This window comes from Erythrolamprus reginae, chromosome 1 (genome assembly GCF_031021105.1).
Source record: "Erythrolamprus reginae isolate rEryReg1 chromosome 1, rEryReg1.hap1, whole genome shotgun sequence".
Taxonomy (NCBI): domain Eukaryota; kingdom Metazoa; phylum Chordata; class Lepidosauria; order Squamata; family Dipsadidae; genus Erythrolamprus; species Erythrolamprus reginae.
In genome coordinates this window covers 107,856,946-108,001,124 of record NC_091950.1, presented here as the reverse complement: position 1 = coordinate 108,001,124, position 144,179 = coordinate 107,856,946, and the positions used below count along the sequence as shown (strand labels likewise).

General features: G+C 39.9%; 3 protein-coding genes across 4 annotated transcripts; 2 read left to right on the top strand and 1 right to left on the bottom strand.

Annotated features, from left to right (window-relative positions):
- Nucleotides 1-54,576: 54,576 nt before the first annotated feature.
- E2F8 (E2F transcription factor 8) lies at nt 54,577-77,392 on the top strand. 2 transcript variants are annotated; one of them, XM_070735159.1, is made up of 11 exons: nt 54,577-54,958; nt 57,554-57,654; nt 61,597-61,845; nt 63,430-63,586; nt 66,250-66,546; nt 68,593-68,754; nt 69,207-69,344; nt 69,629-69,829; nt 70,955-71,033; nt 71,246-71,720; nt 76,806-77,392. In XM_070735159.1, exons 2-11 carry the CDS (start codon nt 57,637-57,639, stop codon nt 76,887-76,889), a joined length of 1,860 nt encoding a protein of 619 aa, XP_070591260.1. In that variant the 5' UTR covers nt 54,577-54,958; nt 57,554-57,636; the 3' UTR covers nt 76,890-77,392. The 2 variants fall into 2 exon arrangements, with proteins under 2 accessions (XP_070591260.1, XP_070591268.1); XM_070735167.1 differs by having other exon boundaries at nt 54,872-54,958; nt 68,692-68,754.
- Nucleotides 77,393-90,950: 13,558 nt separating this feature from the next.
- Nucleotides 90,951-100,521, top strand: CSRP3 (cysteine and glycine rich protein 3). Its single transcript, XM_070761655.1, has 5 exons — nt 90,951-91,074; nt 96,503-96,674; nt 96,890-97,022; nt 97,788-97,881; nt 100,377-100,521. The coding sequence occupies exons 1-5, from the start codon at nt 90,963-90,965 to the stop codon at nt 100,448-100,450; spliced, it is 585 nt and encodes a 194-aa protein (XP_070617756.1). The 5' UTR covers nt 90,951-90,962; the 3' UTR covers nt 100,451-100,521.
- A 1,338-nt stretch (nt 100,522-101,859) lies between these two features.
- Nucleotides 101,860-140,369, bottom strand: ZDHHC13 (zinc finger DHHC-type palmitoyltransferase 13). Its single transcript, XM_070761647.1, has 17 exons — nt 140,034-140,369; nt 135,229-135,371; nt 132,869-132,991; nt 131,309-131,386; nt 128,074-128,218; nt 126,618-126,682; nt 124,874-125,036; nt 123,995-124,120; nt 121,808-121,941; nt 117,557-117,652; nt 114,578-114,707; nt 113,535-113,597; nt 111,999-112,092; nt 109,199-109,282; nt 107,851-108,008; nt 103,970-104,067; nt 101,860-102,360 (listed from the first exon to the last, which is right to left on the bottom strand). The coding sequence occupies exons 1-17, from the start codon at nt 140,052-140,054 to the stop codon at nt 102,222-102,224; spliced, it is 1,860 nt and encodes a 619-aa protein (XP_070617748.1). The 5' UTR covers nt 140,055-140,369; the 3' UTR covers nt 101,860-102,221.
- Between the last annotated feature and the right edge of the window lie 3,810 nt (nt 140,370-144,179).

Below are 144,179 nucleotides of genomic sequence, written 5' to 3'. Positions count from 1 at the left end.
TGACACTAAACTGCCCTGCTAATGCTGCAGGTATTTTTGTTTGTTTTGTTCTAATAGGAGATCAAGTAATAAATAAATAACATAATTAGCAAACTCATTTAAGACTCCATACATTATCTTGAGAATTTGAATCATTTAACTTTGGGCAAGTTCTCCTTTGATCTCCAGACTCTGCAAGCCAGCATTTCCTGAGGGTTTTACTGACACTTTTTAGGTCAGCCTGAGAGGTCTCTCCCCATCCCCCAAGAGCTATTGTAGCTGCAGAACATAAATGTTATAAACTAAAACAGTTTGACAGACGGTATATTATTAGATAGCCAGGCTCAGATTTGGGCAATGTTTTGCCCAGATGCCTATTAGATAAAAAGGTTATAGTTCCCAGACTCAGCTAGGAGATAGATGCACATTTAACACCATTTTATTACCCACCCCCCAAGTTAGAAAGTGATCCCTTCTTCCTGGGAAACTGCTTCATTACTAGTCCATCATACTACTTCCCTCTTCCTAGATTTTATTTATTTTTATTTATTTATTCATTTGTCCAATACACAATACATATGGAAGAGAATAGACTTGAAGTAATATATATAAAGATAATATGTAAAAATACAGGAGAAGATATATGAAAGGAGGAAAATATATATGATTTATGAGATAAAGGGAAGACAATTCATGATACATTCCATGAGAGAGAGGGGGAGAGATGGCTTGCACTTGTTTCCATCTGAGATATTTTTTTCAACTACAGTGATACCTCATCTTACAAACGTCTCGTCATACAAACTTTTCGAGATACAAACCCAGGGTTTAATATTTTTTTGCCTCTTCTTACAAACTATTTTCACCTTACAAACCCACCACCGCCACTGGGATGCCCTGTCTCTGGAGTTCCGTTGCCAGCGAAGCACCTGTTTTTGTGCTGCTGGGATTCCCCTGAGGCTCCCCCCCATGGGAAACCCCACCTCCGGACTTCCGTTGCCAGTGGAGCGCTCATTTTTGCGATGCTGGGATTCCCCCGCAGCATCACACAAAAACACAGAAGTCCGGAGGTGGGGTTTCCTATGGAGGGGAACCTCAGGGGAATCCCAGCAGCGCCAAAACGGGCGCTTCGGCTGGCAAAAGGGGTGAATTTTTGGGCTTGCACGCATTAATCGCTTTTCCATTGATTCCTATGGGAAACATTGTTTCATCTTTCAAACTTTTCACCTTAAGAACCTCGTCCCGGAACCAATTAAGTTTGTAAGACAAGGTATCACTGTACTTCATTTAATCTACATTTGGAATTTCCTTGTGGTCTTCCATCCAGGTACTAGTCACATCTGATGCTGTTCAAGGTTCATATGTGTTTACTCCTGCTGCGACTTTATGGAAATAGAGCCTCCTTATTTGACCTCTTTTTAAATTATTCTTAAAAGAACAGGGATTGGTCATTAGAGAAGGTTTTAGAAACACTTTGGCTTTTAATGTAAAGTCACAACAACAATCTGCTTTCCGAGTGCTGGAATGAAAACTGGATCTTAGTCCATATTGTGCTAAGCTGGTTATTTTATCCAGGTTCTGCTTTGCTTTGGCTGTAGTTCACACAACAAGCTAAATTAAAAACTATGACTTCCAAATTTCAATGTATTACACACAATGTATTAAGCCAAAAGCAAACAAATCCCTTTATAGTTTAGCACAATGTATCTGAACCCAGCCAAGAATGAAGATGATCCAGACAGCCAATCTTACTGAATGATCTGTACACTAGGTTTTGAGATGCTTTCCCACTCTGTTTCAGCATGCATTCATATGTCCAAACTTTACTTCAGCTGGAACAATATATGTTCAGGATTCCCAAAATAGTAGGCAGAAGCCTAACAGTACAAATATTGATGCTGTACTCTAGTGGAGTACAGAGACAACCATAGAATAGAATAGAATAGAATAGAATAGAACAGAACAGAATTCTTTATTGGCCAAGCGTGATTGGACACACAAGGAATTTGTCTTGGTACATATGCTCTCAGTGTACATAAAAGCAAAAGATACATTTGTTAAGAATCAAGTGGTACAACACTTAATGATTGTCATAGGGGTCAAATAAGCAGTGAAGAAACAATATTAATAAAAATCTTAGAATTCAAACAATAAGTTACAGACATACAGTCCTAAGTGGGAGGAAAAGGATGATAGGAATGATGAGAAAAAATTAGTAGAAATAGAAGTGTAGACTTAGTAAAAAGTTTGATAGCGTTGAGGGAATTATTTGTTTAGAAGAGTGATGGTGTTCAGGAAAACTATTCTTGTGTCTAGTTGCCTTGGTATGCAGTGCTCTGTAGTGACGTTTTGAGGGTAGGAGTTGAAACAATTTGTGTCCAGGATGTGAGGGGTCAGTAAATATTTTCACCGCCCTCTTTTTGACTCGTGCAGTATACAGGTCCTCAATAGAAGGCAGATTGGCAGCAATTGTTTTTCTGCAGTTCTGATTATCCTCTGAAGTCTGTGTCGGTCTTGTTGGGTTGCAGAACCAAACCAGACAGTTATAGAGGTGCAGATGACAGACTTAATGATTCCTCTGTAGAACTGTATCAGCAGCTCCTTGGGCAGTTTGAGCTTTATATACAGAGACAATTAATAAAACATGGATTTAGCCCAGGAAAACAATTATAATGCATGAGAAAGAAAACAATTATAATGCCTCCCTCTCCTTGTTATAAGAGGGAAAGAGGCCAAACACTGTCTTTTAGTATTATAGTGTATATCAAGATAAATCTAGCATTTTTTTAAAAATGAAATTGGTTTCCTGATGTGACCCCACTTCAAGGGTTAATATCCATCTTTGAATGTATTCACGATTCCTTTTCATGTATACCGGGATAATATTTACTACTCACACTTTCTTGTTCTTCTGGGCTAAGCTCATGTTTTATTATATGTACTATATGTAAAACGCTTTAGAAGTGCTGTAAATGGTGACGAAAAAGCTGTAGAAAAATCTGTTCTGGAAGAGAAGCTTTCTTCATCTCTAGGCATTTTTGGCCATTCAACTCTCTTTATCTCCTTTCATAAAATTCTCAAAAGTGAATTAAATACCATCTCTCCTACCATTATCTCAGTCCATTGGGTAACAATTCTCTCTTGAGTTGTGGAGATTGCACTACTATATGCTCTTGGGCTCTCAGTCACAGTGGGCGGCCCTCCTAATAGGCTTCTGTGTTTCTATCAGGAAAAGAACATGGAAAGGAAACAGAATATATTCTATATTCTTAGCATAAAACCTCCAAAGCCTCAGACCAGGGAAATCAGCTGGCGAAATAAGGATAATGAGTCCCACAATTTACTGAATCAAATGGAGAAGATAAGTGGTTGTCTTCAGAAATCCAGCATTCTAATATTATTATTGGTATTTTTGAGTACGAATAGTATTATGCCAGGGTGATTATTGTTCTATCCTAGTAGAACCCAAAGTATGTTTATTCAATTCAAGAATGAGATCAGATTCTTATTCATAATAAGTGAGTGAATTAATCTGACATTGCTTTTTTATTCCTCCCTACAAATGAATTTTGGCAAGCAAAGTAATTCTCTAGGCATTTTTCCTATTAGGATCATGATTGAATAGTATGCATAAAAGAGTGGATTGTTATTATGCAAAAATTAACTAGCCACAGTCATCCAATGGGAGGGAGGTACCATTTTTGTAAGCAAATAAAAATTGCTTGTGCTGGTGGCATTATGTCTTCCAAAAGCAAGACCTTGCTGCCTGGTATCAGAAGTCATAAAATAATTTTAAAATGAGGAAAAATCCAGTCCTTCTGAGTTTTTCCACCTTCACTGCAAACAGCATTAATGTTTCCCTTTGAAGTTCCATTTGTCACAGCTCCACTTAGTTCTTTAGTCACACCTTCACTTTTTTTTGTCAACTTCAGGACTAAAATAGGCACTCCTGTATTTGCACTTTATCACGTGCATCGTATGTAATGAGGCTTCTCTGGATGCACAGGGATTTTTTTCAATATCAGAAGTCAAATTTGTTTGGCCTTGCCATAACTTTCTATGGATGTTGAATGTATAGTCGTAAGTCCAGAACTACCTGTATGCACAAAATAATAACTAATAAGTCCCATATACATTTAAAAAGTATTTTTAAAATACATGCAGTAGAAAGTTATAAAATTCGCATATTGTTTTTTTTTTTTTTAAAGACTTGAGAAAATCAATTATCTTTACTTGGCCCAAGATATTTTCTATATACAGTACTCATGACAATGTGTTTTCTTTGCCATCTGTTCCTAAGAGTACAAAACAATAGAAAAAACATTTTCATTCTTACTTGAAAAGGAACACATTTTGTAAAAAATATGGAAACATAGCTACAGTTTGGGCTTTCTTCCAGTGCCTTTGTTTGAATTTTTAATTTATCTCCCTCCGTGGTGCTATTCTGTAAGCAACTTAATTTCTCTGTCTTGTATTAGTTTTTCTAACTCTCTCCCTCCCTCCCTCCCTCCCTTTCTTTCCAATTGGTTTTCTGTCTTTATCTTGATTTTTATTCTGTTCAAAACTAGAAACTATTATTACTGAATAATTTAACTCTACATTACTTGAGGAATGTTAATTCAAAATATTAGGCAAATTCTAGTATATTAGCAGGACCAACTGTACTTGTATATATTGAAGTAGATTGCCAACCAGAAACAGAACACTTTTCTGTCCTAAATTAAATTACATTAGCTTTGGGCTATAATAGGATTTTTATCTGCCAGTAACTACAAATTACAGGAGGAATATCTATTTCAAAAGTTGTCATTGATTATAAAAGATAAGGGCATACCAAGAGAAAACATTTGGCTCATTTCAAATGCACCTAGGGAAATAATACTGGATTGCCACTGAGAATAGTAAACAGCATCAAATATTAAGTACAATCCAGCAGTGAAGGTTCTCTCTGTTACGCATCAATATATCTGAAGTGAGTTGTTGGCAAAATCATCACTTTTGATTATTTTTGTGTAGAGTTAAAGAAATTAAGCTTTGATTTCTCAAAGCTCTCTCACCTTTAAATGATCAATTTTATTTAAGAGTCTGATGCAATTTTTCTGATTAACAAGCTTTATTACAAACCATAAACTTTGTGATAATCTGCAGCAAATTATCAAATAGCATACTCCATCTTTGGAAACTGTCATGAAGGCCTTTGTATATTTGTTAACTAACTTTATATTTATGGGATTATCTGACATTATGATTCTATAGGAGTAATGTTTCATGCCTCAGATAATGAGGGTTCTTGGATCCAGGAAAACAGTCTATAAGAATGCAGTACAGTAATGGCTAAGTGAACCCAATTTATCAAAATATCTATATTTCAGGTTGTAAATACTCTATATCACTGTTAACTTTTTCTTGCCCAGTCCACAGTTGTTCATTCTAAAATTTTAGACAAGGCAACAGATTACTGTCTATCCAGCTAGTCCTTACCTAACCCACTAACCAGCCTGATGTCTCCAGATGTGTTGGACTAAAAATCGAATTATTTTTTGCTTGTATTAATTTTGATCAAGAAGAATGTTTATAGGTCAGCACCAGTGAAGGGCTGCAAAAAAATTTACACTAAGGGTGTGGCTTATTTTGTGGGTGTGGTTTGCCAGCCATGTGATCAGGTAGGAGTGGCTTGACGATCATGTGACTGGTGGTGGTGGCTTAAAGGTCATGTGACTGGCTTAAATGTAGCCAACTTGACATCACTCATGTCAAGGGTTAGGGTTAGTGTGCCTGGCCTCTCCTCGCCTCAAAGAGATACAATCTATTTACTATTACTGAACATTCAAAATACACTATTTAATTCTATGTATATATGCCATATGTGTACATACATATTACACACAGACACACAAAAATATACATTATCTATTATATATACTGTATGCATATGTACACACACACACAGAGAGAGAGAGAGAGAGAGAGAGAGCTCTTCTAAAATTATACACATTCAACGTCATTTACTGTAATAGGAAGAACATACCGAGACCCCAGAAGGGGGGGAAAAGAAAAATATTCAAAAATTTTCTACCGGTTCTGCATACTTGACTGTACCCATAGGAGCCCATCACTGGACTCAGCACATAGAAAGGATGGCTAGGGAAGAGTATTGCTTGCTTCTCTCCACAAATCATCCCCATATGGTTGGGCAAAATTCTGCCTGTATTTGGCCACCTATTGGATGAAGAAAGAACACATGTTCAAAACTAAATGAAGTTTTGTATTTTTTTTAAATCAAATGTTCACATTCCACTTTCACAATCTAGCTCCACCCTCATTTTTATCATGCAAAAAATATTTTTAATAATCTAAGCAGTTTCTTCCAGATTGAAGACTTGAAGCAAAATCATGTATCAAAATTTCATTTCCTTCATTACATACTGAAGTCAAGCACAAAACCCATATATGGAATCCTAGAGCTCCATGTTTTCATGCAGATGTTTCATTACTCAATTAAGTAATATCATTGGTGCTGCTAAGTATGGGGTTTGCTCCCTGTTTTTATACAGTAGGTTGCACTGCCACCATTGATGGAGGTATTAGTGTTTCTAATCGGTATACAGTATCCTTGATATTGTTTTTTGCTTCATTGTTTGTCTGGTGTTATTACCCGTTTATCTGAATGGTAGCTGCTGAAGATGATGTGTTCTGGTCTTTTTGTTTCCTTATTAGCCTACTAATTGTCTCTTTTGAATGTTAAGCCTGGTTTATCTGTGTTTATTGAGGACTGAGTTCTTCTGAATGCTAAGCTTCAAAGAATTCCCTGGTGTTTTTAGATTTAGCTTGGTTAGGATGCTTACAGTTGCTCAACTGATTCTAGGATCACTTATATTCATTTGTTGTGAGACGAAGGAGTTTTTGTCATGTCTTTTGATTGCTAGTTAGCATATATGGATAGAATATGCTATTTTTCTGCCTGATTGTCCTACGCAGTGGCTGTTACATTGCTTACACTATATATTGTATAGATGATTTCAGGCTTTTTTTCTTGAGCTACTGTATACTTTGACTTACTTAGGATGTGTTGGAGAACATTAGCTGATTTGTTTGTGATGGTGCTGCCATGTGGTTTCAATAATCTGCTGCTTGTTTCTGAGATGCTTTGATTATGCGGCAGTGTTATCCATTTCATAGTTTATATTGGGTTGAGTGACCAGGGACTTTTTGATAAAGTTGCATGGGTATCCATTTTGCTGGAATAGCAACATTAGTGTATAGCAGTCAGTTTTCTTTTTCTGGTGTTCTGGGTTGCTGAATCATATTTGTGCTATTTTAATAAAATTCTTACACTAATCTTGTCGAAGAGGAGGATTGGGCTGTTACTTTGATACTAGAGCACTTGGTTAGTATGAGTTGTTTTTCAATATATGGTTGTTTTGGCTAAAATGGTGTTGGCAATTCAATTTTTTTTAATCTGCATTGTCCATTCTTAAAGAATTGGAAAAATGTAAATATCTTAGCACTGAATATTGTTCAACAAAGAAGCTCAAATATATTGAGAAACAGTGTATAGTAATTACATATTTTCCAGTGCATAACACCCAGAGGACACATAAGAAGAAATATATTACAGAATTTCAATAATAGGGTAGAATGAATTTTTAACATTCCACCATTATAAAGAGCAGTGTTATTCCTTCCAAAAGCTCAATGATTTATGTTATTAATATTAAATGTAATATGAAAAGTTCCCCTTACTATCTATAAATGCTGACCAATTTTTAGAGTTGCTAGATATAAAATGTCTAAATTATAAGGCGTAAAATATTTTGGCTGAAACAACTATAGGCCTTTGTTTCTGAACCTTTTTTCCCCTTACAAAAACATTCCTTTAAGTTATGTCTCCAGAGTGTGAAATGTCTTCAAGAAATCAAATATTTCACACGCGTTGAAATGGTTCCTTATCACTTCTTCAGTTTTGTCAGTATGTTATGTTTTATACAAAATGCTAAAGTGGTAACTGGGATGCTTCCAGACAGATGACTACAGTACTAATCAAAAGACATTGCATTCTGTCATTCCTTTTTAACATTTTTCACTGGTAATAAGAATGATGCAAGCATTGGAAGGAAATAAAGAAAATTACAGTGTTAGGGCCTCCTGCAAAATTCCATAAATGGCCTCCTGCAACATTATTATGATTGTCGAGGCAAGATAATTGTTGAGTTAAAACCCTCAAATTGTCCATAACTGCAGTCTATCAGCCTAAGAAAATAGCCAGTCAATTCTGATTCAGCTGTTTTGATATCTTAGTTTTAGCATAAAAGGTGATGTGTCACAGCAGGTAAAGACAGGGATGTAACATAAGACATGCTTAAAAACCCTGAAGATATCCTACTCAAAAAGAGTTAGTGGTAATTCAACCACTTTCTTTCTATAGCTGTCCTGATTTTTTGAGGGGAGGGGGGATATTTGATACAGCAAAGACAATTCAAGACACTCCACGGTTGGAGGGAAATGACAAGACATCTCTCTTATTCCTGGTGCAGAACTGATTAGGATTGTCAGATGAAACTTCCTTCAGTACTGTTCCATCTTCCCACCAACATTGCCTGTGCCAGTAATCAGACATCCCGACACTATTCGAAAGCAGATCCTTGATGACAGACAGGATCTCATTTAACAAAGGCAGCCAATATGGGTAAAGTTATGCACATATGCCATTCCAAACTGTTCAGGGAGTTATAAAGAAAAGCTAGCATTTTGAATTCTGCTCAAGAAGAAAAAAAGCTGCCAGTGCAGTTTAATAAAACATAACTAAGTGCCAGAAGTGCGTTCAAGGATCAGTTCAGCAAGAATTTGTGTGCCAATGAAATAAAAGGCAATATTTTCTGACAATCACTGTACAGATCATAATCAGCAGTTCCTCAAATACTGTTTCTCTCAGGGAATTTCCTCAAAATAACCCACATCAGGGAACTGGGGTCATGGATCAAAGACTCAAAAGCAATATGTTTTGGAGTCTTTTGACTGTGTTTGGAGAATAGTGCTAGAAAGCAGTTAAATATTTACCATATTTTTAGAATTATAAGACACACCTTAGTTTTTAGGGAGGAAAATAAGAAAAAAAAAACCCTCTGCCTACCAGCATCCAGTCCTTAGCAAACAGCTTGGAACAGGTATATTAGCCTTTTAAAGCTCTGTTTGAGAGGTTGTTTTTTCAGTCTTGCAAAGCTCATTTGAGAGGTTGTTTTCAGTCTTGCTAAGCTCCATTTCAGAGGCTGTTTTCAGCCTTTTAAAACTTCATTTTGAGAGGCTGTCTCAGCCTCCAAAAGCTCTGTTTGAGAGGCTGGGCAGGGCTATATTCGCTGTATAAGATGCACCCAGATTTTCACCCTCTTTTGGGGGGAGGTGTTCCTTATACTCTGTAAAACATGTTATTCTCCAAGCTACATGACCCAACTAACATATTAACATTTGCTTTCATCAATTAATGCTGCTTTCAATTTATCCTTTCTTCTGTGCTTTCTTCTGAGTGTTTTTATGCCTTTGAGTCAGTCTTTCCCCCTGACAATTTTCTTGGGAAGATTTCAGAAGTAGTTTGCCATTGCCTCCTTCCTGGGGCTGAAAGAGAGTGACCGGCCCATGGTCACCCAGATGGCTTTGTGCCTTAGGAAGAATTAGAAGTCACAATTTCGGGGTAACTTGTATCAAGCCAGGTAGTGGTCTCCAAGATGCATACTCATTAAAGAATTCCAGTGTTTTGGCACTGCACTATTACATGTAAATAAAAATTGAACAGCAGTACTGTATATTTTACGTTTGCATTAATGAGACCAATCTGTTGTTAAAATTAGCTCATTATACATTTGTATAATGTAGTTTTGTCACCAAACTTCCAAAACTTTACCTTTAGACTATCCACTGTTGACTTCACCCAATTCCTAAGAGGTCAGTAAGGGCCGTGCATAAGTGCACCAGCATGCCTACCGTCCCTGTCCTAATGTTTCCTTCGTATTGTGCACATGTTAATTTCATTGACAGAATTATATAGTAGTTAGGCACTAAGAAGCAAATAAATGAGTGAAATGAACTTCAGTACGGTTGATTCCATCATTGTAATTCATAGGAGAGTGACCTAACATTTTACAATAGTGTTAGTTTTTCTCTGATTATGTTGGAAGTCTGAATACTGTATTCCATTTATTTTGAAAACTACTACATGAAATCAGTACAAGCACAAAGGTCCATTGCTATGTCTAGCTATGCTTAAAGAGGCATCATCGTAGCGCAGAATTTATGTTGTAGTTATAATTCCAAATATTAGAAAAACTGAAAACCAACTTTGATTTTGCCCCTCTCCCATTATAAATTTTCTCTAGACAAAATTTGAGGATAATTAGGGAAAAGCAGGGAGAGTTTTAAAGCAGGATGTTTTAAAGTTGATTGCAATTAAAATGGTACAAGTTGCTGTTTTAAAGTAACATGCTGTATATAAATGTGATTACTTTATCTTTGGATTCATGAATACCCTCTTTGGCTGGTTGTATATAGAAAGTATTGAGAGAAAGAGTTAGATGAGGAAGGCTGTTGAGCCTATTAACCCGAGACAGTCGCTTGGAAATAATCTAACAGTAGGGAGTAGGGAATCTTTTTTTAAAAAAAAATAATCAGTGAAGCAAAAAAAAACCTCTTGACCAAGCTATTTCCATTTAAACAAAGACCCAACTCAGGGGTGGGGGGGGAGGAAAAGGGAGAGAGAAAGAGAAAAAAGAAACACAGTTTTCCTTTAATGCTAATACTGTATTCTTCTGATCTTTCCAGAGTTGTATTTTTAATGCCATCTTTTTTCCCCACTGCTTTAAGAAACTCCTATCTTGAAAGGAGTCTGACCTGACTCAGATTTTCATTCCTGTGAACAGTATCCCTTAATGTCTTTTACTTTCAACCCCACAGGCCTTTGGGATTGAAATTGGTTCATTGTAATAATTCATGCATTGCTGTTTCCTACTCCAAATACTGATACTTTCATCTAATGTATGGCAAGAACCATGTTTTTAGACTCTTGGAATTGTCCCAATAGCTTCACCAGCTTACAAGATCCCTCATTTTGTGGTGTTCCTGTGTTCTCATGTTATTCAAGTGCTTATAAAACCTTTGTGCTATCACTGTTATGAAACATAATCCAACAATACACTGGATCTATAGAGAACCCAGTCTCTGGTGCGTCCAAGCAATAATGGGTTTCACTTACCTTGGCTACCGGTTCAGATATGGGTACATGCACAGATCATCCATGATGACATTCGGGTGGGTGGGCAGACCCTCCTACCCCCACTGAGACTGGTTTGCCTGAAATGGGCCAAAGTGGTAGCAACCCAACATTGCTTCCAAGTCTTCAGAGAGAGGCATTCAGTTATACAAAAAGAAACTCTGCCTCCGGCGTGTAGGACACAAATGGAATACCAGATAAATCTAGGCAAACCCTTCATAGATATCATCCACTCTATGAGCAAAAGCTGCAAATTCAGGAAAATCTCCAAATCTCCCAAACGGACAATTTCCAAAACTCTTCTCAGTAGGCACAAATAGAATTCCAGACTAAATAACTCAGAGAATACATGTAGAATGCTTCTATAAAAAAGCAGGGGGTGTTTCTCTACATAGATATTCAGGATAAATATGATCCCAAAGGTTAATGTACTGAGATAGCTCTAAGTGCATGGAAATAGATGCATTGAACGAAAGTATCTCTTCATACATAACTGCAGTGTCACTAACATGAAGCTTTAATCTTCTCACCTGTTCTTCTGCCCTATTATAAAATTGGTGTCAAGTGGGAAAATGTAAGTAGGTGAATCTTCACTGGCTTGGAAAATATTCAGCTTCTTTTATGTAAAAGAGTAACAATAGAAGTTTTATTGTCACGGACCTTAACCAATCCATCAGTTTGTTGCTACTTTGACAACCTCTTAAGGAAATGGATTGTGAAATGAGCTCTCACTTTAATAGACTAGGAGTGCATTTTTTTCTATCAAAAAAGACAGTTTCAGACTAGCAGAAAAGAAAGTTAGAGGAAAGTGTCATGGGGAAAACTGGTTGCTTCTTTAACTTCTTCATTTTGTCAAAGAATTGCCTTAAAGATGCCACTTGTTCAAATTGGTAATTTGGCTAGCATTCATTGGGGTATTTAAAACCAGCCTTTCCAATACACTTCAAGAATGTTGGACTGCCATGTTGGCTAAGAATATAGGAACTGAAATACAGCACAGCCCAATAGGGCTGGTTTAAAGATAGTACAATCAGTGTTTGATATAACAGAATTAGAGATTTAAGAACTCAAAGTTGGTATGTTCCTCACTGGCTTTGCTAGATACACATTAGAAAACCAATTGAATTACTCTAGAAGGTTTTTCATTTCTTGAAGGACCTGGAGGCAGAACGGGAAGCAATGGATGGAAACTAATCAAGAAGCAACCTAGAACTAAGGAAAAATATCCCGACTGTGAGAAAAATCGACCAGTGGAATGGCTTGCCTTTTGAAGTTGTGGATGCTCTATCACTGAAGGCTTTTAAGAAGAGACTAGACAACCACTTGTCTGAAATTATATAGGATCTCCTGTGTGACTGGGGGTTGGACTAGAAGACCTCCAAGGTCCCTTCCAACAATATTATTCTGTCACTCTTAATAAGTAACAGGTTTACTTATTTATGTTTACTTAATAAGTAAAGTAAGGAGAATATATCTTGTATATGATATTTTGCTTTCCTCTATCCAAATATTTTTGTAGCATGGATCTTCAGGTTGCCAATGATCATTCAAGACAGAGATTCAAGATTGAAATGTGTTTTGGAAATTCCTCTCCTCTCCTTGCTCCTCTCTCCTCTTCTCTCAATATTTTTTTTTAAAATTCAGCCTACATGATGAGTTATTTTAAAATGTCCAAAATCAAAACAGAAATAATCTACACAAAACTCCCCAAATACAGGTATCCTCCAAAGGTCTTGTTTGACTACAAAATCTATACTACTTAGCATAATAGCAAAAATTCAGGGACATCTCATATCACTCAAGTGGTTAGGTGATTCCAAAAGGCCATTCTTAGCAAAAGTATCCAAGCAAATGCATTGTTTTTCTTTTTATCTTATTTTTAAGATTAATTGTGATTTTTATGGTTTTTATGTAGTTTGATTTTCTATGTTTTGCTTTTATTATATACATCAAATATCGACAAACCCAGGCGCCTGGTCGCCAGTGGCGCCTAGAAAATGTTGTCTGGCGCCTAGAAAATGTTGCCTGCTGTACTGTATGTATACAGTATATTTTTCCCGCCTTGTGTTTACGCCCAGAAATGGTACATCTTGGCTTCCTTAGCTCCGCCCATCAACCTCGGAGCGAGCTGCTTTCCCAGCGTCCCCTGCGCTTGCGTGCGTCTCTCCCTCCCCCCCTTGCCTCCATTCCGCCTCCTACTCGAACCCCTTCACTCCCCCCCACCGCACACAGACGCTCCGATCTTGGCCGCTCACCCGCCTTCGGAGAGAAGCGGAAGCCCCTCCCCTCCCGGCGTGAGGTTTTGTTCATTCCTCCTCCGGCCGCGTGCGCGGTGACTTCCGACCAGTAACCCCTCCTCCCCCCTCCCCCCCCCCCGCGTCCCCGGCCCGGTCTCCCTTTCCTTCTTCTCTGTTTCGGTTTCTGACTAACGGTCTCCCCTCGGATCCCGACGGGAGTACAGCAGAGCCGGCTCGGCGGAGCCAGGCCTGCGCCGGGGGGGAGGGGGTGAAAGCGATGTCAGGTGGAGACTCGGCAGCTGCCGCGGCCTCCCCTCAGCCGTTGCCCTTCTCGCTGCCCAAGCCTCCCCCCCTGATGCAACTGAACCCCGGCGAAGGCGTGCGTCCTGTGGGACCTCCCGGGCCGGAACAGTCGCCGAAAAGCACTCGCATGGGTGGCCGGCCGGACTGGCCTGCCGGGAAACCCGTCAGTCTTCTGGCGCCTCTCCTTCCGCCGCGCGGGGAACCCGAACCGCTCCTTCCCTTCGGGCCAGTAATCTCAACCACACCGGACTACGGTGTGGTTGAGATTACTGCATTGGCTCATCATTTTCGTAAACAGCTATCTCCACCTGAAAGTGATGACCAATGCATTCACTCACTCCTCAATGAGTGGTATGAGTTTAAGGTCCTTGGAAAAGGAAAGAAACTGTGTGAGCTTCTGGATTTGGCACTCTCCAACACCGAGAGATTTCCAGTTCTGGGAAACCTGTTGTCGATTGTAGCGGTGCTCCCTGTCTCAACCTCATGTTGTGAAAGAGGATTTAGTTTGATGAACATGGTCAAAAATAAATTCAGATCAAGGATGCAAGAAGAAAGTTTAAGTGGTACTTCAGCTCTAAAATCACAAGGCATGTTCATGGCCACAAAACGCAAAGTGAAAAACACTAGAATGTTGCCTAAAATCTAAAATATCAAAATATAATATTTATTATCTTTAAAAGTAAAATGTTGTTTATAACGTTTGTAATGTTTTTTTTGTTAAATTAAAAACCAAGTTTGCTTAAAAAAAATTCTGGCTCCTAAATTTTTTGGCTGGCTCCTAGATTCTGAACAACTTTGTCGACCCCTGATATACATACACTGTCCAGAATCACTACAAGTGTTGATTGGCAGCTATACAAATATTATAAATAAATATATAAATAAATACAGTAAATGAATGAATGAATGAATGAATGAATGAATGGATGGATAGATAGATAGATAGATAGATAGATAGATAGATAGATAGATAGATAGATAGATAGATAAATAAATAAAATCTCAATATGTTATTTCACCAATATTGTATTTTAGGAGCCAATATGTAAGGATTCTGAAGCACACTATTTATTGACTTGAATATGGTCAGGTGATAACCAAGAAAAGACATGTCAGAATGGCTGCTACATTTGATTAGTAGGATCATAAGCACAAGAAAGGTTTTAGCTTCCTTTTTACTTTCCTTGGCTTATGTTAAGAAGCTTTTGTTTCTCTTCAAATGCACCTTACGTCAATCCAAAATACAAATATTTCCAACCGCCGGAGTTCATGCCATATTTTCTATAAGTAATCTTACCGAAAAGCTCATTTTGGAAGTGTTATTTTTTCTCCCCTGCCTCAATGTTATTATAAAGAGAGATTAATTCCTTGGCAACAAATCTTAACTGAAGATAGTGGCCCCATGTACTTTTGCTTTTCAAATTATATTATTGATCCTAAATAGAAAACCAGCTGCTTCTCCCTCTGTAATTTTAAAATAAAAGATTAGATTAATATTGACTCTGAACAAGTGTTTATCTTGTTCTGCCACTGCCTGATTGCCAGACAAAATGATTTGGAAAGTGCAGGAAGATTTTCAGTAAACATTGCATAAGCTGTGTGATTATCTCCAAAGTGATAGGCTGCCAGTTTTAATTTACCATCAGACATTTTCCTTAGCTTTGTTCAGTTTGAACATCAACAGTTCAATAAGTTATTGAATAATAAGATAGAGATAAAAGTCCTTTTGCAGATACCTGATCTTCAATAATAATATTTCTAGATCCAATCCTGGTTTTACTGAAACCAGTGCCAGCATTAACTCATTTAAAATCTACCAGCTCTGTTCTTTCCAAATTTTAAAATATATCTATATATTTAACAGGAAATAGTATAAGGGCAGACTAGAAACATAGAAACATAGAAGTCTGACGGCAGAAAAAGACCTCATGGTCCATCTAGTCTGCCCTTATACTATTTTCTGTATTTTATCTTAGGATGGATATATGTTTATCCCAGGCATGTTTAAATTCAGTTACTGTGGATTTATCTACCACGTCTGCTGGAAGTTTGTTCCAAGGATCTACTACTCTTTTAGTAAAATAATATTTTCTCATGTTGCTTTTGATCTTTCCCCCAACTAACTTCAGATTGTGTCCCCTTGTTCTTGTGTTCACTTTCCTATTAAAAACACTTCCCTCCTGGACCTTATTTAACCCTTTAATATATTTAAATGTTTCGATCATGTCCCCCCTTTTCCTTCTGTCCTCCAGACTATACAGATTGAGTTCATTAAGTCTTTCCTGATACGTTTTATGTTTAAGACCTTCCACCATTCTTGTAGCCCATCTTTGGACCCGTTCAATTTTGTCAATATCTTTTTGTAGGTGAGGTCTCCAGAACTGAACACAGTATTCCAAATGTGGTCTCACCAGCATTCTATATAGTGGAATCATAATCTCCCTCTTCCTGCTTGTTATACCTCTAGCTATGCAGCCAAGCATCCTACTTGCTTTCCCTACCGCCTGACTGCACTGTTCACCCATTTTGAGACTGTCAGGAATCACTACCCCTAAATCCTTTTCTTTTGAAGTATTTGCCAACACTGAACTGCCAATACAATACTCAGATTGAGGATTCCTTTTCCCCAAGTGCATTATTTTACATTTGGAAACATTAAACTGCAGTTTCCATTGCTTAGACCATTTATCTAGTAAAGCTAAATCATTTACCATATTACAGACGCCTCCAGGAATATCAACCCTATTGCACACTTTAGAGTCATCGGCAAATAGGCAAACCTTCCCTACCAAACCTTCCCCTATGTCACTCACAAATATATTAAAAAGAATAGGACCCAGAACAGACCCTTGTGGCACACCGCTTGTAACCTGACTCTGCTCAGAATACTCGCCATTAACAATAACTCTCTGATGTCTACGCTTCAGCCAGCTGCAAATCCATTGAACTATCCAGGGATTAAGTCCAATCTTCACTAATTTATCTATCAGCTCTTTATGTGGAACCGTATCAAGGGCTTTGCTGAAGTCCAGGTAGGCAATATCCACGGCACCACCTTCATCCAACACCTTTGTGACATAGTCAAAGAAATCAATGAGATTAGTCTGACATGATTTGCCTTCAGTAAAGCCATGCTGATTTGGGTCCGATAAGTTATTGTTTTTTAGGTGCTGATTTATCCTCTTTTTGAGTAGAGTCTCCATCATTTTAACTACAACTGATGTCAAGCTAACTGGCCTGTAGTTACCAGCTTCTTCTCTACTGCCCTTCTTGTGAATAGGCACAACACTGACTAGATGGACCATGAGGTCTTTTTCTGCCGTCAGTCTTCTATGTTTCTAAATCTATCTCCTAACTCTACTGATTGATCTGTTTGTTTTATTCTTAGCTAATCATGAGAGCTTAAATAGTTTGCATAAAATATAAAATGAGGGCTACAAGAAGTAACCAATGCAACAATTGAATTTAGACCAGAGTGCTTTCTGCTAGGCATTATTAGAAATTCATATGTTAAAAATGTTAAGTATTTGATATTTCACATTATAACAGCCACAAGAATAGCTTACGCAAAAAAATGGAAAAACTCACAGATTCCTAGCGACAAGGAGATAATTGGGAAAATATACGAATGTGCAGAAATTGACCGGTTAACTATGGAATTGAATGATAAAAAAGACTCAGATTATTATGCTACCTGGACAAAGTGGTATAATTTGACACAAAAAACAAATGCAAATCAACAATAAGATTTACAACATTATAAAGAAATATGTGTATAAATGTAAAAATGAATGATATATAAATGTAAATGTAAATATATGGATGTTAACCCCTCTGAAAGTATTAGAACGTACTGAGATGTAAATATTAAAAATCAATAAAAAATATATTAAAAAAATAAATAAAACGAGGGCTTTGCCACAATTGTTCCAATCCGCTTTTTCAACAGTTCTGGAGAAAGGCAGGAACTCTGAGAGGTATGCTTAGAAATGCACATAGTCTTTGACTTAGTCTTCGACAATTCATTTAGTGACTGTTTGGCAGGCCCCAGGGGAAGAGCCTTCTCTGTGGCGGCCCCGGCCCTCTGGAACCAACTCCCCCCAGAGATTAGAACTGCCCCCACCCTCCCTGTCTTTCTCAAACTATTCAAGACTCATTTATACCGCCAGGCATGGGGGAGTTGAGATAGCTCTTCCCCCTAGGTCATTACAAGTTATGCATGGTATGTTTGTGTGTATGTTTGGTTTTATAATAGGGGGGTTTAGTTGTTTTTTTATTATTGGATTGTACATGTTGTGTTTTAATAAAAACACAACATGGACAATCATGTTGTACACAACATGTTGTTAGCCGCCCCGAGCAGCATTGAAAAAAGTAACTCACCCATCTACTTGTTTAGGAGCATTCCTTTGCTAATACTGGACCACAAAGATTTTGCTTCCTACCTTTGGGTATATCTTATGCATTTTTGGCTGCTAATCAAAATTAGGAGAAATAATCTAATTTAATCTAACACATCATTTTACAGAAATCATCTGTTTTTAACACAGTGACAAGATACACCCTTCAGTATTGTGCATACATGAAAAAAAAATATGTTGGTGGTTACGCTGCATATATGAAAGAAACATATACAACTGTGTTTAATCACATCCAGTATACCAAATACAACTGGAATATCTGTGTAGAACTATTGCAGTGGTACCATGGGGTGGGTTGCTCCTGGTTTGGACAGCATCATACAAACCGTTAGCAATCTGCTAGGGATGTGATGATGGTGTCACAGATCAGGTTCGGTCGGTGCTGGTCCATGGGCACCACCATCTTTTTTTAATGATTTTTTGGAAATTTTTTCCATCTTTGGATGGCTTCTTCTCTTCCTCTGCTTGAAAAAGAGCCCTCACGCCTGCCCCAGGGTTCATACTGACCTTTATTTCTTTGCCCAAAGCGCAGCTGATCAGCTCCTCAGCTGTGTTTCGTGCTGAATCCTGTTTTTGAGCATGCACGGAAGCAAAAATGCATGAGGGGACATGCAAAATGTTGTGATGCAAACTGGTGGCGAAGGTAAGTGGAATCCATTCTGAGTGGTACCCAACCAGTCTGGCTTTGCAGATGGTGGGGGAGGGAGAGGGGATGGTTTGTTGCCAAAATCAAAAGCAGTTGCACCCACAGATGACTGATTCAGCTGGATTCATAAGCTTCTTTATAAACAGTAACAGATGAATTTACAATACATCAGCACAGTTCTTCTTCAAGCAGTTATAGACAGCAGAGAACAGTTAGTTTCATTTCAGCAGAGTTCAGAGTGAGAGAGTACAGAGTGTAAACCTGGAGCCACGCCCAGCCTTAAGCTTTAGCCCCAGTTTCAATTCTCTGCACAGACTCAGAATTGGTTAGCTCCTATTGGTTGACTTTGGTGCCATGCCTATTTATTGTCTAACCTTGTTGTCATGGCTCTCACAGTTCATGAATATCTTAACATGGCTCCATGTGAACAGCGGCCGAGTGATTGTGCACAGAGTTCTATTTGCCCAAGCAGCAGGCATGAATGGCCACTGCTGACACAAACGAAGCTACATGTGCATTCACGTTGCTTCCATAGCCCAGTTCCAAATGGGCCATGGCCTACTATTGGGCCATGACCTGGTTGGAACCCCTGCTCTACTGCTCGGAGTGTAACTCTGATATATCAAGCACTGTTGTTACATAAGCGAATGGGACAGCTGTCCAAGAGAGTCACATTACATTGTAAAGAAATGAACACTGTGAAAGAATTTGGGTCAGGATCTAAGAATGTGGCACATGAACCACTTGTTGACCCTTCACATAAAACTAGGTCTGATGAAAAAAAATTGTGAGACTGATGAACAAGGAAAGTGAATGATTTTGTTATTTGAAACAGATGTTTCCAATAACTGATGCCAAGAATAAGGAAGGCATTTTTGTTGGTCCACAGATCAGACATGTCATCAATGACAAGCGGATTGAAGATCTGCTAGTGGAGGGCCAGTGAAAGCTGCCTGGAAAGCATTCAAGGATGTCATTGAAAATTTTCTTGGCAACTGCAGAGCATCAAACTCCTTTCAGCTGATTGACAAACTTCTTATAGAGCACAAGACCATGAAGTGCAACATGTCACTAAAGATTCATTTTCTGCATTCACATTCATAACATATAGTTATGTTACGGTGTGAGTTGAGATTTCTTAGGAGGCAGCTCTTCATTCCAGGTAATGTATCCAGAGCAGAAGGCCAATGAAGAGACTCAGCTGCAGGCCTTGGAAGAGTTCCCAAAGAAAGCAGATGCTGATCCAACACTTCTGAGCTTAGCCAAACCCATATATTCTCAAATGGAACAGGCTCTTGTCAGCGTCTGGCTTCAAAGATGAGATTGCTGGCCCTGCACAAAAGACTTTTGAACGGTTTCAAGTGATGCTTAGAAGTCCCAGTTGTAGCTCAGGATTGAGCTATGGAGTCCTTAGCGTTCTCTCAGCTTGGCTGTTTTCTTGCAATCATTTTATTTCCCAATATCATCAGTGCTTAGAAGTCTCTGTGATAATTGTGATGTGTCTCAATTGTCACTATTATGACAGTTCAAAGTGTGTGTGTGTTCCATATAGTAATGTCTATCTTTCTTCCTAATACTTGCACACTATTTAGGGCAGCTCACAACTAGAGCATTCAGTTAAAAAATGTAACAAACGCAGATGCTTCTAATAAAACAACCCCTTTTTCTCTTTTAGCACAGCAAAAACCTGCCAAAAATAAAAATGTCTTTACTAGCCAGCTGAAATTGAACTAAGAGGCACGGGTTCCTATTTCAAAGGGCAAAACTGGCACGGTTTTTAAAAAGTGGTAGCAATGAATCTTTCCTTTTGATTTTAAGAAACAGGAAATTGGTTTGTGAAAAGATATATCTGGATAGAAACTATTTAGGACCCGAAAGATAATACAGTGGTACTTCTACTTATGAACTTAATTCACTCCATGACCAGGTTCTTAAGTAGAAAAGTTTGTAAGGAGAATCAAAGTAAAAGCAAATACAGTGATCCCTCGATTTTCACGATCTCGATCTTCGCAAAACGCTATATCGCGATTTTTCAAAAAATAATAAATTAAAAATACGTCCGGGGTTTTTTCTACGCCACGGTTCAATCATTTTCTCATTTCTCTTTTTTTCTCCCCTTTTTTCTATCATTTCTCTCTCTCTTCCTTCCACTCTTCTCTCTCTCTTTCCTTCTCTCTCCCCCCCTCCACTTGCCCACGAGAAGAAAAAAAGCAACCTCTGCCGGGCAGCTCCCCTTGTGCCCTCGCTTTGTGCCTGCCTCTTGTCCCTCTCTTTTGGGGATTTTTTTTTCTTTTCTCCCATTACTGTAAACCTGCCGCTTGGTCGCCGCCGAGGAGAAGCGCGGGGAGGGCGAGAGAGGGAGATCGTAGCATGCGAGGTCCCTGCAGAGCAGAGGAGGTGGCTGAGGCGGCGGAGGCGTAGCGGCGGTGGCAGCAGGTGAGCTTGGAGACGCAGCCTCGGCGAGCCGAAGGTTTCCGCAGCTCTGACCCAGAGTAGGAAGGGCTGGTGGGGGCAGCGAATCCACCTCCCCAGCCACCGGCTCCACCATCTGCGCATGCGCGGCCATGGGAAAAAAGGGCGCACATGCGCAGATGGTGTTTCCACTACATCGCGAAAAATCGATTATCGCGAGAGGTCTTGGAACATAACCCTCGCGATAATCGAGAGATCACTGTAATGCGTGCGATAGGGGAAACCACAGGGAGGGTGGAGGCCCTGTTTCCTCCCAGGAGATTCCTAGAGAGGCCCCATGGAGGCTTTTCCATGCCTTTTCTGGCCCTGTTTCCTCCCAGGAGATTCCTAGAGAGGCCCCACAGTGGCTTCTCCCTGCCTTTTCCAGTTACAGTTTTGGAGGCTCGGGTTTGTAAGCAGAAAACGGTTCTTGAGAAGAGGCAAAAAAAATCTTGAACACCTGGTTCTTCTCTAGAAAAGTTCTTAAGTAGAGGCATTCTTAGGTACTATTGTACTTCAGGCTTTCAATTATGTTAAACAGTAAACCAGCAGCCAATATCAACATTGCATAAGAAATGTAGCTTGTACATATAGGACAATTATTTGTCTTTTGCTGCCTTCTAGACTTGCTGAAGCTTCCAATGAGTCTCAAAAATGGCTACATACTGGTAGTTATTCTATACTTGATCTGTTTGACTTCCAATCTTATTATTATAACTTTAAGCAGTGGTGAAATCTACTTACCTTCCATACCGGTTTGGAAGTGCACGCTCGCTCCATTCGTACATGTGCTTACTTTTATAACCACACTGTGTGCGCATGGGTCATACCAGGCTAAATTGGTAACATTTCACCCTGATTTTAAATCTTACTTATTCAGACACTATTGGTCAAAATGCTGCTAAAAATATCTTGAATCGTAACAGAAAGAACTGTATGTAGAAACACGTCTCTTGCAGACATTTAAGTTATAGTTGCATTTTTCCTTTTGCTGTTTCTGACTTCTACCAAAAAAAAAGAGGCAAAGAGATATTTCCCAAGAAGCCTAGATTTTGTTTAATAGTACAAAAATCACCCAGGGCTTTGCTCCTTTCAAGTTTAAGATCATAATATGAGTAGACATTGCTAACTGACAATCATGACAGCTAAGTATATTAGTGGGATATGCTCTCAGATTTCCCAAGGGTGACAGGGACAATGAAAAGCTCTGTGATTAACATATTGTATGAAGTAATTTCATGCTCATAGGAGATCTGTTGGGCAGGTTTGTAAAACAAATTAGTTATTTACGATCAGATAAGAACTGCTGTGTTCCAGATTGGGATTCAGGGAGGAGATATAATACCTGGCTACCTCTTCAAAGAGATCATGCCAGAGCATGGAATGTTATCTAATCCAGATTCTGGTTACCTTTTATCTGTATCCAAGGCTCTAAAGTTTAATACCTCCAGCCAGCATTGTTTTTCTTCTAAGAAGCCGGCTTTTCGGATCTGTGGAATACTTTTATGTATCACAGGGAGTGAGAGCAGGGTTGGTTTTAGAAAGAACAATGCTTTTCTCTAGACAACCTGGAAATATTTCTCTCCAATGATTATCAACTACCTTAAGCAACAGCAGATGTTATGGCTTCAAATGAAATTTGAGCCTGAACAGAGCAAACACTCTCTTCTTCCTTATTTAATTATGCCCACAATGTCTATGCACTACTGCTCACAACTCATGATTCAGAGAGTAACTATGCACTATGAAAAATGTGGACCATTGCTAAATATGGCATGCCTATAATATGTTTACTAGGCTTCAGTACTTTATGTCCACACACATGTGTACTTGATGACAAGTTTGCTGGACATTTCCCTGCCTTGTTCCAACCCATGATGTGGAGTCAAACTTTAATGCAAAGACTAAAGGGACAGCTAAAGTGATGAGTTGCCCCCCAGCTGGGAACTGGGAAGAGTCTTGAAGCTTGTATATCACTATTATGTCAACCATCTCAGAATAAGGCATATAAGGGATGTATTTGCCTATTGTTGGATCAGTTGCAAAATCTCAATCACAAAGCAACCACAAATAAGATTAAGATCTGTTTTACCCCAATAAAGTAAAAATGCCTGCTGAAATTTCATAGTTTTGTTCCGTTACTGTTAATCTTCTTCCTCCCCTTTCCTGGTTAGATTTGTCTTATTATTTAGACCATTCATACCAAGGGAGGTGACCAAAAGAATAAAGCACTTATCCCATTTGTTTGTCCCTATAAAGTTCCTTTGAAAAAGAGAGGTAGGCCTATATATGTTAATACACCAAGATATACCACTGCAAACTCTGCTTACATCCAGATCCCTTAACTCAGTACAGAACTGACTTCTTATACATGATACAATGAAATAATGCAGAATAGCAAAAATTAATGTGTCTTGATAGCCAGCAAGGACAAAGTTCTCCTTTCTTTGAAAAGTGGTGCTCCAGAAACTTTCCTTAAGTTTCACAATGAAATGCTAGGAGTTTTTTTTTATTTTGCAAATATGCATTGTGCTTTTTTCAGAACAAATGGCCTTTGAAAACATGTCAGCATGATGGTTAGCACAATCTATTCTACTTCGTACTGTGTACATAGTATGTTGAGTGTCTCTCCGCCCCTTGTCATTTTTGTGGACAACTCTCTATTCTAGTCAAACCAATGTCAGTGCCTTTAAGGAGAACTGTAGTAATCTTCTCAGAATGCCATATACCCAATTGACAAGCCTGAACTGGGGAAAAGGTTAGATGTAAATTTATACTGAAAGCAAGGCATAATAATTTTCAGCTGCTGAAAATTTTACACTACAGAAGCATAAAAAATGTTTTTCTTTTTGGGATGGCAATATAATCCCAAAGCTGTTACTTTTTGAGAAACCAATATTATACAGTGATCCCTCGAGTATCGCGAGGGTTACGTTCCAAGACCTCTCGCGATAATCAATTTTTCGCGATATAGTGGTGCGGAAGTAAAAACACCATCTGCGCATGCGCACCCTTTTTTCCATGGCCGCGCATGCGCAGATGGTGGAGCCGGGGAGCGATGAAAGTGCGGAAGCCGACAAAGATTGCTTTGAATGTCGGCTGCCCCCGCCCCCCCAGCGCGTCCGGCGCCCTCGCCGCTACCACCCGCCCACCACTCGCCGCTCGCCCGCCCGCCCGATCCACCCCTCTCACCGGCTTTCGGACACGGGTCCTCCTGCAGCAGCGCTGCCGAGCAGATCAGCTGCTGGGCGGCCGAAGAAACCTTCCCTGGGTCTTCCCCACCGCCCACGCAAAGGGGAAACCCTGATCTTCGGCTCCTCGCTGCTGCCCGCCCGCCGCTCGCCCGCCCGCCGCCCGCCGCTCGAGAGCAAGAGGGGGAGAGAAAGAGAAAGAGAGAGAAGGAAAGAAAGAGATGAGAGAGGGAGGAAGAGAGTGTGAGAGAGGAAGAAGCAAGATAGAGAAAGAGAGAGAGAAAGAAAGATGAGAAAGGAAGGAAGAGAGTGACGTCATCGGGTGGGAAAAACCGCGGTATAGCAAAAAAAACCGTGGAGTATTTTTTAATTAATATTTTTTGAAAAATCGTGGTGTAGCCGTTTCGTGAAGATCGAGATCGCGAAAATCGAGGGATCACTGTATACAGTAAATGCAGAAAAAAATTAAAAATAGCAAGTCAAAGAGATTAAAGGTATGAGATAAAAAGAAAGCCAAATATAAATAAATCTAATATATAGTCATCCTTCTTTGACTTATAAAAAGAATTGGAATCAATACAATTGTTAATAGAATAGAATAGAATTTTTTTATTGGCCAAGTATGATTGGACACACAAGGAATTTGTTTTGGTGCATATGCTCCCAGTGTACATAAAAGAAAGATATCTTCGTCAAGAATCATAAGATACAACACTTAATGATAATCCAGATACAGTACAAATAAGCAATCAAAGCATATTAGGAGCTAGTCAATATAAATTGTAAGGCTACAAGCAACAAAGTTGCAGTCATACTGTCCTTTGTGGGACAAGATGGGTGACGGGATCTATGAGAATATTTATAGAAGTGCAGACTTCTATAGTTGCTTCTCTTTTGTTTAATTTCCACCCATTGCTTCTTGTCCTAACTTCAGTTGTTTTGGTTGTTAAATCCAGGACTACCTGTACTTTTAGTAATGATTACTCATTTTATAGGCATTCACATCACCCATTCATTCTTGACTCTATCCATGTTTACTGCACATACCTTTTAACTATCTCCTTCCCTTTGTGTTTAGTTTAAATTTTATGTTTATCACCACTTCCTTATAAGAATATAGGAACTGGCATGCTCTAGTCCATAGCCATTTTTTTCTTTCAAAATATGTTCATTCTTTGGATCAGACCACATTCTACCCACTGTCTATTTTTTACTAAACATTATAGCAAAATATACAAAATTATCTACTTGCTATTCTGTTTCACTATTTATATACAATTTGCAATAATTCATTCCATTTCCATTTTTCAAGACCCAGCTTATCTTGATCTTTGACATATTCATTTTCAGATGCATACCATTCATTGCATCATATAATTTTTCTAACATTCACTGCAAATCATTTAGATTTTCAGCAAACAACTATGGAATTATCTGCATAAAATATACATTCACGTCTCCAGCCAGCGTACAAGCATTCCTTATGTAGTTATTCACAAAAACATTAAACAATAATAAAATTCAATGTTCTTTTTTCTTCTTCTCTGCTGCATGTTGACTCTTTTACTTGGCAATCCATTTATGCAAGCTTTCCTTCCTTTGTATAGTAATCTTGCTGCTTACAGCAACCAGCTTTCATTACTACATGCACATAATACAATCCATAATTCAAGCCTCTTTATTTTATTAGAAACTTTCCCTAATGCTATGTATTGAACTGTTCCCCACCCCTCATATTCATGTGTTACCTGAGGACACATTAGAAACATAGAAACATAGAAGACTGACGGCAGAAAAAGACCTCATGGTCCATCTAGTCTGCCCTTATACTATTTCCTGTGTTTTATCTTACAATGGATATATGTTTATCCAAGACATCTTTAAATTCAGTTACTGTGGATTTTCCAACCATGTCTGCTGGAAGTTTGTTCCAAGGATCTACTACTCTTTCAGTGAGATAATATTTTCTCACGTTGCTTTTGATCTTTCCCCCAACTAACTTCAGATTGTGCCCCCTTGTTCTTGTGTTCACTTTCCTATTAAAAACACTTCCCTCCTGAACCTTATTTAACCCTTTAACATATTTAAATGTTTCGATCATGTCCCCCTTTTTCCTTCTGTCCTCCAGACTATTGAAGGGCCAAAATCTGATCTGCACAGGAAGCTGCGTTGCATTTCACAAAAGTTGTTCATTATTATGCTATTTCAGCCATTATTATTTAGCACACAATGAGAACATGAAAGTAGAATATACTCTTAGCACAATCCACATAATTATATACAACATTTCTATGGCGGTATGGCAGGAGCTTCATAATTAGTTGTCTAATTCAGCTATCCAGGGAATCGCTTCTGGCATTGTTTTGTGTAGATCTTCTAGGGCAGTGGAATGGGGTGAGGTCGATTTTAGATAGTCTAAGATTAAAGTTAAACTGATATTTTAAAAAATGCATGGAGGCATGAGGGTCAGTTGATTTGAAGGAAAGCAATGCATCTGAACTGAATTGGGAGGTGTGAAGTCAGAATTACTGCCTTGAATTGAGACTGAGATAGAGAGAGAGCAGGTGCAAAGCAATCACTTGACCGGACTCCTATCAGCCTTGCTCCTACATTCTGTACTAATTACAGTCTCTGGATTTGTTGCACATTGAGGGATGAAACAGGAAGAATAGCTCTAAAAATTCATGAACCGTCTGAAGCCCATGATCATTGTACCTTCATTATGCTCTGTTGCACAGAAAATTTCTGTGCTGTGTGATGATGTTGTACAGAGCAAAAATCTGTTGATTATGTTTTGCTAGGAAAAAATAGATCTCTTCAGAAAGTTGTTAGGCTGTGACTCAATATAAAGGTGAAGTGAGTGTTTTGGTCAAGGATGCTGAATAGCAAGGGCCTCCCTATTTATCAGGACAATGGATAATCCATCACAAGATTGAAATCCCTTAGATTAACTTGGAAAATAGCTATTCACTTAAAATCTTCTCGGTTTAACCCTGGAGAAAGAAATGGTCCAAGGTAGCTTCTTGTGGCCTGATCATTAGTGATCCCTCTATCAAACCACTTGGTTTTGACCTGTCTTACTCTGTCTGGATTAAATTGAACAGAATTAAGTGTGATACTGGAAGAAGGGCCTTTCATATAAACTTTTCAATATTGTTATACAAACTATTTGCTATTACATCTCATCTATTTGCTTTCACTTATCTATTACATTTTATTACATTTAGGCCAAAGTGGTTATTTTCAAATGTCATACATCCTTATTTACCTCTTAAAAATTTATTTGCCCTTATCATATACTAATTGCTCTTCAAATAGAAAAGTTATTTAATTTTAATATTAATTACCCATACTTTATCATCAAAATCTTACAAGATATTATCATAATCATATCATTGCCAAGGAAAGAAAGGAAACCAAATTATATCACTTAAATCTACTTATTGTCTATCATTACATATCAAAACCATCGGTTTAATAAACTCTTATTCAGTTCTTAATGGAAATATAGTATTCAGTTATCAATCCGCCTAATCAGTATAAATTTCTTTTACCTAAAAACCTTTAATAAAATAATACAAACTCATCTATCATTATATCTATTTCTCACGTTTCATTATGTTAGCCTATTGTAATTGTACTTTCACTGCCAACCCAATATAATTATCATGCCCTACTCTATTTAGTGTCATCTTCCATAATCTATTTATGTTTTTTTCCACTGTATACCCAATGTAATTATCTTCCCTTATCTATTTGTATTTCTTCACTGTAAACCCAGTGTAATCATTTTTCCTGATCTATTTGTATTTTTTCACTGTATCTTGTCTTGCTCCATTTATTCCATAATTACTGTAAATCAATATTTCATCATCATCAATAAATTGATTCTTTATCAAGAATTCTCTTCCCTTCCTTTCTTCCCATTAATTCATGCAATAAAGTATTATATAAAAAAGTATAGTAACAGATACAGCTGCTTCCTTCCATTTCTAATAACTTTATTTTTTACTCAGAACCCAAAATAAGCTAAAACAATCTCAAATCTTTATTTGCCCACTTCACTCACCAGCACAGCTTAAAATTCCTCCTTCATCTCTCCAGCACAGTTCTGGAGGTGAACTGAACACACTTCCCAGGTGTTCCCTCGCTGCTTCAATCCTTGCGTTGCGGTGTCAGCACCATGGCTTAGGTCAGCTCAGGCTTGGCAGTCGGGCCGATTTCGTACCACCACCAGTGGAACCAGTGGGTATGCCAACCCCAACCCTGGCAGCGACCCCATCTTCACCTCCCCTCCAGGGAGGATCTTGCCCAGTTCCATGGGAACCAGGACCCCCAGGTAGTGGGGATTTGGAGCACCCCTACGGGTTAAGGGGAACCTCCATGCCGTTGTGACCATTGGCCCTGCCCCTCTCCAAGAATATATTATAATTATAATGAGCACATTAAGATTAGAAGTTGGAAGATAAAAATCCAGAATATTTAATTGTATTATTACTGTGAGCACTGTGTGAAAAAATATTTTAACTCAGTCATTATACTGTCCACAAAAAATGTTGGTTGTTAAAGAAAAACTGCAAATAAAACATATACCACCACCACCACCCCAAAAAAGGAAGGGTGTTGCAGCACTCCAGTTTCCTCTTTCTACCAAACTGTGCTACATTCCTAATTGATCAAGGACAGTCATACATATTCACACATACTGGTTCAGTTAGACCATAATACATTTTGCTAAGAAACTTAATTTCTTCAAATATTTAATATGGTCCATCCTACTTTTTATATTTTCAAATGGCCTGAACGTATCCTTTAGGTTCTGTTCAGTTTTAACAAGCACATTTTTTTTCAAAAGGGAAAAAAATATTACAAGTTTGTTCTAAAAACAGACTTTAAAAGGATATACTGTATATGAAACAAATTAATTCTTAGATGGAGTGGGAAAGGGAAGAAATCTGGAAAAAAGCACTAAGGTGTTAGATTTAAGAGAAGGAAGGATATTTGAAGATAAAAGAGGACCCACCCAAATTTTACAAAGCATGAAATGCTAAAAATAAAAAACAGTGAAAATCTGCTTTCAGAAATACCATTTGAAGCAGACTTTTTAAAAAATGCACTACTGAACACTGCTATAGCTGTACACCACAAAGTGCTTTCTAGGAGGCTATAGAGGGGAATTTTCAGGACCACTTAAATCCATGATCCAATTCCTCAAAAAACCTCGAATTGTGTTCCACTGTTTATATCAAAAGCAAGCGACATTCTTTGCCAAAACTCAAGCAAGTAATAAATCCAACTTGGAACCTAGCCATTAATATTGCTAATAAAGTTATTTGCATTCAGAGAAACCCCTCCTCATGTTTATTTTGGCTCCAGGGCATTCAACCATTTATGAGCCACAGTAATTGTTTTCTGAGGCCAGCAGTAACCTTTTCAGAATTATAAGGCTAGGCTACAGTAGTCAGTTTAGAAGGGACCATTGAAATATTAATGGCAGTGGGAGCTGGAGGGAGCTAGCTGTTGTGCTAAAAGGCCAATGCTTCACTGGTCACAAAAGAAAGTGTGTATTTTGGAATCTCCCTCTCTCTTTGATTGAGACTAGGTTGGTTAGTTAGTTAGTTAGTTAGTTAGTTAGTTAGTTAGTTAGTTAGTCAGTCAACTATGGATTTGATAATATACATAAGTATAATATTATCTGTGTTCTGCCTGGCTCTATGGTATGAGTCTCCCGAAAATTCAAGGGTACAAATTTCAGACACACACACACACACACTTGAAATTTCAAAAACAATGTTCTTTATCACAAAAATTCAAAAGAAACAAAGCACCCTTTTTGTATTGCAAAGAGCACTCGTCCCAAAACAACCTGGTAGTCTGTACAATCCCCTTAATCAGTCCTTAAGTACTTAGCTAGCAGCTGTGAAGGAACGTCACAGCCCTCCTTCTTCCACGAAGTGAGACCCCCACACTTTGCTCTGCTTTGGTTTCAAAGTCGTGAAAAATCAACAAACAAAGTCTGGAAACAGCAAGGTACGGTCCTGAAGAAACAACTATCAGATAATCTTCCACAACGGCCAAGCCAGCATGCTGCTATTTATATCAGCAGCTCTAATTACTGGAGCCCCACCCAAACACAGGTGGCCTCTCTTATCTCCTGTAATATTTCTTCAACTGGTCTCTTCGATGCATAATTCTGCGCATGCGTGGGTCTAACACTTCCTCATCTGAATCGACCAAAGATAATGGTGATTCGCTTCCGGAGCTGTCTGCCAAGCCCCCCTCTTCCAAGTCACCCCCACCTTCTTCTTCGTCCCAGGAAACTGCACTACCTGACTCTGTCGGCAATAAAACAGGCCTATGACATGTTGATGTTTCCCCTGCATCCACCTCCACATTCCTTGGGGCAGGAGCTGAGCAAGGGGAAGAGAGAGGCAAGGCTTGAGTGGTGAAAGGGGGGAAGTGCATAAATGCACCAGAGTGCCTTCCGTCCCCTGTCCTAATATTTCTCTTTTACTAGTATCAAGTATATAAATATTATATCTTTGTACTTGACAAAATAAACAAACCAATAAATAAAATAAGTACCAGTAAGTAAGTAAGTAAGTAAGTAAGTAAGTAAGTAGGGAAAGCATTTTTATGCTGGTGATAGGCATGGGCAGATATGGCAGTGGGCCCCAAGATTTTGGGTACCAGTTCTGTGGAGAAAAGTTTTTCCACAGATTGGAGGAAGCATGGTTTTGCCTGCATGCCATGAATGGGACTTTGCTTGTTTGTGTGGGCCGGTTGCTGGCATGCCCCGGACCAATGCCAGTCCACAGACTGGGAGTTGGAGACCACTGTGATAGGAAACTCAGGGCAGGCCTTTCTCAGAGAATGTGGCTTAGTGTTTTAATATCGATACCATATTTTACACACACATCCTTTTGTGCTCACTCTTAAGACTTGGTTTCCAGAGTTTCAGTGGCTCTGGACTCTGGCTGTTGCTGCTGAATGCCAAGTCAATGTGCAATAAAGTCTCCCTCATCCAGAACTTGATTAGAGATGAGGATGCTGACCTGCCCCATATCACTGGAACCTGTTTGGGTCCCCTTTTTGAAGTTTTTCTCTCTCAGCGTTCATATACGGCATAAACCATGACTCCAAGTCAGGGTTGACTGATATGGCCAGACTATCTATGGGACCGCCTCCTGCCACATACCTCCCAGAGACCAATAAGAGCACACAGAGTCGGCCTCCTCCAGGTCCCGTCGACTAAGCAATGCAGGTTGGTGGGACCGCGGGGGAGGGCCTTCTCTGTGGCTGCCCCGGCTCTATGGAACCAACTACCCCCCAATGTCCATACTGCTCCCACCCTACTGGCCTTCTGTAAGGCCACAAAGACCTGGCTTTGCTGGTAGGCCTGGGGGCCATGATTTGCACATCTTGCATGGCCAAACTGTATGAATAGTGTGTATGCATATGATATGTTTTTATATAAATGGGTTCTATTACGGGGTTTAGTTTTAGATATTATATTCGACTTCTTCCTATTGCTTGTATCTTTTTGTATTGTATTATATTATTTTGTAAGCTGCCCTGGATTGGGCGGCATAGATGTCAAATCAATCAATCAATCAATCAATGGCTGTTGTCATCTATGAAGTCCTGGTGGCCACTAGGAGTCCTGCTCCAGATATCATAGTCAGACCCTTTTGTGTCAGGCTGGTTTTCTTCTCACTCCCAGATGCTGGCTCTGTTAAAAAGTGCTATTGCTAACATGTTTGTTTATTCTATTTTTATGCCGCCCTTCTCCTTAGACTCAGGGCGGATTACAACATGTTAGCAATAGCACTTTTTAACAGAGCCAGCATTTTGCACCCACAATCTGGGTCCTCATTTTATCCACCTGGGAAGGATGGAAGGCTGAGTGAAGCTTGAGCTGGTGATGAGATTTGAACCGCTGACCTACAGATCTACAGTCAGCTTCAGTGGCCTGCAATATAGCACTCTACCTGCACCACCCCGACTCTATATGTTGTAAGCCGTCCTGAATCTAAGGAGAAGGGCAGCATAAAAATCAAATCAAATCAATCAATCAATGATATTTCAGCTTTGAGTCTGGACAGGATGGATATAGCTGCTATGTAATTTCACTGTCTCAAGGACAGTGGCAGCTGGGGGGCGGAAGGGGGAATTTTGCACAGATTCATTTGCACACTTTTCAGGATTAAGAAGCCTTGTTCACAGTCGTATATCATTTAATGACATCCCATTTGGATTATTGCAATGAGCTTTACATGGGGCTACCCTTGAAGACCACCCCATGAAAATACACTTGGTCGAAAACATTGCATGAACTACACTAGCACCCAGTTTCCTTCCAAGTGCAATTCAAGATGTTGGACATTACCTATAGCAGCGATGGTGAACTTTTTTTGGCTCAGGTACCAAAAGGGTGTATGCATGATAGCATGCACATATATTTATTTATTTATTTTATTTATTGGATTTGTATGCCGCCCCTGTCCAGAGACTCGGGGCGGCTAACAGCGACAATAAAACAGTGTACAATAGTAATTTGGTATTGATGATTAAAAATCAATTAATATAAAAACCAAACATACATACATACATACCATGCATAGAATTGTAAAGGCCTAGGGGGAAAGAGGATCTCAATTCATACCCATAATGCAATTCCTTCCCCCCCATGCATGCGCACAACCCTACCCCACTCTGCTTTCTTCGCGCCTCACTGAAGCTTCTGGACTTCCAGTAGGCCTCTTGGGCCATTTTTCGCTCTCCCCAAGGTTTAGAAGGCTTTCCTGAAGCCTGGGGAGAGTGAAAACAGCCAAAAAAGCCAAAAAAGAGACTGAAAATCAGCTGGCCAGTACACACATACAACCTGGAGCTGCCATAGGACAACGCCTCACGTGCCCTCAGATATGGATCTGCAGGCCACCTGTGGCATGTGTGCCACAGGTTCGCAATCACTGACCTATAGGGCCAAATAATCTCTAAGAAAGTGATGGTGAGCCTATGGCACGGGTGTCACAGGTGGCACACGGAGCCATATCTGCTGGCATGCGAGCTGTTGCCCTCGCTCAGCTCCAGTGTGCATGTGTGTGCTGGCCAGCTGGTTTTTGGCTCACACAGAGGCTCTGGGAGGGCGTTTTTGGCTTCCAGAGAGCCTCCAGGGGGATAAGGGAGGGTGTTTTTACCCTCCCCCAGCTCCAGGGAAGCCTTTGGAACCTGGGGAGGGTGAAACATGAGCCTACTGGGCCCACCTGAAGTTGAGAAACATGTTGTTTCCGGCCTCCAGAGGGCCTGGGAAGGTATTATTGCCCTCCCCAGGCATTGAATTATGGGTGTGGGCACTCACAGAAGTGTGATATCACACGCCCATGCTCTTTCGGCACCTGAGGGGAAAAAGGTTCGCCATCACTGCTCTAGCACCACCTTTAAGGAAATTACCCTATTCTACCTGATCACATAACATGGATATCCTCCCTATGATTAGGGGTCACAACTGAGACCTTACTATGACAAGAATGAAAGTGTTGAGTTTTCCCCCACAGCTTCTTAATGTCCATCATTGTGAGAAGGCAACTTGCCAAATGACCTTGTGAGTGCTAAATCATGATTAAGATACATACTATCAGATATTCTGTTAGTAGAAAATGGGGATTACGAAGTTTTATTTATTTATATTTCTAAATGACCCCTCTCTCTCAGTTACTTGGATTGCTCAATGCTCAATATATGGCTCAATGCTGCCCCCTACAGGAGCTGGTAACTATATCCCATGCTAGGAAAGGGGGTCTTTTTGACACAACATCTCTCATTTACAGTAATCAACAACCAAAGAAAACTAGTCAGAACCTTGGTCATACCACTGTAGGATCTTTAGGAAGCAGAGTTTGCCTAGAAAGCACTTCTGATTTTCTGATTGTGACATCAGAGACAAAATAATCATCTTCCATAACAAAATAATCATCTTCCATAAGAAGGTGGCTTTTCTTCCTTCCAGAGAAACAAAGAAACCAGACACTAATGTTTCATTACACTTAGATGTCGCCACAATGAATTGTGCACAGGCCCTCAAGCAGATGATATGGGTCTATACAGCTACGATGGCAAACCTATGGCATGGGTGCCATAGGTGGCACGCAGAGCCCTCTATGTGGACATGCAAGCCGTCGCTCCAGCTCAGCTCCATTGTACATGCATGCACGCTCCTGCCAGCCAGCTGGTTTTCAGGTCTTTGCTGTGCATGTGCAGGGGGCAGGATGCATGTGGGATATGAGTTGCACATACAAAGGGGGGCTGTGCACACATGTGGGGTGCACGTGCAGGGAAGCATGGGGTAGCACATACATGTGCATGATTGCACATGCATGCACGGATGTACATACATGCATGGGGAGCACCGAGGGCCGCAGAGGAGGAGCAAGGGTGGTTGTGCATGCATGCACAGGGACAGGGTGTATGTGCAACAGTTGCACATGCATGGACAGGGTTGCATGTGCATTGCATTATGGGTGCATCTGTGTGTGCTTTCAGCACGCAGCAACAAAAAGGTCATCACTGCTATACAGGGTGCATTCCAAAAGTAATGCAATTATATTTTTAAGTAATTTATTGAACATATTTGCGCAAACACTTAAAATTCTTCAAAGTACTGTCCTTGGGCCTCTACACATTTTTTCCAGTGACTCTGCCATGACCAGTACGTGCCCTGGAAGGCGTCTTCGGGTACCTCTCACAAGGTCTTTGTCACAGCTGATTGGATCTCTTCTATGGACAAAAAACGGGTTCCTTTCAGGGCTGCCTTAATCCGTGGGAACAAAGAGAAGTCTGCTGGGCAGACATCAGGACTATGGGGGGGCAGCGTTGGCACCTGGTGTTTGGTCAGGAACTCGCGGACTCGTAGCGGGTTGTGGCAAGGCGCGTTGTCGTGATGGAGTTGCCAGGTAGCGGAGATGTCTTTTCTCGTCCTGATGACCCTTTTTCGGAGTCTTTCCAGCACATCCCCGTAATAGGCAGCATTAACTGCCTGTCTTTGAGGAACAAACTCCTTATGGACCCCTCCTTTACTATCAAAAAAGACAATGAGCATTGTTTTCACTTTTGATTTGCTCATTCTTGCCCTTTGGGGCTTGGGGGACTGGTTGTTGTGCCACTCAGAGATTTGGCGTTTTGTTTCTGGGTCGTACTCAAAAACCCAGGTTTCATCACCAGTGATGACGTTGTCCAAATAATCAGGTTCAATTTCTATACGTTGCAAAAGTTCACTCGAAATTTCCATTCCATTTTTTTCATGACATGGTCAGCGTGCAGAGGTTTTCAATAACTGACGTCCTGCCACTTCCACAGCTTGGAAAGCACTGACACCGGTTTCGTGGCAAAGCTTAGTGTCCCCCTCACCTACTCCAAGTGCTTCGGTCCCATTTCGACCAATAGGAGCGGTGCGGGAAATTCAATTGCATTACTTTTGGAATGCACCCTGTACAGACCTTCTTAATTTTATTTGGAATTCTTTTTCAATGTTGCCTTCTTGGGCTCCTCCTGTTTCTAGCAGAGCGAGCAGCACAAAACAATTCAGACGTGATGTTTTGATTATGTATTAGTAGCCTCCAAAATAGAATTACAAGACGACAGTAATTTTACTTTTTATTTTAACAACTATCATTCGATTCCGGGCAGGCTAGTTTTACCAGTTTTATTTCCCTGTCTGTTGAGATGTATATATGGCCCTTAGTGCAGAACACAACAGGTTGTTTTTGCTTTGTAGATCATGCGGACTGTTTAGCATTCTCTCGGCATTGTTCTAGCTGTGTGCATTAACTTTTTAATTAGGATGCCTGCTTTGTTTGAAGAAATGTAATTATTAACCCCTGGAAGTATTTATTTAGGAATCCAGATCATTTCATTTCCTTACTGCAGTGCTACCTTCCAGCATAAGCAAAGCTGTGAGACAGATTAATTTGATTTACAAATTGTTTAACAATTAAAAGTAAATGCCTGAAATTGAATGGATGAAACCTGCCCTTTGTACAAAACAATGTTATCCATGCTCTTGAATAAAACGTGAGATGCTTTCCAAACCTTGAATATACTTATATATTCAGCCTCTGTATCGTACAGCACCACCTATTGGCTACTTCTGTTTTATATTTATTTTTGGTCTCTTTCAGAGTTAGATAACTGATGGCCACTAAACCAGTGTTTCCTGACCTTGGCAGCTTGAAGATATTTGGACTTCAACTCCCAGAATTCCCCAGCCAGCAAATGCTGGCTGGGGAATTCTGGGAGTTGAAGTCCAGATATCTTCAAGTTACCAAGGTTGGGAAACACTGCACTAAACTATCGAACCTTGAAACTACTTTGGAATTCTACTTCTTTAAGGCAAGAAGGTTAAATAAGAGATTCTGTAGCATGCAGAGTTTAAGATCTAAAACAAGATGACACACAAATCAATAGTGATAAGATTCTGAAAGGGAATTTGATGTGTCAGAGATAAATGAAGATAACCTCAACAAATCCTATTAGGGGAATATTTGTGTTCTCTAAGTAAATTGTTGTATGACTTACAAAAAATATTCACAGGTAACCTATTGCAGCATTCATAGTTTTACAGTGTTCAGTTTGATTTACAACAGTGTTCTATGACATTACTTCTGAAGAATGTTCCATATATTTATAGACTGGTTTAACTAGAAAAAAAAATGGATTGATTTTCAAAAGATTACATTTGGTTCTCTTCAGTCCTTAAAGTTTTGCTTTAGTGGTTGCAAACAATTATCTGGTAAAGTCTTACTTTCTGATTAATGAAAATTATGTATGGCAAGATTACAGAAGGAATTAATTTTAAAAGCCTGACAGCAAGTGTTGGTCATGACCTATAAAGCCCTACATGGCATCGGACCAGAATATCTTCGGGACCATTTTCTGCCGCATGAATCCCAGCGACCAATTAGGTCCCACAGAGTTGGCCTTCTCCAGGTCCTATCAACTAAGCAATGCCATCTGGTGGGACCCAGGGGAAGAGCCTTCTCTGTGGCGGCCCCAGCCCTCTGGAATCAACTCCCCCCAGGTATTAGGGCCGCCCCCACCCTCCTTGCCTTTCGAAAGCTTCTGAAGACCCACCTTTGTCGCCAGGCATAGGGAAACTGACATACCCCTAGCTATTATGGTCTATGTATGGTCTGTTAGGTTGTATGATTATTTTCTTTTTATAATAAGGGTTTTAAATTGTTTTTAATATTAGATTTGTAAAGGATGTATTGTTGTTGTGAGCCACTCCGAGTCCTCGGAGAGGGGCGGCATACAAATCTAATAAATAATAATAATAATAATAATAATAATTATTATTATTATTATTATTATTATTATTATTCATAAGAAAAGGATTGGAAAGTAGCCAGTTGTGATCATTAAAAAATAATCTCACAGAAGTATTATATGCATTTCTGTATATAATTATTACACTCCAATTCTGATTGAAATGCAGCTCACCAACTTTCTCCAGATGAAACTGCTACAGAGAAGGATCTTAAAATGATAGCAAAGTAAAATACACAATTTCCCAATGTTAGATTGCTCAATGATATTTAACTATGCAAGTTTTAGTTGCTTTAGAGAAAACGTTAAAAAAATCCATTGTTTTCAATTCATTGCTGTATTGTCACGCTACTCTGACCTTGAGAAACTCATGAATTGAAAGTGTTTGTGCAACCAGGGCAGATTGTTGATTTTGTAACTTATCATGTCAAAGGTGTTTATAATAACAAAGAGTAACACATCAATTAAAATTGACAGATAAAAATTTATCTGACCAGCAGATATGGATACGCATATGTAATTAAGTTATTTAACGAAAGATTTTGGCCATGCTGGTTTCACATACTGTATAACACTTTGCTAATAACACTCTGTTACGTATCATGGTGGTTGGTTAATTCAACGAGTTAAGCTAAAAACAAACACATCCTATAATACCTAATACATTGCCAGAGCCTATGTCTTTGGTAAGCAGTAAAACTGGTGCAATCCATGTTTCACCATCTTCATCTCTCACTCATTTCGGCATACGATGTGTATTTAAATTTATTTATTTATTAGATTTGTATGCCGCTCCTCTCCGTAGACTCGGGGCGGCTAACAACAATAATAAAACAGCATATGACAAATTTAATATTTAAAATAACTAAAAACCCTTATTAAAACCAAACATACACACAAACATACCATGCATAAATTGTATAGGCCTGGGGGGAAAGGAATATCTCAAGTCCCCCATGCCTGACGACAGAGGTGGGTTTTAAGGAGGTTACAAAAGGCGAGGAGGGTGGGGGCAATTCTGATCTCTGGGGGGGAGTTGGTTCCAGAGGGTCGGGGCCACCACAGAAAAGGCTCTTCCCCTGGGTCCCGCCAAACGACATTGTTTAGTCGACAGGACCCGGAGAAGGCCAACTCTGTGGGACCTAACTGGTTGCTGGGATTCGTGCAGCAGAAGGCGGTCCCGAAGATATTCTGGTCCGATGCCATGAAGGACCGGGAGTCACTGCTCACAGTCACTCATGCCCTCATCACCTCGAGGCTGTAACACTCTCTACAGGGGGCTACCTTTGAAAAGTGTTCAGAAACTTCAGATTGTGCAGAATGCAGCTGCAAGAGCAATCATGGGCTTCCCCAAGTATGCCCATGTTACACCAACACTCCGCAGTCTGCATTGGTTGCCAATCAGTTTCCGGTCACAATTCAAAGTGTTGGTCATGACCTATAAAGCCCTTCATGGCAGTGACTGGTTAGGTTCCACAGAGTTGGTCTTCTCCGGGTCCCATCGACTAAACAACATCGTCTGGCGGGACCCAGGGGAAGAGCCTTCTCTGTGGCGGCCCCGACCCTCTGGAACCAACTCCCCCCCAGCGATTAGAACTGCCCCCACCCTCCTTGCCTTTCGTAAACTTTTTAAAACCCACCTCTGCCGCCAGGCACGGGGGAACTGAGACATTTCCCCTGGGCCTATGCAGTTTATGCATTATATGTTTGTGTGTATGTTTCTTTTTAAATAAGGGGGTTTTAATGACTTTTAATTATTAGATTTGTTATACATTGTACTATTATTGTTGTGAGCCGCCCTGAGTCTACGGAGAGGGGCAGCATACAAATCTAAGAAATAATAATAATAATAATAATAATAATAATAATAATAATAATAATGGCTTTATAGGTCATAATCAACACTTTGAATTGTAACCGGATATAGTCAATTATATACAGAGAGATCTGTCTCTTATTTAATTACCGGTAGCTACAAAAATTAGGTTAAAGCAATTCTAATTTTTAGGGGAAATGATTTATAATGCAAAAGAAACTCTGAACAAAGCCAGCAGGACAGGTACTTCCTGTAAAGCAACATGTCAAAAACAATACAAGTCTACTTTCCCACCAATCACTAGATATAGTACTTTATAACAAGCCAACAGGCATTTTGCTATCTCAGATCATATACTGAATCATCCCAAAGGCCATGTCTGTAATTATGTCTTTCTCCACAATGCTCTGGAAATTGCCCTTGGCAAACAGTAGCTAGGGTGGAATCACATTACTTTCTTCACACATATTTCCTAGATCAATTCACAACACAGGCATAATTTTATGGTGTTCACGCGTTTCTTGGTTTTCTGATCATACAAACGCCTGCTCCTTCAGGTAACAAAACCATCTTTCAAGCTTCTTTTTCCTCTTCAATTTAGTTACTTATATTTAAATGCTATAGTAACAAGTAATTTATTTCTTGTTCTCAGCCACCACTTGAAAAACATTTCTACAAGGCCTACAACCTATAATCAAATTTATTTATTTATTTATTTATTGGATTTGTATGCCGCCCCTCTCCGTAGACTCGGGGCGGCTAACAACAGTAATAAAAAACATCATGTAAATCCAATACTAAAAACAACTAAAAAACCCTTATTGTAAAACTAAACATCCATACAAGCAAACATACCATGCATAAATTATAAAGGCCTAGGGGGAAAGAATACCTCAGTTCCCCCATGCCTGACGGTAGAGGTGGGTTTTAAGGAGCTTACGAAAGGCAAGGAGGGTGGGGGCAATTCTAATCTCCAGGGGGAGTTGATTCCAGAGGGCCGGGGCCGCCACAGAGAAGGCTTTTCCCTGGGCCCCGCCAAGCGACATTGTTTTGTTGACGGGACCCAGAGAAGGCCCACTCCAGGGGTCCCCAAACTTTTTACACAGGGGGCCAGTTTACTGTCCCTCAGACTGTTGGAGGGCCGGACTATAAAAAAAACCCTATGAACAAATCCCTATGCACACTGCACATATCTTATTTAAAGTAAAAAACAAAATGGGAACAAATACAATATTTAAAATAAGAAGTAATTAAGTAATAAAGTAATTTATACATTTTTATTAACAAGTAAATTTAAACTTAAATCAAGAAACTCCCTCCATTTCTCCTTCCTTCCTTCACTCCCTCCCTCCTTCCTCTCTACTTCTCTCTTCCCTCTCTTTTCTCTCTCATTTGTTTCATTTTCCTCTCCCTCGTTTTCTCTCCATAATTTTCTCATTTTTCTCTTTTTCTCTCTCTCTCTTTCCATCTATCCCCCTTTCTCTCTTCCTCTCTATCTCTCCCTCTTTCTCTCTCTTCTCTTTCTTTCTGTCTCTTTCACTCCCTCTTTCTCTCTCCCTCTTTGTATCTTCCTTTCTCTCTCCCTCTTTCACCCTCTTTCTCTTGCTTTCTCTCTCACTCTATTTCTATCTCTCCCTTTCCCTCTCTCCCTCCCTCCCTCTCCCTCTTTCTTTCTCTCTCACTCTATTTCTATCTCTCCCTCTTTCTCTCTCCCTCTCTATCTCTCCCTCTTTCTTTCTCACTCTATTTCTATCTCTCCCTCTCTCCCTCTCTCTCCCCCTCTTTGTATCTCTCCCTCTTCCTTTCTCTCTCCCTCTTTCACCCTCCCTCTTTCACCCTCCCTCTCCCTCTTTCTTTCTCTCTCACTCTATTTCTATCTCTCCCTCTTTCTTTCTCACTATTTCTATCTCTCCCTCTTTCTCTTTCACTTTCTATCTTTCTTTCTTTCTCTCTCCCCTCCTTTTTTTCTCTCTCTCTCATACACCACGCTGGCAACAGAGAGAGAAAGAGAGAGCGAAGGGCGGCTTGCCAGTCCACGGCCCCCTGGATGAGCAGCGCTGCATGGCCCCAGCACTGGACTTCGCCGTCGCCTCCACTCCCGCCTCCACCCCCGTCCGGCTCTCCAGCTAACCCCCTGAATTCACCCGAACGGAGGCGGCGGCGGTTTCAAAGGACCAACATACAGTCCTTCTTGGTGCTGCATTGCTGCAGCCTCCAAATTCCGCTGCTGTCCTTGGGCATTGTTACTTCTAAGCTGCGCTGAGAGAGAGAAGCGGAGAGTACCGGACTTCACCGTCGCCTCCGCCCCTTTGGACTCTTTGCTGGAGAGCCGGACCGGGGCAGAGGCGACGGCGAAATCCGGTGCTGGGGCCATGCGGGGCTGCTCTCCAGCTAAGAGGCAGCAGTCACGTCCACCCCTTCGCCCTCTACGGTGCCCAGCGCCCAGCCCCACGCTGCCTCCGCCTCCTCCTCCGCCTCCTGGTAGCGCGCCCGACCTCTTCCTGCAGGAACGGGTGGTGGGGTGGAAGTGGTTGGATTTATCTACATGCGCGCCTGCTGATTGGGAAGAGGGGAAAAAAAAATCTGCGCCTCCAAAGAGGGGAGGGGGGGGAAAAGAAAGAAAAAAAGAGTTCCAACTTGGCGGAAGGCAGGACAGGAGAACCGAGCGTGCTGCGAAAGTTTGCTTGGCTTTCTGGGGCTTTTTTTTTCTCCCCCTCCACCACCCCTGTCTGAATGTCGTTTGCCGCTTAGGAGTGACCCTCTCTTGGGCTTGTTTTGGATGCGGCGCAGATGAGGGGAAAAGCCCGGCTGCCCGGAAAAGCACATTTGAAAAGTCTCTGTGGAGAGCCAAAATCCCAACGAAGCTTCTTTTTTCTTCAGTAGTCCGTAAGGAGGCGAAGAAGAGGTTGAACTGGTTTTGCTAATTCGCGCTTACGGCTTTTCCCCTCATCCGTGCCACATCCACAACAAGCCCGAGAGAGGGTCACTCCTAAGCGGCAAACAACATTCGGAAAGGGGTGGTGGAGCAGGAGAAAAAAAAGCCCCAGAAAGGAGTAGCCGCCTATTCGCCAAGCAAACTTGCTGCAGCACGCTCGGTTCTCCCCTCCTGCCTTCCGCCAAGTTGGAGCTCTTTTTTTTTTCTTTCTCCCCCCGCCCTCCTCTCTTTGGAGGCGCAGATTTTTTTTCTTTCCCCTCTTCCAAATCAGCAGGCGCGCGTGTAGATAAGTCCAACCACTTCCACTCCATCACCCGTTCCTGCACGAAGAGGTTGGCCGCGCTACCAGGAGGAGGAGGTGGCAGTGGCCTGGGGCCAGGCGCTGGGCGCCGTGGTGGGCAAAGGGGTGGACTCTTTGCTGGAGAGCCGGACGGGGGCAGAGGCGACGGCGAAGTCCGGTGCTGGGGCCATGCGGGGCCGCTCATCCAGGGGGGCGTGGACCGGCAAGCCGCCGTCCGCTCTCTCTTTCTCTCTCAGCACAGCGGAGCTCGGAGGCTGCAGCAACGCAGCGCCGAGAAGGACCAGCTGTTGGTCCCTTGAAGCCGCCGCCGCCTCCGTTCGGGCAAATTCAGGGGGGTTCCTGAATCTCCCGTCCATTCACCGCGGAGGATGAGGTGAGGAGGAGACGGTGCAGAGGCAAGGGGCGGGGAGAAAAGCGGGCCTGCAAGGGGCCAATTGCAGGCCCGCTTTCCTCCCCACCCCGTGCCTCTGCACCGCCTCCTTGCTCAGCAGCAGCCCGCGGTGAATGGACAGGAGATTCGGGAGCTTATTATATCTATTGATAAAATCTCGTGTGCTCCCTGCGGGCCGGATAAATCGCCTCGGCGGGCCGCATCCGGCCCGCGGGCCGTAGTTTGGGGACCGCTGGCCCACTCTGTGGAGCCTAACCGGTCACTGGGATTCGTGCGGCAGGGTATCTCGTAGATACCCTGGTCCGGTGCCATGAAGGGCTTTATAGGTGATGAACAACACTTTGAATTGTGACCGGAAACTGATCGGCAACCAATGCAGACTGCGGAGTGTTGGTGTTACATGGGCATTTTTGGGAAAGCCCATGATTGCTCTCGCGGCTGCATTCTGCACGATCTGAAGTTTCCGAACACTTTTCAAAGGTAGCCCCATGTAGAGAGCGTTACAGTAGTCGAGCCTCGAGGTGATGAGGGCATGAGTGACTACTGTGAGCAGTGACTCCCGGTCCAAATAGGGCCGCAACTGGTGCACCAGGCGAACCTGGGCAAACGTCCCCCTCGCCACAGCTAAAAGGTGTTTCTCTAATGTGAGCTGTGGATCGAGGAGGATGCCCAAGTTGCGGACCCTCTCCCAGAGGGTCAATAATTCCCCCCCCCCAGGGTGATGGACGGACAGATGGGATTGTCCTTGGGAGGCAAAACCCACAGCCACTCCGTCTTATCCGGGTTGAGTTTGAGTCTGTTGACACCCATCCAGGCCCCAACAGCCTCCAGACACCGGCACATCCACTGCTTCGTTGACTGGACATGGGGTGGAGATGTAAATGTTGTCAAGAATATCATGAAATTAGGCTACTGGCAGCTCACCTTTTAATGTGCCTTTTAATTATATCACCCACAGCCAGGAGTTCAATCCTGACCAGCTCAAGGTTGAGTCAGCCTTCCATCCTTCTGAAGTCACTAAAATGAGGATCAAGATTGTTGGGTTAATATGCTGACTCTGTAAACCACTTAGAGAATCCTGGAAAGCACTGTGAAGCGATATATAAGTCTAATTTCTTTTGCTATTACTATAGATTTGGTATCTGCTCCTTTATATCAGTAAATGTAAGTTTAGCTGCATAAAGGTATCCACTATAACTTCGGGCTTCCCTTAAAGAGAAGCAGGCACAGCCTTTCACATTAAAAGCTATTTCCTTTCCTAGACTGGTGCCTTCAAAGTTTGCAGGGGAACATTCATGTATAATTCATCAACCGGTAACAGTTTCCTAATTATAGATAGTCTTCAATTTACAACAGTTCATTTAATGAACGTTCAAAGTTACAGCACTGAAAAAAGTGAAGGACCATTTTTCATCTGCATGGTCACATCATCAAAATTTGGACACTGGGCCACCGACTCACATTTAAGACAATTGCAATGTCAAGGGGTCATGTGATCAAGTTTTGTGACCTTTTATCAAGCAAAGTCAATAGCTTTATGGAGTTTTCTTGAAAATAATACAGGGAGACTTTGACTTACAACAGTTCATTTAGTGATTGTAATTGTAAATTAAGGACTACCTGTACTGTATGCAGGTAGGTTGCTGGTGCTTGTTTCTACTTTCTAGCTTCAAGTCTTAGAATTTTCTGGCAGATTGTCATCCAGATACTAACTGGATTACCTAGCTTTTTTTCAAAATCATAAAAGAGCTGCCATCTACCACAAGCAACAATGTACTGTATTCTAAAAATCTAAACCCCAGCTTTCCACAATAAATTGCATAGTACTTTTCCATATACTGAAACATTTATCAATGTTTCCTTTTCTTTTTTTAACATTTGCTTCTGGATTCTTAGTAGTGCATAATCAGTTTCACACAAGACAATACTTACCACTAAAAAGACCTTACAACCATTATCACCTAACTGATTATTTCAATAATGCAGCCATAAAAGCCTCTAAGTATTCAAAAAGCCACACCTTTCTATGCTTCAAAAAGCTACCTCTAAAGTGAGGGAAACAGTGTACTCTAGCAAAATCGACCTTAACTCAGGTTTTTCCAGATGAACTAGTTTTTGTGTAATACTTTTCCAGTAACTTCTGTTACTGGAAATAAGCTAATACAAACATGTTGCAAAGGATAGCGTCTTTTCCCACATACACTTATTATTATTATTATTATTATTATTATTAATAATAATAATAATAATAATATTTATTAGACTTGTATGCTGCCCCTCTCCGGAGACCCAGACGGCTCATATAAAACAATATATGTACAAATGTAATAATTAAAACTATGACTAAAATCCCATTATCTTAAAAAACAATCAATATTTCACAATCATATCCACATAACATTTAATGGTCAGAAGGGGGGGGGGTGCATGTACTAGCTGCCCCATGCCTGGCAACATAGAGGAGTCTTAAGGATCTTGCGAAAGGCGAGAAGGATGGGGGCAGTTCGAATCTCTGGAGGGAGCTGATTCCAGAGGGCTGGGGTCACCACAGAGAAGGCTCTTCTCCTAGGCCCTGCCAGATGACATTGTCTGGTCGGTGGGACCACGAGAAGGCCAACTCTGTGGGACCTGATCGGCCGCTGGGATGCGGTCAGGTAAATAATCTGGTCCAATGCCATGTAGGGCTTTATAGGTGATTATCAACACTTTGAATTCTGTCCAGAAACCGATGGGCAACCAATGCAGGCCACAGAGTGTTGACAAAACATGGGCGTATCTGGAAAGACCCATGACTGCTCATGCGATCGCATTCTGCATGATTTGAAGTTTAGGAACGCTCTTCAGAGGTAGCCCCATGTAGAGAGCATTGCAGTAATTGAACCTCAAGGTTATAAGGGCATGAGTAACTGTGAGCAGGGACTCCCTGTCCAAATAGGGCCGCAACTGGTGCACCAGGTGAACCTGGGCAAACGCCCCCCTTGCCGCAGCCAAAATGTGACATTCTAAAGTCAGCTGTGGATCAAGGAGGACGCCCAAGTTGCAGACCCTCTCTGAGTGAGTCAACCCTCTCTGAGGGGGTCAATACCCCCTCCCAGGATAATGGAAGGACAGATGGAATTTTTCTTGGGAGGCAAAACCCACAGCCACTCTGTCTTGTCAGGGTTGACTTTGAGCCTGTTGGCACCCATCCAGACCCTAACAGCCTCCAGGCACCAACACATCACTTCCACTGCTTCACCGACTGGACACAGGATGGAGATGTAAAACTGGGTGCCATTAGCGTACTGATGACACCTCGCCCCATGTCCTTGGATGATCTCTCCCAACGGTTTCATGTAGATATTAAATAGTAGGGAGGAGAGGACCGACCCCTGAGGCACCCCACAAGGGAGAGACCTAGAGGTCGACTTCTGACCCCCCACTAACACCAACTCCAGCCGACAGGAGAGGTAGGAGGAGAACCACTGGAGAACAGTGCCTCCTAATCCCAACCCCTCCAGCCGGCGCAGAAGGATACTATGGTCGATGTTATTGAAAGCTGCTGAGAGGTCAAGAAGCACCAAGATAAACCTCTATCCCGGGCCCGCCAGAGATCATCCATCAACGCGACCAAAGCAGTTTCCATGCTGTAGCCAGGCCTGAATCCTGATTGCTGAGGGCCTGGATAATCGGCTTCTTCCAAGGACCGCTGGAACTGGAGCAACACCACCTTCTCAACAACTTTCCCCATAAAGGGAAGATTGGAGACTGGACGGTAGTTATTAAGTACGGCTGGGTCCAGGGAAGGCTTCTTGAGGAGGGGGTGCACAAGTGCCTCCTTATAGGGAGCCGGAAAGGACACCCCCCCTCAAAGAAGCATTGACAATCTTCTGGACCCAGCTCCGTCTCACCTCCTTGCTGGCCGAAACCTGCCAGGAGGGACACGGGGCCTGCAAACAGGTGGCGAAACTCACAGCTCCAATGGCCTTGTCCACTTCATCAGGTGTCACCAGGTCAAACTCCTCCCAGACAGATGGACAAAGACAGGCCCCTGTCACCACAAGTGACTCGTTGTCAGCCGACACTGCGTTCCAGTTGATGTCAAGGTCTGCCCGAATCTAAGCAATTTTATTAGCGAAAAACATACTGATACCAGCACTACCCTGCAAGGGCTCCCCAACCTCCTCCTCCCCGATTTAGAATGGAGCGGGTCACCCTAAACAGAGCGGCCGAGTGGGATTCTGCTGATGCAATCAAGGCAGCATAATACATGCATCTTGCCGCCTTAAGCACCACTTAATATGAGCTCTCAAAAATCTCAGACTCAGATTTACATAGTTTTACATACATGCATTTTTAAATTAAAATCACAAAGGTGAGGCTGTGATCCTAATTTTGGAAGTGAACTTGAGAATATGATTATTTACTTTTAGAAAAGCCCCACTCAGTGAGAATTGTCCAGAAAAAAAAGAAATGAAAATCTTCACTCCATTGCTTTCAGGATTTGCTGTGCTATTTATGAGATATCACAGGAAATTATGTCAATTGTCCCATAGTATGCCCCATTGAACACACCAAGATTTATTACCAAATAAACATGTACAAACTTGCATCTCTATTCATATTTATTATAGAGTAAACTGCATTAAATTCAACAAAACATACTTGGACGGAAAAATTCCAGAGTTCACGGCAGAGTGGGTGTGGCCAGCCTGACATCAATCATATTGGGAACAGCTGTAAAGTGTTCTGCCAGCAAAACCTGTTTGTAGGGCTCCTGAGTTGTTTTTGGCTGCAATGATTTCCTGCAATCCTCTGCCAGTGAAAATGGAGCTCAGGAAGTCCACACGCAGCCCCTCTGAGCTCCTTTTTCACTGGCAGAGCCATCGCAGGCCAGTCCATTGCTGTTTCCAGGGTGACAGCGCAGGCCAAATCTAAGCAGGCTGCAGGCCGGATCCGGCCCCAGGCCTTGAGTTTGACATCCCTGATCTAAATCATAATAAACCAAATGCCAGAGCATGCATCAAGAATGGTCTGTCATGTGGTTTATGTACATATCCTCACTAGAAATACATTTGATCTACATCAGATCGATCTAGCCTATTAAACATTCTTATTATTCAAACACTAGACTTTTTGACTATATTATTTTTATACCATATACAGATATACTAAGGTTTAATTGGACTCATTTGAGTTTTATAGGATGTTTTTTCAGTAAATAAACAAATGTATTTAACAATCTAAAAATGATCAAAAGTATTAAGCAATTGTGATACTTTTGTACCTTAAACTCATTAATAATTAGTTGAACTGAAAAAAATGGTATAAACCAAATCACCCAATGATTATTAAAACAATGAATATTAGATAAGTGAGATTATATCTTATTGGAATCTTTTGGGGGGGAAACAGATCTGCATGACTGAGGAAAACAGCATTTTGAAATCTAATAACTATCAATTTCTTTTCTTTCTTAAATATGATATTCAATTTTCTGGGTTTGAAACCAGGTATGAGGAATATTATCCTTTCTTATTCCCAAAATTGTAGAAATAAATTCAAGTCAACCCAATTCTTATCTCCCACCAATTTTTAGAGACAGAAAAGAAACCCAAGAAGAAACAGTGAATAGGCCCATAATTGGTCTAATTATCTAACTAAAAAATACAACTCTCCATTTATTGTGTGTTGCAATAGATGTTTTGCCACTGGAGGAGACTGTAGGCTTATTAAGATCCCCTCTGCTCAGCTTATTAAAACCTGACGCAGGTGGCATATAAAAGAACAACCCACAAATAAATCACAATGTGTGTCATGTTACTGGTATCAAAGATACAATTTAGTACTTGCATCACATTGTCTGACACATAAACCCAAACGGCTTTGTTTGTATCATGAGACACTCACCCTAATTTGCACCCGCACCCAGGAGCACCTGACACTTTTGGCATATATGCTCAGCACTGAGTCAATCTTTCCTTACTAGTTTCAGATTATGAGCCAAATGTCAAAGCTGTGCTGAAAACTATACAGCATTTCAAATGTTGGAGACGTGAACTCTGCTTGTACTATTATATCTGCTAAGAACCTATACAAGTGTAAGGGTTATGGAATACAGGTGGTTCTCAACTTATAATTCATTTAGCGACTGTTCAGTTACAAAAACACTGTAAAAAGTGATGTACCACCGGTATTCACACTTACAACCATTATAGCAGTGTTTCCCAACCTTGGCAACTTGAAGATATCTGGACTTCAACTCCCAGAATTCCCAAGTCAGCAAATGCTGGCTGGGGAATTCTGGGAGTTGAAGTCCAGATATCTTCAAGTTGCCAAGGTTGGGAAACACTGCATTATAGTATCCCCATGGTCACATAATCAAAAATCAGTTACTTGGCAACTGTTATGTAATGACGGTTGCAGCAACTGGGGATCATATGATCATATTGGTGACCTTCCCAATCAACTTACAACAGAGTCAATGAGGGAAGTTGGATTTGCTTAATGATCATGTGATTGAACAATTGCAGTAATTCCCGTACCAATCATTGAAAAACTGGGCACAACTCACTCAACAAACATCTTACTTTGCAACAGAAATTTGGGTTCCAATTGTGGTTGTAAGTCACAAGAGGTTTTGTTTTATGTTAATTTTGTTTTTTAAATAAAGTCGAGTAAGAACTGAAGCTGGCAAAGTAGCTTCTGCACATCTCAGAACCAGATAGTTCACTACACTACCAGATAGTTCACTACATTTTCAAAAGATATTTTCTTTCAGTGCACCAGTTGCAGTATTATGGATTAGAACCACAATTGAGTCCTAGATTTCTGTTGCTAGGTGAGATAGTTAAGTGAGCCTTGCTTCATTTTGTGAGCTTTCTTGTCATAGTTATGCGAATCACTTCATTGTTCAATTAGTAACATGGTTTTAAAATTCAATTCAATTCAATTTATTAGAGTTGTATGCCACCCCTCGAGACGGCTCACAACAGTAATAAAAACAGTATAACAATGGAACAAATCTAATAATAAAATATATAAAAACCTCAACAATTCAAAACCATACAGCACATACACATCAAACATGAAATATAATAAGCCTGGGGGAGATGTCTTAGTTCCCCCATGCCTGGCGATATAGGTGGGTCTTAAGTAACTTGCGAAACACAAGGAGGGTGGGGGCCGTTCTAATCTCCGGGGAAAGTTGATTCCAGAGGGCCGGGGCCACCACAGAGAAGGCTCTTCCCCTGGGGCCCGCCAAACGACATGAACCTACCTTTCTCATTGACGCTACTTGTCAAGTCGCAATAGGTGATCACATGATCGCAGGACACTGCAACTGTCATAAGAGCCAGTTGCCAAGCATGCAAATTTTCTTCACACGGCCATGGTGATGCTTCAACAGCCCTGTGAAAATGGTCGTTACTTTTTTCAGTCCCATTGTAACAGTCCCATTGTAACAGTCACTAAACAAAAGGCTTGTAAATCGAGGATTACCTGCATTTCTACATCACCTACTTCTAAGAACTGATGCAATATATTCTGGAAAATTGTGAATATATCTAAATTCAGTTCATAAAAAATAAAATCTTGAGGTCGCTATCCTTCCCAAAACATCTTCCAGAATCTGCCACCACCGAATAATAGAAATACTTTACTGTATGTATTAATTTTTGTATACATTTTTATGCTGGGTTGATAGATGAATTTTCCAAATGCCCTTCTGGTGCAGATATTCTAAAAGTTAAACGGAAAGCAAGAACAATGTGGTTTGCATTGATAGACTACTACCTTTTTTCTTCTCTTCCCTTTCTTCATTTATATTCTTTGCTCCAGAGATTACCGGTAAGCATCAATGATAAAGTTAACTCATTTTGTCAGCATAACAAACCAGAGGTAAATCTGGATTATGATTAGGCCAAGGTTATGATTTTGAAATCTAGTTTTCCTTTACAACTGATAAGTGTATCACCTAATGAATATAATCTTTGGCACACTTTATCTTACTTCTATCCTTCTCTCCCATTCAAAAGCTGTTCAAAGCAATAAACAAATGAATTCCACAAGAACAGTAGAATACAGATCTTTACTTGTTGCCTTTCTGTATGTTGTGATTTCCAATTCCGTTTGGGAAGGAACAATGTGGATCAACACTGGCAGAAGTAGGGTCTCCTGCCTGGACCGGGGGGTTGGACTAGATTTAGTCCAACCTAGATTTAGTCCAACCTTCCCCCTAGGCTTATAAAATTTATGTATGGTATGCTAGTGTGTATGATTGGTTTTAACTTGTGGTGTTTTAAAATTAATCTAAATATTGGATTTGTTTACATTGTATGGCGATTGCTGTGAGCCGCCCCGGGTCTGCGGAGAGGGACGGCATACAAATCTGATTAATAAATAAATAAAATAAATAAATAAATAAATTTATTTATTTATTTATTAGTCAAACATGTATAGGATAATAGTAGTTTATATAAACATAAGCAAAAAAGTAACGATAAAAGAGGACAATAGGACAGGACAGGGATGATAGATGCTTATACACCCAACTTGCAGACATTTTAGAAACGGGGAGGTCAACTGTAGACAATCTAAGGTTAAAGTTTTTGGTGTTTGGGTAAGAAACCAGAGTCAGGTAATGTATTCTAGGCATTGATCATTTTATTGCTAAAGGCGTATTTTTTTAGGCGTATTTTCTGCAGTTGAGTTTGGAGCAGTTCACATTTAGTTTGAATCTATTACATGCTCATGTATTGCTGCAGTTGAAGGTGAAGTAGTCATTAACAGGAAAGACATTTTGGTATATGATTTTATGAACCTACATTTAGATCAGATCGTAAGCGACATAGATGTAAATTGTTTAATTCCAGTATTTCAAGTCTGGTGGAATAAGGTATTTTGTTGCCAGGGGAGGAGCGAAGGACTCTTGTGAAATATTTCTGGACTCTCTCAATTGTATTAATGTCCGATATGCAATGCGGGTTCCAGACAGGTGAGCTGTATTCCAGAAGAGGTCTAACAATGCTTTGTAAACTCTTGTTAGCAGCGTAATATTGCCAGACAAGATGCTATGTAAGATTAGATTAACAACTCTTAATGTTTTGGCAATACATGTATTGTTACAGTGGGCTCTAGCACTTAGGTCATTGGATATGAGTACTCCACCATCTTTGATGACCTGCAAGGTCCCTTCCAACTGTTAATCTGAATCTAAAACATTTTCTTCTTTAAAAAAAAAAAAAAGAAGAGAAATCAAAGAGAGATGCTAAGGACTCTCTTAAGGAAAACCTGCCTTTTATTCTGCTCTGCAAGAAAGCAATGTTATTTGTTTGTTTTTTTGTTCAATACACAATAATACACAATGAGTGTTATAGAGCAGCGTTTCCCAACCGGTCAGGTGTGCCGCAAAGCTCCCCGCCCGATCTGCCCCCTCTCCTCCGCCACCCCCTGCCTTGGGGTGCGACTTCTCTCACGGCGGCGGCGGCTGTGGCTTCAGCTCCTCGGGACGAAAGCGCTCCCAGCCAGGGGGCTGCGAGAGGGGCGGGGCGCGCTTTCCCGAAACGGACGGAGAAAGCCCTCTCTTGCAGCCCCCTGGCTGGGAGCGCTTTCGCTGCGAGAGAGGGCTTTCTCCGTCCGTTTCGGGAAAGCGCGCCCCGCCCCTCTCTCGCGCGCGCCGCTCCCCTTTTCTCCCAGCCCTCCCTGGCTTCGCTTCTCAATCCCTCCCTCCTTCCGTCTTTCCTTCCCCTCAGCCATTCTGTCTGAGGGTCTCCCGCTCTTCCCTTCCCCGCCTCCCAGGCTTTGCCTTTGCCACCCCCTTTTTTGGTTGGCAAGGAGTTCGCACTCGGCTCGAGGCCGCTTTCCCTGGCTGCGCTCGGAACCGACAGGGCGCTGCTCTCTCTCTCTCTCCCGTGAGGCGGGGGGGGGGGAAAGAGCAAAAAACCCCTTCTTGTAGCGGGCCCGCGCGCGCTTTCTTCCCCACGCTCGTCCCTTCAGCAGCGAGGGAGAGAAGTCAGAGGGCGAGGGAGCGAGGGAGCGCTCTTGTCCTCGGTGCCCTCTGCAGCCTTCCTTCCTTCTTCTTTGCCACCGCTGAGGGACGGAGAGAAAGATAGAAAGGAAAGAGGGAGGGAGAGATAGAAAGGAAAGAGGGAGGGAGGAAAGAGGGAGGGAGAGATAGAAAGGAAAGAGGGAGGGAGAGATAGAAAGGAAAGAGGGAGAGAGAGAGAAAGAGAGACATAGCAAGAGAGAGAGAAAAAGAAAGAGATAGCGAGAGAGAGATAGCAAGAGAGACAGAGTGAGAGACAGAGAAAGAGATAGAGACCGAGAAAGAAAGAGAGATAGCAAGAGAGAGAGAGAGATAGCAAGAGGGAGAAAGAGACAGAGAGAAAGAAAGAGATAGCAAGAGAGACAGAAAGAGAGAGAGAGAGAAAGAGATAGCAAGAGAGACAGAGAGAGACAGAGAAAGAGAGAGAGAAAGAGACAGAGAGAGAGAAAGAAAGAGACATAGCAAGAGAGACAGAAAGAGAGAATGAAAGAGAGATAGCAAGAGAGGCAGAGAGAGAGCAAGGGAGAGAGAAAGACATAGAGGGAGGGAAGGAGAGAGAGCAAAAAAGAGAGGAAGAAAGAAAGAGGGATGGAGAGAGAAAGAAGGGAAGGAAGGGAGAGAAAGAGGGAGGGAGAAATAAAGTGAAATGGAGGAAGAGATATTTTTTCTCTCCAAACTTTTCTTTAGCCCCCCCCCCTTCCCCCCGCTCCCCGTTCAGTGTTCCCCAGGATTTTGAAAATATGAATAATGTGCCGTGGCTCAAAAAAGGTTGGGAAACACTGTTATAGAGGATGTAATCAGGCAAGATGTATTAAAGGGGGAATAGAGAAGAAAATAAAGGAGTAAAATATAACTATGAGAGAATAGCAGAAAAAGATATAGGTATACTGTAGAAGATATAGGAGAGACAATAGGCCAGGGGACGGTAGGCACTGGTGCATTCAGTCGATTCTCGTGTCCCCGGCATTGAAACTTCAACTGGTCAATCCGGAAAATCGAGGAATGCACACACAAAAAACACCACCCCGCCCCACCCTAATAGGCGACACGACGTTTTCTTCCCTTTTTTTTCGCGCCCCGCGATTTTTAGGCGCCAGCGAACCAACTCTCGATTTTTTTCCCGCCTCGCTACTCCGTTTCCCCGCCCAGTCCAAGGGAAAGAAACGCTGATTGGACAGGACCGCAAACCTTCTTGATTGCTCTGGAAAACTTTCCTTCTCTTCCCTCGCTATGCTTGTACTCGAATTCAAATCGCTCCGGAGGAGGAAGGAGGGAAGAGACAAAACAAAACACCAAGCTCCAATCAGGAAGGAAGGAACGGCGCGCGTTCGGTCTAAATAGCGATAGCTATGCCTTTAAAGCAGGAGTGCCCCCCCCCCAACATGGCAACTTGAAAGACTTGTGGACTTCACCTCCCAGAATTCCCCTCTGGGTTGCGAGGCAAATGGAGGTGGCGAAAGGGGAGCAAATTAGACCAAATACAAGCCCGGTGGCGCCAAACATTTAAACAGAGCGGCAAGATGATTCCGCCCCCTTCTCTCAAGAGCCAATGGGAAACGAGATTGCGAAGAACAGGGAGGAGCCCCGTCCGAACGATGGAGCGCGGGGAGAATTCTCAAGTTGGAATCGAAGGAAGAAGCTTGTTGGCGGGGTGTGAGGGCTGTATCGTCCGAAGTAACGTAGGTGAGTGGACTGGGAGGGCAGGGACGGTACCGCAGCAGAGGGTTGCTGGGGAGGGCTGGCAGGTCAGTCGTGAGACGGGCGCCGTCCACTTTTTATTTTATTTATTTTTTGTATTCAATTTATTTATTTTTAAAATAAAATTAAAACCTGTTCTTGGAAGCACTGAGGAGTTAGGTTTATTGGAGCAACGGAGAAAGCAGCGAGAACAGGTTTTTTGTAGAGTTTTTTAAAAAAGATCTTTATTAAGTTTGAAAAAAATATTAATATTATTAATACAGCCCAACGTAAAGGGAAGGGAGCAAGGGGGCAATTGAAAAAGTGACCACAAAAAATAAAGAAACCTAGGTGCGTGTTAGAGGCGAATTAGAATTCTTTCTTGGCCAAGTGTGATTGGACACACAAGGAATTTGTCTTTGGGGCATTAAAACTCTCAGTGCACGTAGCTTTAAGCTACTGCTCTGATTTTGGTTAATGTAGTCTCGACCGACCTATCTGTGTAAGCAGTTATAAAATCAAGCACAACCATAAACGTCTCTCAATGGGACACTCCTTGTCCTTGAGCCCATGTCATGAACACAAATGTTCATTCTTAAAATACCACCAGACTTGAAATACTGGGATTAGACAATTTACAACTACATGGCCTCTGATCTGATCTAAAGGTAGTGTGTAAAATCATATACCAAAATGGCCTTCCTATTAATGACTACTTCACCATCAACCACAGCAATACAAGAGTATGTAATAGATTCAAATTAAATGTAAACTCGACTGTAGAAAATATGCCTTCAGCAATAGAGTGATCAACGCCTTAAATGCACTACCTGACTACCTGGTTTCTTCCCCAAACCCCAAAAATTTTAACCTTAGATTATCTACAGTCGACCTCTCCCCATTTTTAAGAGATCTGTAAGGGGTGTATGTAAGTACACCACTATGCATACTGTACCTGTCCTACTGTTCTACTGTCCTCTTTTATCGTTACTTTTTTACTTATATTTATGTTAACATAAACTACTACTATCCTATACATGTTTGACAAATAAATAAAGTAAAATAAATAAAGCTGCTCTGTGCCAGATATAGCATTGCAGGCTGGAAATGTTTGTGTTATTGTAAGCCCTGCAGTCATTATTGTATTGTGATGCTACTTGTCGTACAACACGCTCCGAGGCAACTTCTCTTGTACAAAAACAGGCCCTTGTAAAAAAAATATCTCAAAAGGCAACAACAGTTCATTTAGTGATGATCCGAAGCTACAATGGCCCTGAGAAGAGTGACTTACAGCCATTTTTCACACTTATGACCAACTGCTGCCCCCCCCCCCCCGTGGTCACATGATTTAAGTTAGATGGCTTGACAACTGGTTAATGATGGTTGTGATCTCCCAGGGTCATGTGATCATATTTCACAATCTTCTGACAAGCAAAGTCAACTGGGAAGCCAGATTCACTTAACTGTGTGGCTAATTTGACAACTGCAAGTGATTTACTTAAGCAAATGTGGCAAGAAAAGTGGTAGGTGGTAAAATGGGGAAAATTTCTCACTTAGCGACATAAATTCTGGGCTCCATTGTGTTCACAAATCAAGGATTATCTGAAGAAGGTCTGTTAAATGCATTTCCTCCTACATTACACTTACAATCCTGTTTTGAATTGGGGCGGGGGGGGGTTGTCACTTCTTTCCATTCCCATACATTTTCCACAAACCTTGGAAAAATGATAAATCCTGTTCAAAAGCAAAGTGGGCAAACGCTGCTATTTGAGAACGTTGCCTCTGTACAGTGGTTGGAGTGCAGAATTGCAGATTTCAGCTGGCTGCCTGCAATTTGGCAGTTCAAATTCCACCAGCCTCAAGGTTGAGTCAACCTTCCACCCTTCCGAGGTGAGTAAAATGTGGACCCAAATTGTTGGGGGCAATATGCTGACTGTAAACCGCTATAAGTCTAAGTGCTATTGCTATTTTCTTTTAGAAAATCATAGCCTTTATTTAGCTGGCAACTATACCCTCACACTAATACTTTTCAGTCAAAGCAACGTTAGGCAAAAATTAGAAGATCTTCTATTTATTTATTTATTTTATTTTATTTTATTGGATTTGTATGCCGCCCCTCTCCGAGGACCTGGGATAGCTCACAGCAAGTACAAAAACAGAACAATAATATGAATCCAATTAATAATACATTAAAAGAACCATTAAATTCAACTAAAAGAAAACCTATCAAACCAATCATTCTACAATCATGCTGAAATCATAAATATCATAGTTAAGGCCCATAAATATTAACACCTACCACCCATTATGGCTATGGTAAAATAAGTTTTTTTACATAACATTTTTCAGTAAGCCTAAGAAGGATACACCAGGATACAACTCAAAGTCACCCTGGGTGAGATGGGCAACCATAAAAAGAAGTGCAAGAAAGAGATACAGACTTTATTATTCCAATAACATAAAACATTCTGAAAAAGCAGGAAAAACAGAATTGGTCTAAAATTGTCGATAGCTACAGTAAATTTAAATCCAGATTTCTCTTCAATTCTAATTTCTTTCTTAGAAGTTCATGTGTTAACTAGGTTTTTTTCTTTCTTTCAGAATAGTAAAAATATCCCAGCATATAAACCAACATAATGTTTAACTGAAGAAATGTATACAAGGCTGAAGCTAATAGTGGCAGGATGAATAAAGAGAAAAAGGTAATTTATCTAAGTCCTTTCAAACTATCTTTTGTCATCTCTTATATTCAAATTATAGGCCAATGTTGTTTGCAAATTGCAGTAGTAAGAATACCTGAGGCAACTCCAGGGTTATTCATTGTTATGTTTTAGATATCCTGTGTTTTGATTGAGCAATATGGCTATATTTCACTCTTGACATAAAAGAAGGAGATAAGAAAATAGCTTACAAGGGTCAAATATTTTTCCTTCCCTATCTGATGTTGTCCTCTTATGTCTCCCCCCCCCCCCCATGGCTATTTTAAGACAATTTTACAACAATTGTCTACACTGTCAAGTATAATATGCTTCAAAGTTGCAGTACTGTCAGTTTCTCTTATGAAAAAAGGAAGTCACACTCTACTTATATGTGCACAGAAATCAAGGCAGAGAGTTATTTGTAGACATTGAGAAACTCCCTCGAGTCATACTTAGTTGTCTCATCATAGGAAGTGTTTCTGGGAGGGATGCGCAAAGAATGACAGATGTAAATATCAACAACATATAGTCCCAGCAGGGTCACTCAAGGCATGAAGGTCATATAGCTGTCCAGCTAAAGCAAGTAGGCATCTGTATTAAGTAGCAGCGATATAGAAAGCTGGTTAGATGAGATGAGATGCTTCAGGCTCCTTCCTTTAAATATTGTTGTCTGGTTGGATCTCAGAGGTGTGCCTTCTCCACTGCTTCCCAGGCCATTTGTAACAATATCTTATCTGTGATCTGCAGAACCTTTCTTTTTAGCCTTTCAGAAAGCAATGAAGACCATTTGAATAGTTTGGAATGGATAAACCTATGTAGAATGTGTGGGATGTTAAAAAAATATCCTTTTGTGCTGTGGAATGGGTTTTGTTGTAAACTGGCTATGATTATAGGCACTCCTATAAGTTCTATTTCTGTGTTAAGTTCTATAACGTAACATAGAAATAAACTATTCCTGTATTTTACCAAATAAGGTACCTGAATAGGAAAAAACTAAAATAAAATGATGAACAATATAGTGCTGGATGATGGGCCTTTTGAGTTAGTTGCAGTCAATCTATGAATGAGGAAGAGCTGAGAATCTTTCAGAGTACTAATGTGTTTATGGTGTGGCTAGACTAGCCGGGGTGGCGCAGCAGGTAGAGTGCTATACTGCAGGCCACTGAAGCTGACTTGTAGATCTGAAGGCCAGCGGTTCAAATCTCATCACCGGCTCAAGGTTCACTCAGCCTCCCATCCTTCCGAGGTGGGTAAAATGAGGACCCAGATTGTGGGGGCAATAGCCTAGCTCTGTTAAAAAAGTGCTATTGCTAACATGTTGTAAGCCGCCCTGAGTCTAAGGAGAAGGGCGGCATAAAAATCGAATAAATAAATAAATAGACTGAAGCCTTTGGGATATCTAGTTGATGTTGCCATAGAAATAATTACCATGCAATTATATATATATATATACAGTGGTCCCCCGATTATTGCGAGGGTTCCGTTCCAGGACCCCTCGCAATGATCGGTTTTTCGCGAAGTAGCGCTGCGGAAGTAAAAACACCATCTGCGCATGCGCAGATGGTGTTTTTACTTCCGCCGCAGCAGCGAGGAGCCGAAGATTGGGGTTTCCCCGCCGCCCACGCAAACTCCTCGCTGCTGCTGCGCCCGCCGCTTGTCTTGTCCGCCCGCCGCTTGTCCGCCGCCTGCCTGCCCGCTCGCCCGCCCACGCCATTCGCTCGCGCCGCTTCCCAGCTGAGTCCTGAAGCCAGAAGGCAAAGGCGAACTTCCGCGTTTGGCTTCGGGACTCAGCTGGGAAGCGGCGCTGGGGTTTCCCCACCGCCCACGCAAACTCCTCGCTGCCGCTCGCCCGCCCACGCCCTTCGCTCGCGCCGCTTCCCAGCTGAGTCCTGAAGCGAACTTCCGCGTCTGGCTTCGGGACTCAGCTGGGAAGCGGCGCTGGGGTTTCCCCACCGCCCACGCAAACTCCTCGCTGCCGCTCGCCCGCCCACGCCGTTCGCTCGCGCCGCTTCCCAGCTGAGTCCTGAAGCGAACTTCCGCGTTTGGCTTCAGGACTCAGCTGGGAAGCGGCGCTGGGGTTTCCCTGCCGCCCACGCAAACTCCTCGCTGATGCCCGCCGCTCGCCCTCCCGCCAGCAAGAGGGGGAAGACCCAGGGAAGCCGCCCAGCAGCTGATCTGCCCGGCGCCATCTACGCATGCGTGGCCATAGAAAAAAGGGCACGCATGCGCAGATGGTGTTTTTACTTCCGGGTTGAAAAATCGCCATATAGCCGTTTCGCAATGATCGGGATCGCAATACCCGGGGGATCACTGTATTTATTTAGTCAATTTCTAGGCCACCCTTCTCCAAAGACTCAGGGCAGCTTACATCAAAGGGATAAATAAAAAAATACAGCATGATAGAAATCAAAATTAAAATGGACCAATTCAAAATCTAAAATTTACTAGACATACTAAAATAACAACCCTAAAAACCCATTTCTAAGAACCATTCACTCACATTCATGTATACTATAGCCATAACGTGGGCTGGAATCAGAATGTTCAACAGCCCCAAGTCTGCCAGCAGAGATGTGTCTTCAACAACTTCTGAAAGGCCAGGAGGGTAGGGGCAGTGCGAATCTCTGGGGGCAGCTGATTCCAAAGGGCTGGAACCGCCACAGCGAAGACTCTTCCCCTACAGCCCGCCAGCCAACATTGCTTGGCTGATGGGACCTGGAGAAGGCCAATTCTATGAGTTCTGACTGATCGCTGGTATAATGAGGCAAAATATTAAATTATTGCATTTAAGACACTGGTTCTCAGACTTTCTAATGCCACAATCCCTTAATACAGATCCTCGTGTTGTGGTGACCCCTAACCATAAGTCTAGTGCCAGTTCCCCCAATACAGCTTTAAGCTGATGGACAGGAAATTCAGAGGGACACCCCCACTGTAAACGCCTGATTAGTCGGATTGTAAAAATATGTTCCTAGGCGCCAGAATAGAAGAAGCTTTAGTTCCTAACACCATTGGAATTTGGCTTTTCCCATGGTCTTAGGCAACCGCTTTGAAACGGTCGTTCAACCTCCCAAAGGGGTCCCGACTCCTAGGTTGAGAACCACTGATTTAAGAAAAGATTTGTTTGGTATTATATAATTTTATTTATTCAAATATACCATTTTTTTGAGTATAAGATGCACCATTACCCTCCCCCCAAAAGAGGGTGGAAATGTTGATGCATCTTATAAACCAAATACAGTGTTCCCTCGATTTTCGCAGGTTTGAACTTCGCGAAAAGTCTATACCGCGGTTTTTCAAATATATTAATTTAAAAATACTTTGCGGGGGTTTTCCCTATACCACGTTTTCCCCCGCCTGATGACGTCATATGTCATTGTCAAACTTTCATCTGCCTTTAATAAATATTTTTTTTAATAAACTTTAATAAATAAACATGGTGAGTAATAATCTAAATGGTTGCTAAGGGAATGGGAAATTGAAATTTAGGGGCTTAAAGTCTTAAGGGAAGGCTTGTGAAACTGTTCATTGCCCAAAAAATACAGTAAGGTATTTCAATATTACTATCAGTTGTTTTCTTTTTTAACTTGAAAAATGTCAAAACCATTTAAAAAATATTACAATCAGTCTTTGACAGTGGTAGGCTACTACCGGAATGGCTAAATGCCCGCAGCTCAGGCACATGAGTGTAGGATCGAGCACAAATTTGCTTCCCGCATCTGTCTAGGACGCAAAATCTCACAGGCAGACATGCGTTTTGATAAGGATTTTTGCTCTCCCACATGTGGGGAAGCAAAACCTGCACAGGTTACGGGAAACAAACACTCGCGTGTCAGAGCCATGGAGCTGCGCGCAATTAGCCGTTCCAGTAGGAGCCCACCCCTGGTTCTCTGAATCATATTTTAATGTTCAGTGTGGTTCCATTTTTTTTGTTTCTTGGCTTAGGAAAATCAATGTTTTGGAGTGCTTGGAAGCCTAGTCAAAACTCCTCTAAAACAAACAGTTAGCCCCAACTGGCTAACCCCAAGTGCTTCTGACCATCTGACAACACCGCCAAAGCACAATGAAAGTCCTTCTGGTGATCCATGGACTCCTACCGCTAACCTTAAAATGCTGATTAGTGCGGCTAGTCCTGAGATTAGAAATCGAGAACAGGAAAAAAAATTGTCAGATAATAAAAGTGAAAACCTTGAGGTAAAACCCTTTTTCTTCTTTCAATTTGCCTTACTTGCAGTAACTGATAATGTTGCTTCAATAATGAGATGAAGTTGTATATAAATTAATGAAATAAATATGCTTGTTATTAAACGTGAAAAGCAAGAGGAAATTACATATGTACAGTGGTACCTCTACTTAAGAACTTAATTCGTTCCGTGACAGATTCTTAAGTATTCAATTTCAATTCAATTTATTAGATTTGTATGCCGCCCCTCTCCGAAGCAATTTTTCCCATAGGAATCAATGTAAAAGCAAATACAGTGATACCCAGGGTTTAAGATTTTTTTGCCTGTTCTTCTGAACTATTTTCACCTTACAAACCCACCGCTGGGATGCCCCGTCTCCAAACTTCCATTGCCAGCAAAGCACCTGTTTTTTGCGCTGCTAGGATTCCCCTGAGTTTCCCCTCCATGGGAAACCCCACCTCCGGACTTCCATGTTTTTGTGATGCTGCACGGGAATCCCAGCAGTGGAAAAACGGGCGCTTCGCTGGCAACGGAAGTCCGGAGGTGGGATTTCCCAGCGAGGGGAGCCTCAGTGAAATCACAGCATTGCAAAAACACAGAGGTCCGGAGGTGGGGTTTTGAGGACTTTGGTGTTTTTACGATGCTGCGATTTCACTGATGCTCCCTTCACTGGGAAACCCCACCTCCTGACTTCCGTTGCCAGCGAAGCTCTCGTTTTTGCAATGCTGGGATTCCCCTGCCTGCAGCATCGCAAAAACACAGAAGTCCGGAGGTGGAGTTTCCCATGGAGGGGGGCCTCAGGGGAATCCCAGCAGCGCAAAAACGGGCGCTTCGGCTTGCAAAAGGGGTGAATTTTGGGCTTGCACGCATGAATCGCTTTTCCATTGATTCCTATGGGAAACATTGTTTCGCCTTAAGAACCTCATCCCGGAACCAATTAAGTTTGTAAGACAAGGTATCACTGTAATGTGTGCAAACCTATTAGGAAAGAAATAAAAGCTCGGAATTTGGGTGGGGGGAGGAGGAGGAGGAGGAAGAAGAAGAGGAGGAGAAGGACAGTCGCTGCCGAAGGAAGAAGGTGAGGTGAGCATCCCCTTTTGCCCAGACGCTCCAGGAGGCAACCTCATGCCGGGTGTATGGGAGGCAGCGCAAGGGAGTCACCACAGCGAAGTGGTTTATTCCTCTCCAAGCACCCAGAGAAAGGAAAACGCTCAGTTCACTCTGGGCTGCCAAAGCCTCCCTAAGCGCCACCGAAAGGCTCCTCTGGCAGCCCAGAAAAGCCCAATATGGCCAGGATTAAAGGGGGAATGGCAGGAAACTGGTTGGGCCTTCGTGCCGCTCTCAAATTTCCTGGGAAATTTTTTCGGGCTCGGGTTCTTAAGTAGAAACTGGTTCTTAAGTAGAGGCAAAAGAAATCTTGAGCACCCAGTTCTTATCTAGAAAAGTTCTTAAGTAGAGGTGCCACTGTATTTGCTATGTACATTGCTTGTCCTGTGTTACACTTAAAATCTGGAGTGCTGGTTAAATTTTGAGGATTTTAAAACATCATAGAAGAGCTTTCTCTCCCTCACCCCCCCCCCCTTTCTCTCTACAGGATCATTTGTCAGGAGATGACTATGAAAAGCCTCAAACAAGACGTAAAGAGAAAAGCCTTGGATTGCTGTGTCATAAATTCTTAGCCCGCTATCCTAGTTATCCTAACTTTTCTAAAAGTAATGAAATATGTCTTGATGAGGTAGCAGAAGATCTCAGTAAGTTTTGGTATTGCATTGTCTTTTTTTTCCCCTTGACAAATCTTATGCCTACTAAAAGGCACATATGGATGTGCAAAATTTATCAGTTCAAGAATAAAACGTACTCTCCATATTTGCAGAATATCTTCACAGCCATACTATTCTGCAGTAGTTTACACTAGTTGAACATAAATCCTCTGAACTGGCAGCATTTGGAATAGTCCTAAACAAAGTTATTTTGTTCATAGCATCATGTCTGGAGCTTCTCAAATCCCTTTTGGTTTGGGGGATTTACTTTCAAATAAAGTAGCATTCCAAACATCTATTTTTTATTCTTTAGATTTACTTCAAATGGTAATAATGTTACTGTATGTTGTATTGTTTGTTTATTTGTTTGTTCAATTTCTATAGCAGCCCATCTCAGTGAATGACTCTGGGAGACTTACAGTTCATAAAATACATTACAATTAATTATTTAAAACATTTAAAATCAATTTTAAAACAGTAAAACCAATTAAAAAACCATTAAAAACATTCAATTCAAGATACACAAGGGCAAAATATTTGGTCTGGTAGCAATATAGCCAGGCCCTTGACACATTTGGTGCCTCAAGCTCGGGAACAGAGCCAGGTTATGTATTATACATAATGTGTAAAATACATTGCGTGTTTTAATTAAAATATAAATCTCTAAAATGCATATATCTCTAAAGAATTATCACTTGCTAACTTCAGAGTTGTGAAAACATAATTGGCCTTTCAAACTGCAAATCGGCTAGATGTTTTGCTCCTTGATATCTTAAAATTCTTTTAAAAGGTCAGTATTATTTTTCCCCTTTTAGTTTGTTTTCTTATGCATATTAAAAAGGCCCAAGGTCCAAGAATTTTGGAAAATAGTGTGCATCATCAATTTTTTTTAAAAAAAACCATACAACTACAAAGTACGAAGCTAAACATATTAAAAACATTTTCCTAGAAAATCTAGAATATGGGTCCCAAACTCTTCAGTTCGTTGGCCACCTCATGATGTTTTAAATTATTCCCTAACCCAGCAGGGGTTGCTTTCGGTTTGCCGAAACGGTAGTGGCAGCAGCGGGAGGCTTCACCCACCCACGGACACAAACCAGTACAGTGTTCCCTCGATTTTCGCGGGTTCGAACTTCGCGAATAGCCTATACCACGTTTTTTCAAAAAATAATAATTAAAAAATACTTTGAGGTTTTGTTTCTATACCACGGTTTTTCCTGCTGGATGACGTCATACATCATCGCCAAACTAATAATTTTTGCAAATAAATAACAAAAAAAATAATTATTGTTAATAAATAACTATGTTTATAAATATCAGGATCACTAAGTGTCTTATTCAATGGTGAGTACCAGTAATAATGGTGAGTAAATGGTTGTTAAGGAAATGGGAAATGTTAATTTAGGGGTTTAAAGTGTTAAGCAAAGGCTTGTGATACTGTCCATAGCCAAAAATGGTGTATTTACTTTCCGCATCTCTACTTCGTGGAAATTCGACTTTCGCGGGCGGTCTCGGAATGCATCCCCTGCGAAAATCGAGGGAACACTGTACTGCTAATCCCCAAATCCAGCAAATGCCATGGCGATAAGTAGTCCCTGCGTTCCACAGGGAAATTCCGATATTCACATCACTAGGGGACCAGATTCACTCAGAGCTGGTTAGAACTATCCTGGAGGGGTGGTGAAGAATAGAGGCACCTGTAAGCAAACTGGGGGGGGGGGGGGGCAAGCCCCCTAGGGAGCCTGCAAAGTCTTCTCGACCCGCAGCGCTGTAAAACGATTTGCAAAAGTTGTCCTAGTCACGGCGGCCACAAATGGTCTGATTGATTGATTGATTGAAGCTTGGATGTCATCTGGGGGAAGAGGATTGAAGAGCTTTTAGAAGAGACAAGCACAGGCCGGCTGCTTCTGCCACTGAGCCTGGCTAGAAGTTTGGCTATCAGTTCTGCTTCCTAAGGCACCTTGGGAGAATTTCTTTCCCCTCCCACTTCGCTCAAGAGGCGGGGGAGGATCAGTGGACACAAAACTGAGGAATGCAATGGAGCTACAAGTCCCATATAGCAGTGTTTCTCAACCGTGGCAACTTGAAGATATTTGGACTTCAAGTCCCAGAATTCCCCAGCCAGCGAATGCCAAGTTGCCAAGGTTGGGAAACACTCCCATATAGGACACACATCTCATGGCCCACCCACCTCACCCAACCTGCCACCCCCAAGTTGCACCCCACCACGAGACACACATCGTACCTGACAATTGTAGCTCCATCACGTTCCTCAGTGTTCTATCCAGGGAAGCTAATTGTTAAAAAAAAGAAAAACTTCTCGTGAGTTAAAGAAATAATAGCAGCAATAAAAAGAAATCAAGGGGAAAAAAACTAATTTCTAAAATAATTAATACTAACAATTTAATTGTTGAGTCAACTTTGAGTCAGTCGGGATTGAAGGAATCAAAATCCTGGCAATATGTGCATAATTAGCTTTCAATACAGCATTTTAACCACTACTAAGATTCTAGCCACTGCTAAGATTGTATTTTCTATAATTGAAGTCCTGTCATTTGTTTTGATTGTTAAAATATTTAAACATATAATTTTAGGAAACTGATAAGATTGAAAAAGAAACTGAAAAATAATTTGTGATGTTTCTGTCATTCCAGATATTGAGCGCAGGCGTATCTATGACATAATGAATGTATTAGAAAGTCTTTATATTGTGAGCCGACTTGCCAAAAACAGATATTCCTGGCATGGCCGTCATAATCTTAAAAAAATACTGCAGGCTTTGAAAAAAGTAGCTGACGAAAACAAGGATCTGCAACAAATCAAACTGACTAAACAAGGGAAAAATGGGCAAGAGACTGGAAATATTGGTCACAATATTGAAAGGATGCCAACACATGCTAGGTCAAATTATACAAACTTTGTGGAACTTCCTGGGATGGAACTTCAAGCAGGTAATTCTAAGAAAGACATGCTCATAGATGGAGATGTCCTATGATTCCGTTTGCAAAAATCCAAAATCAACTCCTCCCCGGAGATTAGGACTGCCCCCACCCTCCTTGCCTTTTGCAAAAAAACCACCTATGCCGCCAGGCTTGGGAAACATAACTGACCCTTAGCTGTTTCATTTTATGTTTGGTTTAATTGGATGGCATGACTGTTTTTATAATGGGTTTTTTATAATTGTTTTTAATATTAGATTTGTGCTTTGTATTTTGTTGTGAGCCGCTCCAAGTCTTCGGAGAGGGGCGGCATACAAGTCTAATAAATTATTATTATTATTATTATTATTATTATTATTATTATTATTATTTAAAGTAAATGTTTTTAAAAGCAGTGTTAACACCAGTGCTTAGAAAAACTAAGATTGCAAAACTATCCTAAAAGCTATTAACCTTTCCTTGAGTCTTTTCTAAAATCACGTCCGATATGGAGTGATAATAATCAATAAATAATCTTGCTGAAAACAAAGACAGGTAATTCTTGTTTAGGAATCACAATTGGTTTTGGGTTTGTTAACCAAAGTGGCTGCTAAGTGAACAATCAAGTGACCACAGCAGAGCTTATGATTTTTACCTTCAGCTTTTCTTTGCTTTAAAACATTAGAAGGCAGGAAAGTTTCCAAAACTTGATTCTTGAAGAAGCTGGGTAAAAGGGAAAGCCTTATAGCATTCTTTGGAATGTTCACCTTGACACTACGATAATTAGTAAGAAAGGAAATGATATTAATTTCTATATTCATTGGAGCGGAAGAAATTACAAAAGAACAAGTGGGCACACAACAGAGAATACACCTCAAATGGAATGTTTCTAGCTGTTTCTCTAGTGCAATGATAATTAACCTTTTTGGTACCAAATGCTGCAACTGGAGCGCATAGGCGCAAATGTATGCCAGAACCAGGAAGAGCAGCTGACTCGCAGAGTGAGCTCTGTGTGCCAACTTTGGCACATGTGCCATAGGTTCACCATCGCGGCCCTAGTGTATTGATGAGCAGCTTAGGAAGCAAACAAGCTTTTACTGAGAAATTGATTAGAGTCTTGTCAGTATCAGACAGCAGTGCCAGAGAGCCTGAGAGTTCTATTCAGTGATGGGCTCCTACGGGAACAGTCAGGAGCGCAGTTCCAGTAGCAAAATTTGGACTTCCACCCCAGAGCACCCAATTTGCACTGAAAGATGTTGAAAAAAAATGCATAAGCCACGCCCACAGTGTGGTAGTAAAAATTTTGGTAGTCCATCACTGGTTCTAATCAACTAAGGTTACAGAGCTAACTTGTTAATTTGTGGCTAGCACTTTTTACAGAAAAGCAACCAGGAAGATAGCTTGTACAGTGTTCCCTCGATTTTCGCGGGGGATGTGTTTTGAGACCGCCCGCAAAAGTTGAATTTCCGCAAAGCAGAGATGCGGAAGTAAATACACTATTTTTTGGCTATGAACAATATCACAAGCCATCCCTTAACACTTTAAACCCCTAAATTACAATTTCCCATTCCCTTAACAACCATTTAGATTATTACTCACCATGCTTAGTTATTAAAGTTTATTAAATAAAATATTTATTAAAGGCAGACAAAGGTTTGGCAATGACATATGATGTCATCGGGCGGGAAAAACCATGGTATAGGGAAAAAACAGTGAAGTATTTTTTAATTAATATTTTTTTTAAATCGTGGTATAGGCTTTTCGCAAAGTTCGAACCCGCGAAAATCGAGGGAACACTGTATGGGCAATCTTTCTGCTTTATGAGGGGAGTAATAAATGCAGGCCTTGGACACCAAGTTTTTGATCACCATCATAAATGCAATTAGTCCCTATCCAAGGCAATCTCTAAAACAAGAACTACCCATACATAATTTATTGATGCAAATAACAAGTAATTAATAAACTAAACCATATCCAGTTATTGACCAAAATTAGGCCTTAGTAAAATATGCCATCTTCCAATTATTAGTGATTTGAATTTACTTCTGTATTTAGTTCTTGTCTCTTTTCTTTGTACAGCTTCAGTAAATAGTCGTAAAGACAAATCTTTAAGAGTGATGAGCCAGAAATTTGTAATGTTGTTTCTTGGGTCATATCCCCAAATTGTGTGTCTCGAAGATGCTGCTAAAAGTTTGATTGGCGAAGAACATTGTGAATCACTGGATACAAGCAAGTTTAAAAGTAAGTGGTAAAAAGTCAAGAGCCACAGTGGCCACAATGGTCAGAGTGCAGTACTGCAAGCTGCTTCTGCTGACTGCTGGCTGTAGTTCACCAATTCGAATCTCACCAGGCTCAAGGTTGACAGCCTGTTCCTGGGTTGAAGGTTTAGGATCCATATTTCTAAAACCTGCATTGAATAATTTTAATTCTCTGTTTACAAATCATCACTGCCATTAAATATTTCTCCAAAGTAAAACCAAAGCAACTGTGTGTTAAAAATACTAAATAAGGAATTTAGTACTGTAGAAGAATGCAAAATGTTGAACGCCTACCCTGGCCTTACAGCATAGATCCCTCAAACTGAAATGTTTCTGGTGTATCTATATAGCTGGGAGGGAAAGGAAAAGCCCTAGCTTTAACAATTTTGAATTTTTTGTTTCTGTATTTTTCATTAGCTTTTTAACTTATTTCAGCTAAAATTCGAAGACTATATGATATTGCTAACGTTCTCAGTAGCCTTGAGCTCATCAAGAAGGTTCATATTACGGAAGAGAAAGGCCGCAAGCCAGCATTTAAATGGATAGGACCAAATGTTTTTTCTGATATTAAAGGTAGGTGCATTATTACCTTTGAACTAGACTTAGATTATTTTTGAGCTACAACTGGATTGAATGTTAATTTCTGCTCACCTGTGCCTCTCTATAAAAGTCATATCAAAATTAAGGTAGTTAATTTCTCCTTTGTGTCATTATATTAATATAATATATCAACATGTGTATCCATACTTAGAGGACTAATTATTTTTTAAAAGAAATATTTAAAAGTAATAACTGTCAAAACAAGAATGTAACAATAGTATATTAATGTTAGAGTTCTGTGTATGATTGTTTCATAGATGCCCAGCCTAAACTGGATGTAATGCCACTTCCTGTGGAAGATAAACCTTTTAAAGAGGGTTGTTCTAAGAATCTTTTCCCTACTAATAGCAAATCAAATTTCACACGGCATCCGTCTTTAATAAAACTGTCAAGGAGTAAAGAAAATGATGAGAGAAAGAGTCATTCGGCTCCAGGCAGCCCTGTCAAAAAAGATTTAGGTATGTACGATACAAAAGTTTCATATAATTCTGGGATAAAATATTAAAGTAGGGAATGGTGCTTTTGTTGTTCATTTCTTACTGTAGAACAGCAGTCCCCGAACTTTGTGGCTTGGTGGACCGGCCGGGGGGAGAGGGGAACTGGGTTGCGCAAGTGACGAGTTGGTGCACACACATATGCAGCTGAGCTTGCATGGAAGTCGATCTGCAGGCATGTGTGCCAACCTTACCACTCACATGGTCCAATCCCAAAATAGGCTACAGCCCAGTAGTGGGCTGCAGCCCAGGCATTGAGGACCCCTGTTGTAGAATGCAAAATGTGTAAATATGTTTCATAAGCATAGGATACTATTTCCAATCGTTTGTTTTTGAGCAGTCTTTCTGACTCCTTGTTTTATGAGAATAAAATTTATGTGTATGTGTTGCATCTGGAGGTTTAGAAAAATTAGAACATTGATAAAATAAATTGATAATAAGGAAATACAGTGGTACCTCTACTTAAGAATGCCTCTACTTAAGAACCTTTCTAGATAATAACTGGGTGTTCAAGATTTTTTTGCTTCTTCTTAAGAAGCATTTTCTACTTAAGAACCCAAGGCCGGAAAAATTTACCAGGAAATTTGAGAGCAGCAACAAAGGCCTGACCAGTTTCCTGCCATTCCCCCTGGGTTTTTCTCTCTGGCATACCGTATGGGAGGCAGCCTCGCGCCAGGCGTATGGGAGGCGCATGCTCCTCGCCACCTCAGAGTCCCTCTCTCTTTTTTTTTTTTAGCCTTAAAGTTTTGGATTTTTTTTATTTCCTTCACCTTTTTCCTTCAGCAGCGACTGTCCTCCTCTTCTTCCTCCTCCTCCTCCCACCCAAATTCTGAGCTTTTATTTCTTTTCCTAATGGGTTTGCATGCATTATTTGCTTTTACATTGATTCCTATGGGAAAAATTGCTTCTACTTAAGAACTTTTCTACTTAAGAACCTGGACACTAATTGAGATAATAAGAAAAGGTCATAACCCAAACTATGTCAGCACTATCAGTGATGGATTTTAGAAGGGGTTTCAAGCTGCGTTTAAGTTTGCTACATTTTAAATAAAATGCAAGTTAAATGCTTATCTTTCTTTTCTTTTAAAGGCTCAAATCCTTCAACTATTCCAAGCACGATGGCTCATCTTGCAGCAATATGCAAACAACAATTAGATGAACAATCAAGGTATATTTCTACATAAGGCATGGTGGTTGCTAATTAACTATCTGTTGAAATCAGCTATTTATAGCTGTTGTTTATACCAACAGTTAAAATAATTATGACATATTAATACTATAGCTTCTAAAATTTATTAGCTTTTTATACACTTAATGTAGTTATAACTGTGTGCGTGTTATTTCCAAGTTAAAAACTTAACAATAAATTTATTTTTTTAGGGAATCTGAAAAGATAAAAAAGAAATTGGAGCACACTTCATCTTCCAAATCTTGTTTGAAGCCCAAAGCAGTCTTTTTGCCTTCTCAAGCTGCAAACTTATCCTCGACCTCAAGCTCAGTACTCCCCTATGTCCTTTCTACTGTACCACGTGCAGCATATCTGAATCCATTCCAATTAGTGACAGCATACCCAAATTACTTGGTGTATCCTGTTTCTACTACTCATGTAACCAAAATTAAGACTCCTGTGGAAGCTCTTAGTGAAACATTTACTAAAGACAGTTTTAATGATTGGAAAAAAGCTGAAGAGCTGCAACTCTGGCTAACTAAAGAACACAGCAGAACAGCAGAGGGGCGGCATACAAATCCAATAAATAAATCTGGGAAGTGTTTAAAAAGATCTAAGTTGCCACTAGATGATGGTCCAATTAAAAAATACAAGAGTAAAAAGTTGGAGCTTCAAGATTCACCGTTGGTAAGCTATCTTTAAATGTAATTGTTCCATGTATTAAATATTTTTCTGTTGCAGAAAAACATTTCACTAGCCATTCATAAATTACATATAATATTAGAGAAAGCCCAAGAAAAAAGTTTTTAATAAATGCAGTTGCTCCAGTCCCTTTCCTTTGCATTATTTTTTCTTGCTCATGAAAGCAGCTTTTTAGTGACAAATTAATCAAAATATTATATAGTGTCGAAGGCAGATTCCTTGTCAGACATACATATACAGTACAGTGTTCCCTCGATTTCCACGGGAGATGCGTTCCAAGACCGCCCGCGAAAGTCGAATTTCCGCGAAGTAGAGATGCGGAAGTAAATACACCATTTTTGGCTATGGACAGTATCACAAGCCTTCCCTTAACACTTTAAACCCCTAAATTACCCTTTCCCATTCCCTTAACAACCATTTACTCACCATTATTACTGGTACTCACCATTGAATAAGACACTTAGTGATCCTGATATTTATAAACATAATTATTTATTAACAATAAATTTTTTTTGGTTATTTATTTGCAAAAATTATTAGTTTGGCGATGACATATGACGTCATCGGGTGGGAAAATCCATGGTATAGGGAAAAACCCCGCAAAGTATTTTTTAATTAATATTTTTTGAAAAACCGTGGTATAGGCTATCCGCAAAGTTCGAACCCGCGAAAATCGAGGGAACACTGTATATTGCTCTTTTGAAAGGCTCAGTAGTTTAATAATGCACTCAATGGAATGAAAAACTTCACAGTTTTAAAGTCCTGTCTGGCATATTCTAGTTTTTATAATTAAGTTGGCTTATACAAATTCTGTTATTAGTTGAAGGGAATACAGTGATACCTCGTCTTACGAACGCCTCTTCATACAAAATTTTTGAGATACGAACCCAGAGTTTAAGATTTGTTTGCCTCTTAACCATTTCACCTTACGAACCCGAGCCCGGGTGTGTGGCTCTCTTACTGTCACATGGATTCCCCTGCCTTGTGGCTGCCACCGCCTTGCACATGCAGTCCCGAGGCGGGGAATGCCGGAGCTGCCCCATTTCCCTGCCACTTTCCCTTCTAGCCCTCCGCTTCCTCTGCTCCCCATAGCCGCCCCATCCCTCTGCCAAAATCCCCTGTAGCCTGCCGCTTCCTTTGCCCCATCTCGCTGCTAAAATCACCCCTCCAAAAGGGGTGTTTTTAGGAGCGATTTGGGCAAGGTAGGAAGCTTTTGGAGGGGTGATTTTGGGAGCAATTTGGGGCGGCGTTAGCCTTTGTTAGGACCTCTATTCCCCGCTCGTCCTCGCTGTCTGTCTCTACTCCGTTAGCCTTCACTTTGTCCCCCCACCGCTTTTTTTTTAAGCCTTGAAGTTTGGATTTTCCTAATGGATTTGCACGCATTATTTGATTTTACATTGATTCCTATGGGAAACATTGTTTCATCTTGTGGACATTTCTACTTACGAACCTGGTCACGAAATGAATTAAGTTCGTAAGATGAGGTACCACTGTACCTAAGATTTTTTTCTTTCAGTGAGCTAGCATTGACCCTGGAAATTGCAGCCTAATGCAATTGATAAAATAGCTGTACATTGTACTACTAATACTTGGCCAGAAAATGCATCCAACTGGATGCATTCTGATCCCACTGACATTTATCAACTGTCCTTAAAAGTAGCTCTGCCTAAAATCCTTTGCAATATCTAATCTGAATAATATCAGCGCATGACTAACAGAACATAATTCTATGCATTCCACAAAGAGGCAAACATGATTATACACTAGACCAACAGTCTCTAAACCTTCCGGCTTTGCGGACCAGCAGGGGGAGAGCAAGTAGGGATGGTTCCATTTCACGGCGAGCATGCAGGTCCACAATTTCCACAAATGGAGCTGCAGACATATTCATCTACCTGCAAGTAGAGTTGCACACACACACTCACCTTCTACTTCTATGGCCTGGTTCTGAATGGGCTTAACCCGGTAGTTGGGGTTGGGACCCTTCCACTTGATATCCAGTGGAACTGCTAGTGTGACACTGGTTCTTCAGTTGTAACTCTTTCCAAGACTGATTTTTACCTATCCAGTAGAACTGCTAGCTGTGACACTGGTTCTTCAGTTGTAACTCTTTCCAAGACTAATTTTTACCTATCCAGTAGAACTGCTAGCTGTGACACTGGTTCTTCAGTTGTAACTCTTTCCAAGATTGATTTTTAGCATTTATAGCATCTATAGCATTTCATTTGGGCTAAATATTAGTATATATGCATCCAAGCAATTGTTTTAAAATTCTATATCTCTCTGGTGAAAAGAAAAGATATAGCAGCATGCTGATTAATTGTGTGCTATCAAGTCCCATTTAGGCAACTTGAAATTGCTAAGCAAATAAAAACATACTTTTCAAATAGACAGCTATTTAAAATTACAACTGCCAAAACATCTTAGGGAGATATTTACACGAGCAAGATTCAAACAGTTTGACACAATCAGAATCAGATATGGGAGATTCCATTCTGTACCCTACAATGAACATCTCTGCATTTGCGGAGCGGCAGAGGTAGAAGATTGGGCTCACATCTTATTTGATTGTTGCCTTTCATAAGAGGGTGAGAAACAGCTACCTTGGTCTATATACCAAACAAATGACCCATTGGAATCCCCATATCAAAACAACTTACCTTATGTGCGGCCAGAATCTGAAAATAACATTTAACACAGCACAGTACTTAAGCAAAATGGTTCGGTTGAGATCTGCATATGTGGGACTGATTGGGGTAGATTATAGGGATGACACCGAAATATAATTTTATATTTTATTTATCTATGTATTAAATTATTGTATTTTATTCCAATTTCATTTTAAATTATATTTTATCAAATTCCATTTTAAATTGTTTTTATCAGATTTTAGTAATAATAATTTGCGTCTGAAACTCTACAGTGGAACTTCAAGATACGAACCTAATTGGTTCCAGGGGGAGGTTCGTAACACGAAAGGTTCGTAAGACGAAACATTGTTTCCCATAGGAAACAATGTAAAGTCAATTAATCCGTGCAACCAAAAAAACCCCCGCTGCCGCCCGGTTGTGACCTTTTAAAACAGCCGCGCGGTTTCCCAGCCGGGCTGGGGGGCTTCCCGGCAACCCCCCCAGCCCGGCTGTGACCTTTTAAAACAGTCGCGCGGCTTTCCAGCAGCCTCTGAACGCCAAACGCGGAAGTTTGGGTTTGGCGTTCGGCTTCGGGAGATGGCTGGGAAGCCGCGCGGCTGTTTTAAAATGTCACAGCCGGGCTGGGGGACTTCCCAGCAACCCCCCCAGCCCGGCTGTGACCTTTTAAAACGGCCGCGCGGCTTCCCAGCCGTCTCCCGAAGCCAAACGCCAAACCCAAACTTCCGCGTTTGGCGTTTGGAGGCTGCTGGAAAGCCCCCCAGCCCGGCTGTGACCTTTTAAAACGGCCACGCGGCTTCCCAGCCGTCTCCCGAAGCCAAACGCCAAACCCAAACATCCGCGTTTGGCGTTTGGAGGCTGCTGGAAAGCCCCCCAGCCCGGCTGTCACCTTTTAAAACAGCCGCGCGGCTTTCCAGCAGCCTCCAAATGCCAAACGCAGAAGTTTGGGTTTGGCGTTTGGCTTCGGGAGATGGCTGGGAAGCCGCGCGGCTGTTTTAAAATGTCACAGCCGGGCTGGGGGGCTTCCCAGCAACCCCCCCAGCCCGGCTTTGACCTTTTAAAACGGCCGGGCGGCTTCCCAGCCGTCTCCCGAAGCCAAACGCCAAACCCAAACTTCCGCGTTTGGCGTTTGGAGGCTGCTGGAAAGCCCCCCAGCCCGGCTGTCACCTTTTAAAACAGCCGCGCGGCTTTCCAGCAGCTTCCAAATGCCAAATGCGGAAGTTTGGCGTTTGGCTTCGGGAGATGGCTGGGAAGCCGCGCGGCTGTTTTAAAATGTCACAGCCGGGCTGGGGGGCTTCCCAGCAACCCCCCCAGCCCGGCTTTGACCTTTTAAAACGGCCGCGTGGCTTCCCAGCCGTCTCCCGAAGCCAAACGCCAAACCCAAACTTCCGCGTTTGGCGTTTGGAGGCTGCTGGGAAGTCCCCCAGCGCGGCTGTGACCTTTTAAAACAGCCGCGCGGCTTCCCAGCTGTCTCTGAACGCGGAAGTTCGGCTTTGGCGTTCGGCTTTGGGAGACAGCTGGAAGCCGTGCGGCTGTTTTAAAAGGTCACAGCCGCGCGGGGTGCTTCCCAGCACCCCCCCGAACCCTGAACTTTTGCCGAACTTCGGGGTTCGGGGGGGTGCTGGGAAGCCCCCCAGCGCGGCTGTGACCTTTTAAAACAGCCGTGCGGCTTCCCAGCTGTCTCCCGAAGCCGAACGGCAAAGCCGAACTTCCGCGTTCGGCGTTCGGAGAGAGCTGGGAAGCCGCGCGGCTGTTTTAAAAGGTCACAGCCGGGCTTCCCAGCAACCTCCCGAACTGAACCCGGGGTTCAGAAAAATTGTGCCTCTTCTTACGAACTTTTTTCGAGTTACGAACCGGCGTTCGGGAGGCTGCTGGGAAGCCCCGCCACCCGGCTGTCACCTTTTAAAACAGCCGCGCGGCTTCCCAGCTGTCTCCGAACGCCGGTTCGTAACTCGAAAAAAGTTCGTAAGAAGAGGCAAAATTTTTCTGAACCCCGGGTTCGTATCACGAGTTGTTCGTAAGACGAGGGGTTCGTATCTTGAGGTACCACTGTACTTTAATAATAGCCAAGTGCTAATCAATATGTAAACTGTCCCATATAGGATGATCTGGGTTCTAACAATAATAAACTAAATAGTATGTTTCTTGTCTATTTCATGCTAAAAAACATAAGTTTCTTTAGCTTAGTTAGCTTGAGATAGCTCGTCCCCCCTAGGCCATTACAAGTTATGCATGGTATGTTTGTGTGTATGTTTGGTTTTATAATAGGGGGTTTTAGTTGTTTTTTATTATTGGATTGTACATGTTGTGTTTATTATTGTTGTTAGCCGCCCCGAGTCTGCGGAGAGGGGCGGCACACAAATCCAATAAATTATTAATTATTATTATTAGTTAACACTGAGGGTTTTTTCCTTTGATCTAGACCAGTGTTCCTGTGTCATTCAAAGATTCAAAGAAAGGCAATGAAACATCAAGTGATCCCAGCCTACATCCTGGCTCTCATTGATCTTCTTATGAATCAGAAGGAATTTCCCCAGAAACATTGCTAATGCTGAAGAATACTTGGTGGATCAACATACTGTGTCCCCTTCAATAAATATAATTGCAATGCTTCATTTCTGTCACATTGAAATTGTGCTTTGAAATTTATAGGGATCGTTTTTTCCTCCCATGCTGGATTTTGTTTTACTTTTATCTACAGTAGTATATTGAACTACTCTTTTTTTTTTAATGAAAGATATGCATCAACATTTTTAAATGTGCATTTAGAATTTCATTAGCTATTTGACTATAACTTTATGAAATATATATTTTTGTAAATAATAATATACAAAGGGCACACATTCCAATACCAAGCCTAGATTGTTTTTTTAAAAAAATATAGTTTTTAAATGCCACAATAATTCTTGTATATTTGATATTTTATCATGTTGATGTAAATTAAATGAAATATATAATTTAATGTTTAATCTATTTCCTTTGAATTAATAATAAAAGTTGATTTTTTAAGTTTTTGTGATAAATGTTCAAATGATTTCATAATCGGTATCTTCTGCCTTGTTTGTTGTAATACCTCCCTAAATTTTGTTTCTAGATACAAATATTGCATGTTCAGCCTGAAATCTAGGGTTTGGGACAATTCAGTGGATGATTGGTTAATTATCCTTTGGGGCTTTTTCAACATGTTTTAAGTATTGTAGTTGGATGTCAACAGTATGCAATAGCTTTATGGGTTATTTCTCTGTTTTATTTCATGAAATATCTTGCTGCTTTAACTCCTTCAAATTGTTTTTATTGTGAATAGGAAAAAAAATACAGTAATTGTTGGTTGTCCTATTAATGTAAAATCAGCTACAGATCAAGAAGTATTTCCTTGAGAGTTACTATTCTGGTTCTGGCTCCTAAACAGAAATCCACCTGCAATTTCTCCCCTCTTTGTGTTGTATGACTTTTGCAATATGTATTTCAGTCTTGATTTATTTCCTGCTGCTTATCATGAAAATAACATTATTAGTTATCTAGTTTGGTTGAGTTCTTTTATGAAGCTATATGATCTTGTGACTGACGAAGTCATTTTTGGAACTGATGAAAACATTTTTGATAGGCTTCTTTTAATCATTTGTATGATATGTGTAATCTACATTTTTGATTAATTCAAATACAAGTAGCCCTTGACTTACATGACAGTTTGTTTAGTGACTGCTCAAAATTACAATGGTACTGAAAATATGACTTATGACCATTCTTCATAAGATTTTATTTATTATTTATTTATTTATTGGATTTGTATGCCGCCCATCTCCGAAGACTCAGGGCGGCTAACAGCAATAACAAGACAGCATACAATAATAATCCAATACTAAAAACAATTTAAAACCCATTATATAAAAACCAAACATACATACAGACATACCATGCATAAAATTGTAAAGGCCTAGGGGGAAAGAGTATCTCAGTTCCCCCATGCCTGGTGGCAGAGGTGGGTTCTAAGTAGCTTACAAAAGGCAAGGAGGGTGGGGGCAATTCTAATCTCTGGGGGGAGTTGGTTCCAGAGGGCCGGGGCTGCCACAGAGAAGGCTCTTCCCCTGGGTCCCGCCAAGCGGCATTGTTTGGTTGATGGGACCCAGAAAAGACCCACTCTGTGGGATCTAACTGGTCGCTGGGATTCATGCAGCAGAAGGCGGTCCCTGAGATAATCTGGTTGGTCATAAGCCACATTTATGGCCATTCTTTTGAAGCTCTCTGAGTCATGGTATCACTTCTTGTGATCTGACAAGCAAAGTCAATGGGGAAGCTAGATTAACCAGGTTACTACTTAACAACTGCAGCAAGAAAGATCATAAATGGGGCAAAATTCATTTAACACATGCTTCACTTCATTTGTGGTCATAAGTCGAGGGCTTGCATCTGGCACTTTCTATCCTTTTTTAGCCAGTCTGTATATGAATGTAGGGCTGTAGCGGTGATGGTGAACCTATGGCACAAGGGGCCATATCGGAAGGCACATAAGGTATTTTCTTTACGTCAGCTCCAGCAGGCATGTACGTGCTAGCCAACTGATTTTTGTCCTTGGAGAAGGCCGTTTTGCCCTCCAGAGGCTTCAAGGAAGCTTCCCTGAATCACCGAACCACCCAACGTGCAAACCAGAAGTCTGTTTTTCCAAACTTCTAGTTTGTGCCCCAGGCTTCAGTGAGACCTATGCGTATGCGCAAGGATGGAATTGTGTTCATGCACAGGAGGCAGCACGGAGGTTGCACATGCATGGTGAGAGGGGATGGATGTGGGTATGTGTGTTCATGTACACCCTTTTGGCACGCACACCAAAAAAAGTTCTCCATTATTGAACTATAGTATAGATAATATTATTAAGGTACTTAACTGTTTTACATGGGGGAAAGATGTATGTAATAAGGTTCTGGTGATTCTTGCTGTAATAAATTGATCACTTTCATAGTGCATTTTGTCGACTGAAATGTTATATCTGATTCCTGAAAATGCATTATCCAGGTTTGGAAAATATATGAAAAATAGTTATATACTCACATATTCCTAGATAGATAAATAAATAAAAATTAAAAGAAGACTCATATAACTAGACATATCTTGAACTCCTTAAAGTATAACTTAATTATATACTGCTCAAAAAAATAAAGGGAACACTAAAATAACACATCCGAGATCTGAATGAATGAAATATTCTCATTGAATATTTTATTCTGTACAAAGTTGAATGCACTACTGCATGTGAAATTTATTTTCAATCAGTGTTGCTTCCTAAGTGGACAGTTTGATTTCACAGAAGTTTGATTTACTTGGAGTTATCTATTGTGTTGTTTAAGTGTTCACTTTACTTTTTTTAAGCAGTGTATATAATTATATAATTTCTATTATTTGCTGCAATTCTTTGTACTTGAGTTCAGAAACTCAATGGGTTTGTTTTGGAGTAGACATGAGATTATTGGGCTAAAAACCTTTAAATATACATTTGGATGGAAAAGATTAGATGTGTAATTCTTAATAATCCTATCAGATACAATATTCTATTTGCAGGGAGGATCCAAAAAGACATTAACCCTCACTTGGACTCTCTAGCGGTTGGTAGTCAGATAACTGCTGGAGCCAATATATAACCAACACAATGAGAAGCCAATCATCCTCCGTAAATATCTGTCGGAGATGACCAGTCTAAGCCTGGAGGAGGGGTCAAGTGAGTCATCGGTCTCGAGTTACTTCACACCCACAAGAGATCCACGTCCAGCCCACCTTGAATTCCCTGACACTTATTCACAGCCAATTTGCTTTAAATGTTAATAGTTCAGATTCCAGATTCAGTGTGTAATAAACCTATACTGTATATTCATTTGAGCTGCCTGGACTCAGATTTCCTGCACTTGACAATATCTGTCTTCTTTCATTGTTCCAAGCATGGTAGTCAGCATAAATATGAACTAAGGGAGATTTAATGATTCTTCCTAACTTTGAATATCCTTGCATATGCTTCTTAATAGAGCTGTTTTATTTATCTATTTTATTTTGGAATTAGACTAATTGATTGATTGATTGATTGATTGATTGATTGGATTTATATGCCCCCCCCTCAGGACTCCAAGGACTTTTATTGATAAGGTTGCATGACTAATTATTCAATAAACTACATTTAATTTAGGCTTAATTTATGAGGCAAAATGATGCTCTCCAGTGTATATAGTTATACTATACTTATACTATTTGTCATGCTGGCCGGAGCTGATCGGAATTAAAGGGTATTAGGTTGCTTCACCTGTTTTAATCTGTCATTGTAAACATTTATTGTGGGTTCCTTTTTTCTTAATTTGGCCTCCAAGAAGAAGCAAAAGAAAAATAATGCCCCTTCCCTCAACCTTTGATTAAGTGGAGAAGTGACAACAGCATGTAATATAAGTATTTATTTTATTTATTTATTAGATTTGTATACCGCCCCTCTCCGTAGACTCGGGGCGGTTCACAGCAATAATAAAGATAATGTAAAAACAAATCTAATAATTTAAAAAACACTAAAAAACCCATTATTAAAAGCAAATATACACACAAACATACCAAGTATCATATCTGGGTATTAAAAAAATGATCAAGATGATTTTTTTTTCCTATTCAGTTTGGAGAGATGACAAATTTATAAAAGGTATATACACAGTCTACCTTAGTTAACAGCTTTTCCACAACCAACATTCTCTATAGCTTGAGTGGTCTGTCTAAGAATATCATTTTGTTTTTAAAGATTCAGTTATAATTGACGGAAGTCAGCTCAGGCCTGGGGCCCTATTGATTCATTTGATTTCTTTTTGTCTAGACAACTGCAGTTGGAAGCATCGCCTGTAACATGAGGGGTCCACATTGTTCTGTTACTTGGTCATAACCGATGTTCAATCCAAGGCTTTGTCACAAGTTATTTTAAGCTACCTGATAGTAGCAACATTGCTCACATACCCCTTCCCCAACGTGCACAGCCCGCCTCTCCTGGGATAATATTTAAAGTCAGTCGGATCTTGGCTTGGTCTCTTCAAAAAGATAAAGAAGACAAGAGGATACATACATTTCCTTCTTGTAAGTATTGCTAAGAAACATTAAGGGGTATAGTCTGGTATTGTTTAGTGAGGGTGGTTTTTCCGCATGGGGAGAAATTGATGGCTAGAATTTGTTTACTATTGTTGCAGTTGTTATATTTTGTAATTTTTGGAATTTACACCTCTCCCCCTAAAAATAACCCTGCCTAATGTAATGGAGCTGTCTTGCTAGTAAGTTCATTTAATTCAGTCTGGGATTCTTTTAACAAATACGGTATACAGTGTTCCCTCGATTTCCACGGAGATGCGTTCCGAGACTGCCTGCGAAAGTCGAATTTCCACGAAGTAGAGTTGCAGAAGTAAATACACCATTTTTGGCTATGAACAGTATCACAAGCCATCCCTAACACTTTAAACCCCTAAATTACCATTTCCCATTCCTTTAACAACCATTTACTCAACATTATTGCTGGTACTCACCATTGAATAAGGCACTTAGTGATCCTGATATTTATAAACATAATTATTTATTAACAATAATTATTTTTTTAATTATTTATTTGCAAAAATTATTAGTTTGGCGATGACGTATGATGTCATTGGGTGGGAAAAACCGTGGTATAGGAAAAAAACCGCGAAGTATTTTTTAATTAATATTTTTTGAAAAACCGTGGTATAGGCTATTTGCGAAGTTCGAACCCGCAAAAATCGAGGGAACACTGTATATTCATAATCAGTAGAAACCAGAGAACTCAACCCGGTTTGGACTTGTGTTTAAAACACTCTGATAGAAACAAAAAAAAAGAGTTCTTGTCCTGCCTTAGGTTGGTTTTGAGCTGGTCCCCCTCTCACAGTCCAGCTTACCTCACAGGGCTGTTGTGGGCACAACAGGAGGAGAAAGAAGGAAGATTGGACGCTAAAACAAATGAATGGTTGCAGGAATTGGGAATGTCTAGTCTAACAAAGAGAAGAACTGGAAGGTGACATGATACCAGTCTTCTAATAGTTAAGAAGCTATCAAAGAACAGGGGATCAATCAGTTATCCAAAGCGCTTGAAAACAGGACCAGACATAACAGATGGAAACTTATCAAAGAGATCAAACCTAGGACTAAGGAGAACGTTCCTGACAGAACAATTAACCAATAAAACAGCTTGCCTTCAAAAGTTGTGAGTGGTCCACTGGTAGTCTTTAAGAAGAGATCGGATAGACATTTGCCTGGAATGGTATTGTGCCGTGATGGTGAACCTATGGCAAGCGTATCACAGATGGAACGTGGAGCCATGTCTGCTGCCATGTGAGCCATTGCCCTAGCTCAGCTCCAGTGTGCATGTATGTGCCGGCCAGCTGATTTTTGGCTCATGTGGAGGCTCTGGGAGGGCGTTTTTGTCCTCTAGATCAGTGTTTTTCAACCAGTGTGCCGTGGCACACTAGTGTGCCGCGAGACATGGTCAGGTGTGCCGCGAAGCTCAGAGAGAGAAAGAAAGCAAGAGAGAGAGAGAGAGAGAAAGAAAGCAAGAGAGAGAGAGAGAGAGAAAGAGAACAAGAGAGAGAGAAAGAAAGCAAGAGAGAAAGAGAACAAGAAAAAGAAAGCAAGAGAGAAAGAGAGAGAGCAAGAGAAAGAAAGAAAGCAAGAGAAAGAGAGAAAGAGAGGGTGGGAAGGAGAGAGAGAAAGACATAGAGGGAGGTAGGGAGGGAGAGAGAAAGAGAGCAAAAAAGAGAGGAAGGAAGGAAGAGAAAGAAAGAGGGATGGAGAGAGAGAGAAAGAAAGAGGAAGGGAGAGAAAGAGGGGGGGAGAGAGAAATAGAGCCAAAGGGAGGAAGAGAGAGATATAATTTTTTCGTCCAAACTTTTTTTTAGCCCCCATCCCACGCCCGCTCAATGTGCCCCAGGGTTTCGTAAATGTAAAAAATGTGCCGCGGCTCAAAAAAGGTTGAAAATCACTGCTCTAGATGGCTGGGGAATGCTGGCTGGGGAATTCTGGAAGTTGAAGTCCAGATATCTTCAAGTTGCCAAGGTTGGGAAACACTGCTCTAGAAGGCCTCTGGGGGGGTTGGGTAAGGCATTTTTGCGCTCCCCAGACTCCAAGAAAGTCTTTGGAGCCTGGGGACCATGAAAATAAGGCCTCTTGGGCCTACCGGAAGTCAGGAAATGGGGGAGGGGGGGTCATGCACTTATGTGCATGAGGTGGGACACATGGGGGGCATTGAATTATGGGCCTGTGCATTCACACAACAGCACACACCCACTCAATTTTGGCACTTGAGGGAAAAGAGGTTCACCGTCACTGGCATAGTGTCCTCTGATTTGAACGGAGTTGGACTATAGAACCTTGATGGTACCGTCCAATTCTGCAATTCTGTATTATATATGTTCACCACTTTTAGTTATCTATTAAAAAGTATGAAGGCAGGATTTTTTTTTACAAAACAATTCTAAAAATTAACCCACCAAAGCAAAATAACAGCAGCTAAAAATACTGGTCTTGTTCCCCTATGAAATCTGCCCAAAACACGCTGAAAAATCGAATGCAAGCTTCAGGTATTTTTTGTGCACTTCTGAAGTAAGATGAAAGATTTCCATAAAATCTTGGAGCTACTGCTACTCCGGGAAAATAGCTTTCCTGTGATCTGTATCTTTTCAAAAGTGCCACTGTGTTGTGAAGCACTGAATTCTATTTGTAGTCATCGCAACTTTTTCTGAGGAAGAAAAATTGAAGCTACACACCTTGAATTACGTATTTTATTGATTCATGGTATAATGGACTGATTGAACTGACCATTATCATATATTCTGGAGGTAGTTGGGGAAAATATTGCACAGTATTCCCCGCCAGAAGTAATGTTGATCATGGCACTACACAGATCAAACTAAGGTACACATAAATTCAAGAGAACAGTCTCTCAGACAAAATTTAACATGGGGGAAATAGAAGAAGATAATATGTTATTATTTCTATTACTTGTCTTTAAACATTTAAATATATTAAAGGGTTAAATAAGGTCCAGGAGGGAAGTGTTTTAATAGGAAAGTGAACACAAGAACAAGGGGACACAATCTGAAGTTAGTTGGGGGAAAGATCAAAAGCAACATGAGAAAATATTATTTTACTGAAAGAGTAGTAGATCCTTGGAACAAACTTCCAGCAGACGTGGTAGATAAATCCACAGTAACTGAATTTAAACATGCCTGGGATAAACATATATCCATCCTAAGATAACATACAGAAAACACTATAAGGGCAGACTAGATGGACCATGAGGTCTTTTTCTGCCGTCAGACTTCTATGTTTCTATGTTTAACTCTGCCCTCAATATACTATAATTCTAATATTTCCTCTTATACATTAAATTGAGAAACTGGTAATGTAACTCATTTTTTTAAAAAAATATTCTTAGGCATAATACTTTTTTCTCTTGCCCCCTTTTTCTGTGATAGCAAGATGTCAATTTTTAGGAGCAAAATCCTAGGTTAATTTCAATGCAGTTTCTGACATCTTGGACTTGATACTTTTTTAAAAAAAATCTTCATAGTGTTTTGGTCCACTGTCAGTTAAATAAGCTACAGTATCTCTTAGGGAAAAGCTATAATAAGAAAGGGACTGGCTTGCCAAGAGGGTTAAAAGATGGCATGAGCCAGAAGTTCAGAGTAACTCAACTGATCATAATGTAACAGACTAAGGCTAGAAAATATGACTCACCAAGACATCAAGAAAGAAGTATGAGCAATGCAGGTCCTTTCTGTGGTACATTTGAAATAAAGGACGAGGAAAAGGTCACTGCTATATTTTGAGTGTTGTATTTGCTTGCTGCAGCGTAAAACTATTATTTTATTTTATTTTATTTTTATTTTGTCCAATAGACAATAATACATAATGAAGGTTATAGAGAATATAGTAAAGAAATACGAGATACAATATAGGAAATACTATAGGACAGGGGACGGAAGGCACAACAAAGTACCATTTGGAATGTAATTGTGGTCTAAATAGTCCTGAAAAGATGCTCAGAGAAGCTCACAGATATTGGAGATTAATTTTACTTTTTCACTGGGATCCGTGAACATGGACACAGCCTGAATTATAACAAAACCTGTTGAATTCAGAGGATATAAATTGGCATAGTTCGGACCACTTCATGAAGCTTCCTTGGCTTTGTGTTGTATGTGTAATCAAATTTATTTATTTATTTATTTATTTATTTATTTAGTTAGTTAGTTAGTTAGTTAGTTAGTTAGTTAGTTAGTTAGTTAGTTAGTTAGTTAGTTAGTCCAATACACAATAATACACAATAGAGGACACCTTCGAGTAAATAGAATTAGAGAAAGAATAGAAGAGAGAGTATAGGATAAAATAATCAATGAAAGAATAGAAGAAAGATATAGGATAGAAGAGAAGATATATGGGATATAGGAGAGAGAATAGGACAGGGCTTGGAAGACACTCTAGTGCGCTTATGTACGCCCCTTACTGACCTCTTAGGAATATGGAGAGGTCAACCGTGGATAGTCTAAGGGTAATATATTGGGGGTTTGGGGATGACACTACAGAGTCCAGTAATGAGTTCCACACTTCGACAACCCGATTACTAACATCATTATTGTCCCACTGATTTTTTTTTCCTGTGTGGATTTACTGATAGGCCCATTCACCCAATCTAAAAAAGGAAAGGCGAAGAACATTGAATCTCCCTTTTCTTCCAGGGAATCATGGAACATCTGGAATGCAACATGGATGACAAATAACACTTGAGTTTATTTGTATTTCTCCCAGGCAAGAATGGAACACCCAAATTTAAAATCTGGAACCAGACTGTAACCATAGTACTCTATTTTTAAAAAAATATTTTTGAAAAAAACCCATAGTACTCTAAGTTAATACTGTTGATGTTTAGTATACTGTTGGCTTCCCAGATGTTAGGAATAGCTAGAGGGTTTTTTTCCAGCTCCTTTTTGAAAAATCTGTAGTGTATTGATCGTACTTCGTACCATGATGAGATTCTCTCCCTTTAAATTGAAACACATTTTCTAATTTTATTTGGCTCAATCGACTCAACTTCCCAGAATTTAGAATAAAGGGAAAGATTTGTTTCATTTCATCTTTGTCACTGATAGTGTGCTCAAAAAAGTGGGGTATTAAAAACGAAACAACAGACAACAGGAGCTCTGGAGATAGAAGATGGCTGAATATACAAAGCTGTTTTGTCGGACTTTATTAAAAGACTAACTGAATTGGAAGAGCTGGATGGTTTTAAGATAATTCAGCGAATATGGGTGTTTAATTAATGATATACAATTGCGTTTTTTAGAGAAAAGGTCAAGTTAGCATAATGAAAAAATATCACCACTATAAACAATATTAGAACGAACTTTTCTACTGAGGTTGTGTCTTCTCCATCTGAAGGTGTTTGATAAAAATCTAGACAGGCATTCTAAGTATGATCCCTAACCTATTTGCTTTAAGAAGTTAAGAATGTTGCATTTTCTACTAGAAACATAGAAGATTGTCGGCAGAAAAAGACCTCATGGTCCATCTAGTCTGCCCTTATACTATTTCCTGTATTTTATCTTAAGATGGATATATGTTTATCCCGGTCATGTTTAAATTCAGTTACTGTGGGTTTACCAACCATGTCTGCTGGAAGTTTGTTCCAAGCATCTACTACTCTTTCAGTAAAATAATATTTTCTCACATTGCTTCTGATCTTTGCCCCAACTAACCTCAGATTGTGCCCCCTTGTTCTTGTGTTCACTTTACTACTAAGTAAATTTTTATTACTAAAAACAAGGAAAGAAAAGAGGAATCCAACAAAAACAATTTCAAACTGATCCAAAATGGTAAAGAATTTTCTTAAGCCCATTGGTTTCTCATTCTCAGTTCTACATACAGCAAGTGTAACCAAGTTAAATATATTCCCCTCATATCACCCTTTTATCTATTTTGCATTCTTCTCTCTCTTGATCCACCTCCAACCTCTTAGCCTTTTAATCTCTGACAAGAAACATTTGATGAGATAGGAGGCTCTTTTGATAAGTGCTAATCAAAGCACGTACATTGCCATGTAAGTATTTCTGAGGAGAAATTCTAACATGAAATATTTGGGCCAAGAACCTTTAGCACAAAGATAGACAGTTCATCAGAACTATCACAGAGCAGTCATTTATTAACCATTTTAAGCCAGATTCAGATCCTGCCCAACCCAATCTTTCTTTGCATATGTATCTGCTTTCCACAGCTGTTCATGCAACTCTTCTTTTGTGCTGCTATATTTCTAGGACAGGCAACATTTGCTTTCTAAAGCCTGTGATGCCATTCTTAATTGCCTGTGTGAACAAGCTTTGAATGCCGGAGCTAAACTTTTGTCGTACCATATTGCAAAGCTCGGATTTTCAAAGGGAGGAAATTTACACATTTATTTGTGGAATCCGAAAGGATGTGCCTCTGCAATGCATTATCAAATTCTACACTCTGCTTTACTAACAACTCAGGGAGACCTGGGAGCATGAGAGGGATTTCTTTTTAACTTTGGTTGCTGAGCAACAACACAAGTGAGGTAAAATAAAATAGCACAGGGAAATAAGAGAGGAGGCACTGAACTAAAGAAAGGAGTCACACTTTAAATATATAGCAGCAGAGAATAAAGCCAAATGTCGTGTTAAAGGAGAGCACTCCCAAGTTGCAACATGAATATGCTTGCCCTCATTTTATTCTTGAGCTTATTTTTACTTTTATTAAATGCACATGATGAAAATATATCTTTGAAGGAAAAGCAAATGTTTCTTCCTTCTCTTGAACTGAAATATATATTTTCTTTTCAGGAGGAAAATACTGTCATGGTAATTTAATTAAAATGAGACATAGCTGGTTATTGCTCAGCATCAGAATAATTCCTAAATGTTTTGAGTAGCTTGATCTTTCTAAAGAAGATCCACTTGGCAAAAGGATAAACTCAGTAGGAATAAATACTGTTTAGGATTGTATTTGCACAGAACTGGAAAAATCCGCAAATACCTGAAGACAATGAGATCATCAAGAAAATATACGACTGTGCAGAGATGGACAGATTGACAATGGAACTTAATAATCGAAAAGAATCGGACTATTATGAAACCTGGACAAAATGGTACCAATGGACAAAAAAAAGAAACTTAAAAGAAGCATTGGAATAAAACATCAAGAAATCTAAAAGTAATTAGAAGACAATGTCGACAGGAATGTATATACGATGTAGATTAATCTGTAAATATGACTATGTACTTTAAAAAAAAAGGAAAAAAATTAATAAATATATATATATATTTAAAAATACTGTTTAGGTTAAGTATGAAAACCCCACAGTGCTGACAGCAATTGGAGCAATGCTGACAGCAATTGGAGCAACAAGAGAGATCATATCTGATAATTTAGGTTGAGAATTCAAGGAGATTCTTATATCACGAACGGCTGTAGAAGATACTACATTTTGCTCCATGCAATTTATTATTTCTTTGAAGGCTTAAGTAGAAGATCTCTATAGATCCTTTTTGGATTGAAGTTGAAGTGTCTTACAAAATGGAACAATCTGGGAGTCCTCCTGAGAATTACAATTTTATTTATTATCATTGCATTGGGTGAGATCATCCAAGGGCATGGGGTGAGGTATCATCAGTATGCTGATGATACCCAGTTATACATCTCCACCCCATGTCCAGTCAACGAAGCAGTGGAAGTGATGTGCCGGTGCCAGGAGGCTGTTGGGGCCTGGATGGGTGTCAACAAACTCAAACTTAATCCAGACAAGACGGAATGGCTGTGGGTCTTGCCTCCCAAGGACAATTCCATCTGTCCGTCCATCACCGTGGGAGGGGGGAAACTATTGACCACCTCAGAGAGGTTTTGCAACTTGGGCGTTGTCCTCGATCCACAGCTGACATTAAAACATCATCTTTCGGCTGTGGCAAGGAGGGCGTTTGCCCAGGTTCGCCTGGTTCACCAGTTGCAGCCCTATTTGGACAGGGAGTCATTGCTCACAGTCGCTCATGCCCTCATCACCTCGAGGTTCGATTACTGCAATGCTCTCTACATGGGGCTACCTATGAAAAGTGTTTGGAAACTTCAGATCGTGCAGAACATGGCCGCGAGAGCCATCGTGGGGCTTCCCAGATTCGCCCACGTTTCCACAACACTCCGTGGCCTGCATTGGCTGCCGATCAGTTTCCGGTCAAAATTCAAAGTGTTGGTTATGACCTCTAAAGCTCTACATGGCAGTGGACTAGAGTACCTTCGGAACCGTCTGCTACCGCACGAATCCCAGCGACTGATAATGTCCCACAGAGTTGGCCTTCTCCGGGTCCCGTCGACTAAACAATGTCGTTTGTTGGACCCCAGGGGAAGAGCCTTCTCTGTGGCGGCCCCAGCCCTCTGGAACTGCCCCCACCCTTCTTGTCTTCCGTAAATTACTCAAGACCCATCTATACCGCCAGGCATGGGGGAGTTGAGACACCTTTTCCCCCAAGCTTTTTATATTTTTATCTTTATGTTTGGTATGTATGTGCTGTTTGTTTTTTAATATGATAGGGTTTTATATGCTTCTTTTAATATTAGATTTGTTTCGTGTTAATATTGTTTTATTACTGTTGTGAGCTGCCCCGAGTCTTCGGAGAGGGGCGGCATACAAATCTAATAAATTGAATTGAATTGAATTGTTTTGTTGTCAGGAAATAAACAAGAGAGATGTTAGTGGGACAGTCAGTGGGATCTCCTGCCATAGGTGCAAAAATAATCTTGCATATCATGTTTCTTGAAAGGAGTGAAACCATTAGATTTGTCTCAGGTAGAAAAAAGTAATCTGCCACTAACCCAATGCACAAGTTTTCACAGTAACTATAAGTTCAAGATATGGATAGTGCTCTGTTCTTGATTATTGTCTTCTCTGGCTTTGTCCCCCTTCATTAAACACTAATGAAGATTTTCCAACACCCAGTTCCTCTGGGTGTCACAATTTTCCACTTCCACAATTCCCTGGAATGATTGTTCCAAGGAAGGTCAGGACATGGATGGTGAAACCCATGGTGGTGAAGAGGATGGGCAGAACCTCTCACATGTTTGATAATTTTCACGATCCTTGAGTATTTTTATCAGCTATTTTACATTCTCTTCTTATTTTTCAGATTTGGCGCTTCATAAAAGATCATAAATTTGCAAGATTCTTGCACTTATGATGCATCTCAATTCCCATAATTTAAATCCGTCAACCAAACCAGAGTCAAGGTCTACATTTTTTACAGGAACCATCCTAGGCATGCCGTATCTGGACTACATCAAAGAGAGAGAGAGAAAAAAATTATTTTTCTCTGTCATCTAGTAGTTGTCTGAATGTTTGCAGCCCAGATATGGTAGCCCCAACTGAGAGTTCCATTATGACACAGCTGGATGGCTCGCACAACATCATGTTAAAATGTTTAAGTATAGCACACAGGAGGCCTACTTTTTGCTAATTATGCTTCATTTATTTTTGGATTTAAAGGTTCCAATTCAAGCCAATTGAAAAATTTCAAGGATGCCAAATTGGGGAGGTGGAGCCAAATGTGGCGCATGTGATAAAACGGTCTACCATGCGGAGGAAATTCAGTGTAATGGACGGAGTTTTCATAAGACATGTTTCCTATGCAGTAAGTTCATCTATGTTTGTTCTTTCACGAAATAATTGCAGATTGTTATTCCTTATTGTAACCACTGGAATGATAGCTAATATCCTTTATTTCTGCCTACCAAAAGAGCAGCTAAATAATATTATTTAATAATATTAGCAGCTAAACAACATTATTTAATAATAATTAAATAATTACAATACTAATTATTGTATTCAAATGTTATATTCGCAAATGAATACATACCAAATAAATCAATCCTCAGTTCTTCTAAAGTTTTCAGAAACATATTTTATAGTGCTTGAGAGAAAATCTTTTACAGAGTCATAACATTATTCAAGTGGATTAACTCACAGAGTATTAAGTCATAATATTAATAATAACAATAGCACTTAGACTTATATATTGCTTCATAATGCTTTATAGTACACTCTGAGTCTAAGTTCTTTCAGAATTGGCATATTATTCCCAATAATCCGGGTGTTAATTTTACCGATCTCGGAAATATTACATTTTAGAAACAGAGAAGACTGACGGCAGAAAAAGACCTCATGGTCCATCTAGTCTGCCCTTATACTATTTCCTGTATTTTATCTTACAATGGATATATGTTTATCCCAGGCATGTTTAAATTCAGTTACTGTGGATTTACCAACCATGTCTGCTGGAAGTTTGTTCCAAGGATCTACTACTCTTTCAGTAAAATAATATTTTCTCATGTTGTCTTTGATCTTTCCCCCAACTAACTTCAGATTGTGTCCCCTTGTTCTTGTGTTCACTTTCCTATTAAAACACTTCCCTCCTGAACCTTATTTAATCCTTTAACATATTTAAATGTTTCGATCATGTCCCCCCTTTTCCTTCTGTCCTCCAGACTATACAGATTGAGTTCATTAAGTCTTTCCTGATACGTTTTATGCTTAAGACCTTCCACCATTCTTGTAGCCCGTCTTTGGACCCGTTCAATTTTGTCAATATCTTTTTGTAGGTGAGGTCTCCAGAACTGAACTGAAATAAGCCATAATAGGTTAGCATAAAATTAGCTATAAATCCCTTTATTAACCACAATTTTTGGGACCATACAACATAAGTCTTAAGTATAAAATGTATCAGGAAAGACTTAATGAACTCAATCTGTATAGTCTGGAAGACAGAAGGAAAAGGGGGGACACGATCGAAACATTTAAATATGTTAAAGGGTTAAATAGGGTTCAGGAGGGAAGTGTTTTTAACAGGAAAGTGAACACAAGAACAAGGGGACACAATCTGAAGTTAGTTGGGGGAAAGATCAAAGGCAACATGAGAAAGTATTATTTTACTGAAAGAGTAGTAGATCCTTGGAACAAACTTCCAGCAGAAGTGGTTGGTAAATCCACAGTAACCGAATTTAAACATGCCTGGGATAAACATATATCCATTGTAAGATAAAATACAGGAAATAGTAAAAGGGCAGACTAGATGGACCATGGGGTCTTTTTCTGCCGTCAGTCTTCTATGTTTCTATGTTTCTATAAGTCGGAATTGATTGGCTCAGAGTCATTGTTTGAGATGGATGGCTATAGAAATTGGGAAAATAAATAAATAAATGAATAAAGCAAGCAAGCAAGCAAATAAAATGTAAATAAAAAATAAGCAATATAGTATGATGTTTTTAATCCAATTGTAGCTTGGGAAGGAGCCTTCAATATACCCTACTCCAATTTTCTAATGTAGAATATCCATTGCTATAACTCCCAGAAGGTTTTAATAGTAACTCTTTGCTTAAAATCCTCTGAGGGAAAATGTGTGACACACTGTATATGTGATAGTTCTATTTGTTGACATCTCTGTTGTGTTTATGAAAAGTGCCACATTGGATAACATAAAGATTGGTTATGAGAGAAACAAGCTTGAATTCATGGTCAGCTAGAAGTTCTACACATTAGCTCTCTAAGATCTGGGGTGAGTCCTCCAGAGCGCCTCCAAAAATTTACATCAAACACTAATTTTAACATGACAAAGGAGAAATATTTATTTATTCAATTTATATGCTGCTTGTCTTGCCTCGAGGTGTCTCTAGACAGCTTGCAAATATTAGATGCATGGATGTAAACATCTTATATGTATTTAATTTAAATTTTCAATACCATTGTTATTGTTTTTCTCACGGCATTTTCTCATTTGAAAGTCAATGAATGTCTTGCCACAAGAAAGATTGTATTATTATTATTATTATTATTATTATTATTATTATTATTATTAATTAGATTTGTATGCCGTCCCTCTCCGAGGACTCGGAGAAGCTCACAACAAATATATTATACTGATAGAAAATTGATGTTCTTTTCTTTTATTGGTCTGATAATTACTTAGATGTCTTTACCCATATTAAGAATAGGTTTTGACTGTTGAAAAAATAATCAGTGTTTTTGGAGGAATGAAGAAGAATAAGGAGACCCAATAATCAATACTGACAGAAATTTTATGACAGCATAACTGATAAAATACCTTTCAGTCAGTCTGTGCTAGGATCAATGAAGAATCTAGATGTTGCATATCAAATAATAATGAACATCAAATGAAATGCAGAACAGGACCGACTCTAATAAAAGAATAATTTAGCAAGCTAAAGAAGGGCTGATGGTTGGAGGGACCAGAACCTGTACTGTATTCTTTCCAATCTTTTCTGAAAGGTGGACATTTTTTTTAATATTCAACACAACCTCTCCTTTCATATAATTGAAACTGACATTCTAGTGGCTGGAACAAGGAATAATGGTTTTACAGTACATTGATTGAGAGTTGATTCATGGTGAAACATTAGGAAACGCTTCCTGTCTCTTAAGTCCCTGATCAGTAATTGATTTTCTCAAAATAATGACCTATCTACTGTTCACACCTGATGGATGGATGGAGATCCAGTTTCTTTACTTAATACCTTCTCCTCTGAGTTGACAGCTGATAGCAAGATAGCACTCTTTTCTCTCTGTTTGTTAGAAATGCAAAAATGCATACAATGGCTTTTAATTTTCAACATTAGGCTTTATTGTAGAGACTTTTAGACTGCAACTGCATCCTCATTGTCTGGGAATTAAATTCTTATTAAACATAATAGGCCATACGTCTGCATAAAAGGCATCAAGGTTGCTGCTGTTTGGTTGGTTGCATTATACGTTTACATTATTTCTTGTAGCAAAAGTTCGTGAGTTAGTTTGTTGTTTAAATTGTTATATGATTTTATGGTGTTCACACAGCTTGAAGTATAATTAGTAGGAATATAAATAATAAATGGCCTTCAGTCATTAATTTTGTGGAACAATGCTGGCACAAAACACAGCCTCTACTCTCTCTGTATGTGTGTGTGTGTGGAATTCTACCCCTTATGATATGACTTGCTGTCATTAACACCTCTGATTTGTCCAAGTCAGTTTTGACTTAAAGGGCATGTGTGGTGGCTGTGTGGCTCAATTGCAATTTGTCAACTTCAAACTGCTTTCTGACAGATGAGTCGTCTCAGCTAGCAAGGCTTTGGAGCCATCTGTTGCAGCACAGACTCTCTGTTCCAAAGAGACCAGAAATAGAAGCACTTTATCTGCTGCTACAGCCATCCCTTAACAACTCACAGAGCAAATGTCATTATCTATTCTTCCCAGATGAGAATGCAGAATCGTCAAGGAAGAAATTCACAAAATCACAGGACATTGTTTCTTTAAAATTTTATCTGTTCTGATTTATTTCAATAATTTTCATTTGTGATCTTAATGCACCGGAGAAAATGTATTTGTAACATCTGCTTTTGAAACATTTGCAATGGCCTTTGTTAATTTCGTAAGTGAAAGATGTTATAGTCATATAGCTAGCAATATTACTGCAATATAGTAAAGAATAAATCTTGTTTTTGTTCCATGGGGGTAGTGATGGAATTCAAAAAACCATTACTTCCCACAATTGTGACCCAGACTTAGCCTTTGAATATACATTGCCAAAAATACAAATAAAACTTAATTTGCATTAGACTTCAAAGGATCTATAAGTATTCAAAGCATTTCATATAATCTTAAGGAACTTTGCAATGGTGTTTTATATAAGGCCGGAATTCTTCATGACCTTCACTTCAAAGCTGGATAGGCAGACATGGTTTATGGCTGGTGAGGGATATGAAAGAGAAGCTGTCCCATGCATAATCTTTATTATAATACCATGTTCGCTCAAAGTGTGTTTTCATTGGGGAAATTCTTTCCTCAAATAAGCAAATTTAATTTGCCTGAACTTTGCAGAAGATCCTGGTCCAGTGGGCACCCAGATTTAGTTTTGAGTTTAACTTAGCTTAGTATCTCTTTGGAGAAAAGTATCACCAGAGATTTTACAGCATTTCTGTAATGCTACTTTAGTTATAAATATATGTGCAGCTAGGCATGGCTTAAAGTTGCAACAGAGCTTTCAAGTGCATAGGATCAACTCTATGGAAAGAGTCCTTAAGACTTTCCGAACTCAAAACTTGCTATCCTTATTGTTCTGCCGGAGTGTTTCAACCGCCCGTAATTACTGGGTAATTAGTCTAGGAAGACACACACCACACGATAAAAGGAAAACCCAAAAGTTTTTATAAACAGAAAAACAGAAACAGCTCCTTTTTTAAATGTCAAAGGGATTTTCTAGTACACACAAGGCACAGGTTAAATGCAATCCAATTGATCACCCAATAACTGGGAACTTGAGTCCAATTCTAAAGTCCAGAGAGTCCACACACAATCTTGAACAGCACAAAAACCACGATCTTGACGAAACAATGAATCAGATAAACTGCCATGAGGCTAAAACACCAGGTTGCACTTTTATCTGTAGCACTAATTACAGCAGCCCCACCCAACCACAGGTGGCCTCATTTTCTCTTGTAATAATCCTTCAGTTGTTGTCTCCTATGCATCACTCTATGCATGCGTGGATGTGTCATTAATTCTTGTTCAGAATCCAAGGATGATACAGATGATTGATCTCCTCCTGGGCTGTCTGCCAAACTCCCCTCTTCCCTGTCACTCACGCTTTCTTGGCCAGAGGAGGCTTCGTCGGCAGATTCCATCGGGAGCAAAACTGGCCTGCGGCATGTGGATGTTTCCCCCACATCCACCTGCACATTCCTTGGGGCAAGAGCTGGGCCAGAGCTAACCACAACACTTGTCATTATCAAGGAATTCTAGCTTGAATTCTAGCTTTTATTCTTTATATGATACTCTTCTCATGGGCTGAAATGGTGAAGAAAACAGACACATATTTTTCATCCTAGTTTTTCTGGACCTGTGATTACTTCTCATTTCTCTAACAATAGATGAAACTAGTTTATAATGCCTTTATTATATAGGAAACTTTTAATATCCTCATTTTCAAATCTCCAATGTAGAATATAGTAAAGTGCAGGCTTCTCTGTTTGCAGATCAAAACTATAATGTGTGTTTTCATCTTTCTCTCTCAGTGGGTTGCCGAAAAGCTTTGGACAGCACAACAGTAGCGGCTCATGAATCTGAAATCTACTGCAAAACGTGTTATGGGAGGAAATATGGCCCCAAAGGAATTGGCTATGGGCAAGGTGCCGGTTGTCTCAGCACGGACACAGGAGAACATCTGGGGCTGGATTTACAGCAGCAGTAAGTGAAATTCTGGGTTGTTTTATAATTATAGCTGTAGTTGCATCCAGTTAATTCTCTCAGTTTCCATAACAACAAGCCTCAGAAACAGTTCTCTGGTTGTTTTTATTTTATTTATTTTTTTGTTTTTATTTGTTTGTCAAGTCAGGTATTCCTAAATTTAGTTAATGTTTGAGATAAAAATATTAATATATGCTAAACTTTCTTGCTACCAGCTCACCAAAGCCAGGTCGTCCTTCTACCCCTACCAACCCTTCAAAATTTGCCGCAAGGTTTGGAGATGTAGAAAAATGTCCTCGTTGTGGAAAGTCAGTGTATGCTGCAGAGAAGATAATAGGAGGGGGAAAGGTAAGAAATGTATGAAATGTATGAAATATGTCATCACAATACACAGTTACTATTAAAACACTTTGGCTGACAGCAGTCACAAACCAAGAAACATTAATAAAGTGTTAACTGTTTCATATTCTCACATATACAATACGTGAGATTCCAACTCTATACAACACTAAAGAGAAGCCATATGTTGATGTGCCAAGGATTATGCTGCAGAAAGACATACAGTATTTGTCTTTATTTCACATTTTAAAATGACATTTTAAATCTTGATTTTGCAGTTGGTAGTCCAATTCTGCTCTGCTTGAGGAACAATAATTACTATGATTTTATGTCTACTCTGCATAAATTCATACTGCCCCCACCCGCCTTGCCTTCTGCAAGTCTGAAGACCCACTTGTGCCAACAGGCTTGGGGACAGTAGACATCAGCCCATGCCAACGAATGGAATGCATGTTTGGTTTGCCAAAATGAGAGTGACTGGTTTTTTTTAATAAATTGGGTTTTAGATTGTTTTAATTTAAAATAATTGGATTTAGGTAATTTTGTATTGTTTCTTTTGTATATGTTGTAAGCCGCCCCGAGTCCTTGGAGAGGGGCGGCATATAAATCAATCAATGAAATAAATAAATGTACTGTCTGAAGTCCAGATTAGTTTGTGAAAGGTAAATTAAGGTCAGATAATCCTTTTATTAATTTATCAATAGATTGCCAAACATAAACCTTGCTGTGCAAAAACTTTATGTCAGTTAATTCTTTTTTTGTCTTGGATTTCAGCCGTGGCACAAGACCTGCTTCCGATGTGCTATTTGTGGGAAAAGTCTAGAATCTACAAATGTTACAGATAAAGATGGAGAGATTTATTGTAAAGGCAAGTGAAATATGTAAAATATCATTTCAGAGAAGCTTATTAGCATGCAGGCTTAGACTATGCATGTAGGATTTAGACCGAATTTTTTCCCCAAAGAAGTATCCAAGGAAACTTGATTCTTTCAAAGATCATGGTGAAGGATACATCCACACATCAGACCAAATTCAATGAAGAGTCAGTCTGGTGAAATGATTAATATCAATAGCATTTAGACTTATATACCACTTCATAGTGCTTTTACAGCCCTCTCTAAGTGGTTTACAGAATCAGCATATTGCCCCGAACAATCTGGGTCCTCATTTTACCCACCTTGGAAGGATGGATGAGTCAACCTTGAGCCCGTGGTGAGATTTCGACTGCTGAACTACAGCTAGCAGTTAGCTGAAGTTGCCTGCAGTGCTGCACTCTAATCACTGCGCAACCCTGGCTCTTTTGAGACATCAGGCCACTAGAAACTGGGGGATCATGAATTCTAGTTCTGCCTTAGGCTTAAAGCCAATTGGGTGACCTTAGAGCAGTGTTTCCCAACCTTTTTTGAGCCGCGGCACATTATTCATATTTTCAAAATCCTGGGGAACACTGAACGGGGGGACCGGGGGGGGGGCGCTAAAGAAAAGTTTGGACAAAAAAAATATCTGTTCCTCCATTTCACTCTATTTGTCCCTCCCTCTTTCTCTCTCTTCCTTCCTTCCCTTCTTTCTCTCTCTCCATCCCTCTTTCTTTCTTCCTCTCCTTTTTGCTCTTTCTATCCCTCCTTCCCTCCCTCTATGTCTTTCTCTCTCCCTTGCTCTCTCTCTGCCTCTCTTGCTATCTCTTTCATTCTCTCTCTTTCTGTCTCTCTTGCTATGTCTCTTTCATTCTCTCTCTCTATCTCTTTCTCTCTCTCTCTCTGTCTCTTGCTCTTTCTCTCTCTCTCTCTCTTGCTATCTCTTTCTTTCTCTCTGTCTCTTTCTCTCTTTCTGTGTCTCTTGCTATCTCTCTTTCTCACTCTCTATCTTTCTTTCTGTCTCTCTCTGTCTTTCTTGCTATCTCTCTCTCTCTCTCTCTTGCTATCTCTTTGTCTCTCTCTCTCTTGCTATCTCTTTCTTTCTTTTTTTTCTCTCTCTTTTGCTGTGTCTCTCTTTCTCTCTCTCTCGGGCGGGGGGGGCACGGGGGGCTAAAGAAAAGTTTGGACAAAAAAATATCTCTTCCTCCATTTCACTCTATTTCTCCCTCCCTCTTTCCTCCCTCCCTCTGAGAAGCGAAGCCAGGGAGGGCTGAGAGAAAAGGGGAGCGGCGCGAGAGAGAGAGGGGCGGGGCGGGCAGGGCATTCCCGAAACGGACGGAGAAAGCCCTCTCTCACAGCGAAAGCGCTCCCAGCCAGGGGGCTGCGAGAGAGGGCATTCTCTGTCCGTTTCGGGAAAGCCTGCCCCGGCACCGGCATTGCCCCGCCCAGCTGGAGCTTCCCTAGGAGCTCCGCGGCACACCTGGCTGTGTCTCGCGGCACACTAGTGTGCCGCGGCACACCGGTTGGGAAACGCTGCCTTAGAGCATTCACTATCTCAGCCCCAAGGGGGCAAGAACCCTTCCAAATTCTTGCCAAGAAAACCGAAGTCACCAGGAGTCAACATTGACTTGAAGACAAAAAAAACCAAACCAGCAAGATTTTAATTTACATTTTTGCTAATATTTTTTTAAAATGCTAGTCGAATTACAAATTTTCAAACATTTTACTGCCCTGAAAAATGAACTATGAGTAAAAAAAACAAACACAGAGCCAGTTTCTCTCTCATTAACATTTGATCTTTCTCCCCATCTCATACTATACCTTTCTCCATTTTCCTTAAGCAATGTAATGCCTCCAATATTATCTTAATCCTCATTATGAATTGAGAAAGGGCAGTGGCTTCTTTGTGGCTTAATTGGTTGTGTGAACCCAACCAAATTTGGTCTGATCAAGAGATAAATGATGACGCAAATCACAGTGTGGTATTGATGTATCGCAGTTGGCAAGCCTTTGGTCAGGCTAGTAATCACGCTAGCAAAAAATGACATGATCATGTTGAAATCAACCCATGAAGCTCCTTGTGTTAAACATTTGCTTTAAAACCTATATCACTTGCTGATTTCAGGTGGAATCAAAGAGATGAGAGTTCCTCAATGCGGCTATCTTCCTGTGGTCATCTAAATTTTTATACAACAGATCTGGTGGTCCTGTCTGCCCTTAAACTGTTATTATGCCTGCTTTAAAATGCTGCACTTTTAATATAAATAATAAGAAATAATAAAGTCTAAACCAGTACCCAGTCAAGTAGGGAAATGACTAAATGGAGACAAAGAGCAAATAAAGTAGTAACATGGAGTTATTTAGGTTATATGTATGTAGGCGTATTTCTACATGGTACTGTTCCCAATGCTTTATAGAAAAATTGGGTTTTATGAAAGATTAGATAATGTTTTGTGTTGACAGGCTTATGAATATAGTTAAATCTATCATTCCTTTCTTTGTTTTACAGTTTGCTACGCAAAGAATTTTGGCCCTAAAGGAATTGGATTTGGTGGCCTCACTCAAGTTGAGAAGGTGGAATAAAATACCATGTTGAGATCTCATTTAGGCCTATCTAAATAAGTAACAATGAAATTTTAATTTCTTACACAGCTGTTATAACATGTTGTGGGAAATCATTTTTGAAAAAATACCACTTCATTCCTGAGCAACAGAACTCCACAACACTGAGATGCAGACTGTTCATAAACAACTTCTGAATCAAAATTCTGGTTATTTTATCAAGATAATTGCACAGACAATCCTGACACGGTTATTTTTACATTTGTGGTAATTAAGCAAAACTCAATTCCTATTCTTTATACATTATATGAAACATCAATCAAGTGAAGATGGAACATGAAATATAGGCATTTGATTATGATTTGTCAGAATGATAACATACTTTAATAAATCTTCCTGCAAGTATGATGTCTACATATTTTTTAAATTTTAATCCTCTCAAAATTTTGATGTCTTGTTGAGGAAAGGCTGATTGGTTATTCATCTTTAAGCATATTTTACAGAAGACAGCAGTAAATGTGCTGTGATGCATAAAAGAAGTGTAATTAAATCGTGAGCACCAAGATATTTCATTAATCATTTCTCAAATTACTTTACACAGAATTCTTATTGTAATTTCGCTTAAACTTTGCACTCAATCAAAATACAGTGGTGCCTCGACATACGAGTTTAATTTGTGTCAGAGCCGAGCTCGTATGTCGATCAATTCGTATTTGGCTTTTAGCCCCAAGATAACTGGAAAAAATGGAATTCTTGCGCCACCTAGTGGACGCTCGGCTCGTATCCTGAATTTGAGCTCGGGTGTCGAACAGAAATTTTGCTCGCGTCTCAGTTCGTAACTTGGAATACTTGCATGTGGAGCAGCTCGTATCTAGAGGTATTACTGTACAATTGTAATCTGCATTTATCTGAGGTAACTTTTATTCTATTCCACTCTGGCATGAACTTCAGGATGCACCAGACTTGCACTGCAGGTCAAATATGCCATAAAAAATAGTAACACCTATCAGAAAGATTCATAGCCAATCTTTTAAATCTGTTTTTACATGCATTAGGTCAATTGAAAAAAAAAGTTTGTCATTGCTCCCTATATTGTTGCTCCCTACAGTACAGTGACTGTTATATTTTCCTTTAAATATTTAAAGCCAGTAATATACTTTTCAGCTTTAACTGAAATGTGAGCATAATATGTCAAATCCAAACAGCCTTTATGTAGGTTAGGGATGTACAGTGCTTTGCATTCAATTTCCATAAGATGCTTCAAAAACCATGAGAGTTCCAACATAGCAATTAACTACAATACTTTAAAGAAACGATGTCTTTTTCCTAGATCACTATGGGAGATTTGCTCTAAGCACTGCATAGTCCTAATACATACTTATGTATCAGCAGAGAAGTATAATAAACTAGATTTCATATAATAGCATATGTTGATATTTCAAATCATCTTTATTTTCTTTACGGAGTGTAGATTTTGAAGGATTGAGATAAATGAATCATAGATTTTCCTGCTTTATTTAAAAATAATATTTTCTGCAAGCTGAGGACGCTTAACATTTCACAACTGTATTTGTTCCAAATCCAGGTATTTCAAAATATTATACATGAGCCATGGTTGCCATTGCATTTCCAGTTTGCTTCAGTTTAACCATGTAAACTTTAGGGTTTTTTTGAAAGAGCAATCAAACACATAGCAAATAACAAAATAATTTGTAATATACATTACAATATTCTAAATATCTTTTTTGAAAATATCAGTAAATTCCAGGCAGTTGATTGCAGATTTTCGCCTTCACACTGGATGAATGTGTCGATCTTTTGCCAAATTAAACATTAAAGTGTATTGCTTAGTCCAATCAATTATATTGGGCTTGAGAATTCCAAAGCATCTACACTGAAAGAAGTCTGCAATGTTCTGGAAGAATCCAAGACTAGAAAAGAAAAGTCACACAGATTGAAAATCATCTTCATATTTTTTTAAAAACTATGCCTGCAGTATCTCTATATCATGGAAGTATCCAAGAACTATTGATAAGTTTACAAATGAATTGTTTTCAATCAAGTACAATGTATCTTAGTCTATCCCCATTATTTGGATTAGTGGTACACTTGGAATTTGAGAAAACACTTGTGGCTTGGTGATTTCCTAACAGAATGCTATGACAAAGAGGGATTTCCTATTTACAGTCATTTAAGCAATTTTGTGAAATTATGAAACAAATTAGAGTTAGAGTTCCAAATTACTGATTTTTTTTTTCATATATGCCTTTTTATTCTGACACTGAACTCACAGAATTCAAGAAGCGAAGCTCAGCAATAAGAAACTAAGTATATGACAGATGCAGTGTTTGCCTCAAAATGCCAAACTGTGTTTTACTTTATATATGGATTTTAAATTACAGATCATTGTGAAAGATAAGTATTCCTTGTCAAGTTCCAAAACCTACGAAAGGCCACAGAGTTATTTCTAAACGGTTTCCTTCATGATTCCTCACCTATAGATAGAAATCTTGCCAAACTAAAGCAATTATGTGCATCATGAAAGATATACTCTGAGAACACGTAGAGCGTAGCCTTCTTTCTCCCAACTAAACTATCTAGATTTGAATGTTAGCTGAAAAGAGAAGAACATGCATGATATGTAACAGAATAACTAGGGTTTCATGCATTAATTACATTTGAAGGAAGTATATGCACCCCAACCATTTTTTACTACTGAATACAGTGATACCTCATCTTACAAACGCCTCGTCATACAAACTTTTCGAGATACAAACCCGGGGTTTAAGATTTTTTTTGCCTCTTCTTACAAACTATTTTCACCTTACAAACTCACCACCGCCACTGGGATGACCTGCCTCTGGACTTCCGTTGCTGGCGAAGCACCCGTTTTTGCGCTGCTGGGATTCCCCTGAGGCTCCTCTCCATGGGAAACCCCACCTCCGGACTTCTGTTGACAGCGAAGCACTTGTTTTTGCGATGCTGGGATTCCCCTGGTGGGATTCCCCTGCAGCATTGCAAAAACACAGAAGTCCAGAGGTGGGGTTTCCTATGGAGGGGAACCTCAAGGGAATCCCAGCAGCGCAAAAACGGGCGCTTTGGCTGGCAAAAGGGGTGAATTTTGGGCTTGCACACATTAATCGCTTTTCCATTGATTCCTATGGGAAACATTGTTTTGTCTTATAAACTTTTCACCTTAAGAACCTTGTCCCGGAACCAATTAAGTTTGTAAGACAAGGTATCACTGTAATTTGATAATTCTATGGAGATGTTGCCTCATTCCACTATATATACAGAATATCTTAAACTCAACGCACAAACAATTATCCTGATAACTATTATTTATTGCCCTGAAAACTATTATTTATATAAAAGATTCTCTACAGCTCTTCATTGTTGTGGGATAGGGGGGATAGGTTTAGTGGTGCCAGGTACATATTTTAAAGCAATTGTATTTTTTAAAGCAAGCCACATTTAACAACTATGATTACTTTAAGCAAAAATGGTTATTGGACAGTGATACTTTCTAAATTGACTTACTTATATGGAGTCTTCCTAAGTGAAATAGGATGTTTGGAATATTTACTCTGCTTCCGGAGAGTAGTCCTTTCATGTGAAGTCAATCCAAGAAATGCAATCTGAAAAATGAAAGAATTAAAAAGGAAAAGAGTAACTGAATGCCAATTAATACATGAATAATATATTGAAAAAATGAAATGTCAAAAGTATTTGATATAATTTTTCTTTTTAAACAAGCAAAAATAAGAACAATTTCTTCAGCTGAAAATGCATTGATAAATGAAAAACAGGAATGACACTGATAAATCAATCTATTAACAGAAGTCAAAAATATAAATTAATTGAAATTTGTATCTGAAAGACTATATAGTGCAATTTATACACTGCAATTATATTGGGACAATAACTTTTTCTAAGCAATTCTCGAATTCAGGGGTCTGCAACCTTAAACACTGAAAGAGCCATTTGGACCTATTTCCTACAGAAAAGAAAACTCAGGGATTCATAAAAGCTGGGTGGGCGTGGCTAACTCAATGTCACTCACCCCCCACTCAGTCACATGACTCCTTAGCCATGCCTATCCAGCCGGTCATTAGGGAAAAGAACCGATGTTAAAAAACACTCGGAGCCGCAAACCGTTTTGACATCTAAAATGACGTCAAATGATGTCTGCCTCTCTCGCTTCTCTGTATTTCTCTCCCCCCACTTTTATCTCTCTTCCACTCTCTCTCTATCCCTTTCTTCCCCTCTTTGTTTCTCTCTCCCCCTCTCTCTATCTCTGTGTCTCTACTCCCCCTTCTATGTATATCTCTCTCCCTCTTTCCCCCTCTATCTCTGTTCTTCTCCCTCCCTCTCCCCCTCTCTCCATGTGTCTCTCTCACCCCCCCCCCTTTGATTCTGATTCTCCAGTGTCTCATGCAGGGTTCTCGCCGTCCAACAGGAAATGGCGGGCGGCTACTTCTAGCCTTTGTTGGTGTCAGGTGTGCTCAGGGACATACGTTAAATTTCACTGTGCTGGAGAAGTGCTGCAAGAGCAGTGGGCTGACTGGGCACGCTCAGGGAGAAGCATTAAATTTCACTGTGCTATGCAAGGCACTGTCAGCAATAGGCAGGCCATGAGGCGTTGGGCAGGCCATGAGGTGCTCTCACAGCATTTTGCGCAGCACAGTAAAATTTAGTATGCTACATAATGGGAGAAATGGGTCCCCTCTTCCCAGGACCCAATACGATGTGGATCCACAATGCAACCCTGCCCCACTTGCCCCTAGCAACAAGATGAGCATGGTGGGCCTGGAGCGAGTCTTTTCTCAGGTCAGGTGAGTAGTGACTGGGAGGGATGACGGGCAGAGCCTGCCAGTCGTGAGATCAGCCAGAACTGCTGAAAAACGTAAATTACTGATGATGCGAGAGGAAGCCATGGGAGAGGAGCTGCTGGTTGCTGACATCTGCTCTAATTCAAAATCCAAAATAAGCTGATAGAAAGGGCTTTTAGGGTATTTTCATGTCCTGATATTTATTTACACAGACACACGCATATATATTTAATTGTATATATAAATGGGTTTATATGTATGGATGTGTGTGTGTTAATAAACCTCGCATCATTTACTTCTCTTTATCCCAATGACAAATTATTCCATTAAATCGTTAATAACATGGTAACAAAATTAATGCATTTGTTTTGTTTTGAACATTGGTTTTTTTTAAAAAAAACAATGTGTGGTTATCTATTACTTATTGGTGAAGTAAATATTAAGCAGCATGAAAAAAAAATCCTACATATAAAATTACTTTGAGAGCTGATTTTAACAATCAGTTTTGTGCAAAATGACATTATTATTATTATTATTATTATTATTATTATTATTATTATTATTATTTTGAAAGGAAGAAATTAATTAAATGCTGGCTGAATTCTTGGCAACTGTATAACAGTAGAAGTGTCTACTTTAATGTGTCTCAACTCAGCCAGCTGGGAATTCTGGGAATTGAAGTCCATACAACTTGACCTTCCTGAAATTGAAAAATACTGGCCTAGTTCTATGTAAATTCTGCAGCAAAAGGTTGAATTCTACTCCATCAAGGAAAGTTCATACTGTACAGCTCTTTCTGTACTGTTTTATGTTCTATAAGTATATATAAAAGGTGGGGAGAGAAAAAAAGCAGCACAATTATTTTACATTGTGAAGCTGTGACCCATATAAAAGCTACAGAAACCTTCCTCAACATGTGCTTCTTGACTAAAAGCAAGCAGACAGATGCATATCTTGGGTAGTCAAAGTATCCAGCCTCTATTGGCCACAGAACAAATAAAGAAGGCAGCACAATGTTCCTAGTCATCTAATCCCAGAGGTCACAGAAGATGTAGCATAGAAAAACTACAGGTTGTCCTCGAGTTACAGCAGTTCATTTAGTGACCGTTCAAAGTTACAACAGCACTGAGAAACGTGACTTCTGACTGTTTGTCACACTTCTGACTATTGCAGCATCACCATAGTCAGATGAACAAAATTCAAAGGCTTGGCAACTGACTCGTATTTATGATGTCCGCAAGTGTCCTGTGATAATATGACAATCTTTGGTGACCTTCTGACAAGCAATGTCAGTGGGGAAGCTGGATTTACTTAACAATCGTGTTATTAACAACGGTAGTGATTCACTTAACAAGCCTGGCAAGAAAGGTAGTAAAATGGGGCAAATTCACTTAAATGTTTCACTTAGCAACAGAAATTTTAGGCTCAGTTGTGATGGTAAGCTGAGGACTACCTGTATACACAGCTGCTCAAGAGAGCAGTTTTCAGTTGAGAGTTAAACACTCCACAGGGCAAGATAAATTCTTCATACCACATTTTTGGAAGCTTGATGACAAGATAGACAGATGGATAGATGACCTAAGAGGTCTTTTCCAACAACAATAACAACAATAATAAAGTTCCTTCATGAGGACATGCTTTTCTCAAGAGCAAATCCTTATTACACATTAGAATTAAACTGATAGCCGAACCATGAAAGATTAATTTACCTATCGCAGAAAATTCCTCAATATAGAAATGGTGCTATTAGAAATAAGCAATCATTGCAAGAGGATATTTTAAACTACAAAATAAAGTTTCCTCTCTGGATAAACTATGCCAAACGGATATATTAAGGATGAATATCACTGCCTGTTTTGTTTTACATACAAACAAATAAAAATAAAGATATTAAGAAATATATCTCCGGGACTGCCTTCTGCCGCACGAATCCCAGCGACCGGTTAGGTCCCACAGAGTTGGCTTTCTCCGGGTCCCGTCGACTAAACAATGTCGTTTGGCGGGACCCAGGTGAAGTGCCTTCTCTATGGTGGCCCCGACCCTCTGGAACCAGCTCCCCTGGAGATCAGAACTGCCCCCACCCTACTTGGCTTTCGTAAAGTTCTTAAGACTCATCTCTGCCGTCAGCCATGGGGGAACTGAGACATCTCGCCCGGGCCTATACAGTTTATACATGGTATGTTTGTGTGTATGTTTGCTTTTAATAATGGGGTTTTTAGTGTTTTTTAAATTATTATATTTGTTCTTACATTGTCTTTGTTATTGTTGTGAGCCGCCCCGAGTCTACGGAGAGGGGCAGCATACAAATCTAATAAATAATAATAATAATAATGGACATGGTTGTGGTTGATCAAAAAGAATATTGAACACTTTGTAGTAGAATCCTAGTAAAATCCTAAATAGCAAACAGAAAGTATATTCTCTGACCTCTTCATTTACCGATTAGTCCTGATTGTTACCAATTCATTGTCATTATGATTAAATATGCACAAAACAGATAATTCTAAAATATTAACTAAAGGTGATTCATTGTAGCTATTGAAAAACACTCAATACAATACTTTAAAGAAATGAAGATAAAAAGTGTACCTGGTAAATCTGAGGGATTAGCCATAATACAGCCCATAAAGTGTGAAAAAGTACGAGCATGAACACATACAGCACCCAAGGAGAACAAGATACGATCTGTGTGAAAGACATCCAAGCTCCATCTTTCTGATATGTTGTTGTACAACGTTCTGACCAATCTAAGAGAAATAATTTTAACTTTAAATAAATAATTTCTTTTAAAAAAGAGACCATGGTGAACTGCATTTTTATTTATAAAGTTTCTATCCTATTTTTCCCAATAAAACAATCCCAAAATGGATTATTTATACTATCCATAAGTACTACATGTGTTTTGATAATTTAGCTACGAGGAAGACCAATTTATTCTAACAATAAATATGAGCAGTGGTCATAGGATCAAAGAACTATTCTCTGAAATGCAAACCAGGTTCACTAGAGATAAGGTTCTATATTCACAATGTAGCCTAATTAAAAGGTGCAGTTACATATTTATTTGCCTTATATATATAATCATATGTATGCACTTGGATCCAAACCTGGCAATTTGTAAAAAAAAAAAAAAGTATATTGCATACATACAGTATACATATATTTCTTCTAGCCCTTCATATTTTCCAGAAGGTTGCTAGTTTTTTAACATTTTAGAATGCGGAATACAGTGGTCCCTCGATTTTCGCGGGTTCGAACTTCGCAAAAAGTCTATACCACGGTTTTTCAAAAATATTAATTAAAAAATACTTTGCGGGTTTTTTCCCTATACCACGGGTTTTCCCGCCCAATGCCGTCATATGTCATTGCCAAACTTTCATCTGCCTTTAATAAATATTTTTAAACATAAACTTTAATAAATAAACATGGTGAGTAATAATCTAAATGGTTGCTAAGGGAATGGGAAATTGCAATTCAGGGGTTTAAAGTGTTAAGGGAAGGCTTGTGATACTGTTCATAGCCAAAAATAGTGTATTTACTTCCGCATCTCTACTTCGCGGAAATTCAACTTTCGCAGGCGGTCTCGGAATGCACCCCCCGCAAAAATCGAGGGAACACTGTAATACTGTCCTCAAATTACATATTAGACCAGTGGTTCCCAACCTTTTCTTGGCCATGCCCCACCTAAGCATCTCTAACATCCTGGTGCCCCCCACTCTGACATATAATTCTTACTATTCAAAAGTGAATTCCTACTCACGAAGGAAGCCTAAAAGGCCATTAACTTGGCTTAAACAAGGTTCCAATTTCCCCCATTAAAAATCAAATTGCCCCCCTGTGGGGCTTGGGCCCCACATTGGGAACCACTATATCAGATTTACGACAGATCAGCACATCACATTTATTCTCTAAACAATGAAATAACAGAAATACATACATACAATACTTCCATGTATGGTCCAAATATTCAGCAAGATCAAGAAAAAGAGAAACAGGATGAAATAGGCATGGTTACCTACACCTGCATCAAAGAGAATGGTTAAAGGTTTGTTAATATAAAATTCACAGAACAATTATTCTATCTAAAAATGGTACCGTGTTTCCCCGATAGTAAGACCCCCCCGATTGTAAGACATATGGGGGGTTTCAGGGGGGTCGGCTTATATAAGCCATACCCCGAAAGTAAGACATATGTCTTACTTTCGGGGAAACACGGTATAAACGGTATTGCGGGGGGGGCGATGACATTGCTTCCAAGCTCCCCGCGCGCCCCTCGCCTTCGCTCGCCGCGGCCTCTTCCACCGCCTCTTCCCCTGCCGAAGCTCAGCTGCAAGCGGCCAGCGAGGCCGCTTGCAGCTTCGCTCGCCTTCCAAGCTCCCCGCGCGCCTTCGCATTCTCCCCGCGCGCCTTCGCCTTCCAAGCTCCCCACGCGCATTGCTTCCAAGCTCCCCACGCGCCTTCGCATTCTCCCCGCGCGCCTTCGCCTTCCAAGCTCCCCGCGCGCATTGCTTCCAAGCTCCCCGCGCGCCTTCGCTCGCCTTCGCTCGCCACCGCCTCTTCCCCTGCCGAAGCTCAGCTGCAAGCGGCCAGCGAGGCCGATCGGATCCGAGGCGAGCGGCCGGAGCTGCGCCCTCCTTCGCCCGCCTCCTTTCCGCTCGCCTCGGAGCCAAGCGGCCTCGCTGGCCGCTTGCAGCTGAGCCTCGGCAGGGGAAGAGGCGGTGGCGCCGCGGCGAGCGAAGGCGAGGGATGCGCAGGGAGCTGCGCCCTCCTTCACCAGCCTCCTTTCCGGCAGCTCCCTGCGCGCCCCTCGCCTTCGCTCGACGCGGCGCCACCGCCTCTTCCCCTGCCGAGGCTCAGCTGCAAGCGGCTCCAAGGCAAGCGGAAAGGAGGCGGGCGAAGGAGGGCGCAGCTCCGGCCGCTCGCCTCGGATCCGATCGGCCTCGCTGGCCGCTTGCAGCTGAGCTTCGGCAGGGGAAGAGGCGGTGGCGAGCGAAGGCGCGCGGGGAGCTTGGAAGCAATGCGCGCGGGGAGCTTGGAAGGCGAAGGCGCGCGGGGAGAATGCGAAGGCGCGCGGGGAGCTTGGAAGCAATGCGCGCGGGGAGCTTGGAAGGCGAAGGCGCGCGGGGAGATGTAAGACATACCCCCAAAGTAAGACACAGTGGGGCTTTTGGGGGTAAAAAGATAGTAAGACACTGCCTTACTATCGGGGAAACACGGTATAGAGCAGTGGTTCTCAACCTTTCTAATGCTGCGACCCCTTAATACAGTTCCTCATGTTGTGGTGACTCCCAGCCATAAGTCTCACGACAATTCTCCCAACAGAGCTTTAAGCCGATTGACAGGAAGGTCAGAGGGACACCCCCACTGTAATTGCCTGATTGGTTGGATTATAAAAATATGTTCCAAGGCACCAGAATAGAAGCTTTAGTTCCTAACACCATGGAAAATTTGTCTTTTCCCATGGTCTTAGGCGACCCCTGTGAAACGGTCGTTTGACCCCCAAAGGGGTCCCGACCCCCAGGTTGAGAACCACTGGTATAGAGCATGGTAAAGGTGAACCTTTTTTGGTTTGCGTGCCAAAAGGAGTGCGCACCCCCTACACATGCGCACAACCCTCCCATGCATGTGTACCCCCCACTGCACCCCTGCGCATGCACACAGGCCTCATAACAGACTCCTGAGCACGGGAGTGGCGAAAAACGGCCAAATGGGCCAACTGGAAGGTTGGAAATAAACTTCTGGTTGGCCTGTTGGCTCATTTGTCGCCATTCCCTCAGCTTCAGGTGGCTTCCCGGAAGCCTGGGGAGAGCGAAAATGGCCAAAAAGACTGAAAATTAGCTGGCCAGCGCATGCATGCGCACTGGAGCTGACAAGATAATGCCTCGCATACTCTCTAATATGACTCTGTCTGCCACAGGTTCGCCATCATGGATATAAAGTATTTCTGAGTAGCTACTCTCCCAACATACTATACATGGGGGTGGGGGTGACTATAGGGAATTAAATAGGATTGGTATATACAGTAGGTAGTCCTCAACTTCGGACCCCAATTAAGTCCAAAATTTCTGTTGCTAAGCAAAACAATTGTTAAATGAGTTTTGCCCCATTTTACGACCTTCCTTGCCACAGTTGTTAAGTGAATTGCTACAGTTTTTAAGTTTGTAACACGACTGTGAAGTGAATCTGGTTGCCCCATTGACTTTGTTTATCGGAAAGTCAGAAAAAGTGATCACATGACCCCAGGATATTGCAACCATCCTAAATATAAATCAGTTGCCCATGTCTGAATTTTGATCACATGATCATGGAGCTGCTGCAACAGCTGTGGGGAAAAAATGATCATGTAACTTTTTTCCAGTGCCATTGCAACTTTGAATGATTACTAACTTTGTTGTAAGTTGAGGACTAGCTATATTTCAAAACTCATCTAAACTACTACAAAAACAACAAAACCAAAACATGCAATGCAATCCCAGATGTGACACTTCAAAGGACGTCTGTCTTCAGTAAGTATAACAAGAATTATTTTTAATCTTTAATCATGTACTAACTTTGCTAACAGTATCTAATGTTGTACATCGCCAAGCTGTGCACCTTGTCAGCATCTCTTCATACAACACTCAACCATTAGAGCTATTCCTACACGATCTATTAATGGCTATTCTTCTAAGACTTCAGAAATATTCCTGGCATAGATTCCTAAGAAAAGAATCCTGGTTGTGCTAAAATAAACTCACCTACGCATCGTCCAATCCAAATACAATGTTGATCATATCGAGCTACACATGAATTGCAAGCATGGCAATGCATAGATCTGAGAGGTTTCTTAATCTGAGAAAGAAAGTACACAGAAAAAAGATTATGCACACCTCATGGAATGTATTAGTAAATGTTCTTCTGCATTCAAATATTCAATTTATTTATCATAAATTGAAGTTCACCCTAGAAGAATAGTTGCTTATTTTAAATCTAACAAAGAGAGTTACAATCTCATCTTTAATCACTTGCTTGGATTCAGAAAAGCCTTCACCCATATGTACATTTCATGTCTCAATGGTTGGGCAGCTTTCCATGCAGATCACGTATTCTGAAAGCTACATCCAATAGCTCTGAGATAATCTGATTACATTTAGCCGGGGTCAGAAATGTTTTGTTGACATAACATTTGTTGACATTATGGAGTGTTGCTGTATTTAATTTTAAATACAGTGACACTCTATAATGGAGAAAAAAGTGTTTTGATGGATGAATATATTTTATAGACAGCTGTGAATTAGAATGACTAACAACAAGGGTATGAAATGCTGAATCTAAATAAACACCCGGGAAGGCAAGAAGGACTATGTTTGAATTATGGAACATGCTTCCTCATTATTATCAGCATTTAAGGTGACTTGAAGGGCTCTTAGGAGACTGATCCTGCTTTAATCACTTGGTGCTACTTGAAATATGGTAGGACTGGTCCAAAAAACACAATGCTATATGCTTGAAAGAACCACAGCAGGAAGGACAGTGTATTATACTCACTCTTCATTAGTGAAACTGGCTTTATTGTTCATAACCTCCTATGCTTACAAAGGGCAATTTCATGTCATGCGTCCACCAATAGATTTTTAAAACAACAAATAAATTCAAGTGAGCCAGTCCCAACAAGCATAAATCTTTTCAGGAGTAATGAGCCATTGCTCCCCTTGTTCCTTTTAAAATTTTACTCCTATTTCCAGAGAAAAAAAATCCCAAGGTGAGTTCTAAAATACAGATAATAGTTAGATGTTAATCCTGAGCAAAATACACTGCTCAAAAAAATAAAGGGAACACTTAAACAACACAATATAAATTCAAGTAAATCAAACTTCTGTGAAATCAAACTGTCCACTTAGGAAGCAACACTGACTGACAATCAATTTCACATCCTATTGTGCACATTCAACTTTGTACAGAACAAAGTATTCAATAAGAATATTTCATTCATTCAGATCTAGGGTGTGTTATTTGAGTGTTCCCTTTATTTTTTTGAGCAGTATATAAAAGCACATCCTCTAAGCATGAAATTAGGCTCTTCAGAAAGAACAAATCTGTAAACATCTTCCCAAATAGGGTGCCAGACCAGATAAGATTTATATTCTGTTTTGATATTACAGTACACTATATTAATATTTAAACTAAAGTGTGATGATGCAAAAAAAGTAATTTGAAAAAACACACCTCTCTACTATCATAAGAAAAAAACTTTTAAAAATTGAATTATTTTAGGGCATCACTGCTCAACTTACAAGACATGATGTGCAGAATGTTCTGAAGTCCAAAGAGCCAGATTCTCCAAGATTAATAATATTCTGAAAGACAGATCAGGTTTTGCTAACATGTTTATTATACCTCAATTCTTTGGTGTATCATAATTTAAGACCTGCAAACTCTTAACAGACTTAATATACTGTATTTCTGTACCACAGCAATTGCTGGGAGATGATGACGGTTAAAGCGGGATTGAGACTGTTGTCCATTTCCAGCATATAAATAATACTCTAACTGAAAATAGTTTTAAAAAAAAATATTAATGTGAAAATATACAAATAGTTATAAATGCAAGATACATTCCACTTTCGGCAACTGGGATGGCAGAACTCTAAAAAGTTATATTAAATAACGTTATCTTACATACATACCAGTAATTATTTTTTAAAAAGTCATTTCCAAAGCTATGTGGAGACTACTAGAAATACTGGGCTGTTTTATAATATTTTTCAGCAGAAAGATGACTATGACATTTATAGTACCCATTTACTCTTACACTTGAATAGTCAATTTCTAATTTGCAGCAAGTAAATAATCATTAACCTGCTTATTTAATTTATTTCTAAAGACCTCACTGCAAACCTAGATCCCAGGCATGCACAATTCCTATATTATATGATGATTATTTATGAATGTAAGTATAAACAACTCCCCCTCCCATACAAACAAACCATTAAGTAATTTGTGGGCAAACCTACCGTATTTTTTGGAGTATAAGACGTACCTCCCCCTCTAAAAGAGGCTGAAAATTTATCAATTGCAGTGATTGACCTATGCAAGAAAGGTTTCAAAATGATTGACCTATGCAAGAAAGGTTTCACTGAACAACAGAAATTTTGGGCTCAATTGTGGTTGTGAGTTGAGGACTGCCTGCAGCATATTTCCAAATTTGTCTCTTTGACAACATTGATGAATTTTGAGGAAAACAGCAAATGTTCAAATTGGCTGAGAAATGTCGCTTTTCAATACTAATTGCTATTCTGTAATTATTTGAAGAGAACCATTGAATGTGTGAAAATACCTTTTTAATCTCTTCTTCTGTATTTGTAATAAATCCAGGATCAGTTCTGACAGTTTTGTAAAAGTAATAGATAAGTCCCACCATGGCAAAAAAGAAAGGAAGCTGTGAAGATATATCTGGAAAGCGTGGCCTCCAGTTAAGGACTCTGTTTCCATAATTCCCATATCAGAGTACATAAACAGCCCTCCAAGCCATACTTCAAAGTTAAATAGCAATAACATCATGACAGGAAGAGGCAATAAACTGATTCTAATGCATGTTTTAAAAAGCTTTAAATTTACAAGGAACACATTTAGCACATTTTGTTATTCCTTTGATCAAAAAACAGTAATCTAACTAAACCAGGGTGGTGTGCAGGGGCAAAGCAGATAAAATATTTCAAAAATTAAAATAGTACAAGGCACCAATAGTAGAAAATAGACAAAAGTTTTGTCTCCCATCATGAGATTATCTTAGACCAGTGTTTCCCAACCTTGGCAACTTGAAGATATTTGGACTTCAACTCCCAGAATTCCCCGGGAGTTGAAGTCCAAATATCTTCAAGTTGCCAAGGTTGGGAAACACTGTCTTAGACCAACAAATAACATTTAGTTTTGATAGATTTTTGTACAGTCTCTCATATTATGAAAACTGGAAAAACTGGTTTTCCTTGGAGGGGTAGAAATATGATTATAAAAGAAAACAAAACGCATGTAAAGTATTAGTGTTCCAATTCCAGGCTCTTGTAATGAAAGGACTCTTGGGAGAATCTATCAAATCCACAGCTGATGTATGACTAGTATATCTTAGTCTGAGACATAATTGTTCAGGCACGGGAAAACAAATCTTACATTATTTAATATGTGATGTTTTTTTTTAAAGTCTGAAAAAATGTATTATCTAATAGGTACCTATTTCCTCAGAACCACTTTAGTTCTTTATATAAAGTGATTGTATTGATTTTTCAGAAGATACATAAAACCTACCGTGATGGATAACCAACATAACAAATGTAATTTTTAAAAAGGATGTTTAAAAGTCACAAAGCAGAAGCCGTGACTGAAAAATTACCAGATATCTTTCTCAAGAGCTAAGTAGATTTATGTGCCTTTGGCAGTTGGAATCTGTCCAGGAATTATGAATTAATTCATAAAAAAACTATTAATAAGATCTCATTAAAAAGCATGCCAAAAGGAAAATTATCTTTGGAGATGGTAATTAATAATAAAATACTGTTTAACGGAACAGATTAAATCCACTTTAAAACAATAATTATTTTTATTCTATTCTATTTTTATTATTAAGCATGATTTTTAAAAACTGAATTGGATAAAAGGCCAAAAATTGTACAGTATTCTATATTGTTTATATTGTTTTATTTTACTAATCTTAATATTGTTTCATATTACATATTTTAATATGTTCATTTTATGTTATACACCAGTGAATATTGTATAGAAATTGAGTAAATAAAGGCAGTAATAGTTTTGGGTTGGAAGGATGCGACAAAATGGACAATGCAAAATTGGTATAGGTACATGGTGGACCATATTCAATTTGAAATTATGGATAAAAGGATAAATTCGGAAAATGAAACTGATTTGGGACAACTGATGGGACGGTGGGACATGGTAAGACAATATATGACGAGCAGAATCCGAGACCAAGCTACAAGAAATAAATTGGAATCACTCTATAATATGTAAACAGATATATTGCTCTTGGGTCAAGTGGACTATACAAGAAACACCCCCAATTTGGTGGTGGGGAATGTGTGTGTGTCTGGGTGGTGGGCACAATTCACTATGCACTGTTTTATGTTGTGTGGTATAAAATTTGTTAAAAATTAATAAAAATATTGAAAAAAAAAGAAATTGAGTAAATAAACAATACACAAAGAGTTTAACTTACAAAGCACAACCCTGCATCAAATTTGAAGACAATGAGAACATCTTGTTCTAAGGCCACACAGAAATCTTGCCTTGAAATGAAGCTTGATTATGCTATCCAGCAACTTTAGGGAAATGCATCTTGAAGTTGAGAAGTACTATAATATTATTTGCTGTCTGCTACAGGCTAGCTATTTTTTAAAAAAAATTATATAGCACAGTAATCTGTGGTTCAAGTACCAGGATGGGTGGGAAGGTTGGTCAATCTCTTTGCTACTGATAATCATCTACATTTTGTAATGTACATTTTGTAACCATGTATGGCCATGGTTTTTCCCTCTCCTTAGCAGAAAAGGATATTGTCAAAAATGTGGATGTATTTTCTAGATTTGCTGGTAGTAATCTAGAAAAAATAATCAATACAAATAAGCATTTTATGCTTCTTTACAATTTTACAGTACTGAATGAATCCCATAGCTATGTTAATTCTGGGACTAAAATATAGACTCAGATCCTAGAAGGAAATTTTCAATAGTTTCCAAACCGCCTCCATGCTAATAAAGTGCTCCACCAATCAGTGAAACACCTACCACACTCCATTTTAAAATTCAATGCACAATGCACTAGTGATTTCTTATGAATGAAGTACTTTTTAAAGATGTACTTTGTCATTAGCCAGTTTAGCAGTTACTGGATGATGAGGAAGAGGAGGAGGAAGGAGATGCAACAAAAGCTGTACAGTAGCAAAGGGAAAAGATTATGCTAGGGATATGACATGTAGTGGAGGATAACATTGATGAAAAAAGTGGCAGAGGCAGCATGGGAAAAGAATAATCAAGACACCACTAACAGACAGCTAGGAAAGCATAACAGGCATGCCATTTTGAAAAGTCTACTTTTTAGTTTATACAGATCATTGCCCATCAATAATAATAATAACTATTTGTTTTTGGAATAACTCATTTTTTCTTAGCAAATACAGTACATTAAATATTTCATGGCAGCTTACAATATAAAATTACCATTTATTTCTAGTGAATTGCCTTATAATTAAGACACACAGACAGAAATTCTCCATTCTGTACTATTGTTTTAACAAAGGATATTTGGCAGGAAACAGATGAAACAGGTCCATGATATCCAAAAGATGGAACTAATCAAAAATGTTACTGGGAAATATTTAATTGCATTGAATCCTATGAACAACCTAAATGGAACATTTAAAACATTTAATTTGTTTAGTACAGTTATATCCACCTCTTTATCCAAACATATTTCTGCAACAGGCTGGTCACTATCGTAATGTATTTACACAATATGAAATAAGTCATTTCATAATTATAACATCTAAAATAGGAATTTCATACATTTTCCATATGGAAGTGATTTCTGTTTAAAAAATACAATGTATAAAAAGGACTTTGGACAATATCTTTGGAAAATAAACTTGCTAAAAATGACTTAGGACAGAAGGTTTTAACTAAGCATTTTTGTTGGAATCTTGAACATTGGTTATAAAAGGATGGTATTTTTTTAAACTATTGTGATTTACTTTTCTGGTCACCAGAAGATGACTTAATGGAAAGAGAATCTAGAGCTGGAAAAGGTTAAACAACTTCTTTGGGCTGAACAGTAGCTTCTTGTCCTCATAGAGGAAACTTGCCTTCAGTTAGATGTATTGACTTTTTTGGTGTTTTAACTTCTCCTTTTTTATATATTCCATTGTCACAACAAAAAGTTACATTTGGAAGACTGTGAAAATGAAAAAAAACATCCCTCTCAAACTAGAACTCTGTCTTTTAGGCATATTTAGACACCAAACAGAGAAAGAAGATAGATATTTGATAATAAACATATTAACAGCGGCAAGACCTTTGCTCAAAATTGGAAATTAGATCATACCCTACTACATTACATTTTATCAGTAAGACAATGGAGTGTGCTGAATTGACAAAAATGACCCTAGAACTGCAAGACAAAGAAGAAACATAATTCTATAAATCTTGGGAAATATGGTGCATTTGGTTAGACCAGGAATAGGCAAAGTTGGCTCTTCTATGACTTGTGGACTTCAACTCCCAGAATTCCTGAGCCAATCATGCTAGCTCAAGAATTCTGGGAGTTGAAGTCCACATGTCATAGATTTTGCCTACTCCTGGGTTAGACAATATATTGTAGTTCAGTTAAGGTTTTTATATATATGTGTGTGTGTGTGTGTGTGTGTATATATATAAACATTTAAAACATTATATATATACCAGGGTGATTCGACACAAAATGTAACCCTTCCCTGGTACAGAGCTGAAGGGATTGGATACTGTAGCCTAGAGGATAATTCTCTGCCTTACAAGGCAAAGGTTGCAGGTTCAAGTCCCAGTGGGTATGGCTAGCTGATGAGGCCAAAATAAGGCCGAAATAGATCTATCCTAGTCTCCCTTAATTTTCAAATTCAGCTTAAACATGTGACATACATACATACATACATATATATATATATATATATATATATAAACCTATATATATAAAAACCTTAACTGAACTACAAAAGAAGTTACTATTCAAATTTTTACTCCATAAATCTACTGAAAACAACAATATAAGATTGGTAAATCTTGTAACCAAAATAGAGTATAGCATTAGGATAGATGTTTATATTTATGATGTTGAAACTGAAGACTTGTATTAGAATAGAATATGTCATTGGGACAGATTTTTATACTTAGAACCTTTAACTCAAAATTAATAAAATGACTACTAATTAAAACTTCAGTAAATAGTAGAAATATTAAAAGACCACAGAGGCTGTGTGATAGGATAGTCAACAGAGAGGTTGACATGTCTTTGAAATAGACAGATGTATACAGTATATGTACAGATTTTTCTATTTGTCTTTTTGTCTTTATGTGTTTTTTCTTTTTTCTTTTTATTAGACACTTAATATCTTTTATGAAATAGATTTAAAGCAAAAACTATATATTTGTATTTGTTCACATGTTCCTCTTCCTCAAAATTTTTCTTGTTATCCTTTTATGTATAAATATTTCTTTGTTTTTCTCTCAATAAAGATTAAAAGAAAAAATAAAATGGAAAAACATTATGTACCAGCACAATGAATTAACATGCATGCTGACTCTTGAGGCTACGGTCTTAATCTTCTTTCCCTCCTAAGCATCTTCTGTTGACCAGAAAGTATATTATTTTAAGTCTAGCTATTATTCTTGGTTACCAGAGATGAAACAGACAGGAAACAGATTTATAAGCCACAAGCATCTGGCAGAAATTATAAGGACATTAAAATGCTGTTGCTCATACTGTGCATGACACCAACGAGGTAAATTGCAAATATAAGTTTCTGTCACAATGCTCAGAGTGCAAAACCTGCGTTTGCAAAATCAACTATTTTATAATGTTTTGCAGAAGAATTTGCCCAACAAATTTCTATTAATAGTATATTTCCATCATTAAGGGTGCTATCAGTCACCCCTCACCCCTTGCAGAATGTGTTGTAATATAGGGAGAAAGCAGCATTTTTCTAGCTGTGAGAAGGCAATGCATTCTCCAACCAGCCAGTAAATGGGGATGGGAAACACATTTCTACGAGTCTACGGAGAGGGGCGGCATACAAATCTAATTAATAATAATAATAATAATAATAATAATAATAATAATAATAATAATTTCTGCTTTCCTGTTTAAAGGAAACAAACTATTCGGTTTGTGCTTTCAGCTGGCTATTCTCTCTGCTTGCTTGTCTCCTTATTTATTTTGTCTAAAGCTTCTGAAAGTTTTCCACAGTGGAGACCTCAAGATACCCACTCTTTATGTGAAAGAGGTGGAATTTTGACAGGTTTTCAGTTGTGTTGCATAAAGACTTAAACATGACACTGGAACATGACACTGGAACTTGCATTTCCATGTTCTGTCCTGTCAGGTTCTTCAGTCAGTCTTCCTCCATTTCCTAGGCCAATGATGGTTCGCGTGCCAAAAGGGTGTATGTGTGTATGCTAGTACGTACACATGTGCCCATACCCATTTTCCCCACACACACATGTGCACTCCTCTCTTGCTGCCCCTGCATATGTTCACAATCCCCCATCCCTGCACATGTGCATAGGCCTCACTGAAGCCTGGGACAGTGAAAAAACGGGCAAACTGAAAGTTCGGAAAAACAGCCTTTCGGTTTGCCTGTTGTGCTATTTTTTGCCCTCCAAAGGCTTCAAGGAAGCTTCTTGAAGCCCCAGAGTGCAAAAAACAGCTAAACGGGCAAACCAAGAAGTCCTTTTTTCTGAATGTCTGGTTTGCCCATTGTGCTGTTTTTCACAAATTGGAATTTTCCCTGAAGCCTCTAGAATGCGAAATTCAGCACAATGGGCAAACTGGAAGCCCATTTCCCCTGAAGCCTCTGAAGGGTGAAATTGCCTTCCCCCAGCCCAAAAATCAGCTGGCTAGTGCACGCATGCGCGCTGGAGCTGACATAGGGCAATGCCTTGCATGCCCTCTGATATGGCTCCATGTGTCATCTGTGGCATGCGTGACATACATTTGTCATCACTGTCCTAGGTCATTCTCTTAATTCAGCTTGTGGGTCTTCTGAAGGTGGTTTCCTGTTGGCATGCTGACTAGTTGGTATATGACTACAAAGGAGATGCTTTTATGTGGAGAAAACTAAAGGAAACACTAGTGCTTCCTCAATAATGATGTATACAAGACTGAAGGGAAGATGATTCCTCCAAGGGACAGGAAAAAGTGTTAAGCTCAGTCCTTGAGCTAAAAGTATAATTAATTCTAGCCTTCCCTGTTGATTTCATCTCTAGGAACCAAGAAAAGAATATATAGTGGTACCTCTACTTAAGAACGCCTCTACTTAAGAACTTTTCTAGATAAGAACCGGGGGTTCAAGATTTTTTTGCCTCTACTTAAGAACCCGAGCCCAGAAAAATTTCCCAGGAAATTTGAGAGCGGCGTGAAGGCCCGGCCAGTTTCCTGCCATTCCCCTTTTAATCACAGCCATCTAGGCTCTGGCTGCCCAGAGCGAACGGAGCATTTTCCTTTCTCTGGGCGCTGCCTCAGATTCTCTTTTTTTTTAAAGCCTTAAAGTTTTGGATTTTTTTGATTCCCCTCACCTCACCTTCTTTCTTTGGCAACAACTGTCCTCCTCCTCTTCTTCCTCCTCCTCCCACCCAAATCCTAATGGGTATGCATGCATTATTTGTTTTTACATTGATTCCTATGGGAAAAATTGCTTCTACTTAAGAACATTTCTACTTAAGAACCAGGTCACAGAACGAATTAAGTTCTTAAGTGGAGATACCACTGTACTACATATTACATAAATAAATTATAGAAAACTAGATATACCTACCTTGAAAAGAAAGACAGAGTAACCAATATGAAGATGAGCAAGATTCCTTTCAACAGCCACGAGTCCGAATTTAAGCTTGCTACATATCCTACTGTCCATATCAAAAGCAATGCTGAGATCGACATTAGCAAGAACTAAATAAAAAAAACCTTCATTAGAAAATGAGAAAAAACAAGCAAAAATAATGTGTGTGGAAGAGGGGGAAAATCCTCAAATCTCTCAGATTTATATAGTAGCCTCATATACAAATCTGAAAACTAATTTCTTCTGCTAAATGTGATATTTCACTTTGGCTCTGTCTCGGAATTAACTGTTGTCCTCTTTCCATATTATTACTATTATTGTTAATCACACAGTCAGCTAGGTGTTTAGACTGGATTTGACTGCACCTTATGACTCCTTCATTAGGAGATGGAATAAGCACATATTGTTTGATGGTATTGGAACAGGATGTTCTAAATAAAATTGTCTTTGCAATTGACTGGTAGTGATTTTGTTCCAGATCAATTGACTGGTAGTGATTTTGTTCCAGATCAATTGACTGGTAGTGATTTTGTTCCAGATCAGGCGTGTCAAACTTGTAGTGTCATGTTGCTGTCACGTAACATGAATTTTCACCCCTTTGCTAAACTGGGGGTGGGCATAGCGAGCGCATAACGCATCTAGCCTGCAGGCCACTATTTGACACCCTGGCTCCAGAAGTTTTGGGATTGTATTTGGAGCACACCATCGGCATTGACAAAATCACAATAAGTTATACAGTGGTACCTCATGATACGAAACCCTCGTCATACGAACTTTTCGAGATACGAACCCAGGGTTCAGAATTTTTTTGCCTCTTCTTACGAACTTTTTTCACCTTACGAACCTGCCGCCGCCGCCGGGATGCCCCACCTCCAGACTTTTGTTACAAGCCAAGCCCCAGTTTTTGCGATCCTGGGATCCCCTGAGGCTCCCCTCCATGGGAAACCCCACCTCCTGACTTCCGCAAAAACACGATGCTGTAGGGAAATCCCAGGATCGAAAAAACGGGCAGAGTAGGGGGGACAAAAACAGGAAGAAAAAACTCATGGAGCTCAAGGGAGGAGAAAGGTGTGGGGGAGATGAACAAAGTGGGGTGGGGAAAAACGGGAGGGACTCATGGAGCTCAAGAAAGGAGAAAGGTGTGGGGAAAATGAGCAGGACAGGGTGGGCAAAAACGGGAGGGACCCATGGAGATCAAGAGAGGAGAAAGGTGCAGGACAGGGTGGGCAAAAACGGGAGGGACCCATGGAGCTCAAGAGAGGAGAAAGGTGTGGGGAAAATGAGCAGGACAGGGTGGGGAAAAACGGGAGGGACCCATGGAGCTCAAGAGAGGAGAAAGGTTTGGGGAAAATGAGCAGGACAGGGTGGGCAAAAATGGGAGGGACCCATGGAGCTCAAGAGAGGAGAAAGGTGTGGGGAAAATGAGCAGGACAGGGTGGGGAAAAACGGGAGGGACTCATGGAGCTCAAGAGACGAGAAAGGTGTGGGGAAAATGAGCAGAACGGGGTGGGCAAAAACAGGAGGGAAAGACCCATGGAGCTCAAGAGAGGCTCTTTTCGCATTGCTTTGTTGGGACTACTCCCTCTTGTCACCTCTCGCTGTCACTCCCCCCACTCCGTTCGCCTCAGCTTCGTCTGCCGGCAGCTTTTTTTTTAAAGCCTTAATGTTTTGGATTTTCCTAATCGGCTTGCACGCATTATTGGCTTTTCCATTGATTCCTATAGGAAACATTGCTTCATCTTACAAACTTTTCACCTTACGAACCTCGTCCTGGAACCAATTAAGTTCGTAAGACAAGGTATTACTGTATTAGAGTTTTAAAAACATGCAAAATCAACTTCTTAAGACCTTGTTATTACTGAAAGGGGGTGGATAGAGTTGCTACTTCAAGGGAATTAAGTGAAACTTTCCCATTGCAGTTTTGGATATATTGGCTAGTGATTTCTTATATTCCACACAAAATTTTTTCCTCATTCGTCTTTATGCTTTGCTTTCCTCATTTATATTCTGCCATTTATTCTTTAATGGTGACTCTACCAGCAGATTCCAAAACTATTCTTTTTATGAATTGCTGACATTTCTATCTGAAATATTTTTTCTGGTTCTAGTAAAATTTATTATTGTCAATAATTCCATTTTGTTATTTGTTTCAGTTTACAATACCTCGTTTTTTTCCAGAAACCTCAAAAACACCGATGTTCTTCTAATTCTAATTTTTTCTTCATCACGAAGTATGTGAATAATTATGCGATTTTTAGTTTGAAGAGCAAGGTCAAGTGGTCTTTGTCCCTTAGGGGAAAAAAACAACATTATTTAAAAACACTATGAAATAGAAAAAGTATCTTTGGGCTGCTTTATTTTAAAATCCTACCTTACTACTATGAAACCTGAATAAGCACAATAATGTTGCATATATATTTCACAGGGAAAAGCCTAAAGCAAAGTTTAAAGTAGGTAGAAAATTCATAAATAAAATGCTGATATTCAAATGATAAAATGATGAGCTATTATAACATAGTCACCTTTTACATACAATCATATTTTCCCAAGTTAAAATTAGATCGTATATTCTAGAAATTAAAGATCAACAATAATACAAACTATATTTTTAAAGCATATTTATTCTGAAGGTCTTAGAAACCATCCTGATTTGATTAAACAATTTAAAAATGCTGTTTTAGCATGAACTAAGAGAACCAGTAACTGCTGGCAGCCAGACTACTCTGTAAACCAGAAATCCCTGTGGACTAGCACCAGTCCTTAACATGCCAGAAACCAGACTGTGTTAGTAAGTGAAGCTCCATCTGTAGGGAGCACATAAAATCACGCCCCCTCCTGTCTACAGAACCAGTCTCTGATACCAAAAAGGTTGAGGGCCACTGCTTTAGGCTTTCAAAATACAGTACAAGGAAATGAAAGCTAAGGTGATGAACAGAAACATAATACCCCTTCCTCTTCTTTCTCCGCCAACAATAACCCTTCTGATGTTACCTAAAATTCTGATACCCGGAAGGATCTTTAATAATGAAAATGGAATAATACCTTGACATTATTGATATCCAGACTGGATCCAGCTTCTAGCAATACATCTACAGCATTAACATTTTCTGCTATAACAGCCCAATGCAAAGCAGTGTTCTTTTCAATATTGTCTACAGCGTTGACAGATGGATTAAACTTTATGAGAAAATGAGTAGGTTCCCGCCTTCAGTCAAATAAAAATGTACAAGTTAGAAAGACAAATATACTAGAACTTTTAATAAGATCATATTTGGATAATTTATTTCCATATTGCAATAGAAAATCTGCCATATTGATATTTAAGACAAAACATGAGTAATAATTGCATATTAATATGATACAAAATACTATAAAATGTATCAGGATATGAATGAGAAAATGCAGATTAAAGAATGAACGTCGCAAAATGAGGAAGAATTCATATAAGGAGGAAAAGAAAGTTAAAAGAACGTGGTGAAAGAGAACAAGGAATGAGTAAAATTTAAAGAGGCATGGAAAAGGCAGAGCAATGTTGATGGAAATTTTGGGGGAAAAAATGTTATAAGTGGGTGAAAAGAGTTAAACAAGTCCCTCAGTAGCATGAATGGAATTAAAAATAAAAGGGCTAAAATTATTTGGACTGAAAATGAAATGAGGAAAAACATTTGAAATCCGTAAAGCAATAACAGCAAAATATCAAAGAGCATAAATAAATAAATAAATAAATAAATAAATAAATAAATAAATAAATAAATACTAGCATAAAAAACAAAACAAACAAAACAAAACAAATTCATGAAGGAAATGAAACAATAAATGTTGTGAGAATGCTAAATAATCTTAAGGCTACAGATGTAAACAGAGCAATTGAAGAAATGTTAAAATATAGGTGTGGCTTATTTGTGGAACAATTTACACCTTGTTTAACATGCATATTAAGATTGTATCTGTCTTTAGTGTCTGGAAAACTGTTATTATTGTTCATTATAAAAAAGAAAAGGAAAAAAAAGCAAGAATAAATGCAGAGTTACTTACAGGGCTTAGTTAAGTATACCAAGGAAGATATTTGGCAGAATTCTGATTGCAAAGGTACAAGAGGTGATAAATGAATACAACCTGGCAAATGCAATCCAGCCAGGGAGAAAGCAAGCGAGATTTTGCTCTGCAGCTAGTTATTGAGAATATATAAGAAAGTTAGTACAGTTTACATTTATAGATTATGGAGAAGGGTGTGATGATGTAAAGAGGCTTGAATTATGGATTGTGTTGAGTGAACGTGGAGTTAAAGGCTGATTGTGGTATGTGGTAACAAAAGTATTTGATGGAAGCAAAGCATATATGAAATAACTAGAGTCCTTAGCAAATAGTTCAACGAAGTACTGTAGTCCAATATTGCAATATTCTAGGATGCGGTAGGGGAAATTTTTCTACACCGTAAACTTTATTCTCTAAAGTGTTTCCAAAACTTTAAATTTCATCCAAAAGAATATGAAAACTAAATAAGAAAAAAACTAGCAAGAAATTTGAATTAACCTATCAAAATGATTTCCTTTGCAATATAGAACTTAGAATGGAATAAAGATAAATTCTTTCCTCAATGTCACACTGTTGTAGCTCTGCTATGTTTTTTTTATAAAACTCTTCTTTCAGGGATTTCACAGCTGAGGACAACTGTTTTGGTAACAAACAATGTAACTTGTTTTGCTTTCCTGAAAGTACAGCAATCTTTTGCATACTTTCCCCTTAGAAATTCTCACTGAATTGAGCAGTCTCAGTCATTACTCACCCAATTACTTTGTGGGCTGACAGCATAAGAGGGGTATATCCATGATGGTCAGTAGTATCTACACTCTAAATATAAGAAAATATTAATATTTCAGAAAATGGAATGAACCACCAACCAGCAACTGAAGCTATAAACTGATGCAAATGCAATGAATTCAATTAATGTTCTGGGTTTCATGACTGATTTGTATTTTAGTAGGACTTTCATATGGCCCAGGTGCCTCCCAGTTTATTTTAATATGCTCCATGGGCCTCTATGACCATAACATAGAACTCTGCAGTATTTTAAACGATAAACTTTTAAAAATATGTTTCAGTATTACAATACTGGCTGACATCCTAATATGAATCTGCCTATAACAGTAATGGCGAACCTATGGCACGGGTGCCACAGGTGACACGCGGAGCCATATCTGTTGGCACAAAAGCCGTTGCCCTAGTTCAGCTCCAATGTGCCGGCCAGTTGATTTTGGGCTTGCAGAAAGGCTTGGGGAGCTCATTTATGGGTTCCAGAGAGCCTCCAGGGGAATGGGGGAGGGCATTTTTATCCTCCCTGGGCTCCAGGGTGCCTGGGGAGGACGAAACACGAGCCTACTGGACCCACCAGAAGTTGGGAAATAGGCTGTTTCCCCGCCTCCAGATAGCCTCTGGGGTTTGGGGAAAGCAGTTTTCGCTTGGGGACTGCTGCCCTAAGGAGTTCAGTGAGATCACAGGAGAGATTTCTTAATGCTAGCATTCCTCCTGTGGAATAGCCTTTCCCTGAATATTCAGATCTCCACCTTTCTGATGCATCTCTGAATAGAAGTGAACACCTGGTTCTAAAGCTATTGGAGATGATTAGGATCTGCTCTTGTTCAAAAGTGCCATTACAAGTAGTCTTCAACTTACAACCATTTGTTTAATGATTGTTTGAAGTTACGATGACACTGAAAAGTAAGAGAGTTTTTCATACTTAATAACACTGTTAGCATCCCCATGGTCACATGGTCAAAATTTAGATCCTTAGCAACTATATATGGTAGTACCCCAGGGTCACAAGATCATGTGATTTTACGAACATCTGACAAGCAATGTCAGTGGGGAAATCAGATTCGCTTAACAACTATGTTGCTAATCTAAAAACTGCATTGATTCACCTTAACAACTGCGACAAGAAAGGTCATAAAATTGGGCAAAACTCAACTCTCTTGCTTAGCAAAGGAAATGTTAGGCTCAAATGGATGTAAGTCAAGGATTACCTGACCGATTACGTGTATTCTGTTTGTTCTGTTTCTTTAAATTCTTATTTTTGGTGTATGCCAATCACAGCCACTTGGAGTGGAAATTCCTAAGTAACTAAATATTCTAGAAACATTTGTACCTCTGCAGTTATAAAATGTAATGTTCATAGAAGTCAAAGTATTAGCATATAAGTATTAATTACAAGATTAATTACATCACTGCATAAAGTCACATACCTGACCCTTTGATATGAGGTAAGCTATGATAGGCATGTGTTGAAAAAGCACAGCTAAATGCAGACTGGTGTACCCTTCTCCATCAATAAGAGTTGGATCTGCTCCACATTTTAACAATAATATGACCACAGATAAATGCCCTTGCCTAGAAAGAGAGAGTGCTTTTAATTTTAAAACATTTTCTTATGAAGACACAACAATATTATAATATTATTTCTAATGGAAAAGAAACACTAATACATGTCAAAGTTTAGAATTTACATTTAAATTTCAGAGTGAGAATGAAAGTTAACAGAAGCAAATCTATCTTAATAATGGAACAATAGCAACCAAAATATATTTAATGGTTGTATAGTAGTTCAAACGTAGAGTAAAAATAATTTATTTTTAAAAAATTAAGAAAAAAGGAAAGTAATGTTATGGAACAAACACATAAGAAATTGTTTCAGCTCTAAATTTGATTTTTTTTTTTTAAGTGTCAGCCTACAATGAATAGAAAAGAACAGAATAGAAAAGAATTCAATAGAACAGAATTTTATTGGCCAAGTGTGATTGGACACAAAAGGAATTTGTCTTGGTGCATATGCTCCCAGTGTAAATAAAAGTAAAGATACGTTGTCAAGAATCATAAGATACAACACTTAATGATAGTCCAGGTACAAATAAGCAATCAAATCATATTAGGAACCAGTCACTATAAGTCAAAAGGATACAAGCAACAACCTTGTAATAGCCAAGTCAAATACCAGCTTTATCTAAAAATAGGAGGGTGTGTGAAGCAAAAAAATGTTGCTCTGTTGTTCATTAGACGTTCATTCCAGCCATTCTGAGTAAGATCCAGATGAAGGTGGATCATATCTGGCTGAGACAAAGCTGAAGTGACAAATAGTGGAACCCATAGGACTTCACAACATCCTCTACAGTTTGTGCATTAACTCACTCCTAGCCTAAATATAACTCATATGCCAAGCACCTGAATTTTGATCACATAACCTTGAGATGCTACAACAGTCGTAAGTGTGAAAAATGGTCATAAGTCACTTTTTCCACTGCTATTGTAACTTCGAATGTTTACTAAATGAACTGTTGTAAGTCAAGGACTATTTGCACAATAAGTTACACGTAAAACCTGAGAAATCAATTTAACTGAAAATGGGTAGTCCTCACTTAAATATCATTTGTTCAGCAACCATTTGAACTTACAATGGTTATGACTGATCTTAAATGTTCCAGCCTTTGCAGTAGCCCACATTCTTGTGACTAAAATTTGGGCACTTAGCAAGCCTATCCACACAAACCTCAACTCCACCCATGCATCCATCAGCCCTAGCTCTACCCTTCGGGCTGCCCTCCACTCGACCACAGAACCTACTGCCCCCTGCCATCTCCTATCCACTGTCTTGTTTTTCCTGCTACTGGCCCATGATCCAGGAGCACACCAAGGTGGCATATTCTGATCTGCCAAAGAGAGCTTGCCGGCTCCAGCTGGAGAGGAGGCAGCAAGGGGGATTTGGCGGATTGGCAGAACTGGACAAAGTGGAACGATGAGGGCAAGTTACAGCAAGAACTAAGATGAGCCTAGTTCTGGCAGAGGACATATGCTTGCTCTTGATCCAGCCTTCCGCCTGCAAAGTCTTGCAAAGGGCCACTCGTTTCCAGCACTCTGAAGTCCACAAACAGATTTTCCTATAAAGGAGATTATTTGTAGCTCAGGGTTGAAACGAGAGGTCCTTGGTGCTTTCTGAGTTTACTTGTTTACTTGCAGATTTTTCATTACCTCGACTAGAACATAAGAAGAGCCATGCTGAATCAGGCCAAAGCCCATCGAATCCAGCATTCTGTGTCACACAGTGGCCCACCAATTGTCCATGGGGACCTTGAGCAGAAAGAGAAGGCAAAACCCTCCCTTTCCCTTGACCCCCGACAAATGGTACTCAAGGGAATCCTGCCTGCTTCAACCAACATAGAGGTGGCACATGGACTAGGTAACATCATCAGTGCTAATAGGTTTTGTTCTCAGTTTTCTAATGGCTTGGGTTGGGTCTATTCCATCCCTACCATGTCACTTCTCCCCCCAATCCAGCTCGAGTAGGGAAAGTTTTCCTGATTGGACAACTGTACTCCAATCAATACGTTAGAATCTCTATTTGGACAGCAAACACACATACAAGGTTGTTAAGAGTAAAGACCCATTCTTTAAGAGGAAGTGACCTGCTTGCTAAATATTCCTGATCTCTTTAATAACCTTCTGTAAACAAAAAGAAGCACGGGCCAAAAGCATATTGGACCCTATGGCCTGGAATGCCTTGCCCTTGCAAGTGCCTTCCATATTAAGCTCCCACAAATTGGTAAAAATCATTTTCTTTCAACATACATTCAAGGTGAAGGCTCCTCAGTGCTCTCTGAGCATGGTTGCTAGTTTGCTAGCACTGAGGATCTTAACATTACAGTGATTTTATGTAATGAAACATCTGCAAGAAAACAAGCAAACTCAGAGAGCACCAAGGACCCTTTAATCCAAATCTTTTCCAGGCGTATGTCTGGTGCGTGCTCTGAAGCACATATTAAAAGTTTGTTTGTTTGTTTATTAATTAATTAATTAGATTTGTATGCCGCCCCTCTCCATAGACTCGGGGAGAACTGGAGAACTGGCTTGCAGGATTCAATGAGGAGTACAGGCAAGTTCAGCACCCCCAGAACATATCCTCAGCCCCCCTGCTTGTTCTTGATGCAGCCCTTCTCCAGGAATGGCAGAAGGAAGAAGAGGGCAAAGGTTAGATGTGGGTGGTGATGATTGGCAGGGATAGGTAAGGGCAAGTGAAGCCTAACGACCAGCCTGACAGCAAAATAGTCAACAACAGAAATTCTGGTCCCAATGAGGGTCATCAAGCAAAGACCATCTGTAGTTGGTATGGAAGACAGGAACGTAGGGTAATATTTGGCTTGCAAGATAGCAGCATGAAACCTCGCAGAACATTTGACTAGGTTTTCCTGATGTTCATTTCTTCTTCTGACAGTCTTCTATTTCCCAGCCCCATTATTTTTAATGTTAAAAGTACAGAACTCTAAGTTATCCTAAAGTCCCATTTAAGTAAACCTTTAGTAGTGAAATGAAAGATGCAAACTTTAAAGTCACTGTCACGAAATCAAAACTTCAGTTTGCCCTAATGTTATCACAATAGCACACAGTTGACTGTAATTATTTAAATAATCCAAATAAAGATTTGCTTCATACCTAATTGCCCAATGAAGTGGAGTTGAATTTAAATCTCCACCTAGTTGATCCACTACTGCACCTTTGGAGATAAAATACCTGTGGGATAATAAAGGGATGTTGTTTTATAAATACATGATGAATTTTGTGTGTGTGCACATACAGAGAAATACACAGAGAAATGGAGAGAAACTACACTGTTGACATTTAAAGAAAGTTTTTACATAAGACATATACAGATAATCCTCGCTTACTATTTTTATTTATTTATGAAGTTATGACAATGCAACCAATCCTTGCATTTGCAAACATCACACTGTCCTACAGTCACATGATTACCATTTACATGCTTCCCAACTGCCTTGCAACAAGTGGAGCTAATGGAGAATCTGGAAATTAAATTCCAGATTCAATTAAATCTTAAAATCATAAGTTAGTGGCTCTGGAATTATCAATCCCAGCTGTTGTAACTAAATGAGTATTAACTGTATATTAAGTTTAACTGAATGCTTCTTTTGAACGTGGATATTTCTCTGATTTTTTTATCCACAATATTTTTAGAAATGAAATTATTTAATATTTAATAATACAGTGGTACTTCCACTTAAGAACTTAATTAGTTCCGTGACCAGGTTCTTAAGTAGAAATGTTCTTAAGTAGAAGCAATTTTTCCCATAGGAATCAATGTAAAAGCAAATAATGCATGCAAACCCATTAGGAAAGAAAGAAAAGCTCGGAATTTGGGTGGGAGGAGAAAGAAGAAATTTTTCCGGGCTCGGGTTGTTAAGTAGAAAATGGTTCTTAAGTAGAGGCAAAAAAATCTTCAGCACCCGGTTCTTATCTAGAAATGTTCTTAAGTAGGGGCGTTCTTAAGTAGAGGTACCACTGTATAGTATACTTTCTTTTAAAGCAGTTTTGTTAGCTTTGTAATAAAAAAATCCTTCATTATTAAATATGGGTGCATATCATAGAGAATATTAGAAAAAGCACAAAATAATTTTGACAAATATTTTAAAATGGTAGTCTTAATAGATAGTACAGTTGTTTTGGGTTGCGAAATCCTGGAAGCTTTCAGACTTGGATATTCCCGGATGTGTCAATATGACATCTCTTAAAAAAAATGGAATTTTGAGGAATGTCTAGCCTTGGAGTCTTCTTTTGTTGGGGATGTTACTTGGAACCCTGACATAGTAAGTTCATCCCAGCATAAACAAAAGTTCATGTAAATAACGTGGTTCGTTTGGTACTCATCATATTTAGTACTCATTGCATCTCCTATAATAAATTAATAACAAGCACTGCGGTACCATCATCCTACCAGTTGTTTCCAAAGGATCCCCCCAGCTTGGGTTCTCCCAGCTACAATCCTCAATCAGATAAGGGACTGACTTCTCTGCCTCTTCTTCAATTCTGCCTACCCATTTCTGCCTGATTACCAGCTGCCACTTGCTCTGCTACTATGTCAACTGCAATGTACACAATTGCTGTAGTTCTTTGCATCTGTTTCTAGAATTCTTTATTCTTTAGTCAAGCCCTTCTGTTGCTCACAAAGTCTGATAAATTCATCTACTGACAACTTACTTTACGAGATCCAATCTATTATTGATTGCTGCCCAATGAAGAAGTGTCACATTTTCTTTGTCTGGCTGCCTTACATCATATCCTGCTTCTACCAATTCTCGACATCGCTCCAAGAGACCATACCTGAAATAAAAACAAGAATTTAGATGGTTATAAAAAAACACTGGATGTTTATGTCTCTACTATAACACTGGTTGGAATGTAGTTTTAGATGGTGTTGTGACAGGATATTATATGTATTATTTTTTTACTGAGGTTTAGCATAATTAGTTCTCATAACAAAATTAGCTTGGTGTAGTGATTAAAGGCACTGGAATACAAACAAAACATCAATGAATTTGACCCTTGCCCTACACATGGAATCAGTTAAATTATTTTGCAATGGTAAACCACTTCCAAAAAAGATTCATGTATGGTAAACCACTGGCAAAAAAAATAATAATGTAGTGTCCACATATTCGTCCATTTAGTATCAGGAATCAAAATTGACTCAAAGGGACAAAAATAAAGAAAAGATCGTCATAGACATCCCTGCCTAAAAATGCTTGAGATGTTGTATATAGTGACATAATATATGTTGCTTGATTATTTTTAAAAATATTAAAACTAAAGGAAGCAAGAATAAATATTCCAAACTCAAAAGTTGAGAACAATATTCTGACTTTCAGAAGTACCACAATTTTCAAAAATTCATTGGTAAGTTTAAGTAAGACACAATATGATTTTAGTTTGGCCTTAGTGCATCTTATAAAATAGGCTGTGCTGTGTTAGAGCTATTAATTGCCAGAGGTTCAGGAACATGTAAGTTTCAGAAGAACAGTACATTAAAATTTATTTGTTACAGAACACTCCAGATTTTCTGAAATGAGGTCACACATTTCTATCTGGCAAGTTACACTAATTATTGGTCATACCATTATGCTAAATCTATTAAATAGTTTCCTGCTTTATATTTAAGAGGTGGTAGAACCAGTCTGACCTTATTTATGCTTTGAAGATAATCAAGGCCAGGTCTGGTTAGTAACTGAATGGAAGAACATCAGAGAAAAACAGCCTTATAAGCTACAGTGTGAAAATAAATTTTAAAAGTTCCTAGAAAGGAAATGGCTAATTACACCTGCATCATTTTGCCAAAAAAATGTACATGTATAGGTCCATGAAATCACACTGAGCTCTAGTTGAAACTCCTGCTATTATCTTATTTGTACCTTTAAATGACTTTAGTATTCAACTACTTAGCTAACTATTCATTTAAATTTCATGAAAGTTCTACATGCTTCTCTCTATAAGTAAAAAAAGACTGGCATTAGCATTTATAATTAGCTAACCCATTTTTTTCAAACAACTGAAATTAAAATATTGATCGAATATTTAACATGTCTGAATGAAAGTTTTTAAAAAAGTTATACACTTTGTCATTCCAAATCATGGTGAATATATTATTATGCAAACTACATCTGTACAAAAACTTCATCATGGTTTATAACCACAATGGAAGGATTTCTATAAAAAAGAAAAACAAAACAAATCACATTATGATTCAGTGTGATCTCTGAGTTCACCACAGGTAAATACTATTTTTTCCTCATAAAGTCCTGAAAAAAGAGCTTGGAATGTGTGTGAAAAGCGACAACTTATTTTTCTGCAATATATAGACCCTTTTCCAGCTTTAGAAATCATTCATTGTTGAGAGGGATTACAATAGCATACATGCCAATAAGAAATAAAGGAAAGAGAAATTTATTATATAACATATAATTATATATGTTAACATATAATTATAACAGAACTGCATTTGCCCAAGATTAGAAAAAAAGAGAAAACTTCTCGAATGCAATGATTATTTAAAAAGTGCTAGAATGTGCAGAGATGAGTAAACATATGATGGAATTGAGAGAGAAAGAGAGGAAACAATGAAATACAAAATAGTATAGTATGGAATAGATGGTATGATTGGGTTGAAAAGAAAAGTAAAATTAATGTGTAAAGTAATATAAAATGATGTAACAAAATTAACCAAATATAAATAGATGTAATATAATATATAACATGTATAAAATTGTACATAGAAATAAGAATGTTTAAATTAAAAATAATAGCCTTAGATATGGAAAATGTAGAATGAAGAAAAAACCTCCGATCACGACAAACTCTATTAGTGAAACTATGCTTGGTCTTTTTAATGTGAAAAAAATTCAATAAAAAACTTTTTTTAAAAAAAGAAATCATTCATAGTTATAGTCTCTGCTAACAGCCTCTTTTATATGCATACACTTTCCTATAAAATATATTTTGGCTAATATTTTATTCCTTTTTATAATTATGGTATAAGAATAAACGTGATTGTTCAAGAAACCTACTGGGCTGCTTTGACAATGTCAAAATTACTGTAATCCTCCATAAAAGGCAGCATCTCATGTTCTTTTGATAGTTCTTTATCTTCATATGAACTAGGCCAATTATGGCCATGCTGACGAAAGGACCCATGGCTGTGACTTGAACACTGTAAATTAAAATGAATACATTAATATATTTCTTGATCAAAAATTTAGGGCAGTACAATCGTATTTTTCCAAGTAGTGAGGAAAGTACTTTTTGGTACTTTGGGACATATCACTTTGTTATTGAATGCCAACCGTAAATGAAAAAAAACCCCTACCACAAAGAAAACTCTGGATTCAATTAAGTTCTAATAGAATATCCTTATTTTCCCATTTACAACACTCCTGGGAAAAGAATGTGAACAAAGTGTAGGTGGAGGCACAAAAGCAGATCAATGGGAATTCCAAAAATAATAACATAATGGGATAATGGAAAAAATTACCATATTGAACTTAACAGCATGGTTCAAGTCTGAATTAATGGCTAATTTTACTTCACAATAATGGCCAACAATATATGAAATGTTATATATTTTCCTCTCAATTATGGATTTGAAAAAAATTACTTTTCTGATCGTAATGTTAATTTTGTGGAAATACCCCTACTGTATTGCACATACCACCAAAGCAACAATGATTTTGCAATTGCAAAAATGAGAACCACCGGATCCCGTGCTGGTTTGCTAACAAACAAACTAATTTTGAGGATCGACAAATAGGAACTTGCTCAATAAGGTAGGAGGAAACTGAATTGAAATCAGTCAGACTGTCCTTTGAAGGGTGCTGTAAGGCAGTGTTTCCCAACCAGTGTGCCGCGGCACACTAGTGTGCCACGAGACCTGGTCAGGTGTGCCGCGAAGAAGGAAGCTCAGTTTCTGGTCTCGCAACTTTTTGCTGAGAGTGCGAAGAGCAAAAAGTTGTGAGACCGGAAGCTGAGCTTCGTTGTTTGCGCCTTCCAAGTTTTCCAGCAGCTGCAGCGCCCCGCCCGGCTGGAGCTTCCCTGGCGGCGGCAGGTGTGCTTTGGGGCCCGGTGGGAGGGCGGCGGCAGTGGGAGGGCGGCGGCGGCAGCGGCACTGGGCAGTAGCTGCTGGGTGGCGGCAGGGTGGTCGGCTGCGAGCCAGAACTCCAGGACAGAGGCACCGACACTGGCGGCTGTACACCGTACATGCTGGCATTGTGTGGCTGGCACTTGCCTGCTGGTTGGGCCGGGACGGAGGCTCCAGCCCCACGCCCATGCCCATGCCCAGCGCAACACCAGCATGTACGGTGTCTAGCAACACATCCAGCTGCCGCCGTCGGTGCCTCTGTTACGGAGCTCCGCCTCATAGCTAACCACCCTGTCGCCGCCCCAAGGCTACTGCCCAATGCCGTTGCTGCAACTTTTTGCTGAGAGTGCGAAGAGCAAAAAGTTGTGAGACAGGAAGCTGAGCTTCCTTCTTTCCGCCTTCCAAGTTTTCCAGCAGCTGCACCGCCCCGCCCGGCTGGAGCTTCCCTGGCGGAGGCAGCAGGTGAGCTTTGGGGCGTGGTGGGAGGGCGGCGGCAGCGGGAGGGCGGTGGCAGCAGCGGCACCGGGCAGTAGCTGCTGGGTGGCGGCAGGGTGGTCGGCTGAGAGCCAGAACTCCAGGACAGAGGCACCGACGGCGGCGGCTGGACATGTTGCTGTACGCCGTACATGCTGGCATTGTGTGGCTGGCACTTGCCTGTTGGCTGGGCCGGGATGGAGGCTCCAGCCCCACGCCCAGCGCAGCACCAGCATGTACGGCGTCTAGCAACACGTCCAGCCGCCGTCGTCGGTGCCTGTTACGGAGCTCCGCCTCACAGCTGACCACCCTGCTGCCGCCCCATGGCTACTGCCCAATGCTGTTGCTGCGGCATGGTGTACGAGAAAGAGAGAGAGAAAGAAAGAGAGAGATATCAAGAGAAAGAGATAGCAAGAGAGGGAGAGAGAGAAAGAGAGGGAGAGAAAGGGGGAGAGAGAAAGAAAGAGAAAGCAAAAAAGAGAGAGAGAAAGAGAGAGATAGCAAGAGAGGGGGGGAGAGAGAGCGGGGAGAGAAAAAGAGAGAAAGACAGCAAGAGAGAGAGAGAAAGCAAGAGAGAGAGAAAGAGGGGGGAAGGAGGGTGAGGGAAAGACATAGAGGGAGGGAAGGAGGGAGAGAGAAAGAGAGCAAAAAAGAGAGGAAGGAAGGGAGAAACAAAGAGGGATGGAGAGAGAGAGGGAAAGAAAGAGGAAGGAAGGAAGAGAGAGAAAGAGGGAGAGAGAGAGAAATAGAGCGAAAGGGAGGAAGAGAGAGTTTTTGTCCAAACGTTTTTTAGCCCCCCCTCCAAGGCTCAATGTTCCCCAGGATTTTGTAAATGTGAATAATGTGCTGTGGCTCAAAAAAGGTAGGGAAACACTGCTGTAAGGAACCTAAGTAAATGAATTACTTTTGGAGTGCACCTGCCTTAGGATGAAACGTGTAAGTGACAATTGCATGATATTAGGCCCCAAACAAAGTGAGCAATTTAGTCTTGTTTGATGCACTATTCAAGATGTGATGTTGAGCATTTTAATTATTCTTTACAACAGGTAAGGTATACAGTACTTCATTAGATAGTTACCTGAAATGACAAACTGGTGCCTTGAGAGCATCTCAAAATAAATAATGTTTAAGGCATGGATATGACTGACAATTTTTTAAAAAAACTTTTACTAAATAACTTTTCCTTTGTCCTATTAGATGATAAAAAGATTATTATGCACATTATTTTGAAAGGCATAGGGACCAATTTCCCACTTTGGTGTTTAATTTAATACCAGGATATTTTCATATCAAAGTGGGAGCCATTCTTTTCCCTAGAAACACTTTTATAGAGACTTGGCCTCAGAAAACAATTCCTGCCTGTGCTAGCAAAAATAATTCATGGAAATAATTATTGGAAACAGTTAGATAAATACTACTAAGTTAGATAACTTTCATTTTTTTAAAGATAACACTACCCTTCATAGTTTTATTTATTTATTCCATTTTTATGCCGCCCTTCTCCTTAGACTCAGGGCAACTTACAACATGTTAGCAATAGTACTTTTTAACAGAGCCAGCATATTGCCCCCACAATCCAGCTCCTCATTTTACCCACCTTGGAAGGATGGAAGGCCGAGTCAACCTTGAGCCGGTGATAAGATTTGAACCGCTGACCTACAGATCTACAGTCAGCTTCAATGGCCTGCAGTACAGCACTCTACCTGCTGTGCCACCCCGGCTTCATAGTTGCATTTGACATATTCTCAATCACGGCAAGAAGAAATAATTTTTTCAAACATTATATTAAAATACTCATTGTTTAAAATACTCATTTGTTTTAAGATTCCAGTATGGTAATCAAAAGATCTTGCAGACTTAGTAGAGTCTTCAGGTCTCAGTAACTGTACATAGAAAACATTTGCACTGAAAACCCACCAATGATTTCTGTCTATGTTGTGCTGGCTTTTCTACCTGCTGATATTCTGTCAAATCCTGTAAATAGCGTGTAGTCAGGAAAGCTGAAATCACAGCTCTCTGTGGGGAGGCATATAGGTAGTCTAGAGCAGTGTTTCCCAACCTTAGCAACTTTAAGATATCTGGACTTTAAGTCCCAGAATTCTCCAGCCAGCATTTGCTGGGTGGGGAATTCTGGGAGTTGAAGTCCAAATATCTTCAAGTTGCCCAGGCTGGGAAACACTGGTCTAGAGAGCTCTCATGAAATTGGATTTGGGACCACATGTAAAGCCTTCCTCTCTTGAGATCTCCAAAGGTGCTTTTTCGAAAGGCAACTGGACTGTCTTTGTTTTTGCTTGAAGATATTTTACCTTCTCATCGCCTTCCCAGTAGCCCTTTGAAAAAGTTTCCTTTGGGACAAACCATCCCCTGGATGACTTGAGAATCTCCCCAGACATCTTTTGTGAGATGCCTGTGCTGGAGACATTGGGGCAAGCAAGCAGGTCATAAGAACTTCGTTAATCCAGAGTCGCTGCGATGCAAGTGATATCCCAAAGCAGTTTCTCCTACATGAACCTGAGCACAATTATCTCTCTGATATCTCATATTAGGTTTAGGTTTATTGGATTTATATGCCGCCCCTCTCCGCAAACTCTTTTCTTCCACTCATATATCTCTATATCTTTTTCTTCCACTCATATATCTCTATATCTACTCCTCTATCCTCCATTGATGTATTGTACTTTATTCTTATATCTTCACTTCTTTCTTTCCTTCTTTCTTTCTTTCCTCCTTTCTTTCCTCTCTTTTATATATATCACCACATGGTTAATCTCATTAACCTTCGTTATGTATTGGACTAACTAACTAACCAACTAACTAATTAAATAAATAAATAAATAAATAAATAAATAAATAACTGACAGCACCTATTTTAATCCTTCCTTTCTCATTCGGAGATTTAAATGAACTTTCCTGGACTAAGTACGGAGATGATGATGATTATGATGGAGAAGAAGAGAAAGGAGAAGGAGAAGATGGGTAGGAGTAACAAAGTTGTGTCCTTCTGCCTCTAACAGCTGTAGCTGGCCATCCTTCTACTACAACCCTCCTACTACAAAACAAAGCTGGGGAAAAGCCACGAGATGATCAAACTCAATGGCCGAATTCGACTTTGGGGAAGAATCGTATTCAACCGCCTGGCCCAAACGCCTTCGAGGATCACGTGGGAACCAGCGGAACTGAATCGCGGCGAATAACCCTGCCTGGTCTTTTAGGCCTCTTCCTCGGGCTCTCCTTCATCTCGCCTTCCGGCCGTTTGTTGCTTACCTCCCGGCTAGCGCCCTCCATGGTCAGCGGTCCAGAGCCTCCGCTCGGCCGCCGGTCCCAGGAGTTTCCTGGTACGACTTCCTGGTTACCGCCGAAACACACATACACACACCTCGGTCCGGCCCCTCAAAAGAGAAAAGGAGGCGGCTTCGGTGACGCCCACAGGAGCCGGGAGCCCCAACCGGTTCCCTGGCGGCCTGGAGGTGGCTTGCAGCCGGTGGCCGGAGCGAGGCCGCCTTCCTCGGCGCCCCTCCTTCCACGGAACGGCTTCCAGAGCTTCGGATCAACGTTGGCAGAGGATGAACGTTGCAGTGTAATGATACTCACGCTTCCCTCAGAGCGGGAAGCAGAGTCGTAACTGTGACGAACTTTTAAAGATTTATTTTATTTTATTTATGTATTTGTTTTGTCAAGTAAGTATTGGTAGTATACAAAGATATAACAATGTTTATATTCATGATGCTAGTAAGAGAGAAACATTAGGACAGGGTATGGAAGGCACACTGATACACTTATGTACGTCCCTCACTGACCTCTTAGGAATCAGAAGTCAACAGTGTATAGTCTTAGGGTAAAGTTTTGGAGGTTAGGTGATGAGTTCCATGCATTAACTACTCTGTTACCAAAGTCGTATTTCCTGCAGTCGAGGTTAGAGCGGTTTACTTTAAGTTTGTATGGTTGTGTGCTCATGTGTTGTTGTGGTTGAAGCTGAAGTAGTCGTTGACAGGAAGGACATAGCAGATGATTTGCTTAGGTCGTGTTTAAGGCAACCTAGTTCTAAGCTTTCTAAACCTAGGATTGTAAGTCTAGTTGCATAGAGTATTCTTTTGCCCAGAAGCCGAGAGGGAAAGAGTGAGAGGGAAGGAGAGAGAGAGGAAGAGAGGAAGAGAGAGAAACAGATAGAAAAGAGAGAGGAAGGAAAAGAGAAAGAAAAAGAATGGGAGTAAGGAAGAGAGAAAGAAAATCAAAATCTAGTTTGAAACTAGCTCAACTATTTAAGTGGCATTTTGATATTGATAGAGTTTCCCTATTATGAGCTCACTGTTATAAACACACAGTACAGTATTTTATTTTGAAATTCTCTGAGGCAAAACAGGGTGGGTTTTTTATTTGTTTGTTTGTTTGTTTGTTTGTTTATTTATTATTTCTGTGCCGCCCAGTCCCAAAGGGACTGCCGCTCAGACACTATACTTTTCCGCCCACCCCCCCAAAAAAAAAATTAGAGGGAACACAGGGCGTGGCCATGGTGAATATTTGACACAGGCTCAAGGTGTGTTTCCCCCCTTTCTTTCCACAGTTCTTTACTATAACCATTTTCCTATCTCTTTTACAAGATATTACTGGCAAACATTATTTATTTATTTATTCATTCATTCATTCATTTATTCATTGGATTTATATGCCACCCCTGTCCGAAGACTTAGGGCGGCTTACAACATATAAAAGAACAATAGAAGCATCCTAAATCCAAATTTAAAATTAAACTAAGTAATCTAAAACCCCAATTCCTTAAAAACCAATTCCTTAAAAACCAATTATTATTAAATTAATAATAAAACCACAATAACGTAAATAACATGATGATTCAAGATATAACAGCAGAGGTAAATTTCCAGGATATTAAATAGAAATGACTGTCAATTATAGGTTGTTGATTGTAATTTAAATGGACTTACAGTATGTAAAAAAAAATTCTGGCATTAAACTCTACCATTAACAGGATGTTGCTTGTTTTCTATCCTGGGCACTTTCTTGAGGCCACATAATTGTAATCCATTCCAATCCAGTCCTCCAGAGCTTTGCTGACCAAAAACTGGCTACGCAGAGGCTCCTGCGTGGCCCATTTTGTTCTACCCTGCCTCCTGCAGCACTCTGACAGCCAAAAATGGGCCACATGCGCCCCCCCCTGCAGCCTGTTTTGGCCGGCAGAGGCACAGTGGGCAGTCTTTTGATGTTAACAGGCTAGCCCTGTGGTCCTGATTTGAGTACCTGATGGGCTTGTGTTTGATACCCGATGTAAGCCATTCAGAGTCACAATTAGATGGGTGCCATATAAATTTAGTAAATATATAAAGACTCATTTTTGTTATCAGCAGCACTAGTTTTCACATTGTCACACGCAGTGCGACAGTTTAATGCAGTTCTTATCTTCTCCCCCCAGGCAAAGTTGGCTCTTCTATGACATGTGGACTTCAATTCCCAGAATCTCTGAGCTAGCATGATTGGCTCAGGAATTCTGGGAGTTGAAGTCTACGAGTCATAGAAGAGCCAACTTTGCCTACACCTGAACTAATCTATTTTAAATTGCTTGAGTACTTTATTAAGCTGCCTGAATCTATTGGAATGGGTACCTATATTAAACCTACCACGCTACCATTATCTTTGAGTTTGAATGTACATATTTAACAGGAGGCATTCTGCTTTATTTTTAAATCAGCCAGCAGTATCTATTTTGTCATAAAACTTGAAAAGTGTAGTTCTCACTTTAATAAATGAAGTTCAGCAATGTTGCAGTTTTGTACACAGGGTTCAGCATTCATTCATTGATTTACAGAGACATGGATTTTTAAAATCTCGACATATTGTCTTTTTAAACATACTGTGCTGGTTAAACAAAAGGTCATCTGAAATAATGAAATCCCTATAAACAAGGCAGACATGAATCTGTACAAATGGGATTATTATTTTAACTCGTCATTCTTATCCTTGCTTATTTCATGATTTTATCACAGCTAACCAAATAACTTATTCAGACTTTTTAAGAGCATAAGCAGTACTCCAAGCAGTTTGTTTTCAACTGTACAACAAAACCACTAGTTTCCTGGCAGATGGTCTTCAGAGGCCAAGCTGACAGACAGCACCACTACGGATGTTGTTGCAATTTCAAAGTTCAATTATCATGCTTCCAGGATTCAATTTTCATTCAGAGTAAATCCACAGTTACTGAATTTAAACATGCCTGGGATAAACATACAGTGATACCTCGTCTTACAAACGCCTCGTCATACAAACTTTTCGAGATACAAACCCGGGGTTTAAGATTTTTTTGCCTCTTCTTACAAACTATTTTCATCTTACAAACCCACCACCACTGCTGGGATGCCCCGCCTCCGGACTTCTATTGCCAGAGAAGCGCCCGTTTTTGCGCTACTGGGATTCCCCTGAGACTCCCCTCCATGGGAAACCCCACCTCTGGACTTCCATGTTTTTGTGATGCTGCAGGGGAATCCCAGCAGCGCAAAAATGGGCGATTCGCTGGCAACGGAAGTCCGGAGGTGGAGTTTCCCAGCGAGGGGAGCCTCAGTGAAATTGCAGCATCGCAAAAACAGAGAGGTCCAGAGGTGGGGTTTCGAGGACATCAGTGTTTTTGCAATGCTGCGATTTCACTGATGCTCCCTTCGCTGGGAAACCCCACCTCCAGACTTCCGTTGCCAGCGAAGCGCTCGTTTTTGCGATGCTGGGATTCCCCTGCAGCATCGCAAAAACACAGAAGTCCGGAGGTGGGGTTTCCCATGGAGGGGAGCCTCAGGGGAATCCCAGCAGTGCAAAAATGGGCGCTTCGGCTGGCAAAAGGGGTGAATTTTGGGCTTGCACGCATTAATCGCTTTTCCATTGATTCCTATGGGAAACATTGTTTCGTCTTACAAACTTTTCACCTTAAGAACCTCATCCCCGAACCAATTAAGTTTGTAAGATGAGGTATCACTGTATATCCATTCTAAGATAAAATACAGGAAGTAGTAGAAGGGCAGACTAGATGGACCTTGAGGTCTTTTTCTGCCGTCAATCTTCTATGTTTCTGTTTCTAGTATTTTGGGAAGGAGAAAAGAGCTCCTCCTTCATTTTATTCACATCATGCATAGGGAAGCTGTTTTAGTCCCCTGATGACCTTAGTTGCCCTTCACCAATCTTTTTAAAGCTCCACTATATCCTTTTTGAAGTGCAGTGACCAGAACTGTACAAAATATTCCAGAGGGTTGCACCACTGATTTATAAAAGGGCATTATGAGATTGGCATTTCTATTTTGGATACCACGACTTACTATCTCTTAACAAGCTGTTGGTCTATTTTACATTGGATGCACATTGTGTCCAAACCTGTCTATCATTATTCAAAGATCTTGTCAGTTTAAGCAGTCATCATTT

Coding starts and splice junctions, on each gene's coding strand:
- E2F8 (XM_070735159.1), top strand. Junction 68,755..69,206: donor GGATACAAGCAAGTTTAAAA/GTAAGTGGTAAA, acceptor AACTTATTTCAG/CTAAAATTCGAAGACTATAT. Junction 69,345..69,628: donor TGTTTTTTCTGATATTAAAG/GTAGGTGCATTA, acceptor ATTGTTTCATAG/ATGCCCAGCCTAAACTGGAT.
- CSRP3 (XM_070761655.1), top strand. CDS start 90,963: ATGCCAAATTGGGGAGGTGGAGCCAAATGTGGCGCATGTGATAAAACG. Junction 91,075..96,502: donor TAAGACATGTTTCCTATGCA/GTAAGTTCATCT, acceptor TTTCTCTCTCAG/TGGGTTGCCGAAAAGCTTTG. Junction 97,023..97,787: donor AGATAATAGGAGGGGGAAAG/GTAAGAAATGTA, acceptor CTTGGATTTCAG/CCGTGGCACAAGACCTGCTT.
- ZDHHC13 (XM_070761647.1), bottom strand. CDS start 140,054: ATGGAGGGCGCTAGCCGGGAG. Junction 131,387..132,868: donor AATAGATTGGATCTCGTAAA/GTAAGTTGTCAG, acceptor ATTATCCCACAG/GTATTTTATCTCCAAAGGTG. Junction 109,283..111,998: donor TTGGATTGGACGATGCGTAG/GTGAGTTTATTT, acceptor TCTTTGATGCAG/GTGTAGGTAACCATGCCTAT.